The sequence below is a fragment of the Amblyraja radiata genome, chromosome 4, assembly GCF_010909765.2.
Source record: "Amblyraja radiata isolate CabotCenter1 chromosome 4, sAmbRad1.1.pri, whole genome shotgun sequence".
In the NCBI taxonomy this organism is placed as follows: domain Eukaryota; kingdom Metazoa; phylum Chordata; class Chondrichthyes; order Rajiformes; family Rajidae; genus Amblyraja; species Amblyraja radiata.
Window position 1 is genome coordinate 105904573 of NC_045959.1, and position 144179 is coordinate 106048751.

The window sequence follows — 144179 nt, forward strand, 5'->3', positions numbered from 1 at the left end:
CTTCTTCCCCACAGCCATCAGACTATTAAACACAACTTCAAACAAACTCTGAACTATAACAGCCTATTGCACTTTATTGGTTCATTTATGTGTATATATATAGTCTATGGTATATAGACACATTGATTTGTTCTGTATTTATGCCTACAATATTATGTTGTGCTGCAGCAAGCAAGAATTTCATTGTCCTATCTGGGACACATGACAATAAACTCTCTTGACTTCACTCTTGACTTGACTTGGCTACTTTCCCAGACGGTGTGAAGTATAGATGGAATCAATGGTGGGAATTCTAGTCTGTGTGATGGACTGGGCTACATCAACTACTACCTACAATTTATTGTGGTTTTGCTCAACATAGCATGCAGATAGCTACCATCCATATACTTTGACAGCCTTCCTCACAGTCCACGACCTCGGCAATCATGCAAACTTCAGGACTGCTCTCTGGTTGCAGTATTCATTCAATGATTCATTCATTCGAAACTTACTAACCAACCTGCCTATATTTACGTCCAAGTCATTTTTATATATTGCAAACAACAGATATATATTGTAATTGATGGTTTATAACCAATCACGTGGAAACAAGGAACTGCAGATGTTGGTTTACAAAAAAGGACACAAAGTGCTGGAGTAACTCAACAGGTCAGGCAATATCTTTGGAGATGCTGCTTGTCCCACTGAGTTACTCCAGCACTTTGTGTCCTTTTCAATAAATAATCACGATCAGTCATGATCTTATTAATGAATGATGCAAGCTTGAGAGACCACGAGGCCCACCCTGGTTCCTGATTTGTATCTTTATACATATGTTCAGAATTGGCTTTGATTTGGAGTATGTACTGGCTCTGTTCTTCAATTAAGTTGAATTGGTATGGTTGCTGTTATGAGAACCTCTTGGTTGTTATGAGATTATCTTAACAGCTTAGTGGTCACACGTCATATAACTTTAAGTTTAAGATTCGGCAAAGTAACATTTTTAATAAATAATACCAGGCATAAAAACATAACTCTAATGAAGAAACATCGATTTAATTGACATAACTTTTAGCATGTGCCTTTCATTGAAGGTTAATTTGCCCGAGGGTTGATCAATAATTATTTTTCTGCTCAAGATGTGAAGTCAAAGTGGGAAAAGGGAAGAAAATTATGAAAAATCACATCAGGCACATCGTTTATGAGTCATTCATTACCATAGCAGTACTTCGTAAAGGAAATGATTAGGATAATATTTGGTTTCCTGTTGTACAGAAAGAAGAATCCTCTTAGCTAAAATAATGAGAAGTGGCAGCACAAATGTCAGACTCCAGATAGTCAGTGAAAATTAGATGATTAGGATACATCCTGTTTTTCCACCCTTCATCATCTAGTTAACCCCTTAAAATGAAGGAGGGGGATTTTTCTTTGAGTTGTCCTTTTTACTGTAGTTAAAGTTCCATTTTCCAACGCCTGGTTTTATTCCTCTGTACAAAATTGTTTCCTTGATCACTTTATTCTATTGGAAAAGATGGGAACAAAAAAAATCAAAATTCTTCTTTATCAAACATAATGAGTAACATTTCTCCAATATTAATACGTTATTTTACTTAAGTGCACAGGATTATCAGTGGCTTGGAAGTTAATAATTCTAAACTGGTGTTAATAAATCTTCAGCATGGTTCTTTACTTAAACTCAGGTTGTGGGCATCGCAGACAGGTCCGATTATTACTGCCATACCCAATTCCCCTTAAGAAGGCGGAATGGTGGTGCAGTGGTAGAGGTGCTGCCTTACACACCAAAGACCTGGGTTCGATCCTGACTACTGGAGCTGTCTGTTCGGAGATTGTACGTTCTCCCCCGTGACCTGCTTGGGTTTCCCCCGGGAGCTGCCGGTTCCTTTTTTCCACGAGGTAGTAGCTCTACTCAATAACCAAAAATCTGTTGCCTCCATTAGCTCTGGTATTTAAGTTAATGCACATGTTTAATCAATAATGTTTTATTATTAATGTTTAATGTTTTATGTAGCATTCCTACCATCACTGTATGTCAGTTGTCACTTGCGGGCGGAGCACCAAGGCAAATTCCTTGTATGTGAATACTGGCCAAATAACTTATTCGTTCATTCATTGATTCATTCTGTCCAAGTCAAGTCAAGTCCAGTTTATTTGTCACATACACATACGAGATGTGCAATGAATGAAAAGTGGCAATGCTCGCGTGACTTTGTGCAAAAGACAAACAAACAAACAACCAAACAAACTACAAACAGAATGGACAGAATCACATATTCTTTTTCATATTAAATATTGTGGGCGGAAGGAAAAAGGGAAAAAAACAGCAATTAAAAAAAAAAGCAGTAGGGTGGTACAGTATGGTTAGTCCCTGTGAGATAGGAAGTTTACAGTCCGAATGGCCTCTGGGAAGAAACTCCTTCTCAACCTTCTCCGGTCTCACCAGCAGGCAACGGAGGCGTTTGCCTGACCGTAGCAGCTGGAACAGACCGTTGCAGTGGTGGAAGGGGTCTCCCATGATTTTATTGGCTCTGGAGTTGCACCTTCTGATTTATAGTTCCTGCAGGGGAAGCGAGTGAAGTTCCCATAGTGCGTTCGGGCCGAACGCACTACTCTCTTCAGAGCCTTCTTGTCATGGGCAGAGCAATTCCCCAAACCAGATTGTAATATTTCCGGACAAGATGCTTTCCACAGGCCGCTGAATAGAAGCACTGGAGGATTCTCGGAGACACTCTGAATTTCCTCAATTGCCTGAGGTGGTAAAGGCGCTGTCTTGCCTTACTCACGAGTGCTGCGGCGTGTGATGTCCATGTCATATCCTCAGAGATGTGGAGTCCCAGGTATTTAAAGCAGCTGACCCTATCCACAGTATCCCCATTTATCCTCAATGGTGTGTACGTCCTCAGATGAGGTGCCCTCCTAAAGTCCACGATCTGCTCCTTCGTTTTTTTGATGATCAAGAGGAGGCTGTTATCCTGACACCAGAGTGCCAGATCAGCCACCTCCTCCTTCTCTTTGTTCTTGGTTCTTGGTTTCTTGGTCCTCCAAAATATTCCAAATGGAATTTAAACTGGAGGTGGTGGAGGGAGGATCTAAGCCAGAAAGGGTTATTGGGAAGAGCTACTTTAAATTTAGTTGCATCTGGTTGGGTAACTATAGTAGGGTGGAGATTATTCCATGCTTTAATTGTGCGGGGGAAGAACGAATTGCTGTACACATCTGTCTTTGTAGTTGGGATCACAAATTGGATCGAATGCCCTCGTCTGCTCCTAATTGGTTTGGGTTTGGTGTAGGTCTTGTAATCTATGTCGAGCTGACCATTTAACATTTTGTAAAAACTAGTCAAACGGTGAGCTTCACGTCTGTCTTGGAGAGGGTTCCACCCCAGAGAATTCAGAAGTTTGGTGACACTCGCTTCTCTCTCATAGGTGTTAGTAACAAATCGAGCTGCCTGTCTTTGGACACGTTTGATGGAAGATTTGTGTATGGGTCCCATGCTGCAACTGCGTAGTTCAAATGAGGTCTAACGAGTGTGAAGTATAGCTTCTCCTTGACAGAAGTTGAACAATGATGAAAGTTGTGCCTCAGAAAGTTTAGGACACCTGTTGCTTTCACCGTTACATGATGAGTCTGACCATTCCAACGCAGATCATTCTGCAATTTGATGCCAAGATACTTGGTTTGTTTGGATTCTTCAAGGGTGGCACCAAGTATATTGTAAGATGTTTCGCCTGGTTCCTCTTTCTGGTTTCACATTTGGAACGGTTTGAACTGCATGCCCCATTGCTGTGACCATTCAACCATTGTATCGAGATCCTTTTGGAGAGCATCTTCATCATCAGCTGACTTAATTGGACGGTACAAGCAAACAATCATCAGCGAATAGTCTGGTCGTACTTGCGACTTTTTCATCATCGTTGTCTGAGATCAGGCCCACCACCACAGTGTCATCAGCAAACTTGATTATTGAGTTGGAGCTGAACCTAGCCACACAGTCATGTGTGTACAGGGAGTACAGTAGGGGGCTGAGGACGCAACCCTGGGGCAATCCTGTACTCAGGGTGAGGGACTTCGATGTATTCCCTCCCATCTTGACTACCTGGGGCCTGGCGGTGAGAAAGTCCAGGGCCCAGGCACACAGGGGGGTGTTGAGTCCTAATTCCAGTAGCTTCTGGTGGGGACTGTTGAAGGCTGAACTGAAGTCTATGAACAGCATCCTCACGTAGCCCCCTCTTCTGGCTGTCAAGATGAGAGAGAGCGGTGTGCAAAACCTGGGAGACCGCATCGTCCGTGGATCTGTTCGGACGGTATGCAAATTGTAACGGGTCCATGTTGCGAGGGAGGAAGGCGCAGATGTGTTTCTTCACCAGCCTCTCAAAGCATTTCATGACTACCGAGATGAGGGCCACCGGATGGTGGCTCCAAAGATGTCTAGATTTGTTGGTTAATTGGCTTGGTCAAAGCCAATGGGGTGATTCCTGGTGGGCACGGACTTGGTGGGCCGAAGGGCCTGTTCCCGCACTGCATCTCCAAAGTCTAAAGTCTAAAGTTCTGGTTACGAATGGAACCCTGCCTTAACCCAGGAATGACCTATATATTTCTGGTCCTCAGCTTCACAATGTTAAATTAGTTAAGGAAGTACTGCAGATTGGGCAATTGCAAATTATTAGTTTGTTTATATAATACCCCTTTTTCCCCATAAGAGAACAGAAAACAGTACAAACAATATAACCTATGATATCTCAGAGAGAATCTATATCAATAACAACCGTTTGATATTAGGTCAGGTTCATTTAGTGAAGCTTAGCACAAAATTTACCAGATGGGATCATCAAATGAGCTTTCATTTATTATTTAGAAGCAGACCAGAATAATACACTTACATTTTAGCCCATTTGACATCAATTAATTTAATAGAGAACTTGATCTCAACACAGTGGCGAATTTGAACTTTCAATCTTAATTTTTCTCTTCAAAAGAAATTAATATCCATTAAATTAAAAAACCCTAAAATCAATACCACAAGACTGCTCATCCTCAAATGAAATAATTTTCCAGACTTCACACATTGCTCGTCATTTTATCACTTGGATAGAAGATGTGAATTGAATCTTACTCCACAGATCATTGAGGGGTGGTACAGTGCTGTAATGGTAGAGTTGCTGCATTACAGAGCCGGAGACCCGGGTTTGATCCTGATTATGGGTGCTGTCTGTACGGAGTTTGTACGTTCTCGCTCTGATGGCATCGGTTTTCTCTAGGTGTTCCGGTTTCATCCCACACTCCGAAGACGTATGGGTTTGTAGGTTAATCCACCTTGGTAAGTTGTGAAATTCGCCCTAGTGTGTAGGATAATGTTGGGGTACGGGGTGATCGCTGGTCGGCGTGGACTAGGTGGGCCGGAAGGCCTGTCTCCGGGTTGTATCTTCAAAGGTTTGTTTAGTTTAGAGATACAGTGCGGAAACAGGCCTTTCGGCCCACCGAGTCCACACCGACCGGCTGTCACCCCATACCCCAACATTATCCTACACACACTAGGGACTGTTTCACAATCTTTACCAAGCCAAATAACCTACAAACCTCTACATCTTTGGAGTGTTGGAGGACTGTCATATGCTGAGAGAATGGAGCAGCTGGGCTTGTACACTCTGGAGTTTATAAGGATGAGAGGGTATCTCATTGAAACATATAAGATTGTTCAGGGTTTGGACACGCAAGAGGCAGGAAACTATAGACAATAGACAATAGGTGCAGGAGTAGGCCATTTGGCCCTTCGAGCAAGCACCGCCATTCAATGTGATCATGGCTGATCATCCCCAATCAGTACCCCATTCCTGCCTTCTTCCCATATCCCCTGATTCCGCTATTTTTAAGAGCCCTATCTAGCTCTCTCTTGAAAGCATCCAGAGAAGCTGCCTCCACCGTCCTCTGAGGCAGATAATTCCACAGACTCACCACTCTCTGTGAGAAAAAGTGTTTCCTTGTCTCCGTTCTAAATGGCTTACTCCTTATTCTTAAACTGTGGCCCCTGGTTCTGTACTCCCCCAACATCGGGACCATGTTTCCTGCCTCTAACGTGTCCAAGCCCTTAACAATCTTATATGTTTCAATGAGATCCCCTCTCATGCTTCTAAACTCCCTGTGTACAAGCCCAGCTGCTCCATTCTCTCAGCATATGACAGTCCCGCCATCCCGGGAATTATCCTTGTAAACCTATGCTGCACTCCCTCAATAGCAAGAATGTTCTTCCTCAAATTTGGGGACCAAAACTGCACACAATACTCCAGGTGTGGTCTCACTTGGGCTCTGTACAACTGCAGAAGGACCTCTTTGCTCCTATATTCGATTCCTCTTGTTATAAAGGCCAACAAGCCATTCGCTTTCTTCACTGCCTGCTGTACCTGCATGCTTACTTGCATGGACTGATGCACAAGGACCCCCAGATCCCGTTGTACTTCCCCTTTTCCCAACTTGACGCCATATAGATAGTAATCTGCCTTCCTGTTTTTGCTACCAAAGTGGATAACCTCACATTTATCCGCATTAAACTTAATCTGCCATGCATCTACCCACTCCCCCAAACTGTCCATGTCACCCTGCATTCTCATAGCATCCTCCTCACAGTTCACACTGCCACCCAGCTTTGTGTAATCTGCAAATTTGCTAATGTTACTTTGAATCCCTACATCCAAATCATTGATGTATATTGTAAATAGCTGCAGTCCCAGCCCCGAGCCTTGAAGTACCCCACTCGTCACTGCCTGCCATTCTGAAAGTAATCCCTACTCTTTGTATCCTGTTTGCCAACCACTTCTCTATCCATGTCAGCACTCTACCCCCAATACCGTGTGCCCTAATTTTGCCCACTAATCTCCTATGTGGGACCTTATCAAATGCTTTCTGAAAGTCCAGGTACACTACATCCACTGGCTCTCCCTTGTCCATTTTCCTAGTTACATCTTCTAAAAATTCCAGAAGATTAGTCAAGCATGATTTCCCCTTCGTAAATCCATGCTGACTCGGACCGATCCTGTTACTGCTATCCAAATGTGCAGCTATCTCATCTTTTATAATTGACTCCAGCATCTTCCCCACCACTGATGTCAGGCTAACTGGTCTATAATTCCCCGTTTTCTCTCTCCCGCCTTTCTTAAAAAGTGGATTAACATTAGCTACCCTCCAATCCACAGGAACTGATCCTGAGTCCATAGAACATTGGAAAATTATCACCAATGCATCCACGATTTCTAGAGCCACTTCCTTAAGTACCCTGGGATGCAGACCATCAGGCCCTGGGGATTTATCAGCCTTCAGTCCCATCAGTCTATCCAACACCATTTCCTGCCTAATGTGGATTTCCTTAAGTTCCTCTGTCACCCCAGATCCTCTGGCCACTACTATATCAGGAAGATTGTTTGTGTCCTCCTTAGTGAAGACAGATCCAAAGTACCTGTTCAATTCATCTGCCATTTCCTTGTTCCCCATAATAAATTCACCTTTTTCGGTCTTCAAGGGTCCAACTTTGGTCTAAACTAATTTTTTCCTTTTCACATACCTAAAGAAGCTTTAACTATCCTCCTTTATATTCTTGGCTAGCTTACCTTTGTACCTCATCTTTTCTCCCCGTATTGTCTTTTTGGTTATCTTCTGTTGTTCTTTAAACATAACCCAATCCTCTTGCTTCCCGCTCATCTTTGTTACGTTGTACTTCTTCGCTTTAATTTTTATACATGTTCCCGATGTTGGGGGAGTCCAGAACCAGGGGCCACAGTTTAAGAATAAGGAGTAAGCCATTTAGAACGGAGACGAGGAAACACTTTTTCTCACAGAGAGTCTGTGGAATTCTCTGCCGCAGAGGGCGGTGGAGGCAGGTTCTCTGGATGCTTTCAAGAGAGAGCTAGATGGGGCTCTTAAAAATAGCGGAGTCAGGGGATATGGGGAGAAGACAGGAACGGGGTACTGATTGGGGATGATCAGCCATGATCATATTGAATGGCGGTGCTGGCTCGAAGGGCCGAATTGTCTATTGTCTATTGAAACTGGAGATCCCGGGCAAAACCCACGCAGGTTATGGGGAGAACGTACAAACTCCATACAAACAACACCCGTAGTCAGGATCGAACCCGGTCTCTAGCGCTGTAAGGCAGCACCTCTTCCGCTGTGCCTCCAAAAGTCTAAAGTAAATCTGATCATATATGAAAGACGGAGACTTAAATGCTGTGTAATGAATGAATTAATTAATACGTTTATTGGCCAAGTATTCACATACAAGGAATTTGCCTTGGTGCTCCGCCTGCAAGTGACAATATGACATACAGTGACAGTTAAGAATGATACATAAAACATTAAACATTAATAATAAAACATTATTGATTAAACATTAAAGAGGTGTTGTCTTTCAGATGTCATGTTAAACCAAGCCCACACATTCTCTTTCTGGTGAACGCACATATAGAAGGTCCCATGGCACGTTTTCAAAGAAGAACAAGGGAGTTTTTCCCAGTTTCCTGCCCAGCACTTATCACACAAGAATATTGCCATTGTTTCATTGCTGCCAGTGGTACCCTGTTATTTGTTAACTGGCTGCTGCACACAATATTTATTAAGGGGCTGTTCCACTTGGGCGACCTAATTGGCGAGTTTAGAAGAGTTTGAAAAAATGACATGTTGAAGACCTCCTTCGATTCTGCAGAAGACCTCCTTCGACCTCCTTCAATTATGTTGAAGACCAGCTATGACTAACTTTGGACACTGAACAGTGGAGAGTGAAGACGACCTCCTTCGATCTCCTTCGACCTCCCTTCGGCCTCCTTCGACTTTGTTGAAGACTAGCTTCCACTAGCTATGACTAACTTCGGGAAAATTGGACACCGAATAGTGGAGTGAAGACGACCTCCTTCGATCTCCTTCAACCTCCCTTCGACTATGATGAAGACTATCTACGACTACCTTCGACTACCCTCGATTACCTACGACTAACATTCGACCTACTACAACTAAACCTATGAGTAAAAAAAGTATCGATTTTTTCCATGGCGACCTTTTTTTACTCGTGGGCATATTTTAACATATTGAAAAAACCGCCGCTGAGGCCTTGAGTACGCAGAGACCACTCTTGAGCGTGAAGGAGAGTTACGAAGACCTCCTATGACCTCGTGTCGACCATGCTGCGATTATGAGTTGAGGGCAAACTCGCCAGAACTCGCGGATTAGGTCGCCCAAGTGGGACAGGCCCTTTAGACTTCTCAAATACTTCATTAGCGCTTAGTTTCTGAACTGCTTTGGAACAACCCCGATCAGGTGAGTAAGGATAGAAATGCAATTCCTTCCTTCACTGCATTCAAATGTAGACTCAAAGATCTGGTTCATGGAACAGCATTTTAAATTTAGCTCATTATTCACGAGCAATTATTTATGATTTGACAATTGAAATAGTTTATTTCATTAACTAAAGATACCTCAACACACCCATTCCTAACCAATTGTATATCAAGGTAACCTTTCATGTTCAAAAGTTATAGGAGCAGAATTAGACCATTCGGCCCATCAAGTCAACTCCCCCATTCAATCATGGCTGACCTATCTTTCCCTCTCAACCCCATTCTCCTGCATTCTCCCCATACCAATACTAAGGAAGAATCTATCAATCTCCACCTTAAAAATATCCATTGACACGGCCTCCACAGCCATCTGTGTCAGAGCATATGTTCTTATGGTGACTGAAATTCCTGGGTCAGAGAATTCCTGTGGGAAATATCTCTGTCTGAGCTGTTTAGATGTAATGCCAAGCCTCTGTTCGGTTTAAGCTACACCACAAATACAGAGGTCCAGATGCAATAGAGTTGCAATTGTAATCGAAAGCTGTCAGTTCATGGCTTTCCGAAAATGCCTAACAGAATGGATGAGAATTAGTCACTGGAAAGGTAACTTTTCAATGAATCATGTCAAAAGACCTACTTGAAGCAGAAATTGTAGTTATAATTAAAGCCCACCAATGGGTCACGTATCTTCCCACCTTATAATAGCACAGAAGGCAGCCATGCAATCCACTGAGTCCATGCTGGCTTGATGGAGCAGTTACATCAGTCCCATTTCCCTCTCTTTACTTCTTTGAACCCCAGCAATTTATGGTCCCTCAAACAACCCCATCATCCTTCCCTTTCATTTTTTTTATCATCTACCTACAGTTAGGGGTAACGCAAGATAGATAATAGATAATTAACTTATACGTCTTTTAGAATGAAGGAAGAAATTGGAACACCTCGAGAAAATCTATGCGGTTATGGACAGAACCATGGGTCCTGAAGCATTTGACCACAGAGCAAGTATTTCCAAGATTTTTACTTCTTCAGCAGGCTTTTACTATCAAATTTAGTTTAGTTGAGTTTACTTTATTGTACCGAGGTATAGTGAAAAGCTTTTATTGCGTGCTATCCAGTCGGCAGAAAGACAATAGATGATTACAATTGAGCCATCCACCGTGTGCAAATCCACGACAAAGGGAATAACGTGAATAACGTTTAGTGCAAGATAAAGTCCTGTAAAGTCCGATCAAAGTCCGAGTGTCTCCAAGGAAGTAGCTAGTAGCTCAGGACTGCTCTCTGGTTGTTGGTAGGATGGTTCAGTTGGCTGATTGAGCCTTTATGAGCCAACCTCTAAGGAGAAGTGAACATAAACCACTCTGTTATGAAACTATTAACATATATTATGAGTAGTTGTGTCATTTTGTGGGAGTCAGCCAGTGGATCTCATCATTTATTTTGTGATCGATTCTTAATGGTAAGCTGCTTTCTGGCAGGCAAAGATGCCATCGTGTAAATATAAACTGTGCGTCCTATTCCTAGCATGTTTGGCATCACTATCCAATATCTAACCCAGGATGAGTTTACTCCAAATCAAAAGTTGGCCATATCCTTTTGGATGTATAAATATGCCAAGGGCAAATGATTTAAATAAAAATAATCTTATCATCACCTGGGACTACAAACATCAAGGTCATTGAAACAAAAAGAACTGCCGATGCTGGAAGTATGAAATAGACAGCCCTTAATAGGTTTAATAGCTTTAATAGGTCTGTTTCTGGAACATACACTATACCAGGAAAGCGAGATTAATACTACCTGGAATGAATTCTGCAAAGCAAAGTCCCATTTGAATTTCATTTTACGCAATACAACCCCTCTCATTAACATTTAAAACCGTTAACATTATAAATTGTAAAAAATAACTGTTTCAGGACTGGACGAGGGCTGGTCAAGATTATAAATAATGATCTCCTTTTCTTTCTAATTTTCTTTTCTTTTCTCTATTTTCTCTCTCAACTTTCTTCATTTACTCGTTTTCTTTTTTCACACACTATATATTTCACATCTTTCTATCCTTTACTATCTAACTTCTTTTTCTTATTCTAATCTTTTTTCAATGTAACAAAAAAAAAAAGAAGTTGTACATAAAATGTATTATGAAAATATATATTAGGCACTTTGGTGCCATATGACTGTACTTACTTCTAATAAAATAAAATATTTTTAAAAAAAAACATTATAAATTGCGGGGATATGTGGAGAAGGCAGGAACGGGGTACTGATTGGGGATGATCAGCCATGATCACATTGAATGGCGGTGCTGGTTCGAAGGGCCAAATGGCCTACTCCTGCACCCATTGTCTGTAAATCTTTAACAATTGACCTGTGCTCATCTCATTTGTGATCCCAAAATCTCCAATCATATCAGTTTGGAGTTCTCTCTTCTCAGAGGTCACAAGCATGCATCATTGTGAAAACCATTTCTCTGATTTTGTTTAGTTTGATGAGGAGTTAGGGAAGCAGATTTGAATTAGTTGGGGCACCCAATTCTCGTTGCATAGGTTTACAATGCAGAAAAAGGTTTTGGTGGGCTAATTGAAAGAACAGACAATTATTAAAAGTTGTTTGCCCCAAAACATGCTCAGTAATCAGTTTGAAGAAGGGTTCCAACCTGAAACACCATCTGTTAATTTCCTTCAACAGATGCTGCCTGACCCATTGAGTTCCACCAGCAGGGTCTCGACCCGAAACATCACCCATTCCATCTCGCTAGAGATGCTACCTGACCCGCTGAGTTACTCCAGCATTTTGTGTTCTATCTTTGGTGTAAACTAGCATCTGCTGTTCTTTCCTACACATACGAGTTCCACCAGCAGTTTGTTTTTTTTGCTCAAATAAACAACATATGCAGTCTCTTAAAATTCCCATGCTCTGTAATTTCTGACTTTGAAATACCATACAAGAGGATACCTATTAATCCCTCATGCCAGCCTCCCTACAGTAGTGGAGTACCATGCAATTTTTTTTAAAAGCATGATTGTACATACATTTGCAGAGCACTGCATTACAAAGAGAAGACATAAAACAAAAGGTAGACAAAAATGCTGCAGAAACTCAGCGGGAGAGGCAGTTCGGTGGGGGCGCTGAAAGCTGTCAGCCCTGTCAGCAGCGTGTTAGTCTTTTCAACTTTTTTTGTTTTTTTAGTATGTTTTAATGTATGTTTTTAATGTTTCTTTGTGTGTCTTGTGTGGGGGGTGGTGTGGGGGGGGTGAGGGGGAAACCGTTTTGGTCGCCTCCTCCACGGAGAGACGACTTTTTCCAGGTCGCCTCCCCATTGGCCTAACATTGAGGATTGGGCGCCCTTTCCCGGAGACGCGCCCGGGGCTTTTGCGGCTGGCGCAGCGCGGACTCTCGGCGTGGAGCGTGCGAGCCCTCGCTGGTGCTCGCCGGAGGGGAGCGCTCCGTTTCGCTGGCCCGTGGCAGCCTGAAGCCACGGTCTGCAGAGCTCCAGCTGGCGCTGCGTTCGCAGCCCGGGATCCCTCGTTAGGGACCTGGGACAAGAAGAAGCCACCACTGCCGGCCCGTGGCCTACTTCTACCGCGGGCCCGGCGTGGATTTACCATCACCCCTGGAGGGGAGCTCCGACCGCCGGCCCTGCGGTCTGCGGTGCTTCTGGCTGCGGCGCGGCGGGGACTTTAAATCTTCGAACCTGCGGCCTACACCAACCTAAAGCCGCAGTCTCCGGGTGGGGAAGGGCCGACTCTGGACTTACCTGGACTTTTACACGCCCGCAACGTCCAGATGTGGAGGAGGACTGGCCAACTTTTGTGCCTTCCACCACAGTGATGAATGCTGTGGTGGATGTTTGTGTTACATTTTTTTAGTGTTTTGGGTGTTCTTTATCATTGTACCGCTGCTGGCAAATTCATTTCACTTGCACTTTATGTGCAATGTGTCGAATAAAACCGTATTGTATTGTATCTATGGAGCGAAGGAATAGGTGACGTTTCGGGTCGATTTTTCCAGCATCTGCAGTTCTTTCTTAAACATATATAAACAAAATCTCCTTTTGCAAACAACATAGAATCCTCTCACAGCTATGTTCCATATTAATCCGAAGAGGAGCCCACTATCGCACTATTAAAAGAAGAGTTATGTTAGGTCCAGTATGCATTTCTGCAACAGATGGGAACTGTATCTCACATCCTGGAGATGCAGCCTCATTAACCAAAGAAGATTTAGGCTAAATCTTACAAGCCAAGCTTAATTAGATCGGACAAAAAAATCAATGACGAGTTAGCCCATCCAAAGGATAGCATTTATGACTTTGTTATTTAAGTTAATGACCTAAAAATCTGAATTACATTTTAAGATTGAATGTCCTTATCTTCATGCACAATTACCGAATCTGTATCCTGGCTTATTAGAGACCATTTCATTGATCTGACCGTGTAAATTATACCTTTATATATGTTACACTATTTATTATACTATTTTTCAAATGTATTTAACATTATTTCTGACAAAAAGAGCAGGATATTGATAGGGAGAAATACCCAGTACCTTAAGAGAGAAGCCATTTTTTATATATAAGAAGGAACTGCAGATGCTGGTTTACACCGAAGATTGACACGAAATGCTGGAGTCACTCAACATTCTATGTCTATCTAAGCCATTTTCTATATCAGCTAGCTTTTGCCCTAAATCAATCAGCAATGTTGTCAGGTCGAGACAGCTAAATGTGGATCTATGTACAGGTTATGTTTAGCAATGGCATGAGAGAGAGAGAGAGAGCAAAGAAGTTGAAGGTCAAAGCAAGAATCAGAGGTAGGACAACTTCTGGAATGTGAGTGAGGTGAAAGGAAGGAAAGAAGACTATGCGGACAAACAGTAGTGCAGAACTGACACCAGTGTCCATCTTTATTTTATACAATAGTCATATTTTTTGGCGGAAGAGAGTGAGATCTGATAACTATGTAGTCCAACAGGAGTTTGAAATGGATATCCAAAACAACGGCATGGAAGGTATACATAAAGTTTTGCTCCTGGAGCTCAGGAACTGAAGGCCAAGACCATACTAAATGGAAAAATCAAACAGGGAGACCATATGTTTTACTGATGACAAGAATAATTAGGGTAGCATGAGAAACTGATTTGGCAATGTCAATATTGAAAAAAAAATTGAATAAGCTACAGATGCTGAAGGTCTGGAATAAATACAAAAAAATATTGGAAATGGAAGGCAACATCTGTGGAAAGAGAAAAAAGAGTTGACATTTCGTGTCAAAAGCCCTTCGTCAGCACAGAGAAAGAGAGAATGCAAGTTAATTTTAAGATGCAGCCAGGCAGAGGGAGCGATGGATAAAACAAATGGAATCTTTCTGATGGTGATATCAGGGTTGTCACTGGTTACGTGGCAACCCTGATGATAAACTATTGATGAAGTAACCTGGTTAAGGAATTGTCAAGGATAGCTAAAAAGCAGATATCTACAAAGAAATATAAGAGCTAAGAAAAGCAGGGAATATTAAGCAGACCAGGCCATAATAATAGAGAGAAACTGTGCCAATGTTAGTTTAGTTTAGTTTATTGTCACGTGTACCGAGATACAGTGTAAAGCTTTTGGTTGCGTGGTAACCAGTCAGTGGAAAGACTATACATGATTACAATTGAGCTGTCTATAATGTCCAGATACATGATAAAGGGAATAATGTTTAGTGCAAGATAAAGTCCAGTAAAGTCCTATTAAAGACAGTCGTGGATCTTCAATGAGGTAGATAGTAGCTATGATAGATGACCCATTGATCAACTGATACAAATATCGAGAGTAAGTTAGATTTCCCTCCTGGGATAAATAAAGTTCTATCGTATCGTATCGTATGGAGATGTTGCACTCAGTAAGGCAGGCTGCAATATTCCAGGAAAGAAATTGGTCTCAAGCTCATATTGGCCATCAAGTAATGGAGGACACAAGCATGTAGGTCAGAATGGGGATGGGAGGTAGAATTAAAGTGGCATTTAACTGCAACCTTGAGAGATTTCAACATTTTCTACTTTTATTTCAGTTCTAAAAAAGTTGGGTTAGCCCCAATGTTTTCATGATATCATTTAGGCCAGGGATCGGCAACCTTGTTCTGCATAGGGGTCAGGACGCATGTCTGTGAACGGATGGCGGGCCACAACTATCACGTGTACACATTGATCCCGCCCCCATCCCGCCCCGGATGGCAGGCATCAAATCACGTGTTCACAGAAGGTAGACAAAAATGTAGAGAAACTCAGCAGGTGACGCAGCCTCATGCAACCCTTGCATGCGTCACCTGCTGAGTTTCTCCAGCATTTTTGCCTACCTTTGATTTTTCCAGCATCTGCTGTTCTTTCGTAAATGTGTTCACAGGTGCTGGCGGCTTTGCACTGGATGTGGTACAGCCAGAGCTCAGCCGCTGCTCAGGGTGCTGCTGCTCGGGGCGCCCAGCCACTACTCGGGGCGCCCGGTCACTGCTCGGGACGCTGCTACGTGGGGTGCCTGGTCGCTGCTCGGGGTGCTCGGCCGCTGCTCGGGGCGATGTTGCGCGGAGCGCCCGGCCGCTGCTCGGGGCGCTTGGCAGGCCGGATGATTACGGGGGAAAAAATGTGCCTGCGGGCCAGATGATTGCGGGTTGCGGGCCGCATTCGGCCCTGGGGCCGTAGGGTGCCGATCACTGATTTAGGCCTTTGCTAAAACCAAATTTAAATAGCGTAGGCTGGATCCAGATACAATTTATTTTCTAGAGTTCTAATTCCCTCCTAAAAATTTGAAGCTCTTAAAACTAGTCTGGAATAATTTCCTCCATTTTCTTCAAAACTCCATTTTCTGTTTTACAAGAATTTTAAATCTGATTGCATTTTACTTGATGAATGGCACGCCCTTATCTAGAATCCTGGCATTAATGTTAGTTGAAGGAATTCTTCAGTCATAAAATTCTGAGAAAACATCTGTTAACCACACTACCATTTGCAGAATAAAAAATGAAATGCCCTGATCTCAATCCAGTTCAATAAAAGCATCTGTAATTAATGCATTTACCTTAAAGCGTTTCCATTGTTTCTCCTTTTCCAGCGAAATATATCTGTTATTGACTTCTTCCTGCAATTTAAAAAAATATCTAAATAAAACAAATGTCTTTTTAGGTTTTAGACATTAGACTTGGGACCACTGAGTCTGCGCCGACCACTGAGCACTATCCTGCACACTAGGGACAATTAACAATTGACAATTCTCATTAACCTATAATTCCGCATGTCTTTGGAACGTGGAAGGAAACCAGAGTAACCAGAGGGGGCCCAGGCGGTCACACGGAGAACATGCATACTCCACACAGACAGCACACGTAGTCAGAATCAAACCCAGGTCTCTAGCTCTGTGAGGCAGCAACTCTACTGCTGCGCCACTAAGCTGCCCTGTAAACATATAATTCAAAATTTGCAAACATCGTTTATTTCTTATTTTTGATTGTGAAATGTTAACAATAGCTTGTCCCGATTTTAACAATCAATTAAGTATTGAGCAGATGGCAGCCAGATTCCATACTGCTAGGGTACAATGGTAGCCAGAGAAAATTCTGCAGAAAGAGAAACAGAGTTAACATTGCAAGTCAGCAACCCTTCCCAATTTGGCAGAAACCAAATAAACTCACTCCTGAACCGAAAGGTGGAAGGACAATATTCTGTGACCAGTGGAGTTCCGCAGAGATATAGTATGTGCTGAGACCTCTGCTGTTTGTGATATCTATCTATTATTATATAAAACTCTCGCCCCATCCGTCCGACATCCGTCCGGCTGCCTTTCTGCCTTTCGATTCGTTCCCGCCGTGCGATGTCACAATGCCCGATGCTCGCAGACGTCCAATCGCGATGCCCGAGGCTCGCAGACGTCCAATCGGAATGGATCCATTTACATGTACGGCTTCCGACCGCATTTCTTCCATTGATTCCCTGCAACTCCGAAACCGGACGCAGAATCGCCGACGTCTTTTCCATTTCGGTAGAGATTTCACTTTTCTTTCTAAGTATCCGCACCTCATTACATTTCGTCGTGTTAAAGTACACGTTTTTAATCAAATCCTTTCCCCCCCCCCCCCCAATATTTCAAAAATAAACTGGCTTCTCACCCATAGAATCAGCAACAGCACCAGCCCCTGCTGAACGTTCCATCGTGTGATGTCACAATGCCTGATGTTCACATATGTCCAATCAGAATGGATCCATTTACATATGCCTTTACAGGAGCCCCAGCCAATGGTGAACGTTCCATCGTGTGATGTCACAATGCCCAATGCTCAAAGACATCGTTGCCATAGAGAGGGATTACAGAGAAGGTTCAACAGACTGATTCCTGGAATGTCAGCATTTTCATATGAAGAAAAACTGGATAGACTCGCCTTGTACACGCTAGATTTTATAATATTGAGGGGGTATCTTATAGAAACGTATAAAATTCTTAAGGGGTTGGACAGGCTAGATGCAGAAAGATTGTTCCGGATGTTGGGGAAGACCAGAACAAGGGGTCAAAGTTTAAGGATAAAGGGTAAAGCAGAATCGCCGACATCTTTTCCATTTCGGTAGAGATTTCACTTTTCTTTCAAAATATCTGCTCCTCATTACATTTCGTCGTGTTTAAGTGCACGTTTTTAATCAAATCCTTCTCTCCCCCCCGCCCCAATATTTCAAAAATAAACTGGCTTCTCACCCATAGAAACATCACCAGCCCCAGCCCCTGGTGAACGTTCCATCGTGTGATGTCACAATGCCCAATGTTCAAATACATTGTTGCCATAGAGGGAGTACAGAGAAGGTTCACCAGACTGATTCCTGGGATGTCAGGACTTTCATATGACGAAAGACTGGATAGACTCGGCTTGTACATGCTAGAATTTAGAAGATTGAGGGGGTATCTTATAGAAACGTACAAAATTCTTAAGGGGTTGGACAGGCTAGATGCAGGAAGATTGTTCCAGATGTTGGGGAAGTCCAGAACAAGGGGTCACAGTTTAAGGATAAGGGGTAAATCTTTTAGGACCGAGATGAGAAAAACATTTTTCACACAGAGAGTGGTGAATCTCTGGAATTCACTGGCACAGAAGGTAGTTGAGGCCAGTTCATTGGCTGTATTTAAGAGGGAGTTAGATGTGGCCCTTGTGCCTAAAGGGATCAGGGGGTATGGAGAGAAGGCAGGTACAGGATACTGAGTTGGATGATCAGCCACGATCATATTGAATGGTGGTGCAGGCTCGAAGGGCCGAATGGCCTACTCCTGCACTTAATTTCAATGGTTCTATGTTTCCCTCTCCTCACCCCTCTCCCCCACCCCCCTTCCCTCTCTACCACCACCCCCTTACCCCTACCCCTCTGTCCCTCTTTCACCACTCCCCCTACCCCTCCCTCACCACTCTTCCACTTCTATCCCCTTACCCGACGCCTCTCCCTCCCCCACCCCTCTCTCTTCCGCTCCCTTCCCCTCTCTCCCCCACCCCTTCCCCTCTGTCCCTCTTCCACCACTCCCCCGTCCCTCTTCTACCACTCCCGCTACCCCTCTACCCCTCCCTCCCTCCCCACTCAACCACTTCTCTCCCACTCTCTCCTCCCCCTCTCCTCACCCCTCTTCCATCCCTCTCTCCCCCACCCCCCTTCCCTCTCTCCCCCCACCCCCTTCCCCCTATCCCTCTGTCCCTCTTCCATCACTCCCGCTACCCCTCTCCTCCTCCCACCCCACTCTTCCACTTCTCTCCCCCTTCCCCTCCACTCTCCCTCCCAACTCTTTCCCCTCTCCCCCCACCCCTCTCCCCATCCCTCCTCCCCTCCCTCCCCATCCCCCCTCCCCCACATCTCTCGCCCCATCTCACACCCCCTACCCCGCTCTCCTTTCCCTCGAAGTTAGACATAAAAAAACCTGGATAAACTCAGCGGGTGCGGCAGCATCTATGGAGCGAAACCCGGAAGAAGGGGTTTCGGCCAAAAACGTTGCCCTTTTCCTTCGGTCCATAGATGCTGCTGCACCCGCTGAGTTTATCCAGCATTTTTGTTGTTGTACCAGCCTCTCTCTCTCTGCCCTTCTCTCTTCTCTCGACTCATGCACGCCCGCTCCAACCCCTCCACTCCGCCCCTCCCCTTCACCTCTCTCCCCCATCCTCTCCTCCCCCCCCTCCCCCCCCCCCTCTCCACCCTCCTCCCCCCCTTCCTCACACAATATTTTTTGTGGGGGCGGGTCCACAGTGTGTGTGACTGTTTGTGGAGGCAGCCACACGCTCTCCATTCAAGAAGACGCTCATCTGTTTATGGAGGAGCGTGCTTAGTATGTGACCAAAGATCTTATAGCGGAGCTCTCCGCAACAAGATCTTTGTGTGTGACGACACACGCTCCCCCCCTTTGGTGCAGGAGGCGCGCGCAGCATCTGAACGCTCAGCGATTATTTGAATTGTTCACTAACCGTCATTCTAACTTTGCTTGTGAAGAGAAAAGTCCTGAATTGCATTTGTCTGATGCAGGAAGATTGTTCCTGATGTTGGGGAAGTCCAGGACAAGCGGGTCACAGTTTAAGTATAAAGGGGAAATCCTTTAGTACTGAGATGAGGAAATCATTTTTCACACATATAGTGGTGAGTCTCTGGAACTCTCTGCCGCAGAAGGTAGTTGAGGCCAGTTCATTTTTTATATTTAAGAGGGAGTTAGATGTGGCCCTTGAGACTAAAGGGATCAGGGGGTATGGAGAGAAGGCAGGTATAGGATACTGAGTTGAATGATCAGCCATGATCATATTGAATGGTGGTGCAGGCTCGAAGGGCCGAATGGCCTACTCCTGCACTTGATTTCTATGCTTCTATGTTTCCATCTCATCACCCCTCTCCCTCTCCCACCCATCCCTCTCTCCCCCACCCCACTTCCCTCTCTACCACCACCCCCTTCCCCCTACCCCTCTGTCCCTCTTTCACCACTCCCCCTACCCCTCCGTCCCCACTCATCCACTTCTATCCCCTTACCCCACGCCTCTCCCACCCCCACCCCTCTCTCTTCTGCTCCCTTCCCCTCTCTCCCCACCCCTTCCCCTACCCCTCTGTCCCTCTTCCACCACACCCCCGTCTCTCTTCCACCACTCCCGCCACCCCGCTACCCCTCCCTCCCTCCCCACTCTACCACTTCTCTCCCCCTTCTCTCCTCCCCCTCTCCCTCTCCTCACCCCTCTCTCCCCTCTCTCCCCCACCCCCCTTCCCTCTCTACCCCACCCCCTTCCCTCTCCCCCCCACCCCCTTCCCCCTATCCCTCTGTCCCTCTTCCATCACTCCCCCTACCCCTCTCCTCCTCCCTCCCCACTCTTCCACTTCTCTCCCCCTTCCCCTCCACTCTCCCTCCCCACTCTTTCTCCTCTCTCCCCCTCCCTCCCTCCTCCCCTACCTCCCCATCCTCCCCCTCCCCCACATCTCTCTCCCCATCCCCCTCTCTCACCCCCTACCCCGCTCTCCTTTCCCTCCCAAATCTGTCCCGTTTCCTCCACCTCCTCTCCCCTCCCACCCCTCTTCACATCCCCCCACCCCCCCCCTGTGTGTTTGGGGGGTGGTTAATGTGAGTTTGATGCCGCAGCCCCCCCTCCCCCCCCCCCGCAAAACGCCGTTGGGGAAACAGACCCAACGGGTCTGCACTTGGTCTAGTATTACTTAAAAGTCTAATCTTGACCACTTCCTGTTGTTTTGTATATTGATTTTAGAAAAAAACGCTGCCACTTACGACTGGGATTTTAGGCCATCTTACTCAGAGTCCCTCTCCGCTGCGCAGGACAAGAGGATTTTTCCCATCGATGAAAATTAAAGAGTTATTAGTGTTTAAAAAATGTTGAGATTCTCTCTCCTTAAGGCCACGCCCCTTCCTGAGGGACTATAAAACCCGGAAGTGATGAGTGCCTCAGTCAGTCTCTGCAAGTTGGGGGGAGCGAGAGGGTTATGTCTCTCTGTCTGAGCTGTGATTAACACTGAACACATGTCTACTAAACTGTGAGTGTGGTTTTACTGACCTTGAGTGCCCTTAATGTGGTTTGAAAATAAAAATGTTGTTAGTTTGAAAAAGCACAGCAAATGGTTGGTGGTGGTTGGTTTGAAATAAAGCCCAGCAAATGGTTGGTGATGGTTGGTTTGCAATAAAACCCAGCAAATGATTGGTGGTGGTTGGTTTGAAATGGCAAATGATTAAAAGTCTAAACATGGCGACTTCCTTTTTGCACTGTATATTGATTTTGGATAAAACGTTACCACTTACGGCTGTGATTTTTGGTCATCTTACTCAGTCCCCCTCTGCTCATCAGCTGCAAAGGATTCTTCCCATCAATGAAAAATAAGTGTTATTAGTGTTTAAATAATGTTGAGAATCTCTCTCCTGTCAATCACATCACGAAGGTCACGCCCAGTGGGAGGGGGGAGGGATTATAAAATCTGGAAGTGTGGGTGTGGCTCAGTCTCTGCAAGATGGGGGAGGGAGAGGCCACGACTCTGTCTGAGCTGTGAATGTACTGAACACACTGAATGTCTACTGAACTGTGAGTGTGGTGTTCATGTGGTGTTTTGTGTGGTTTTATGGTGGTTTTATGGTGATTTTGCCCTGCTTGAAATGGTATGAAACTGCATTTGAATGTGGTGGCCTTTAACCCTGCATGAAATGGTATGAAACTGCATTTGAATTTGGTGGCCTTGCACCCTGCATGAAATGGTATGAAACTGCATTTGAATTTGGTGGCCTTGCACCCTGCTTGAAATGGTATGAAACTTCACTTGAGTTTGGTGGCCTTGCACCCTGCTTGAAGTGGCATGAAACTGCACTTGAATTTGTTGGTCTTGCACTCTGCTTGAAGTGGTAGTAAACTGCACTTGAGTTTGGTGGCCCCGCACCCTGCTTGAAGTGATATGAAACTGCACTTAAATTCGGTGGCCTTGCGCCTTGCTTGAAGTGGTCTGAAACTGCACGAATTCGGTGGCCTTGCACCCTGCTTGAAGTGGTAGGAAACGGCAGTTTAATTTGGTGGCCTTGCACCCTGCTTGAAGTGGTAAGAAACTGCACTTGAATTTGGTGGCCTTGCACCCTGCTTGAAATGGTAGGAAACTGCATTTGAATTTGGTGGCCTTGCACCCTGCTTGAAATGGAATTTCAAGGAATAGCCATGAGTCAACTGCCAGCCCACCAGCCGTGAGTAAGTTGCCCGCACATCAGGCTTCAGTGACTGAGCTGCAAACCCACAAATCCATTTGGCCCACAATGTCCATACTAGCCCTCTGGAAACCAGTCCCTTCAGCCCACAACACCCATACTAGCACTCCAGAAAGCGCCGCCCCTCCTACTGGCCACCAATATTGGAATTGGTAGAGAGGTGGAATATTGCGTTGGGGGACCAGCCCTCTCGTGTGAACATGGGACCCAACGGGTCCTACTTAGTCTAGTATATATATATATATATAAATGACCATTATATGAAACTAAACAGATTGGTCAATAAGTTTGCCACCAGGATTGTAGGAGTCACAGACTGCGAGGAAGACTGTTAATATATACAGCGAGAAATAGATCTGCAACAGCAATGTGCAAGTGTGATATGTTACATTTTGGGAAATCAAATGTATGGGGAAAATATATAATTAATGGCATGACTCTTAACCGCATTGATGTACAGAGGGATCTTGGGGTCCAAGTCCATAAACCGTTGAAAGTGGCAACACAAGTGCATAGAGTAGTAAAGAAGGCATATAGTATGTTTGTTTTTATAGGTTTAGGCATTGTCAGCTTTATAAGACTTTGGTTTGGTTGCATTTGGAGTATTACATGCAGTTATGCCACTCCAATACAGGAAGGATATTGAGGCTTTGGGAATGGTGCAAAGGATGTTTACCATAATGCTGCCTGGATTAGAGGGTTTTAGCTACTGGGACAGGTTGGACAGATTTGGATTGTTTTCTCTGGAACGACAGAGGTTGCAGGGAGACCTGACAGAATTATGTCATAGTATGAGAGGCATGGGTAGGATAGACTCAGTACCCTTTTCCAAGGATGGAAAATCAAATATTAGGGGGGGCAAACTTTAAGGTAAGAGAGGCAAAGTTTAAAGGAAATGAGCGGGGCAAGTTTTTTTTTTTACACAGGAAGTGGCGAGTTCCTGGAACTCGCTGCCATGGGTGGTGGTTGAGGCAGATACAATAGTGGCACTTAAGAGACTTTTGGATAGGCACATAAATATAGAAACATAGGAAATAGGTGCAGGTTGTGGCCATTCGGCCATTCAATATGATCATGGCTGATCGTCCAGAATCAGTACCCCGTTCCTGCTTTCTCCCCAAATCACTTGATTCTATTAGCCATAAGAGCTATATTCAACTCTCTCTTGAAAACATCCAGTGAATTGGCCTCCACTGCCTTCTGTGGCAGAGAATTCCACAGATTCACAACTCCCTGGGTGAAAAGGTTTTTTTCTCATCTCAGTCCTAAATGGCTTACCCCTTATTCTTAAACTGTGACCCCTGGTTCTGGACTCCCTCAACATCGGGAACATTTTTCCTGCATCTAGCCTGTGCAATCCCTTAAGAATTTTATATGTTTCTATAAGATACCCTCTCATCCTTCTAAATTCCAGTGAATACAAGCCCAGTCGACCCATTCTTTCACCATATGTCTGTCCCGCAATCCCGGGAATTAACCTGGTAAACCTATGCTGCACTCCCTCAACAGGAAGAATGTCCTTCATCCAACTAGACCAAAACTGCACATAATACTCCAGGTGCGGTCTCACCAGGGCCCTACACAACTGTAGTAGAACCTCCTTGCTCCTATACTCAAATCCTCTCGCTATGTAGGCCAACATGCCATTTGTTTTCTTCACAGCCTGCATGCTTACTTTCAGTGACTGATGTACAAGGACACCCAGGTCTCGTTGCACTGCCCCTTTTCCTAATCTGACACCATTCTGATAATAATCTGTTTTTTGTTCTTGCCACCAAAGTGGATAACCTCACATTGATCCACATTATACTGCATCTGCCATGCATCTGCCCACTGACCCAACCTATCCAAGTCACCCTGCAGCCTCATAGCATCCTCCTCGTAAGCACTTCAAAATTCCAGAAGATTAGTCAAGCATGATTTCCCCTTCATAAATCCATGCTGACTTTGACCGATCCTGTCACTGCCTTTACAAATGTGCTGCTATTACATCTTTAATAATCGACTCAAGCATCTTCCCCACTACCAAAGGTAGACAAAAATGCTGGAGAAACTCAGTGGGTGAGGCAGTATCTATGGTGCGAAGGAATAGGTGACCTTTCGGGTCGAGACCCTTCTTCAGACTACTTCTTCCCCACCACCGATGTCCGGCTAACTGGTCTATAATTCCGTTATCTCTCTCCCTCCTTTCTTAAAAAGTGGGGTTGCATTAGCTAACCTCCAGTCCCCAGGAACTGATCCAGAGTCTATAGAACATTGGAAAATGATCACCAATGCATCCACGATTTCAAGGGCCACCTTCTTGAGTACTCTGGGCTGCAGACCATCAGGCCCTGGGGATTTATCAGCCTTCAGTCCCAACAGTTTACCTAACACCATTTCCCGACTAATGGGAATTTCCTTCAGTTCCTCCCTCATACAAGATTCACGGTCCCCTAGTATTTCTGGGAGATTGGTTGTGTCTTCCTTAGTGAAGACAGAACCAATGTGGTCTGCCATTTCCTTGTTTCCCATTATAAATTCACCTGTAAATTTATGACTGTAATGAGCCTGTCCCATGCAGTCGCCACATGGTCGCCACATGTTCGCGGGTGGTTGCCGGGTAGTCGCCTTCATGGTCGTGAGGAGTTCCCACATTCTGGGAACTAGTCGCGGCCTCATTATGGTCGCCGAGAATTTTTCAACATATTGAAAAATTAGTGGCGACTAGAATGAAGCCGCCATGGAGAGTAGCGAGAATTCTCGAGCCGTAGGTGGGTCGCCAGGAGGTCAAAGGTTCTCTTAGGTTCTCGTAGGTTGTAGCCGGTGCTGACCAGTGAACATCATTGGCTCATTGGGGGAAAAAAACAGTAAGCAGTACTTTTCAGAACCGCGGATAACCGATTAAATGTCCGCCGAGCTTCACAGCTGTGAATCTCTGGCTTATTAAAAGTTGTCTGGCTTCTTAAAAGTTGTCTCCACTCCTTCTCCACTCCTTCTCCCTCCTTCTCCCCCCCTCCCCACCCCCCTCTTTTAAAGGACTTACCGTATACTGTGCTAGCCGTCTTAAATACAGGACCAACCTTCCTGTTCATCGTGGTGTGTGTCTGTATCACCTTGGCTTTGCACCGTGTGAATTTCAGACAGCGCTCTCCCCGCTTGCCCTGGCCCCCGGCTTTGCGATGTGTTTGTGTGGGTGTTCCACTCTAACAGTCGCCGTACCAGTTGACGGTTTTTCAGGCGACTGCCAGCAACTTGACAGTCACCGGCAGTCCGCTGAAAAATCACCTAAGTGGGACAGGCCGATTGGGCACCTACATTTGTTTTCGCTAATCTTTTCCTCTTCACATATATTAATAAGCTTTTACAGTCAGTTTTTATAATCCTCGCAAGCTTTCTTTCATGCTCTATTTTCCCCTTCTTACTTAACTCCTTTGTCCTTCTTTGAATTCTAAATTTTTCCCAGTCCTCCGGTTTGCAGCTTTCCCTGGCCAATTTATACACCTCTTCTTTGGATTTAACACAATCCCTAATTTCCCTCGTTAACCATGGTTGAGCCGCCTTCCCTGTTTTATTTGTACGCCAGACAGGGATGAACAATTGTTGTAATTCATCCATGCGATCTTTAAATCTTTGCCATGGCATATCCACCGTCAACCCTTTAAGTATCATTTGCCAGTCAATCCAAGCCAATTCCCCTCAAACACCATCAAACCATGCTGACAATAGGGAGATATGGATTATATGCAAGCAGATGAAAAGTGGGCTTGGCATTATGTGCAGCACAGACATGATAGGCCGAAGAGCCTGTTCTTGTGCTGTACCGTTCTATGCCCCATGTTCTATGAAAACAAAATGAATAGTTCAAATACTAACTATATCACCAATGATCAGATGCACTATCTAATTCCATCAATGAAAATTACCAGCTCCTGCAGCAAGGCTTGCATATTTCAACTTGAAATACCTTCCTATCCTAAATATTTACAATTCATTCTAATGCCCCATAACTTTATGCCCAGGCAATTTTATTTATCAACATCAATAGACAATAGACAATAGGTGCAGGAGTAGGCCATTTGGCCCTTCGAGCCAGCACCGCCATTCAATGTGATCATGGCTGATCATCCCCAATCAGTACCCAGTTCCTGCCTTCTCCCCATCTCCCCTGACTCCGCTATTTTTAAGAGTCCTATCTAGCTCTCTCTTGAAAGCATCCAGAGAACCTGCCTCCACTGCCCTCTGAGGCAGAGAATTCCACAGACTCACCACTCTCTGTGAGAAAAAGAGTTTCTTCGTCTCCGTTCTAAATGGCTTACTCCTTATTCTCAAACTGTGGTCCCTGGTTCTGGACTCCCCCAACATCGGGAACATGTTTCCTGCCTCTAGCATGTCCAAACCCTTAACAATCTTATATGTTTCAATGAGATACCCTCTCATCCTTCCAAACTCCAGAGTGTACAAGCCCAGCTGCTCCATTCTCTCAGCATATGACTGTCCCGCCATCCTGGGAATTAACCTTGTAAACCTACGCTGCACTCCCTCAGTAGCAAGAATGTCCTATCCTCAAATTAGGGGACCAATCAGACCCCACCCTGGCACCAATCTCCCAAGGAAGCAGTGGACGATGCTGAATAGATTCAGGACTGGACATGGCCCCTGCTTGGCCAGCCTTCACAAATGGGGCAGCAGTCCAATCCCATGGTGTGCTTGTGGAGAGCAGCAAACAATGCAACACATCATTGAAGCATGCCCTCAACAAAGACTCAAAGGAGGACTTGTCACCCTTCATACAGCAGATCAAGAGGCAACTGCTTGGCTAAAGGACTTTGCATTCGCTAAATAGAGGGGACCAAAACTACACACAATACTCCAGTTGTGTCTCACTAGGGCCCTGTACAACTGCAGGACCTCTTTGCTCCTATATTCATTGGTTACGTTTTCTGCCTCCCTAGTTTAGGAAGGGAAAAAATAGCTGCTTGTAATTTTATACTGTCACTGAAGAATTGCCAAGATATGCATATGGATTCAAAAGATTTCTCAAGATTGCAGCACAGTGCCACATTGGGTAGATCTGCTGCCTCACAGAGTTCAATCCTGACCTCGGGTGATGTCTGTGTGGAGTTTGCAAATTCACCCTGTGACCGTGTGGGTTTATCCGGGTGCTTTGGTTTCCTCCCACATCCCAATGTTTGTGGGAGTTTGTAGGTTAATTGGGCTCTAACAATTCCCCACAGTGTGTAGGGCGTGGATGCGAAAATGGGATAACATAGAACTCGTGTGAACAGGTCGACACAAAATGCTGGAATAACTCAGCAGGACAGGCAGCAACTCTGGAGAGAAGGAATGGGTGCCTTTTCGGGTCGAGACCCTTCTTCAGACTGACCAGCATCTGCAGTTCTTTCCGACACATAGTGTGAACAGGTATTCAATAGTCAGCATGGACCTGGTGGGTGGGAGAGCCTGTTTCCATACTAGAATCTCTAAACTAAAAAATCTATAAAATCCATAAACTAAAAACTAAAAAATACTAGAATGTCTAAACTCAAAAACTAAACAGAGGGATAGTAAACATGCAAAAATGATTTTTAATTTTTGAGAGGAGCCATCATTATTAAAAAATACTTTGCAATTTTGTTAAATAAAGTTATCGTAATTTATTTTGGTGAAATTGTCCTGGGCCTCCCCCACTGTCAGAGTGAGGTCCAGCACAAATTAGAGGAACAAACCCTCATTTTCGCTTGGGCAGCTTACATCGCAGTGGTACGAATATTGACCTGTAACTTCAAGTAACCCTTACTTTCCCTCTCTCTCTATCCCTCCCCATCCTAGCTCTCCGACCAGTCTAAATGGCCTCCTGATTAAATTTTATCTCTATATGCTTCGTTGTCACCTTCCCCAATGATCTATTCTATGTTTTCCTTGAGCTTTGATGTCTCATTTTCACACTTTCCCTTTCTTTATCTATGTCTCCCTCTCCCCTGACTCCCAGTCTGAAGAAGGGTCTCGACCAGAAACGTCACCCAATCCTTCTATCCAGAGATGCTGCCTGTCCCACTGAGTTACATTTTGTGTCTATCTAGCATTTTATTTTAGCTTTATATTTTCATTAGATTTTAAAATACCTTTTGTATCTCTCTTTTATTGAGTGGAAATAATATTGTCAAATTCAAATATAATTTGCAGGCCAGCTCTTAGACAATTCCACCAAGGTTTATATTCACCAATGAAATGTAATAAGGCCTTATAATGTATAACAACTATTTGTTAAAAATGAATGCACTGCTTCAATCACCTGAGTAAGGTTGACCAAGATTGGTTCTGATGTTTGTTGAAGAAGCATTCGATATACTTCTTCAAGTCCTGTGAAAAAAATATATAGAATTATACAGCCATAGAGCAATCTAACACGGAAACGGGCCCTTTGGTCCAACTCGTCAATGCCAGCCAAGTTGCCTAACCAAGCTAGTCCCACTTGCCTGTGCCTGGGCTTAATTCTATCCAAACATTTCCTATCCATGTAGCTGCCCAAGTGTCTATTAAAAGTCAAAACTATACCACTCCCTCCTTGTACACACCACCCTCTATAGGAACATGTCTGTTAATTATTTTCCCATTCACTTTAATCCTATACCTTCTATTTTAAATTACCTAACCCTGGCAAAAGGTCCGTGGCCAGTCACCTAATCTATGCCACTCATAATTGTATATACCTCCATATGGTCACCCATCCAATGCTCCAGGAAAAAATGTCCCTTGCGCAGGGCCATACGGTGGCACTGCAGTAGAGTTGCTGCTTTACAGCGCTTGCAGCACCGGAGACCCGGGTTCGATCCTGGCTACGGGTACTGTCTGTACGGAGTTTGTACGTTCTTCCCTTGATCTGCGTGGGTTTTCTCCGAGAGCTTTGATTTCCTCCCACACTCCAAAGACGTACAGGTATGTAGGTAAATTGGTTTGGTAAATGTAAAAAATTGTCCCTAGTGTGCGTAGGATAGTGTTAATATGCGGGAATTGCTGGTCAGGACGGACTTGGTGGGTCAAAGGGCCTCTTTCCGCGCTATATCTCTAAACTAAACTAAAATCTATCCTCTCCTTAAAACGCATATCCTCACAAAACGTTCTTGTATCCTTCCCAGTTTAATGACATCCCTCCTTTAGCAGGGAAGCCAGAACTGTACACACAGTACTCCAAATGTGGCTTTAGCAATGTCTTGGTCAGCTGTAAAAAAATCTTTCTTCAGGTAAGAAATTAGAAATTATCCACAATATTTCCAGTGCATTCTCGCCAAACCAATACATCGAGACATTCAGTAAATTAAAATAATTAGTTATTTATCATTACCTAATATATCACGTTTAGAAATAACTCCAAGTTCAACTTCTGTTGCTGTGATAAGCGTGCAGGTGAATGGTTTTCTAAGAAGAATGCTGATCTCTCCGAAGGATTGATTACCACTGAGTTTTCCCATAATAATATGCTTCACTTCACTTTGCTAGGGAAAAAAGTGATGCGCAAGTCAGCTTAAGTAAAAGGCACAAAACATATGACATGCCTGGCTCAAAATTAGTGGATAAAACAGGTGTAAAATAAAGTACAAGCCACACACAGATATAATATACAGCACTGTCCGTGCAGAGTATGCAGAAGCAAGCCTCTATCAGTCCTGTACTAGAAATGAATGTATAATGGAGGTCAGGATAAATCACACATCTCGTTTCACAACCGGGCTCAACTTCCTTTGGATTGGATGTACTCCTTTCAATTCACTGAGGACAGCACAGTGGCACAGCTAGTAGAGCTGCTCTGTGTGGAGTTTGCACGTCCTCTCTGTGACTGTGTGGGTTTTCTCTGGGTGCACCGGTTTCCTCCAACACTCCAAAGATATGCGGGTTGGTAGGCTAATTGGCCTCTGTTAAATTTCCCCTGGTGCGTCGGGAGTGGATGAGAAAGTGGGATAACCTAGAACTAGTGTGATCGGGTGATCGAAAGTCAGACTTTGTGGGTCGAAATCCAGGCCCAGTATGTACAGGTACAAAATAATGCCCCAGTCTTACACTATCTTAGTAGGGGTATGTCAGTCAGGCCCATGTAATCTTGGTGCAGAATATCAGGCAGTACTAATTTTGGCCCTATTTTTCAATGTTAACTTTTATGAGGTTGGAAAAACTACTACTATTGACTTTTTAATTGGGCTGCTACAAAGTGGAGCAAACAAAACAATTATTCTCGTGTGTTATGTGTTGTAGAGTATGATAAACTCATCCTCCAGCCTAAGTGAGCTAACCAGATTACAGTCTTTCTATTTGCTCCAATCCCTTTTTCAGAATTGTCCTGTTCAATATTTCTATCCTAATATTGAGACATTAATTTAGATTTTCCATCGATAAAATTGCAGCTGGCTTCAGGTTATCAGAAAATGACGAGGATTATATCAGATAGATAGCGAAAGCTCTTGAAGAAAGCCAGAGAGGTAAACAGTGTATAATATGGAATAAGGTAATGGTTGTCAACTGCAGAAGAAAAGTTATGACAGCAGTCAGTACACACACACACAAACCTTTCAGGAAAATTAGTCTAAAATCTCAGGTGTGAAACCTAAGTTGAAATGGATTATTCACCTTCCTAGGCTATCGGTGACTAATCATAAAAAATATGTGAAATCAATCTGGAAGGTTGGCTGGGAATCTTTTTAACTATACAGGGATGTTACTAACTGGAAGCATTAACTCTGTTCTCTGATCACAGATGCGCTGAGAATATAAGCAGAACATAAGCAGATATATCATAAGATCATAAGTGATAGGAGTAGAATCAGGCCATTCGGCCTATCGTCTACTCCGCCATTCAATCATGGCTGATCTATCTCTCTCTCCTACCCCATTCTCCTGCCTTCTTCCCGTGATCTCTGACACCCTTCCTAATCAATAATCTATCTCTGCCTTAAATATGTCTACTGACTTTGCCTCCTGTCATCTGTGGCAAAGAATTCCATAGATTCACCACATTCTGACTAAAGAAATTGATAGAAACAAAGAAACATAGAAAATAGGCACAGGAGGAGGCCATTCGGCCCTTCGAGCCAGCACCGCCATTCATTGTGATCATGGCTGATCGTCCCTTATCAATAACCCGTGCCTCCTCATCTCCTCCCTAAGATATATGTAGGTTACATGAGTGGGCAAAGGTCAGGTCAATTTAGAAATGATAAATGATAAATGTTGTAAAATGAGAAATTGCCCAATTTAATAGGGAAAAAAAGTATAATATGCAAATAATGAGAGATTGCACAGCTCTGAGATGTGGAAGGATCTGGTATTCTCATGCATGATTCACAAAGGGCTGTGACGCAGTTACAGCAAGTAATTAGGAGAACTACAGAAAATTATTGATTATTATGAGAGAAATTGAACATGAAAATTAGGAGCCAATGCTTGAGACATTATATTGAGTTCTTTGAAAAGAACTATTTGGGGAAGGATGCAAGCATTCAATAAGTGAGTGTGGTGCGAAGAAAGATTGGACAGACTAGGCTTGCAACCGTTGGAATTTAGAAGAGTGAGAGGGGACGATAGAAATTTACAAACATTTGAGGGATTTTGACAGAGTAAAATGGGAGGATGTTTCTGCTTATAGAAGAATCTAGATCTAGGAATCACTGTCGAAAAATAAGGCGTGTCAGTTAAGCAGAGATGAGGCAAAGATTTCTCTCGCTGAGGGTTAGCGGAATTCCCTTCCTCTAATGGGTGTGGAGATTGAATACCTGAATATTTTTTAAGAGAGTTAGATCGATGCTTAGTAGATGAGGAGGTGGAAGGTTATCTTAGGTCAATGGGAATGCACATTTGAGGTTACAATCAGATCATACATGAACTCATCAAATGGTCAATGTATTGCGTAATCGACTGTTGTTTGTAATCCACCCAAATCTTCTTAAAATTTGAAGCTACTCTAAGTTAAGGATTTGTAAATGTGTAATTTCAATGCATGCACTATAACATTTTGGGAAGTTACAAGTTGAAGATCTACAATTTACAGTTTACACTTACAGTTTAATTTATTGTCATGTGTACCGGAGGTACAGTGATCTATCATCATTTCGCTTGAACCTGAAAAGACAAGACCACGAGACTTCGGGGAAGTACATACCTGTGGTCTAGTATGTGTTGGAAGGAACTGCATATGCTGGTTTGCACTGAAGATAGACACAAAAAGCTGGAGTAACTCAGCGGCTCACACAGCATCTCTGGAGTGAAGGAATAGGTGACGTGTCGGGTCGACACCCTTCTTCAGACTGAGATGAGTTATTCCAGCTCTTTGTGTCTATCTTGTGGTCCAGTACATCGGATACATCTGAACAGATGTGCTGGCATGACTGATTTCTACTAGATTCAGATATAATGTTAAATTAAAAAATATGAAACTAGGTAAGCCTCCGGGCTCCTGGAAAGTATCAGCAGAACATCTAATAGTTGTTGGAGATGCCGTGATTGATTTTTTTATACCATATTTTTGCCTGAGCTTGGGAATTTAAAGTTAAATTCCTAAGTACTGTATCATTATGGGATACATTTATGAAGGTGTAGGAGGAAATAAAGCAGTATTGAACAGTGTAATAGCCTTTAAGACATCAGCCTGCTTGCTATCGCAGGAAATGGGTTTGCTCTCTTGGTTATGTAACAGCTTGTGACTTTACTTCAGAAATCAAAAGCAAAGAAACTTAATTCCTTCAAATTAAGAGCTGAGCTGACACTATCAGCTTGCATTTTAATTACCATAACTTTTGTTTTCATTCCACTTGTTCATTTATATTCTGCTGTATCTGGTATATGTTGTTAAAATACTAGGATTTGCATGCTTTTGATTATACTCGATCCCTTTGATATCTGGAAATTGTAAATTAAATAATAATAGATCTTTTTTTTTCTTTTTTTTTTTACATTTTATTTATGGGCGCCTTTCAAGAGTCTCAAGGACACCTTACAAAATTTAGCAAATAGAGTAAAAACATGTAAGCGGAATGAAATAAATAGTAAAGACATCACCAGTGCACAAATTAAAGACAGAATTCAATCCAAAGACAAAAACCAAAAACACAATATGAAGAGAGAGCAGCGGCAGCTAAAGCGCGCCAGCGTACACTGTCCCTTCCGGCAGTGTAGTCACAAATTGATTGATTGCAAATACAACAATCAAGTATGTCCTTTACATAGAGTGACCAACAATAATAAAATCAGCTGTAGTTAATATAATTATACTCTACATAACACAAAGTACAATTGAAATAAAAAGTCTTACCACTTGTCCTAGTGGAAGTTTCTCCAGGCCTTCTATGTCTTTGAAAATGTAGCATTGGCCAGACTTTATGAATCCTACAATTGAACTGATTTCACCTTCCTTTACTAGAACTAAAAGTAAAAAATAATAGATAAATACGAGGCAGTCGAGGAGCATTAAAGGCCGCAGGCAAGATTATTTTTAAAATATAGCAGAAATACAGTGCCCTCCGTAATGTTTGGGACAAAGACCCATCATTTATTTATTTGCCTCTGTACCCCACAATTTGAGATTTGTAATATTTGTAATATTTGTAAAATCACATGTGGTTAAAGTACACATCGTCAGATTTTATTAATGGGTATCTTTATACATGTTGGTTTCACCAAGTAGAAATTACAGCTGTGTTTATACATAGTCCCCCCCCCATTTCAGGGCACCGTAATGTTTGGGGCACATGGCGTCACAGGTATTTGTAATTGTTCAGGTGTGTTTAAATGCTTAATGCAGGTATAAGAGAGCTCTCAGCACCTAGTCTTTCCTCTAGTCTTTCCATCACCATTGCAAACTTTTATTGCTGTTTATCAACACAAGGACCAAAGTTGTGCCAATGAAAGTCAAAGAAGCCATTATGAGACTGAGAAACAAGAATAAAACTATTAGACACACCAGCAAAACTTAGGCTTACCAAAATCAACTGTTCGGAACATCATTAAGAAGAAAGAGAGTACAGGTGAGCTTACTAATTGCAAAGGGACTAGTAGGCCAAGGAAGACCTCCACAGCTGATGACAGAAGAATTCTCTATAATAAAGAAAAATCCCCAAACACCTGTCCGACAGATCAGAAACACTCTTCAGGAGTGGATTTGTCAATGACCACTGTTCGCAGAAGACTTCATGTACAGAAATGCAGAGGGCACACTGCAAGATGCAACACACTGGTTTGCCGCATAAATAGGATGGCCAAGTTACAGTTTGCCAAGATGTACTTACAAGAGCAACCACAGTTCTGGAAAAAGGTCTTGTGGACAGATGAGATGAAGATTAACTTATATCAGAGTGATGGCAAGAGCAAAGTATGGAGAAGAGAAGGAACTGCCCAAGATCCAAAGCATGCCACCTCATCTGTGAAACACAGTGGTGGAGGCATTATGGCCTGGGCATGTATGGCTGCTGAAGATACTGGCTCACTTATCTTCATTGATGATATAACTACTGATGGTAGTATTATTTTATATGCTGTAGAGAAAACGGAAGGGGACTAACCCCCAAAACAAGCATAAGCTAAAGATGGCTGCAATAAGAGAGTTTGGTATTCCGACTGATTCGGACTGCGCATGCCTAGGTCAGAGGTCACTATGCATAACACATATGCGCTGGCTGTGGGCCTGGGGCCACTGGTGTCCCGTCGTTCAGGGGCTGTCGGTTGGCCCGGCGGGACAGGCGTAGTTGACCTGGGGTTGGTGCTTTTTCTCCGCACTGGCTGTGGCCTGGGGCCACTGGTGTCGTCGGTCACAGCCAGCGCGGAGAAGAAGCGGGAACCCCAGCTCAACTGTCGCCGGGCCAACCAACAGGCCCGGACCGACGACAACAGGCCCCAGGCCCACAGCCAGCGCAGAGAAGAAGCGCCAACTCCAGCCCAATCCCGCTACCCGACAGGCAGGGGACCGCCAGCCAACCCCCCCGGGCGCCGGCGAAAACCGAGCACCAGCCGTACACACAAAGCGCTACAGCAACTCAGTGTCCTCCCCGCGTCGGCTGCAAGCCCGGCCCGACACCTCCGGCCACCCTCAGACAGGGACGGGGTCGTCCCAGCAACAACTCAACAGACCCGGACCCAACCCCGAACACGGACGAGCACGATCTCGCTCACTCATCAAAGCATAGAGCAATAAAAACAACAAAATATTCTTAGTTTTGAATAAAGGAACAATAAATACAACTATTTCATAGTTTGAAAGCAGTATTTTCTTACTTAGAATAATCCAAGCTGGAAAAAATGGAAGAAATGAAGGTCCACTGCTTCACTGCTTTCCAGGTCTGTTTATGCAGTGGCCTTTGACATCGGCATGCGCAGTCAAAATACCAAACTCGCTTATACAGGCCTGGCAGAGCATCACCAGAGAAGACACCCAGCAACTAGTAATGTCCATGAATCGCAGTCTTCAAGCAGTTATTGCATGCAAAGGATATGCAACAAAATACTAAACATGACTACTTTCATTTACATGACATTGCTGTGTCTCAAACATTATGGTGCCCTGAAATGTGGGGACTATGGATAAACACTGCTGTAATTTCTACATGGTGAAAACAAAATGTATAAAAATTGCCTTTATTAAAATCTGAGAATGTGCTCTTTAACTAACTACATGTGATTTTTTTTCTATTGCAAATCTCAAATTCTGGAGTACAGAGGCAAATAAATAAATGATGGGTCTTTGTCCCAAACATTATGGAGGGCCTGTACAATGCAAAATCGTCAATGCAGAAAATATTGGAGATAGTCTATTGATTGGGTAGCATCTGGACAAAAAAGTCAACAGCATGTCAGATCAAAGATCTCTCAACATGGCCTGACTTACCGATTCATGAGTTTTGATACAAAGTCACAGATTTCAAACGTTCATTCTTTCTTTCTCAACAAATGCTGATGATTTGCGGTATTTGCTGTTGAATTTTCTTTAAAATAATCGATTAGCATTTGGCAAAATTAAATAACTGAATATCATAGCACATAAAAATATTGATATTCCAGCTGAATAAAAAAAATAATTGACTTGATGTTTAAGAAGGAACTGCAGATGCTGGAAAATTGAAGGTAGACAAAAATGCTGGAGAAACTCAGCGGGTGAGGCAGCATCTATGGAGCAAAGGAAATAGGCAAACCCTTCGGGTTTCGACCCAAAACTTTGCCTATTTCCTTCGCTCCATAGATGCTGCCTCACCTGCTGAGTTGCTCCAGCATTTTTGTCTACCATTGACTTGACGTTTATTACTTTCCACATGCAAAGTATTTGTCTTTTTTAATCAAACACAACATTGTTCGTTGTATATAATTTCAACGTTTCTATCTGGAGAGTTTCTATTATTCTATTAAGCTCTTCGAACTTTCTTACACAATTGGTCCCTGCTTCATCGGAGCTGAAGCAAGGAGACCACTCTCTTATGCAATTTATGGAATTACATTTAGGCTTATTTATTCAGGGATCTGTAATAGAACACTGAGCCATTTAAACAACCTATTGGAGATGTTGACCAACAACTTTCACACAGTACTTTGCAGTTTAGTTTTATTGTCACGTGTACCGAGATACAGTGAAAAGTTTTTTTTATTTGCATGCTATCCAGTCAGGGGAAAGACTATCAATCTTTACAATCAAGCCGTCCACAGTGTACAGATACAGGATAAAGAGAATTACGTTTAGTGCAAGACAAAGTCCAGTAAAGTCCGATTGAAGATAATCCTAAAATCTCCAATGAGGTACGTGGTAGGTCAGGTGATAGGATGGTCCAGTTGATCCTATCACCAACTCTCCAGTTGGTGATAGGATGGTCCAGTTGCCTGATAACAGCTGGGAGGAAACTGGTCCTGAATCTGGAGGTATGCATTTTTACACTTCTGTGCCTCTTGCTTGATGGGAGAGGGGAGACGAGGGTGTGTCCGCGGAGAGACTCGTTCTTGATTATGCAGGTCCATTTATCAATCTCATTGTATTCAATGTGTATATAATTAATGAACATTCTAAGTAGCACAATTATAGGGTTTTGCCTAGCTGTTAACATCTGCTTTTTTGTGCACAGGCTCAACCAATTTGACTTTTTAGGCTACTGAACCTTTCAAAAAAATTGGTGTATCTAAAGTCCATTTTCAGAGTTCTGTGTATTGTGCAGCCAACCTAACAACACAACGACTGCTTACAATACCATGTAATGATATCTGGAATTGAAATTGATTTGTGCACCTCATGGCCTGGTCTATCTAAGTGGAAAGCTGAAAATAACGTTAATATAGCGGTTCAGTCAAGCAACTCCGATAAAAGCACTGCTACAAATGTCACGTCTACTGCCCACTGGCAATCTTTCACTTCCGCTCTCACGACCACCACTTTAATTAGTAAATTAAAGTTGTTTAAAATTTAAGAGATGAATATAGTAGCTGTGATGTGAGCAGTATCAGTGGCCTCAATGATTTGTGTTCCCAACGGGAATCACTAAAATGTTTACTCACATTATTGGGCCTGTCCCACTTAGACGACTTTTTAGGCGACTGCAGGAGACTATGCAGTCACCACATGGTCGCCACATGTTCGCGGGTGGTTGACGGGTAGTTGCCTTCATGGGCGTGAGGCGTTCCCGCATTCTGGGAACTAGTCGCGGCCTCATTATGGTCGCCACGAATTTTTCAACATGTTGAAAAATTAGCGGCAACCAGAATGAAGCCGCCATGGAGAGTAGCGAGAATTCTCGTGCCGTAGGTGCAGTGGTAGTAGGTTGCCAGGAGATCGAAGGTTGTCGTAGGTTCTCGTAGGTTATAGCCGGTGCTGACTGGTGAATATCATTGGCTCATTGGGGGGAAAAAAACTAAGCAATAGTTTTCAGAACCAAGGATAACCGACCGTTAATGTTAATGCCCGCCGAGCTTCACAGCCGTGTATCTCTGGCTTCTTAAAAGTTGTCCCCACTCCTTCTCCCCCCCCCCCCCTTTTAAAGGACTTACGTGACACTTCCCCAACACTGTGCTTTCACCATCTTAATTACAGCGCCAACCTTCCTGTTCATCGTGGTGTGTGTCTGTATCACCTTGGCTTTGCACCGTGTGAAGTTCACTCAGACAGCGCTTCCCCCGCTTGCCCTGTCCCCTGCCTGCATAACGGGTTGGTGAAGGAAGCAATGTGTGTGTGTGTGTGTGTGTGTGTGTGTGTGTGTGTGTGTGTGTGTGTGTGTGTGTGTGTGTGTGTGTGTGTGTGTGTGTGTGTGTGTGTGTGTGTGTGTGTGTGTGTGTGTGTGTGTGTGTGTGTGTGTGTGTGTGTGTGTGTGTGTGTGTGTGTGTGTGTGTGTGTGTGTGTGTGTGTGTGTGTGTGTGTGTGTGTGTGTGTGTGTGTGTGTGTGTGTGTGTGTGTGTGTGTGTGTGTGTGTGTGTGTGTGTGTGTGTTCACTCTGACAGTCGCCGTTCCAGTCGCCGGTTTTTCAGGCGACTGCCGGCGACTTGAGGGTTAGGGTTAGGGTTAGGGTTAGGGTTATGCCTGAAAAATCGCCTAAGTGGGGCAGGCCCATTAGTCTCTTTATTAAAGGGGCAATCTTAGGCCAGAATCAGAATTAAATCTGAATGCTAGCCCCAATGATCTGAGTGCAGTAGAATTTTATGCACTAATTTTAAACTTCAACTCAAAAATTAAGTATTTAAACAGCAGAGAATTTTAGGCCCAGATAGACAGGATGAGAGTGAAAAAGCAAGAAAATAAACTGATTTATATCTTGTCGGTCATTTTTATCCATTAACTTTCCCACCGCAATACATAATCCTCCAGAGCCAGCTGAACAAATTGATAGAAACATCGAAAAACAGTTGCAGGTGTAGGCCATTTGGCATTTCGAGCCAGCACCGCCATTCAATATGATCATGGCTGATCATCTCAAATCGATACCCTGTTATTGCTTTTTCCACAAATCCCTTGATTCCTTTAGCCCTAAGAGCTAAAATCCTTGTCCTTGTCCTTGTGCATTGCCATTTTGGTGTGGTCTAGTTTAGTTTAGAGATACAGCGTAGAAACAGGCCCTTCGGCCCAACGAGTCCATGCCGACCAGCAACGTGTACTTGTTCTACCCAACACACTAGGGACAATTTACAAAGTCAATTAACCTACAAACCAGCACATCTTTGGAATCACAAATTACACTGAAAGGGGGAGATATTAAAGAGAATCTGAGGAACAAACCTTTACACAAATTGGGTGCTAATTATCTGACATGAGCTGCCAGATGTATGGTAGAGGTAAACACGATTACAATGTTTACAGGTAGTTGGATAGCAAAGGTGTATTACCTTGTTTGGAATTACAAGTTCATCAGGAAGGCTGGCTCCATCCTGGGGGCAGAGATGGATTCATGGGAGGTGGTCTTGGAGGGGAGGATGCTCCTCAAACTGCAGAGCATCTTGGGCAATACAACTCACCCACTCCATCACACACTGGTCAACCTGAGGAGTACCTTCAGCAACAGACTGGTTCCACCAAGATGCAGTACAGAACACCACAGGAGATCCTTCTTCCCCGTGGCTATCAAACTGTACAACTCCTCCCGCTTCTGTCATGGGGGAGACTGATTCCCCTTTCCCCCTCCCCAATCTTTGCACATCCCCAATCCTTTTCACTCGTCACTTTAATTTCCTGTTTAAAGGATTTTGTGTTTTATGACTGTTGGCAGATCAATTTCCCTCCTGGGATGAATAAAGTTCTATCGTATTGTATCATATCGTATACAGATACATGCCTAATAGTGGGAAAATGGATTAACATAGGTTGGCATCAAAGTCAGAATGGAAAAGTTGAGTCAGGAGAGCCTGCTTCGGTGCTGTTAATTTTCATGCGCCTATGATTCATTTGAATACTTCATAGCACTTGTTTCAAGTAAATCTATTGAACACGGTGCACTTAGATAAAGATACCAACCATAATCTTTTGGATATTTCTTCCAGTTGATTAGCTGAACCAGTTTACTGAGAGACAGTTTTGGCCAATGCTGATAACTTCGACAGGCTTGGATTACCTTTTCTTTCATTGCAAAATTACGCACTATTATTTCCTTCAATACAAAAAAGAGAAATTTGTGTTTTATTAGCTTGCTTATTCAGATTGTTAATTTTAAAGAGAAGAAATAAATAATAGTCCAACAAATGACAGCAAAGTGAAACGCTCACCTCTCTTACATTTTCAAATTGTCCAGTAGAAATTTTGACAAGTTGACAATTAGACTCTGTAAGTACTGATAGAACCTTGTGACCGGCGTTATCCGACATGGGTAGCAAAGAACCAAAACTGTCTCCAAAGGCCAACTGGAAACACAAATAAGAATGACCTTCTGAAAAGTATTAATTCAAACTTGAATGGAAGCACTTTGTCTTCACTATATCACTTGAATAATCATCAGTTTATAAGAAATGGGTGAAGTTCCGGGTCGAGACTCTTCTTCAGACTGAGAGTCAGGGGGAGAGGGAGACACCGAGATAAGGAAGGGTAAAGTGTGAAAACGAAACATCAAAAGAGTTGTAGATCAGGGAAAATGTAGAATATCTCATTGTTAGCCAGGGGAAGGAGACAACAAAGCAAACAGATAAAATGTAATTGGCGGCAGTCAGACTGGTCAGAGAACTTAGAAGGGGAGGGATGGAGAGAAGAGGGTAAGCAAGGGTTACTTAAAGTTAGAGATGTCAATATTCATACCGCTGATGTATATATATGATATCCTTATATAGTTATATTAAAAACATGAAGGGCATAGATAAGGTGAAGGGTCAGTCTTTTTTCCAGGATTGGGGTATCTTAAATTAGAGAACATATATTTAAGGTGAGGGGGCAAAGATTTAAAAGGGACCTGAGGGGCAACTTCTTCACATAGAGAGTGCTGGGTATACAGAATGCAATGTCAGAGGAAGATTTTGAGGTGGGGACAATTACAACTTTTAAAAGACATTTAGACAGGTACATAGATTGGTAAGGTTTTTAGGGATGTACTGTAGATTGGTTACTTCACACTAACCAATTGTAGTGTTTATTAGTAGAAGCTCACCTTACCATGCGGTTTATATTATTAGAATTCAATTCATACTGTTAGTCGAATAGCTGCTACGCGTGCCTTAACAATATTCTGAAGTGTACTGTGAGTAATCTTTAATAACTACTAGACTAAGTGGGACCCGTTGGGTCCCAGCATCACACAGGAGGGCTGGTCATCCAACGCAATATTCCACCTCTCCACCAATTCTAATATTGGGATTTTCGCCATGTCACCAGCAGCCCTGAATTTCCACAGTCCATCGGACTCACAGAACGGGCTGTTCAGGGAGCCAAACAATTAATGGAGCGTTCACATCTTGCTGGGTCCGACGTTTACCTGGACCTGCTCAACTTAAGGAACATCGCCTGCGACCCAATACTGAGGTCTACGGCTCAACGCCTGATGTCGAGTCAAACCCGTGTTGCCCTGCCCGTGCCCCAGCAGTTGTTCCAGCCACAGGTCCATTCACCTCCCGTTGTCCAGAAACAACTCCAACTGAAATGCGATGCACAGAAACGATCTTCCAACAAGTCCAGCAAACCATTTAAACCTCTCTCCAGTGGGGAAGTTGTTTGTCTTCAGACCGACAAGGGCCGTGGCCATTTGGGTCACATTCACAGCCCTGCCAAAGAACAGCGCTCTTACCTGGTAAGCGCGGACGGAGGCCTTTACTGACGCAACCGTCAACATCTCCTTCCTGTGAAGGAACCACGTCCTGCGGCTCCGTATCCAGAGGTCACAAATTTGATGTACCCTCCCACTGCTGGGCCGACTGCTCCCTCGCGCCCAGTCACTGCGGAGCAACCGCTAACCGTGCCACCTGCGGCTTCTCCACAGCATTCGGCACCCCGCTCGCCCGCTTCACCCGCTTCGCCCCCTCCACTATACAGATCTCCAGCACCATCCACGGTTACTTCCCCGGTGAAAGGAGGAGACGCAGATTTATACCGCACGCGCGCCAGACAGGTCCATAGTCCTCCTCTTAGATATGGATATTTTGTGTAACCATCCATATGTCCCGGTATGCATTATTAGTGCTTTGGGTACCGTATTATTTAGTCATCATGTATTAATGTGTTTCTGCTTATTGGCTCGCATTTAGTTGTGTTTTATTTCATTTCTACAAGGAAAGATGTAGATTGCTTACTTCACGCTAACCAATTATAGTGTTTACTAGACTAAGTGGGACCCGTTGGGTCCCAGCATCACACAGGAGGGCTGGTCATCCAACGCAATATTCCAGCTCTCCACCAATTCTAATATTGGTGGCCAGTTGGGGGGGGGGGGCTTTCTGGAGCGCTAGTATGGGTGTTGTGGGCTTACTCAGTCCCCCGTCCGCTGAGCAGGTGCAGAGAATTCTTCCCATCAATGAAAAATAAACGTGTTATTAGTTTTTTAAAAAATGTTAAGAATCTCTCTCCTGTCAATCACTCCATTAAAGCCACACCTTTTCCGGTGTGGGGGGGGGAGGGGTTATAAAACCTGGAAATGTGGGTGTGGCTCAGTCTCTGCAAGATGGAGGAGGGAGAGGTCACGACTCGCTGTCTTTAGTGGCTTTAGTACTTCAAATGGTATGAAACTGCACTTGAATTTGGTGGCCTTGCACCCTGCTAGAAGTGGTAAGAAACTGCACTTGAATTTGGTGGCCTTTTACCCTGCTTGAAATAGAATTTCAAGGATTAGCCGTGAGTCAACTACCAGCCCACCAGCCGTGAGTGAGTGAGTTGCCAGCACAACAGGCTTGATTGACTGAGACGCCAGCCGAAGAATCCATTTGGCGCACAATTTGCATACTAGCCCTCTGGAAACCAGTCCCTTCAGCCCACAACACCCATACTAGCGCTCCAGAAACCCCCCCCAACTGGCCACCAATATTAGAATTGGTGGAGAGGTGGAATATTGCGTTGGATGACCAGCCCTCCTGTGTGATGCTGGGACCTAACGGGTCCCACTTAGTCTAGTTTTACATATAATGTAGGCTAAATGGAGATAAATGGTTGTAGCTTTTGTAGACAACTTGGGTGGTGCGGATAAGTTGGGCCAAATGTCCTGCTTCTGTGCTATATAACTCTATGAATCTAGAGTCATAGAGCGATACATTGTGGAAACAGGCCCTTTGGCCCAACTAGCCCACATCAGCCAACATGTCCCAGCTACACTAGTCCCACCTTCTAGCGTTTTGGTCCATATCCCTCCAAACTTGTCCTATTCATGTACCTGTCTAACCATTTCTTAAATGTTGGGATAGTCCCAGCCTCAACTACTTCCTCTGGCAGCTTGTTCCATACACCCACCACCCTTTGTGTGAAAAAGTTACCCCTCCGGTTCCTTTCAATTTTTTCCCCCTTCAACTTAAACCTATGTCCTCTGGTCCTCAATTCACCTTCTCTGAGCAAGAGACTCTATGACAGCTACAGCCAAATGTTGATTAGTAGTATAACAAGATGCTTGGGTCACATGTTGACCTGGTTGAAAAACATACATGAAATATCAATGAGAATGTGTGAATCCTGGTTTTAGTTCGAAATGTCCTTGCGGAATACCTGAAACCCACCCTTTGTAGCAATGTTACAAAATTTTGAGATTTTAAAAATCAAGTCTGTAATTTATCCCATCAGATAATGCATAAACATAAGTTTAATTTGACACCTAATTCACTTTCATATCTCAAGTATTTAAAAAGTTATGGCCATTTTCATACTGGGAAATGAGCATCTTGTTCCCTATTGATTTTCTATGGACATAACAAAAAAGCTGTGATCGTGAACAGTCAAAAGCCCATAACTTTCTTAAAAATTAAGAGAACTGAATGAAATTTTCAGTTATCATAGATTGAAGCATTCTGAAACAAATATAAAATAATCTTACTTGGATGACCTGAAATTAAAGCATATAATTAGTTAGTTACCTAATTGTAGCTAATTTCAGACTTCAATTACTAGATCTAAACATCTATCCATTTCTTAATAAATGATTAACATTTTTAAATAGCCTAAATGTCCAAATAATATTCACAAATAATTCACAATAAAACATGATTTTAAAATCTCATTTACATTCATTTATAGGCCAAATGGAAGGAATTTAGTGTTTAATTGCTGTAAATAAATGCCCATTTAAATCAGCTTTCCAGTGGGTCCCTGTGGAACGCGCTGGTTTAGAACGTTCACATTGCGGTAGATTTGTGCCCCAAATGCCCAGAAAAAATACTGCGGGATATAATGGGCCCAAAATGAGCTACTCGCAATATTAAACTTTGTATAAAGGGATCTTTAGAAGCCCTTTTTAATGTAAAAATATACAGCCTACCTTCTGTGGTTTGCTTTATGAGACCCTGCGGTTGCTGGCGGTCGCGGGTTTAGAGATTGATTTTTAAACTACTATAACTATTATTCAAGGCCTTTAAACCTAATAATAGCTTTTGCGACGGGGTCTTTCAGCGATTTTTCGTTAATAATTAACTAGGCTGAACATTTTCGATTGGAACAGCTTAGAGAAAATCGCGTTTTAAACCCGCCCCCTCTAAACGGCGCCAAAATCGCGCACACCCGCAACGGCAGATTTTCACCGACGCTTCAGGTAGGCTTTGCAACATACCTACCCTTTGCAACATGATAGTTGTAGCCAGTCCAAGTTCAACACATGTAGATGTAACTATCAAGCAGATTATTATATTCACAGTCTCAGGTTCAATTCCAATACAAGCAGAACCAAAAAATGGGAGTTGATGTAGATGTTCTGACTTCTGTAGGCTCAGACTTGCTGCCAACAATAGTTCCATTAATATTCTGGATACAAATGTTCAAAATTGCTTTAAAAGACTAATTACAATTAAAGCAATCAGTCCTCCAACAGATTATTAAGATTTCTGAAACATTGTTATCAAGAACAAATTGGCTGTCCTTTTTCAGAATAACAACATTCATGATCTCAGCACAACCAAACCAATGCCTTAGAGTATTCTCAGCCAGCTAACTCAAACTGCCAGGTGGAGCTATTAAATGCAAGCCAATTTGGCCTACGCTCAAAGTCATTTCTCAGGGCCTCAGCAGCCTTTTCCAATTAAATAAAACAACACATTGGTGCAGAAATTAGTTCTGCTTCTTTATAGCCCCAGCAACCCAGGTTTGGCCCATGGTGTGGAGTTACACTTGGCCTTGAGACTGTTCATAAGTTCATACGTTCTAAGAGCCATTCGCCCCATCACGTCTACTCCACCATTTAATAATGGCTGATCTATCTGTCCCTCTCAACCCCATTCTGCCTTCTCCCCATAACCTTACTAATCTAGAATCTGTCAATCTCCAATTTAAAAATATCCATTGGCTTGGCCTCCACAGCCATCTGGGGCAATGAAATCCACAAATTCGCCATCCTCTAACTAACAAAATTCCTCCTCATACTCTTTCTAAAGGTACATCCTTTTATTCTGAGGCTGTGTGGCCTCTGGTCCTGGACTCTCCCACGAGTGGAAACATCCTCTCTACATTTATTCTATCCAGGCCTGCGTGGTTTCCTCCAACACCCCAAGGGCATACTGGTAGGATTAAATTTGCCCAACTTGTTACACAAACAAATCAAAATCATAATCATACTTTATTAGCCAAGTATGTTTTGTCTCATATATCTTCCCATTTCTTTCCGTAAACATCACATCACTTTGGAAGTTTCTCCATTTTCAATAATTCCAGAAGCTTTTAGCTATGTCCGCTCATAGATGTGAACAGCCACATTTTCAATGCGAAACCTCGTTATATGTGCAACTGGTATTTCTTTCTATGATGCTTCGGCATAATAATTCTAATATTTCATTTTCTCAAAATGCAATTTCACTTCATAAAATAGCTGCTGGTTTGACGTTGAGGTTCTGCTGGTAGTTAAATCCTAACTTGATGCAAACTACACCCACCATTTGGCTGCAGTCGTAGTTTTGTATCACTAATTGCAGTAATGCAGACCTCATGCTGTCTGTGAAATTGATTGATCTTTGTTCTAAGGATCCCTTTAACTGATTGCCAAGCCATTCAAAGACATGCTGGCATGGTGGCTCAGTGGTAGAGTTGCTGCCTTACAGCGCCAGAGAACCGGGTTTGATCGTGACGGGTGCTATCTGTATGGAGTTTGTACGTTCTCCCTGTGGGTTTTCTCCGGGTGCACCTCCCACACTCCAGAAGTACAGGTTTGTAGGTTAATTGGCTTGGTATGGTTATAAATTGTCCCTAGTGTGTGTAGGTTACCGTTAGTGTGCGGGGATCGCTGGTCAGCGCAGACTCGGTGGGCGCTGAAGGGCTGTTTCTGCACTGTATCTCTAAACTAAACTAAACTGAACACAGGGTGATTACCTTGTCCGTGTAGATTTGCTGGTGACGCATGTGCCACTGTGAGCATGTTATTATTTTCTTCTAATGCATATATCAAGAGGCTCCTAAAGAATAAATGAGCACATCATAATATCGTGTTTCTATGCAGGCTTTATGAATGACGTATCTGAAGGTGTACAGTAGTGATGTTTATAACAATTGCATTTTGCTGTATGTACCTTGACACTTATGATGCCAGAGAACTATTTTTCTCATATATTCCCAGCCCGTCATGCCTGGGAAAATGCAGAGTTCTTTCCATTCAGATAACTTTTTCATCACCAACTAGGATCCTTTGATTTGCAAATTTTAACATCATTGAAGATACATGTTTAATGCTGCATTTGTGGCACATCTGCCTTAAATCACTTACAGCTGTAATTAATTCAATTACAGGAGCCTTTAGTATCCCTAATTTTGGCAGATTCAGAAAATTAGGAATGGGATGCTTATTGTAGCATTTGTATTAAATACTCTTCAGTCACGCAATTTAATTATTGTATTAGCAACATGTTTGGGAATTCAGATAGGAAGCAATTTAGGATATTGTATTTTATTTTCTTGACTATAGTTTTGAGATTTAGTAGAAGCCAATTTAGCTTCATTATGTGTACAAAAGAACTGCAGATGCTGATTTAAATCGAAACTAGACACAAAATGCTGGAGTAACTCAGCAGGACAGGCAGTATCTCTGGAGAAGGAATGGGTGACGTTTCGGGTCAAGACCCTTCTTCAGACTGATGACAGAGGAGTGGGCGGGACAGCGATGGAATGTAGTCAGTGACAGTAAGACTGGTGGGAGAACTGGGAAGGGGGAGGGGATGGAGAGAAAAGGAAAGCAAGGGCTATTTGAAGTTAGAGAAGTCAATGATCATACCGCTGGGGTGTAAGCTACCCAAACGAAATATGAGGTGTTGTTCCTCCAATTTGTGCTGTTCCTCACCCTGACAATGGAGGAGGCCCATGACAAAAAGGTCAGATTGGGAATGGGAGGGGGAGTTAAAGTGCTGAGCATTCGGGAGATCAGATAGATTAAGGCGGACTAAGCGGAGGTGTTCAGCGAAACTATCGCCAAGCCTGCGCTTAGTCTCACCGATGTACAGACGTTGACACCTGGTACAGTAGATGAGGTTGGAGGAGGTGCAAGTGAACCTCTGCCTCACCTGAAAAGACTGTCAGGGTCCTTGGATGGAGTCGAGTGGGGAGGTAAAGGGACAGGTGTTGCATCTCCTCGCTTACACCCCAGTAACTTTGCAACAATGAATGAGGAAGGTGTGACGGCAATAACGTTGCCATGTTTGACAGGGATCTTTTGAGAATGGTTCTATTGTAGATCTATTGGTTAACTAGCCTAAGTGGGACCCGTTAGGTCCCATGTTCACATGGAAGCCTGGTCCCCCAACGTAATATTCCACCTCTCCACCAATTCCAATATTGGTGGCCAGTGGGGTTGGGGTGGGGGGGGGGGGGGGGCTTTCTGGAGGTCTAGTATGGGTGTTGTGGGCCGAAGGGACTGGCTTCCAGAGGGCTAGTATGGACATTGTGGGCCAAATTGATACCTGGGCTGGCAGCTCAGTCACTCAGGCCTGGTGGGCTGGCATCTCAGTCACTCAGGCCTGGTGGGCTGGCAGCTCAGTCACTCAGGCCTGGTGGGCTGGCAGCTCAGTCACTCAGGCCTGGTGGGCTGGCAGCTCAAAAACTGACAGAAATTCTGCCCAAAAGAGGTGAGATACTCTGTGAGAGAGAACGGGGAGAGGGTGGGGAATCAATTTTAAACATTTCATCTTTTTCTGCAGATCACAGCAATGAAGGAGGAAAGTCTATTCTGGCCTGGATCTCACAGGGAGACAATGAAGGGAGGAAGAAAAATGCTGGGGTAAGATTTAATACTTGCTGGAAGGTGGAATACTTACTGATGGGACGAAGGGACTCCTCCTGTGCTAGTACAGGCCTGATGGGCCGAAGGGACTCTTTTAAAAACAATCTGAGTAAAATCTCAGTGAAAGACACTTTTCCTGGCCTGGCACAGGCCTTTTGTGCCAAAATGCTCCTCTTGGGTTAATACAGGCATTTTGAGCAAAAGGGACTGGTTTCTCGGCTAATAGGGGCCTTGTGGGCCAAAATTAGTGGATACAGTCAGGCCAAACAACTCATTTCATTTCATTTCCAAGCATAGGGCAGGCCAAACAGCTCATTGCATTTTCATTTCATTCCCATTTTTTTATTTTTTTTTATTTTATTTTTATTAGAAGTACAATAAGTTACAGTAATACACACCACATATATCTTATTACATTTGTTGTACCCCTTCATTTTTTGGGCTTTAAGAAAGATAGAAATAAAAGTAAGGAAAGTGAGAAAGAGTCGTGATAGTGCAGGAAAGTGTTGGGAAAAGAAAGCCCATTAGAAAGAGAGTAAGAGAAGAAAGTTAAGAAATAGACCCTAGAAAAGAAAGAAAGAAAGAAAGAGAAACAATCGCTCTATTGTAAAAAACTCCGCAAAAAGGGATATACCAACCATATTTTTCATCCCCGTTCCCAGATCCTGACACCATTTATTTTTTAAATTACTGTTGCACCTTATCTTGGTTCTTGGTTCTTGGGTCCTCCAAAATATTCCAACTGGAATTTAAACTGAAGGTGGTGAAGGGAGGGATTAAGCCAAAAAGGGTATAAAGGACACACACTATAGAATTTGACATAAAACATCCCCACACAGCAGAATCAAAGTTTCCCACTGTGTGGGAAGACACCAAAGTCAGTCTCTTCCTCCACTATTCCTCGTGGTCAGGGCCTCCCCAAGCCCTCCGCAGTTGCAGCTACGGGCGGCCCGATGTCCAGGACCGCTCGCCGGGGTGATACAAGTCCGACGTCGGGGCTGCGGGACGTCCTCAGCGGCGTGGACACCAGAGTCGGCCCCCTCCTACCGGAATCGGCGGCTTCCAAAGTCCGCAGGCCGTGCCGGGTGGAGACCCGCTGCTGTAGACCCTCTGCAAGGCGCCCCAGGACTCCACGATGTTGTTCAGCGCCGCCCGCGTTGGAAGCTCTCCGCACCAGGGCTCCACGATGTTGGAGCAGCGGCCCAATGCTCCGGAGCTCCAAACGGCGACCCAGGTAGACACCGCCCGCTCCGCGGTGACTCCAGCGCTGCGCCACCGTTGTAGCAGCCCTGGTCCGGTTCCCGGTCCCCAGCAGGAAAGGCGGCTCCGATCCAGCTGGTAGGCCGCGAGGTGGGGGGCGAGGACGCGACTCGGAGAAATAGTCGCGTCCCTGCCAGGAAGAGACTGGGAAACGGTTTCCCCCTTACCCTGCCCCCCCTCCCCCACATAGAAAAGTTAAAGTTTCCCCCAACACAAAACTTTAGACTAACTAAAAATTTTAAAAAGATTGAAATAACAGACAGGCTGTAGGTAGAGGCTGCTGCAGTGTATTCTGAGAAAGATCCAAAGTCCTCAATTAGATATAGTATGTTTGGTATACTAATTTTGGGTTTTGTGATGTACAGTAGTACATCGTCTGCATATAAAGATATTATGTTATTTGAATATTTTGTATTATAACTATAAATATCCGGGTGTGTTCTGATTCTTTCAGCTAAAGGTTCAATTACCAGAGCAAATAACAGCGGTGATAATGAACGTCCTTGTCTATTGCCCCTTGATAATTGGAATTTCGTAGATAGTATATTATTAGTTAATATTCTAGCCGTAGGTTTGTTATATAATAATTTTATCCATGCGATGAAGTTCTCTCCCATTTGAAATGTTTGCAATACTTTATTCATATAATCCCATACTACTTGATCAAATGCTTTTTCTGCGTCCAATGAAATGATTGATAACTCTTGTTCTTGAGGTTTGTGTGAATGCATTATGTTAAGCAGACGTCTCTGATTATTAAATGAGTGTCTCTTGGGTATGAATCCCATTTGATCCGCGTTTATTAATTTACTAACATATTTACTTAGTCTTCTAGCTAGTGTTTTCGCTAATATTTTTTGATCCGTCTTTAACAATGCAATAGCTCTGTATGAACCTGGTTCTTCTATGTCTTTATCTTTTTTAAGTATTAATGTAATCGTTGATTCTGCTAGTGTTTCAGGTAGGATTTGTTCTTTAAAAGCATATGTATACATTTTCTGTAAACGTGATGTAACTATGTCGTAAAAACTTTTATAAAATTCATTACTGAATCCATCTGGTCCTGGTGTTTTTCCATTCTTTAATGTACTTATTGTGTCTTCTATTTCCTTAGATGTAATTTGTGCTCCCAGTTCCTCTTGTTCCATCAATTCTCGTTTTGGAATTTCCATTTCCATTGCAGTTTCAAGCACAGGGCAGGCCAAGCCAAACAGCACATTGCATTTTCATTTCATTTCCATTGCCCTTGCAGTTTCAAGCACAGGGCAGGCCGAACAGATCCTTGCATTTCCATTTCACTTCCATTGCCATTGCAGTTTCAAGCACAGGGCAGGCCGAACAGCTCATGCATTTTCATTTCATTTCCATTGCCATTGCAGTTTCAAGCACAGGGCAGGCCGAACAGCTCATTGCATTTTCATTTCACTTCCATTGCCATTGCAGTTCCAAGCACAGGGTAGGCCAAAGAGCTCATTGCTTTTCATTTCACTTCCATTGCCACTGCAGTTTCAAGCATAGGGCAGGCCGAACAGCTCATTGCATTTTCATTTCACTTCCATTGCCATTGCAGTATCAAGCACAGGGCAAGCCGAACAGCTCATTATATTTTCATTTCACTTCCATTGCCATTGCAGTTTCATGCACAGGGCAGGCCGAACAGCTCATTGCATTTTCATTTCACTTCCATTGCCATTGCAGTTCCAAGCACAGGGCAGGCCGAACAGCTCATTGCGTTTTCATTTCACTTCCATTGCCATTGCAGTTTCAATCAGAGGGCAGACCAAACAGCTCATTGCATTTTCATTTTATTTCCATTGCCATTGAAGTTTCAAGCACAGGGCAGGCCAAACAGCTCATTGGATTTTCATTTCATTTCCATTACCATTGCAGTTTCAAGCACAGGGCAGGCCAAACAACTCATTTCATTTTCATTTCATTTCCATTGCCATTGCAGTTTCAAGCACAGGGCAGGCCAAACATTGCATTTTATAGAACTGCCCCCCTCCCCCCGCCCCCCGGAAGGGGCGTTACCTTCATCATGGTGATGGACAGGCGAGAGGATCTCATGGTTTTTTTAAACACTCATAACTTTTTTTCCTTTTCATCCTGCTCAGGAGGAGGACTGTGAGTAAGATGGCCAAAAATCATAGCGATATATTGTAGCGTTTTTTTCTAAAATTAATATACAGCACAGACAAGAAGTGGTCAAGATGACACTTTTAATTATATAGATGTAAAATTTTCCAAAGGATAATCAAACCAATGCCAGAGCAATCAAAACTAACATCTTTTCCCAAGCCAAAATCACCAGTCTTCTGACCATAGATACAGCAATATTGGGTAGAATACGCCAGGCTATGCTAGTCCTATTTGCCTGCGTGTGGCCCATATCACTCTAAAGTTTTCATAACCATGTACCTATCCACAAGTCTTTTAAATGGGTTTAAAGTACCTGCTTCAACTACCTCCTCTGGCAGCTCATCCTATATATCCACCACCCTCTGAATGAAAAAGTTGCCCCTCAAGGTCCTATCTTTCTTCTCTCATCCTAAACCTATGTCCTCTGCTATTTGATTCCCCTACTCCATGCATTCACCTTATCAATTCTCCCCACTTCCTTCTGCATTGTAAATTTTAGTTTAGTTTAGTTTTAGTTCATAGTTACCTCATAGAGATACCGAGTGGAAACAGGCTATTCGGGCCACCGATTTCGCATTGACCAGCAATCACCTGTACACTAGTTCTATTCTGCACACTAAGAACAATTTACAGAAGCAAATTAACCTACAAAACCTGCACATCTTTGTGGGAGGAAACCAGAGCACCTGGCAAAAACCCATGCGGTCACAAGCGAACATACAAATGCGGTACAGACACCACCCACTCTTGGTTAGGATCGAACCCAGGTCCCTACCCCTGCACCACTGTACCACGTGCCCGCCCTAGTTTTCTTTAATTAGATATAGTGTGGAGCTTTGAATTCCCCCCAAAAATGCTTATTTGGGTCAAAATGGGCATTGCAAGAATAGTGATGTCACTGGGACAAGGTTAAGCCTCCTAAAGCGGATTGCAAACTATAAGTGTGCAAACTAATAATGTCATGATTGGCAATATTTTACCTAGAAATTAATGCTTACATGACCTACGTGGCAGTGAAAAATCAGCAGTACATGATCTAATTTCTCAACTATAATATCTCATTTTTCCCCAGGGTAGTATATTGCATTCTTGAGCATTTAACAGATGTTGCTTGCTCTGAATTTGGGGTCAAATTATGCAGCTTCTGGCCATTGGTTCCTTTTGGAACAGGTGTTCAGCGACTCAAACTGAAATAAGTTGGAGACTTATGCAAATATGTAATGAATCCAAAATTAACTACAGATTTGGGAGTTGAATCTGTCAGCCTGTTCCACTGCTCAATCGCCCCATGGAGTCTAGTAGCAGAGCCAATCCTGTAAGATTGCGAGGAATTGCCAACTGGATCCTATGTTAAGACCTGGCATTGCACTTGAAACTCCATTAACTTAATGCCGATTGTATGCCTTTAAATCAGGCTTAGAAGAAACCATGATTCTAATTTAGTATTTTTAATTACCTTGTAATGTTTCGTGTGCTTTTATCATCTAAATTTAATTTTCATGGTATTTATTTTTATGGTTCCTTTTATGACGCCTCCCGGCAGACAGCGGTGGCAGACACCTCCCGGCATGCCGTGGAGAAGCCGACGCTGGAGTCTCGCGGATCGGAGCCCGCATCTGGGGCTTGGGTCAGGGCCACGGAGGCGTACGGAGAGGACCCGATGGTGATAGTGGAGAGTTCGGTGCGGCGGTCGATGAGGGCGCCGACTGACAGACGGGGATGGACCACGTGGGTGTTCATTGAAGGTTCCGCTGGGGGAAGGAACAATGGAGGACCCGGCATGGGGGGCTGCTATGAGGGAGGGGGAAGAACAATGGAGGACCCAGTGTGGGGGGACCATCGAGAGGGAGGGGGAGGGAGGAGAACAAAGGGGGACCTGTAACTATGTAAGCGCCCTTTATGTGGCAACTATTTGCATAACTTGGGTATGCAAGCAAAGAATTTCACTGTGACTTGTCACATGTGACAATAAAGTATTCATTCATTCATTCATTCATTCATTCATTCATTCATTCATTCATTCATATTAATTACTACTTCAGTTTGAATAGTTTTTCAATGCCTCCGAAAGATATCTCACCATGTTAGAATGTTGTAAATGGTGTTCAACTGGAATCCTAGCTTTACCCTTTTGGCATGGGCTGTCAGGGTACCACAGTAGTCAGACACAAGGACTGCAGATGCTGGAATTTTGCGTAGAAGACAGTGCCGGAGTAACTCAGCGGGTCAGGTAGAAACTCTGGAGGATATGGAGAGGCAGCTGAAGAAGGGTCCCAACCCGAAACGTCACCTATCCATGACCTCCAGAGATACTGCCTATTCTGCTGTTGTTACTCAGATGTATTCAAGAGAGCGTTAGATATAGATCATAGGGCTAAAAGAATCAAGGGATATGGCGAGAAAGCAGGAACGAGGTACTGATTTTGGTTGATCAGCCATGATCATATTGAATGGTGATGCTGGCTCGAAGGGAAGAATGGCCTACTCCTGCACCTATTTTCTAAGTTTCTTTGTTTCCATCACTTTTGTGTTCTACTGCAATAGGCACCATGGTACTTGGCCCCAATGGCATACTGATCACATTGCTTGACATGTGCAGAAGGTTAGGTTTAGGTTCATTATTGTCATGTGCACCAAGATACAGTGAAAAACCTTTGTGTGCTATTCAATCAAATCTGATAATATTGTACATGAATACAATCAAGCCAAATACATGTACAACAGGTGGAGCAGAGAGTACAAATCCAGAGTGTAGAATATAGATTCTAGATAGTAGTATAATAGAATAATAGTTCCAGTGAAAAAGATCAATGTCTGCATTCCCAAGGTACACAAAATGTAGGAGTAACTCAGGAGAAGGAACTCAAGAGTAGGAATGTCGTCTATTCCTTCTCTCCATAGATGCTGCCTCACCCGCTGAGTTTCTCCAGCATTTTTGTCTACCTTTGATTTTTCCAGCATCTGCAGTTCTTTCTTAAACACAATGTCTGCAATAGGGTAGGTTGCAAAATCGGGACTGTATCCCAGCTTAAAAAAGGACTCTTCAGAAGTCTGATAGCTGAGGGGAGGAAGGTGCTCCAGAATCTGGTGGTATGTGCTTTCAAGTATTTGTAACCTCCCCCCCTCCTCGCCCTCCCCCTCCTTCTCTCCTCCCCCCCCCCCCCTCCCTCCCTCCCCCCCCCCCCTCCCTCCCTCCCCCCCCCCTTTCTCTCTCCCCCCTTCTCTCCCTCCCCCCCCTCACACACACATACACACACACACACACCTACACCTACACCGGAAATGCCTTTGCCTAGCACTGTGTGCAAACAACAGAGACAAAGTGTTGGGGGTAGCCATCTACTGCTTCAGTAAGGGATTGGCCGCAAAGCCCCTCGGAGACAGCGTCTGATTGGCCGCCAAGTGACCAGAGCATTATGTGATTGGACTCAATGCCCTTGGAGACAGCGGCTGGTCGGACGGGAATTTTATGGGAAGCTGATCGGTGATTGGACGCAACCCCCTTAGAGACAGCAGTTGATTGGCCGTTTTTCCCCCTCATTTCAAAATCGTACTGTTCCGATTTTTTACACTTTTTTTTTTTTTTTTTTTTTTAATATATTTTTTTATTAAAGGTAATCAATTACAATGCTTCAAACAACTTTATATCAAATTAATTCAATTTGCATTAAGTAAAACACTAGTAATACTTATCTACTATTTTTTTTAGAAATAATGATAGAGAAAGAATAGAACAGTTATAAATCATTAAGAGAGTGATTAAATAATAATTTGATTATATATAAGAAAGAAAAGAGAAACGAAAAAAAATAAATAAATAAAAAAATAAAAAAATTGAGAAACCACAATATGTATTATTAATAACACTACTACAAGTGATAGTATCAATAAAGACATATATGTTAATTCCAATATAAAAATGAATTATTCTCACCAAATCCCGCAGAGTTTTTTTACACTTTTTTAACTTAAAAATCAGAACAAATACGATAAAATCAAACTAGTTGGCAGGTATGAGATAGGTGACGTTTCGGGTCGGAACACTTTTTCAGACCGAAGAAGTGTCTCGACCCGCAGAGTTACTCCTACATTTTGTGTCTGTCATTGGTATAAACCGGCATCTGCAGTTCCTTTTTATTACATGATCCTTATAGGTATATTCAACTTTTATTCTGTGGCAACATCAAATAAGTTCTCCAAATTCAGGCAGATTTGAGCAAGATGAGCCTCAGCACCTCTGCCAGTAAGGAAATGGTGTGGAGTCTGTCTGGAGTTCAGCATACACTGGGAAATGTTCTTCAGTATCTCCTCTCCGAATACAATTCCTTAGCAGAATGGAACCCACGCTGGCAAACTGCTCACTTTTCCTGAAACTAGACAGTGTACTGACTTTTTGTTAAAAAAATCCGTGAACCCCTTTTCAATATAATGTGAGCTAGCTGGCACGAAGTGAACACAGACCCCAGCCTTCAGTAATTCAACACACATGCAGTGAATTAAATTTTATAAACAGCTGCAGAATCGACAAAACCCATAAAACAAATCAAGCTTTTCTTTGCATTCAATTTTCTTGTGTCTTCGACAAAATGTATAATGTCTTGCATTGTTGGATTTTAGTTGGATAAAGTATATAGAGCAATGGAGTCATACAGCATGGGAACAGGCCCATCGGTCCAACTTACCCACACCAACCAACATGTCCCGTCTACACTAGTCCCATCTGCCTGCATTTGGCTCATATCCCTCCAAACATGTCCTATCCATGTACCTGTCAAATTGTTTCTTAAACGTTGGGATCGTCCCTGCCTCAACTACCTCCTCTGGCAGCTTGTTCCATACACCCACCGTATTTTGTGTGAAAAAGTTACCCCTCAGATTCCTGTTACATTTTCCCCCCTTCACCTTAAACCTATGTCTTCTGTTTCTCAAAATCTATATTACTAAAAGTCTGATCTTGACCACTTCCTGTTGTTCTGTATATTGCTTTTAGAAAAAACGCTGCCACTTACGGCTGTGATTTTTGGCCATCTTACTCAGAGTCCCCCTCCGTTGTGCAGGACAAGATGATTTTTCCCATCGATTAAAAATAAAAGAGTTATTACTGTTTTAAAAATGTAGAGATTCTCTCTCCTGAAGGCCACGCCCCTTCTGGAGGGACTATAAAACCCGGAAGTGTCGAGTGCCTCGGTCAGTCTCTGCAAGATGGGCGAGCGAGAGGGTCACGTCTCTCAGTCTGAGCTGTGAATAACACTGAACACATGTCTACTAAACTGTGAGTGTGGTTTTACTGTCCTCGAGTGCCCTTAATGTGGTTTGAAAATGAAAATGTGGTTGGTTTGAAATAAAGCACAGAAAATGGTTGGTGGTGGTTAGTTTGAAATAAAGCACAGCAAATGGTTGGTGGTGGTTGGTTTGAAATAAAGCACAGCAAATGTCTGGTGGTGGTCAGTTTGAAATAAAGCACAGCAAATGGTTGGTGGTGGTCGGTTTGAAATAAAGCACAGCAAATGGTTGGTTTGAAATAAAGCACAGCAAATGATTAAATGTCTAAACTTGACAACTTGGTGGCCTTGCATCCTGCATGAAATTGTATGAAACTGCATTTGAATTTGGTGGCATTGCACCCTGCTTGAAATGGTATGAAACTGCACTTGAATTTGGTTGACTTGCACCCTGCTTGAAATGGCATGAAACTGCACTTGAATTTGGTGGCCTTGCACCCTGTTTGGTGGCATGAAACTGCACTTGAATTTGGTGGCCTTGCACCCTGCTTGAAATGGTAGGAAATAGCATTTGAATTTGGTGGCCTTGCACTCTGCTTGAAATGGAATTTCAAGGAATAGCCATGAGCCAACTGCCAGCCCACCAGCTGTGAGTGAGCTGCCAGCACATCAGGCTGGAGTGACTGAGCTGCCACCCCAAGAATCTATTTGGCCCACAATGTCCATACTAGCCCTCTGGAAACCAGTCCCTTCAGCCCACAACACCCATAATAGCGCTCCAGAAAGCCCCCCCCCCTCCCCCCACTGGCCTCCAATATTGGAGGTGGAATATTGCGTTGGGGGACCAGCCCTCCCGTGTGAACATGGGTCCCAACGGGTCCCACTTAGTCTAATACAATATAGATTTTTCTTACCAAACTCAGTGTTGGATCGAGCCAAGGAGGGGGATGGACAGGCCTCAATGGTTCATCAAGCAACAAATATGGCTTAGCACATCCTCTTAGGATGAAATAGAATGACTGGTATCCAAAAACTGTAAAAAAAATAGAAGTGATTTTGTTTTAAAAGAAAACTATAATTTTTCTAAACTTGACCAGATGAATTGGCAGAGAAAAGTGAGAAAGAACCCAAATATCTCAAATATAACTATGGCAAGAGTCTAACAGAATTAACTAGGAAATATTCCCTGATGAAAAATTGTACAAAATCTTCAGAGCTCAAAATCCTGGCTTTGAACCGCATCCCTACTGGGCACTGAGATGTTATGCTTCTTTTCACTTATCTAATAAAATCCCAGAAGATTCCCATGCTAGTACCAAGAAAACTCACAAAAAAATGGCCGCTCTTATAACTGTTGTTGATTGGAATATGCAAAGTTCCAACCACAAATTCTTATTCGTCACTGCACCTCAGGCAACTAATAAAGCCTACGGTTACACTTATGCTCATTGCATTCGAGAGGTCCTGGGGAAGTTCAAGGGTTTCTCTCCTTATTTTGTTATGTTTAGAGAAACAGCATGGAAACAGACCCTTCAGCCCACTGAGCCATGTCAACAATCAATAACCCCTTCATACTTTCATCCACTCCCTACATAGTAGGAGCAATTTGAGAGGCCAATTAATATCCAAACTCGCGCATCTTGGGATGTGGGTGAAACAGGTGCACCCTGAGGAAACCCACACGGTCACAGGGGTAATGTGCAAACTCCACACAGACAGCACATGAGGTCAGGATCAAACCCAGGTCTCTGGCTATGTGAGGCAGCAGTTCTAACAGCAGCCCCATTGTGTCGCCTACTTTGTAAAATGATTGCTTATACGCTTATGTTATTCGCTTGGAATCTGCCACATTGTTGAAACACTAATGATAAATTGGTGAATATTTTTGGAAGAAGGTTTCACTGTACTTTAAACACCAAATCAAATAATACAATCACCAATTCACACAACAGGCTGGTCAAAATAGTATAGTAATCAGTTGTGATGTAGTTTAGCACAACTTAATAGCACACAGAGCATCCATAACTGGAGGAACAGCTTTGAAATGTGTGATAAATGTATAATTCTCACAAATTATTTACTTTGATAAGAGTGAAGCTCGATATAAATGGAGCAAATTTAGAACTCAGAACAGCATGCAGGATCAATGTATCTGTAAATTGGGATGAATGTACGGCATGTTATCTTCTGATTTGAACAAAATGAGCACCAGCAACTAATGGGTTTGCTGGTCAGATACTAGCACCAAACATACTTCAGGTGATAGATTAAAGGTGGGGCCTTTAGTTGATGAATTACTGGGCACAAGTGCAGAAATGCAGGTGTTTGCAATGCTGTTAGTGCTGGCCCGCAATGACAAGGAAATAATCAACACAAGCAATTACTTAAAGTTTCAAACATATGGGAGAAAAATCTGTCCAATTCTATAGTGCATGCTACTTCTGCCACGGAAGACTATATTGCAGATGTTCCTGGCTGCCAAAGGCAGAGGGTCATATATCATGAAATGTCAAGTGTACTGGGCAGCAAAGCTGTGTGCAACGGCTCTGTCTACAATAAGGTCCTGTTCCAATTTATGTCAAAGATTCAAGCAGATGAATGAGGCTGTGTAGACACAAAATGTTGGAGTAGCTCAGCAGGTCAGGCAGCATCTCTGGAGAAAAGGAAATGGTGACATTTCGGGTTGAGACCCTTCTTCAGACAGTGATAAGCTCCAACACCACGTCAATGTCTACTTTGAAGGAGTACAATAAGGTAATTTGGTCATAAGGTCATAAGGAATAGGAGTATAATTAGGCCATTCAGCCCATCAAGTCTAAACTGCCATTCAATCATGGCTGTCTAATTCTCCCTCCTAACCCCATTCTCCTGCCTTCTCCCCATAACCTCTAACACCTGTGCTAATCAAGAATCTATCTATCTCTGCCTTTAAAATATCCACTGACGGCCTCCACAGCGATCTGTGGCAAAGAATTCCACAGATTCACCACCCTCTGACTAAAGAAATTTCACCACCCTCTGACTAAAATCTCTTTCCTGAAGTATCGTAGCGTTTGGATGGCTGACATGTGAGGATACTTTCAGCAGATTCTTCAGTGAAATTATAGTATCTTCTATTTTTAAAAAAAAGGGAAAATAATCAATTGCTATATTTATGCATAAGGTTACTGACATTGAATTTGCTCACTTATCCCTGTTTTGTTATTCATGTTGTATTATCTGGTGGCCAATGGCATTAGTTCGTATTGGTGGAAATGTGTCAGCCTCGATAACAATCAGCACGGGAGCACCTCAAGGCTGCGTGCTCAGCCCCCTGCTGTACTCACTACAATACAATACAATAAAATACAATACAATTCAATTTATTGTCATTTGGACCCCTTGAGGTCCAAACGAAATGTCGTTTCTGCAGCCATACATTACAAACAAATAGACCCAAGACACAACATAGTTTACATAAACATCCATCACATTGCTGTGATGGAAGGCCAAAAAAACTTATCTCTCCAATGCACTCTCCCCCCCGATGTCAGAGTCAAAAGTCAAAGCCCCCGGCGGGCGATGGCGATTGTCCCGCGGCCATTAAAGCCACGCCGGGTGATGCAAGGTCGCGCACCGGGTTCTTGGTGTTAGAGCCCCCGGCGTGCGCTCGCAGAGTCCCGCAGCCATTCCAAGCCGCGCGGGGCGGTGATGTAGGCCCCGCTCCAGGAGCTCTTCAACCCCGCAACTCGAGCGGGAGAAGTCGCCGTTGCGGGAGCCCTGAAAAGCGGTCTCCCTCCCGCGGGCTCCCGGTGCCGCCGTCCGCCAGACCCGCAGTTGCAGCCTCCGAATATCCGGGGGTCGGGCCGCAGCAGCGTCCACCACCGCTCCACCCGCTCTGGACTCGGCCAGCTCCGCGACGGTGAGGTGAGTAGTCGGCACTGGAGCCCCCGGTCTTCCTGTTGGAGGCCGCTCCTCGTTGCAGCCCCAACGACAACGGAGACCCGACAAAGAAAAGGTCGGGTCTCCCGTGCAGGGAGAGATTTAAAAGTTACCCCCTCCCCCCCACACCACCCCCACCCCCCCCCACACACATACCCCAACAAAAAATAACAAAAACTACATAAAAACATAGACATAAAATAATAAAAACGCAGACGGACTGCAGAGGCCGCTGCTGACGAGTGTCGCGCCGCCCACCGAACACACACTCTATACTCATGACTGCGTAGCCGGTCACAGTGCGAACTCCATCATCAAGTTCGCTGACGACACCACTGTTGTGGGACGTATCACTGATGGGGATGAGTCAGAGTATAGAAGAGATCGAGCAACTGTCCATATGGTGCCAGCACAATAATCTGGCCCTCAACACCAGCAAAACCAAGGAACTGATTGTGGACTTTGGAAGGAGTAGGATGGGGACCCACAGTCCCGTTTATATCAACGGGTCGATGGTTGAAAGGGTCAAGAGCTTCAAATTCCTGGGCGTGCACATCTCTGAAGATCTTTCCTGGTCCGAGAACACTAACGCAATTATCAAGAAAGCACATCAGCGCCTCTACTTCCTGAGAAGATTACAGAGAGTCGGTTTGTCAAGGAGGACTCTCTCTAACTTCTACAGGTGCACAGTAGAGAGCATGCTGACCGGTTGCATCGTGGCTTGGTTTGGCAACATGAGCGCCCTAGAGAGGAAAAGACTACCAAAAGTAGTAAACAGTCCATCATTGGCTCTGACCTTCCTTCCATCGAGGGGATTTATCGCAGTCGCTGCCTCAAAAAGGCTGACAGTATCATCAAAGACCCACACCATCCTGGCCACACACTCATCTCCCTGCTACCTTCAGGTAGAAGGTACAGGAGCCTGAAGACTGCAACGACCAGGTTCAGGAATAGCTACTTCCCCACAGCCATCAGGCTATTAAACCTGGCTTGGACAAAACTCTGATCATTAATAACCCATTTTCTGTTATTTGCACTTTATCAGTTTATTTATTCATGTGTGTGTATATATATATAATGGTATTTGGACACACTGATCTATTTTGTAGTAAATGCCTATTATGTTCTGTGTGCTGAAGCAAAGCAAGAATTTCATTGTCCTATCAGGGACACATGACAATAAACTCACTTGAACTTGAACTTGAACTAGTCATAAAAACAGTAGGTGACAGAAATCTTGAATTATTTAAACCACTTACATTTATACTTACTTCAATATAAAGAACAAAATCTCAACAGATAAAAACGGTCAATACAAAAATAATATATCTTATCAAAATACAAGCAGTGTACAAAAGCAATACCTATGCAACTTTTCTCCCATGATTCCATGATTATCTTTGCACTGAGGTCTTTCAGCTCTTCGTCTGCAAACCGTTTATTGATTGCTGGAAGTAGCCTCAGTATTTTATATGTAATCAGACGCTCTGCGCGCGTTCTGTAATAAGGACTAAAAAAATTGAAAAGCATTTGAGAAGAAAGTAATCTGACGTCTGACATTCCAAATCAATAGCATTCTTGCTTTATCTCCTTTGTTTATTTTCATAGATTACTACGAGAATCTTAACATGCATTTGTACTCCTGTCACACGCATGGCTAAACACATTTTCTTCTATCAATTGTACAAATATCTCTAATAAATTGCAATGAATATAGGATCAGACTGCTTTTGTTTCCTTGAACAGTTCTTCAGATTTCAATAATAAGCACATGTATTATGGTAAATTTAAAGGCTAAATTTAGAGGATAACCCTGCAAAGAAAATGTTGGAATCACAATTTGCTAAAGTAAACAATGCACCAAATTCATCCAATGTGCCACTTACAATGTTTTCAGCATTGAGTTGACTCTTAGCACATCTGTAGAGTCATAGTCATAGTCGTACTGCACAGATATAGGCCCTTCAGCCCAACTTGTCTATGCCAACCAAGATGCGTCATCTACACTAGCTCCACCTGCCCACGTGGGATCAATTTTATGATTGTCACTGATTTGGAAGGGGCAATACTGGAACTGCAGCAAGTTTGGAAGTCTCGTTAGGACCTTCGTAGATGTTGCACCACATGGAACAGACAGGACTCCAAATATTTCAGAAGCTTTGGTGAAAGACACAAAGAGGAGGGGTGTCCTATATCCAGAGGGGTATAGACATTATCCATATCTGAGGAAGGATGTGCTGGAGTTGGAGAGGGTCCAGAGGAGGTTTACGAGAATGATCCCAGGAATGATTGGGTTAACGTATGATGAGCATTTGACAGCATTCAGCCTGTACTCGCTGGAGTTTAGAAGGATGAGGCGGGACCTCATTGAAACTTACCGAATAGTGAAAGGCTTGGATAGAGTGAATGTGGAGAGGATGTTTCCACTAGTGGGAGAGTCTATGACCAGAGGCATGGCTGCAGAATAAAAGGACGTACCTTTAGAAAGGAGATGGGGAGGAATTTCATTAGTCAGAGGGTGGTGAATCTGTGGAATTCATTACACAGACGGCTGTGAAGGCCAAATCAATGGATATTTTCAAGGACAAAATTGATTAATAAGGGTCATGGGCAGAAGGCAGGAGAATGGGGTTGAGAGGGAGCGATAAATCAGCCATGACTGAATGGAGTAAACTTGATGAACTGAAAGGCCTAATTCTGCTCTGAGAACTTATGAACATCCAGAGGTTCAGCAGCATCTCAGGTGTCCAAGAAACCATTTTACGAATAGCACTGCTCAACCCAGTAAGGTGTCCTACAGGTTGCATGCCCTTTCAGACAATGTTTAGAGGGATATGAGCCAAATGTAGCCAGGTGGGACAAGTATATATTGGCATCTTGGTCGGCCTGGGCAAGTTGAGCCGAGGGGCCTGTTTCCATGACTCTATGACTCTATCATTGCCACTCTACCAAAATGTCATGCTGAAACCCAGTTATCGTACCATCTCACACCACTGTCATTTATTTTGGTAAAGTCATGTCTGAATTAGATTCCGCTGGACACAAAGCTATTCAAGTTAATCTAGAGAGGCTGCCTGCAGAGTCCTCCACAAAAAGTTAGCAATTTTGTAAAAGCCATATTGCAGCCACAAATGGAGTATTGTTGAATTACCATTTGGCATTTGTAATGGCTTGATGTATAAATCTGATTTTCTGGCATTGTCATCTAGTGGATGTTTTAACAATCACCAAAGGAGGAATGGTATGATGAATGAGGAATTGAGGATACATTTACCAGTGGTGTAGTATATATGTTTGGCAATGGAGTTGCTCAACACCTCTGTGATAGAAAGGAAGGACACTTATATCACAAAAGAGTCAGTCATGGACTGATCAGTCAGGAAATGGCTCCCTTTCTTTTCCTTCTGCTGGACAAATGCATCCTTTATATCCAAGAGCAAGGTTTGGGCAATTATGAGTGCAGGTTTCTGTGGTATACAACATCACAAATTCTGAGATATGCTCAGCTGGGTACTGTAGGGCTGCTCACTATGTCTTAGCTAAATTATAACTTTTAAGAGTCTGACAACATCCTCACTTGCTGCTCCCCCTGTGATTCCTCCTGCTCTCCAATTCTACTACCACGTTTTAACCCAAACTAGCTACCACAGCCACGTGTGCTTTCTCGGCGCTTGCCTGCGCCTCCATAACTCCGGCATTCTCTCTCTCTCTATCCCTCCCCCACAGAAGTCGCACCAGCTTATGGTTTTCACCCAACAAACAGCTAACAATGGCCTGTTTCCTTTACCATCGTTACTTATTTGCATATCTTTTATTCATTGTTCTTTATCTCTCTGCAACATAGTCTATATCTCTCGTTTCCCTTTTCCCAGACTAGTCTGAAGAAGGGTCTCGACCCGAATCATCACCCATTCCTTCTCTCCAGAGATGCTGCCTGGCCCGAGTTACTCCAGATTTTTGTGTCTATCTTAGGCATGCCAATGTTCTTTCCTGCCAGATTGCTGACGGCAGCATGGATATTTGTTACAGACATTACCCATGCGAGTGTGGGTTATATGCAGCAAAGTCAAGAGGCGAATGGCTAGCAGGTAGCTTCATCATCCAAGAGCAAGCATTTCATTTATCATGTTGTTTCCAATGCAGATGACATGCCAGAATGCCGCTGATTGAAGGGATGAAGGATATCCAGCACTGACTTACATGATGCGGAATTGTTTCCAGTTGAGATACAGTTTTGAGTTTTCATCTAAATGCTTCAAATGGCACAAAAGTGTAAACATTATAAAATGTGGTACTCTGGTGCATGGGGAAGTACACAATTCCCACAAATACAATATTAGCTCCATCTGTTGTTTTCTAACATGGGGGAAGGAAATTAATTTAGTTTGTTTTGACCAGCATCTGTTCCGCCCCCTATAAATAATCTGTCAAACTATGATATTTAGAGATGCAGCACGAACCATCGATCACCTGTTCATGCTAGTTCTAGTTTTGATCCCACTTTTGTCATCTACTCCCTACACACTATGGGCAATTTACAGAGGCCAATTAAGCCTATAAACCCACGCATTTTGGGGATATGGGAGGAAACTGGAGCATCTAGAAGAAACACATAGAGTCACAGAGAGAATGTGCACACAGAGACCACCCGAAGTCAGGATCGACCCCGGGTCTCTGGTGCTATGAGGTAGCGGTTCCACCACCTGTGCCACTGTGCTGCAGTTTATTGTACTTACCCCCAGCTCCAGCTAGCAACCAGCCTAATGCGAAATCCTAGGTATACAAAATTGCTGGGGAAACTCAGCGGGTGCAGCAGCATCTATGGAGCGAAGGAAATAGGCGACGTTTCGGGCCGAAACCCATCCTGATGGCCAGCTTGGCCTTGCCAGCCACTGCCAAAACAAACCTCACTCTGTTCCATGTTTGGAATTGTGGATGGACCATGTGGCATATCTCAGTAAAGAGACCCTTAAATCCTCGCGGAATTCAGCAAGTCTGATGCCGATGTATGTTAAAAACACTTATGTTTACGTTTATAATTGTCACATGTACAGAGAAAAGATCTGTTTTGCATTCTATTCAATCGGATAAAATTATGCATAAATCAAGCTAAATTCAAGTACAAAAGGCAGAGCAAAGGCAAAGATACAGAGTGCAGAATATAGTGCTCACCATTATAGCACACCAGTTCCAGAGATGGTCTAATGTCTTCAATGAGGTAGAGGGGAATCGGATATAGATTTTGTCACTGGAAGAGACTTATGGAAGGTTCATTCAGAAGCCTGATTAAGTAAGTTTATTGGCCAAGTATTCACATACAAGGAATTTGCCTTGGTGCTCCGCCCACAAGAACAACATGACATACAGTTACGAATGACTCAGAAAACACTAAACATTAATAATAATAAAACATTAATTATAAAACACCATTGATCAAGCATGTGAACCAACAAAATACCAGATCAAAGGGAGGCTACAGATTTTTGGCTCTTGAGTAGAGCAACTACTCGTGGATAAAAACTGTTTTTATGTCTGGCTGTGGCAGCTTTGACAGTCCGGTGTCGCCTTCCAGAGGGAAGTGATTCAAAGAGTTTGTGGCCAGGGTGAGAGGGGTCAGAGATGATCTTGCCAGCTCGCTTCCTGGCCCTTGCAGTGTACAGTTCATCAATGGAAGGAAGGTTTCAGCCAATAACCTTCTCTGCTGATCAGACGATTCGCTGCATTCTCCAGGTGTCGTGCTTGTTGGCTGAGCCAAACCAGACCATGATGGAGAAGGTGAGAACAGACTCTACGATGGCCGTGTAGAATTGGACCATCATTGCCTGTGGCAGATTGTGCTTCCTCAGCTGCCTTTTCGATAGGGGAAGAAGCCATTCCCGAGTTAGTGGTGCACGTTTTCAAGCTTTTGTATCTTCTACACGACAGGAACTCGGAAAAGGAGGAATGTCCAGGGTGGGAAAAGTCTTTGATTATGTTGGCTGCTTTCCAAGGCAGTGTGACGTATTAGTGGAATCAACCATGGTGAGTCTGATCTGTGTAATGAACTGGGCTACATTCACAACTCTCTGCAATTTCTTCCAGTCTTGGGCAGAGCTGTTCCCAAACCAGGCTATGATGCAATCTGACAGTCTGCTTTCTGTGGTGCATCTGTAGAAGTTTGTAAGTGCCATTGGAGACATGCCGAATTTCCTCAGTCTCCTCAGGAAGTAGAGGTGTTGATGTGCCTCCTTGGCTGTCGTTTCAGTGGTTGGTCCACGGCAGATCATTGATAATGTTAATGCCAAGGAACTTGAAGCACTCAACCATTTCCATTTCAGCACTATTGATGATGATTGGGGCGTATACGTATTTCATCATGCTTCCTGATGTCGATAACTAGCACCTTCGTCTTGCTGACATTAAAGGAGAGATTGGTGTTCTGAAACCATGTTACTTAGCTCTCTATCTTCTTCCTGTATTCCAGTTTTGAAATTGTTCAAGATCCAGCCCACCCCAGTGGTGTCATCTGTAAACTCGTATATGGAGTTAGGGCCGAATCTGGCTGTACAGTATGGGAGTATAAAAGGGGACTGAAAGTGCATGCTTGCGGGGCACCAGTGATGAGAATTGTCATGGCGGAGGTGTTATCATCTATCCTCACTGATTGTAGTCTGTGGGTTTGAGACTCGAGGGGGTGGTGACTCCCAGGACCATGAGTTTCGAGGTGAGCTTGACCAGGGTTATGGCGTTGAAGTCAGAGTTATAGTTGATCAATAGAAATCTAACGTAGGTGGCCTAGTTGCTATTATTAAATATGTCCATTCCAAATTAAGCATGTACAAGAATAACACATCCTGTATTACAGATACATATAGAAAATTTCACCATTGCTCCATGTTTCAAAGGTTGTTAAAGTGGATCATTTTCCTTGGTTGCCTTGATTTATTTCTTTAGGAAAGTTGTTTGTGCTTCTTGGATAGACACTGCATAAGTCCCTCCATTATTCATCCACATGGAGATTGTCCAATGCACTCTTTGTGATAGTCACTACATACATAGAGATTAATTTTTCCAAGACTAACATTAACAGTTAAAATGCACCTATCCTATGTGAACCCATGGCTTTCTCCGTTAAGCCTAATAGCAATGAACCACTGCACTGCAATTATTGCTGGCATGAGTGCTTTCTTATAGCCTGCTCTTTCTCACTATTTTCTCAGTGCAGTTTTATTGTATTTGTAATTTGTTCTGTATTTAGAATTATATTGTAAGCAATAAACTGGATAAACACCTCTCTGCCTTTGAGGTGTAGTTCTTGACAGAGGCAGCAGAAGAGATCATACAGAACAATCTCTCACAACCAATGCTCTCGTCTAGTAGGAACCTATTTTTTATGTCTCCAGACTCCAGATCAGTACCAAACAATGAGAACAATTATCTTCAATCTTAATTCTCAAGCCAGCGATGTAGTTGCAAGCTGAACAAACTTACACCTAGACGTTTTCTCTGCACCCTGAGTGATAGCTTTAGAAGTTTAATGGTTGGCACGGTTTGTAGTTGGCAGCATTTATTCACATAGCCTAGTTTTCTAATCATTTTTCACATTACATGTCTCTGGGTTTCTACAGTGCCATCCTCATGGAATTTGCCCCATATACCCAACATCTAATCTAAAACACCGGGATGCTCCTGTAAATCATTTTGTTTGTTTTTATAAATTGGAACTTTTCAGTCTATAAATCATGACTGAAGTGAGCCTTCTGCTAAGCTCCCTTGGTTGCCTTCCACAAGTCTGCCATGATGTGAAAAAGTCAAAGAGTTATCAATTGTCTGTGTAACAATATGTATAACAGGCCAATAAAAAAGCCACACTGGGATCTTTCAGTGCAGTTCTATGCTGGAACCTTTGCAAATAAAAGAGGATCAAAAACACATTCTCTAGGGAGAAGTGAGTTTAGGTTTGTGTTTAGGTTTATTATTGCCACATATACTGAGATACAGTGAAAAGTTTTATTTTGCATGCTATCCTATCAGATAATATTCCATACAAATACAATCATGTCAAGCTCAAGTACATCGGTAGAGCAAAAGGGTAGATGTAGATACAGAGTACAGAATATAGTTCTCGGCATTGTAGAGCAACAGTTCCAGAGACAAAGTCCAGTGTCCGCAATGGGGGAAGCTGAATCGGACAGTACCCTAGGTTATGGAAGGACTGTTCAAAAGCCTGATAACAGAGGGGAAGGAGCATTTTCTGAGTCTGGTGGTGTGCGCTTTCGAGCTTCAGTACCTTTTACCCGACAATCACAGGGAGAAGAAAGAACGACCAGGATTGTTCCAAATCTTTGATTACGATGGCTACTTTTCCATGGCAGCATAATGTGTACTAATCGTCTTTCCATTTGTTCTAACACATTTGTGAACGCTGAATCATAGACAAGTTCCTGTCTTGTGCTCTCAATTTGCCATTTGTTAAGGTCTCTTTCAATGAATCTCCATTAATTTGGACAGAGAAGTCTTTGCATTCAATTGGTCTGTAACTGTTGTGAATTTTCCAGGAATTGGACATATTAATGCTGTAAGCTGTGAATTGTACAGAAACAAGCTAAGAGTGCAAATGCCATTCTTATTTCCTTACTAGAGGAACTCAGCATCTTGTTCGTGCTTAGTAAAATGTACTTATCTTTATGGCTGTACCTCCTCCTCTCAAATATCCATGTTAGCATGACCGATTATAGTTTAATCACAAATAAAGACAGAAAATGCCAGAAACACTCAGCAGATCAGGCATCTCAAGTAAAAAAGTTAATATTTCAATTAAAAAACATTTCATAGTACAGAGAACATTTAAAACTAAATTAATGATACAGAGAGCGAAGTTTTCTTGAAAAATTAAAATAAAGCAAAATATTGCACATGTTGATGATAGATGAAGATAAAACAAAAACCTGGAAAAACGTAAACTCTGAGAATGCTGCCTGACCAGCTGTGTATTTCCAGAATTCCTGATTTATTTTAAATTCAGCTTTTGAAACACCCTTGCTTTAAATGTCATAACCCTTCCCATTGTGACTGACTTTACCCAATATCTGCTACAATCTTCCGATGGCTTATTGCATTTCAAAGTTCTGTACACCTGCAAAGTTTGAAATTATGGCCTAACTTATTTCAAAAGGAACCTTTTCCCTAATACTGAACATATTCACGTGCTTCTCTCTAGTTTGAAAAGTAACCATTCAATTGTCCTCCATGCTTTCTATTCCCATTATGTTTGTTAAAAAATACTATAGCTGCTAATCTAATCCCAGAGTTTTATCATACATGTGCTGAGAGTTTATTAGCCACCCCTTTTATCAAAAACCCTTTAAAATACATATCATATAATAGTTCATTCTTGTCAACCATTTCAATACCAAAAAATTATTTCAAGTTAGACAAGATTATACCTGTAATAGGTCTTTGCAAACATTCATTTATTACCCTGTAAATTTCCAAGAGGCAATTAATTTTGCTATGTGTTATTATTGCCTCTTAACATTTGCTTGTGTCCAATCAAGTAATTGCCATCATAGTTTCAACAGTAAGTCAGAATGCATACATACATCCCTGCTCCAGTGGCAAAAATACAGTGTTAGTTTTATTGTGAGCTGTCTTATTCTGCAGACAATGAGGATGGCAAGGTCACCCACGAAATGTCAAATGAATCCTGGTCATTAAAATGTCATGCTTCACACTGTAGAAGCCATGGAATACTGCATGCATGTCTCGCATCAAGAGCTAAATAGGAAATGATTATAGATCAGTAATCAGTTCCAGATTTTATACTTTGATTCTAATAATATGCATCGCATCTAGTACTATGCATAACATGCATAGTATCCAGATGGGTTTAGTGTAGATGGGGCAAGTTAGTGGGCCGAAGAGCCTGTTTCCATGCTGTACGACTCCACTTCATTATCAACAACATTTGTGTTCGCATAATGGACAGAATCTAGGTATGTTGCAAAGCGTACCTGAAGCGTCGTTGAAGATCTGCCGCTGAGGTTGTGCGCGATTTTGGCGCCGTTTAGAGGGGGCGGGTTTAAAACGCGATTTTCTCTAAGCTGTTCCAATCGAAAATGTTCAGCCTAGTTAATTATTAACGAAAAATCGCTGATAGACCCCGTCGCAAAAGCTATTATTAGGTTTAAAGGCCTTGAATAATAGTTATAGTAGTTTAAAAATCAATCTTTAAACCCGCGACCGTCAGCAACCCCAGGGTCTCATAAAGAAAATAGCAGAAGTTAGGTTGTATATTTTTACATTCAAAAGGGCTTCTAAAGATCCTTTTATACAAAATTTAATATTGCGAGTAGCTCAATTTGGGCCCATTATATCGCGCAGTATTTTTCTCGGCATTTGGGGCACAAATCTACCGCAATGTGAACGTTCTAAACCAGCGCGTTCCACAGGGACCCACTGGAAAGCTGATTTAAATGGGCATTTATTTACAGCAATTGAACACTGAATTCCTTCCATTTGGCCTATAAATTAATGTAAATGAGATTTAAAAATCATGTTTTATTGTGAATTATTTGTGAATATTATTTGGACATTTAGGCTATTTAAAAATGTTAATCATTTATTAAGAAATGGATAGATGTTTAGATCTAGTAATTGAAGTCTGAAATTAGCTACAATTAGGTAACTAACTAATTATATGCTTTAATTTCAGGTCATCCAAGTAAGATTATTTTATATTTGTTTCTGAATGCTTCAATCTATGATAACTGAAAATTTCATTCAGTTCTCTTAATTTTTAAGAAAGTTATGGGCTTTTGACTGTTCACGATCACAGCTTTTTTGTTATGTCCATAGAAAATCAATAGGGAACAAGATGCTCATTTCCGAGTATGAAAATGGCCATAACTTTTTAAATACTTGAGATATGAAAGTGAATTAGATGTCAAATTAAACTTATTTTTATGCTTTATCTGACGGGATAAATTACAGACTTGATTTTTAAAATCTCAAAATTTTGTAACATTGCTACAGAATCCTCAGTGGGCCCTCCATCCTGTTCATTGGATTTTTCCCACAAAATTCCATCATCAGAAGTTTACATGTACATCATCAACAGTTACATTTTTTCATCAGTCTACACCAAGTTCAAACTCAGATTGCAGCTTTGAAAAACAATATAGAAATCTACAATAGTAACAGTCCTCTCATGTAATTTAAAAGTAGTACTGCCTATGGTTGTGTTTGAAATTCTGAGGTTTTGATGCTGGCATCCATGCTGCTTTTCATTTAGGATATTCCTGCTTTTCTTCCCTGATAAGCATGTTCCTATTCATGAATTTGAAAGTATATGTTCTGAATAATTGGTTAGTTTCAAGGTTTACACAGAAGTGATCACTTTTAAATCTAGCACCGATCAGCAAATGTGTAATCTTTGACAAGACTTAACATGATAACATATATGGAACTCACAGGGTTATTAGGTTCTCCACAAAATAAATGGCAATTTTTCTTGAGAATGAATAACACAAGATTCTAACATGGAAATGTACTGATGATCAGAGCTGAATTTTATAGAAGAACCTGAGCATGGCCTAGTAATTTTTAGTAAAGCAAAATAGACTATAGTTAGAGGTTGGGCAGACGAAGACTTTATTCTTTAGGAGTACAGGAAACTGAGGGGCAAACGGTTTCACAATCTTATGGAACTGTATACGATCACGAGAATAGATGGGGTGAATGCGCAGTCTTTTACCAAGGGTAGGGCAATCAAAAACCAAAGTTCATGGGTTTAAGGCGAGAGGGGCAATGTTTAATAGGAACCCGAGAGGCAAACTGTTTCACTTGGCATGTGGTGCTTATAAGGAATGAGCTGCCATAGGAGGAAGTTGAAGGTAGACAAAAGTGCTGGAGAAACTCAGCGGGTGAGGCAGCATCTATGGAGCGAAGGAAAAAGGCAACGTTTTGGGCCGAAACTCTTCTTCAGACTGATGTTGGGTGGGGGGGGAGAAAGGAGAAAGGAACACAAGGAGCCAGGGGGCTGAGGGAGAGCTGAGAAGGGGAAGTTGAGGCAGGTACAATAACAGCATCTAAAAAACACATTGTCAAGTCAAACTGTAATGAAAGGTATTACTTGCCTCCAAGTTAAAGGGGGAGGAGTATTATGTATGTAATATAATTGGTGTTACCGGCCTCCAAGTTAAAGGGGGAGGAGTGTTAGGTGTGGGATAATTAGGATAAGTAATTGGTGTCTTGTGATGTCTGGGGCAAGTACGCAGGAGCAAAAAGGACAAGGTGGCGTCCTGCAGTAAAGAAGCTTGTATGATTCCTCCCGTGTCCGAGCCTTTGTTCAAGACTGTTCAAAGCATCCGAATACAATTGGCGACGAGGATAAAAGAACGAAGATAAGAACAAGGCCAGCAAGAAGAATCGAAAACAAAAGTTAAAAATAGAAGTAGTATTTGGAAACAAGTGGAACAGCACCAAGCCAAATGGTTTTAAATTGGCACCAAAAAGAAAAGACCCGGAAGTGGCGGCGCTGGGAACGGCTGCGGCTCGCCTGCAGTCCGTTTGTCTTTAATTTTTTGTGTTGTTTTTTTTCGTTTTGTGTAGTTACGTTTTTGGTTTTTAAGCTGTGTTTATGTGGGGGGGGGGGTTGAAACGGGGCTTGCTGTCTCTCCCTTCGGGGGAATACGACTTTTTGTCGTATCCACCTTCTCTGCCTCCGTCTGCGCTGTGGCCTAATGGCGGAGCTGGCGACCTCGAGGCTCCGGAGGCAGAGCCTGTCAGGACTCGCCCTGGGCTCGCTCCCGTGAGGGCAGCCTGACGAGGGGCTGAGACTCTCTCGTGAGGGGATGTGACGCTCCCGTCGGAGCAGCCCAGCCCGAGGGTGGAACGGCACTCCCGTCGGAGTGGCCCAGCTCAAGGGAGGAACGGCGCTCCCGTCGGAGTGGCCCAGCTCAAGGGAGGAACGGCACTCCCGTCGGAGTGGCCCAGCCCGAGGGTGGAACGGCACTCCCGTCGGAGTGGCCCAGCTCAAGGGAGGAACGGCACTCCCGTCGGAGTGGCCCAGCCCGAGGGTGGAACGGCACTCCCGTCGGAGTGGCCCAGCTCAAGGGAGGAACGGCACTCCCGTCGGAGTGGCCCAGCCCGAGGGAGGAACGGCACTCACGTGAGGGCGATCCGGCTCGGGGCCGGAACGGTGCTCCGGTGGCTGGGACGGCGTTCTGGCGGCGGTGACCTGAGTCCTGGGTTCAGCCGCGGGCCGGCGGCTGCGTCCGCTGGACTGGAGGGCGGCAGCTTCGACCACCCCGGGCCGCGGTGTTTGAACCGGCCCGTTTGCGGGGTTCGGTGAGCCGCGGGACTGTTTGTGCCATCGCCCAGTGGGGAATCGCCTCAGCGCAGAGGGAGAAGAGGAGGGAAGAGACAGTAACCCTAAGATTTTTGCCTCCACCACAGTGAGGAGGTGCTTGGAGGATACACTGTGGTGGATGTTAATTTGTGTTTATTGTTTAGTTGTTTTTTATTGTATGATTGTATGTATATAAGTTGGGATGTAATGTTAAAATTGTACAAGGCATTGGTGAGGCCAATTCTGGAGTATGGGGTAAATTGGATTAGTAAGTATGCAGATGATACTAAGATAGGTGGGGTTGTGGATAATGAAGTAGATTTTCAAAGTCTACAGAGAGATTTATGCCAGTTGGAAGAGTGGACTGAAAGATGGCAGATGGAGTTTAATGCTGATAAGTGTGAGGTGCTACATCTTGGCAGGACAAATCAAAATAGGACGTACATGGTAAATGGTAGGGAATTGAAGAATGCAGGTGAACAGAGGGATCTGGGAATAACTGTGCACAGTTCCCTGAAAGTGGAATCTCATGTAGATAGGGTGGTAAAGAAAGCTTTTGGTGTGCTGGCCTTTATAAATCAGAGCATTGAGTATAGAAGTTGGGATGTAATGTTAAAATTGTACAAGGCATTGGTGAGGCCAATTCTGGAGTATGGGGTACAATTTTGGTCGCCTAATTATAGGAAGGATGTCAACAAAATAGAGCGAGTACAGAGGAGATTTTCTAGAATGTTGCCTGGGTTTCAGCAACTAAGTTACAGAGAAAGGTTGAACAAGTTAGGGCTTTGGAGCGCAGAAGGTTAAGGGGGGACTTGATAGAGGTCTTTAAATGATGAGAGGGATAGACAGAGTTGACGTGGATAAGCTTTTCCCACTGAGAGTAGGGAAGCTTCAAACAAGGGGACATGACTTGAGAATTAAGGGACAGAAGTTTAGGGGTAACATGAGGGGGAACTTCTTTACTCAGAGAGTGGTGGCTGTGTGGAATGAGCTTCCAATGAAGGTGGTGGAGGCAGGTTCGTTTTTATCATTTAAAAATAAATTGGATAGTTATATGGACGGGAAAGGAATGGAGGGTTATGGTCTGAGCGCAGGTATATGGGACTAGGGGAGAATACGTGTTCGGCACGGACTAGAAGGGTCGAGATGGCCTGTTTCCATGCTGTAATTGTTATATGGTTATGGTTATATGTATGACTGCAGGCACGAAATTTCGTTCAGACCGTAAGGTCTGAATGACAATAAAGGTATTCAATTCAAAAAAAAAAAAAAGTAGGAACGGGAAGCAATAGCTCAGGGAAGAGCTAGGAAAACAAGCAGGGGCAGTAAGGGTCACCAAGCACGGTGTCAGCTTACCTGGAATGTATCCAGGGCTGTGCAGCCCACAGCCAAGCCCAAGCAGCAGCCACAGACGTCGGGTGGGGGCCTAGTACCGTGAAGGCCACGGACAGGTCCAGAAAAGCCACCGACAAGAGGCTGAGTCTTCAGCCCAACTGGGAACAGTCAACCCGGTGGGGGGAGAAAGCAGAGAAAGCCCGGTCGGGAGCAGAGTCAGCCCGACCGTGAACAGAGAAGCGGAGATAAGCCGAGTTCCGCCCGGGGCTTTAAAAAAGGGCACACAGCACCGGAAGCGAGGAAAAAGACGGAAGTTGACTTGCGGCTAAAAACTTGAACCGTATAATCTAAGAGACTGCCCTAAAAACTGCCGCGATCGCCAGCGAAGGCATGCAGGACTGATTATCTACAGCACCCGATTGGCAGCCAGTTTTTCACCTGCTAAAAGACTAAACTGTTAAATACCTTAAGACCTACAACATCCAAATGCCTTCAAAGTAATGGCTGAAGCAATAAATCAAGTGAAACTGTCAATTAATTGCTGAATCTGCCAAAATAAAAGGAGAAAAGAAAATGGAAAAGAAGTGGTTTGGTCATTGAGTGAAATCCAGTTCATCATTTCGGGGTGGATGAATCAGATCCCTTTCAAGCGGGGAATCTGCACAAAAACATTAGAGGACTTGACACACATGGAGAGGTATCTGGAGAGGGATATGAGCCAAACATGGGCAAATGGGACTACCGTAGATGGGGTATCTTGGTTGGCATGGATGAGTTAACTGAAGGGCCTGTTTCCATGCTGGATAACTCTAAAAACTGTAGCATTTATTATGACAATTCCCAAAACTGACTTCAACGTCAGGATCTCACGTGTTTCCAAGAGTACAGAAGTTGCTCATTGCAATTCATTGCAAGGCAGTCAAACCTTCTGCAGTATTGGTATATAATTGTCACGTATACCTAAAATAATAAAAAAACTTTGTGTGTGATCAGTTAAATGTCTTAAATCAAGCCATACGTAAATATACCAGGTGGGGCAAAGAGGAAAATAACTAGATTGCAGAATGTGGTGTGACAGCTGCTGAGAAAGTGCAGGTAAAAAAAAGCAAGGTCTGCAGCAAGGTAGGTTTGGAGATCGGGACTACACCCTTGGGTTAAGAGAGATCTGTCCACAGTATGATAACAGCGGGTAAAGCTGAACTCACCGAGACGGTAGTATAAACTTCAGCTAAATGTCCCTAACACCTACATTACAAACTTGCCCGTGAATTTGAGGTTTCAGATTGAAGGCTCATGTTCCAGAAGGCAAAAGATGGAAAGGGATGACGGAGGAAACTCGGGTAATAGTCAGATAATATGAAAGGACCTTCAGGCAGGCTTTTATAATTTCAAATTATTTTTTAATTGTTTTAAGAATTTCCAAAGTGTTTGAGCTTTTACAGTCAGTGACCAGCACTATTGGCTTGCGGAATCCACTTGCAGATGTACGGTACTCTGTTTTTTTTTTAAATGGTTTACTCTAGTTTATTATAGTTAGGCAGCCTTTTATGACAAAATGAGATAGCACAGATAAATTAACTGATGCTCCAAGATGGTTACAACAGTGTTATTTATGAAACCAATTACACTGAGAGAATCTAAGGAGCTTCTCTGTCAGAATGTATGTCACCTTGCAAACGGTTGTGAACGGTATTAAATATAACTTGTCGTATTCCAGCATCTCATTAGCACTCTCAATCATGGTAAAATATATAACAATGTAATTTGTTTACTGAAGATGCTGCATAGATAATATCAGAGATTAACTCCATAATTAAAGCTGCCATCTTGACAACTTTAATAAATCATCGTACGTTATATAGAACCAATAGGGGGGAGCTGTATTTGGCTTGTATATGTGGTATGGAAACAAGTGCATATACTCTGAGAAAGAGTAATATCTATCACAATCCAGCAAAGACTCCCACCAAAGATAGACACAAAAAGCTGGAGTAACTCCGCAGGACAGGCAGCATCTCTGGAGAGAAGGAATGGGTGACGTTGAATGAAAGATATGCAAAAAGTAATGATGATCAAGGAAACAGGCCAGCTTCTCGTTTTCACCCAACAAACAGCTAACAATGGCCTGTTTCCTTTATCAACGCTACTTTTTTACATATCTTTCATTCATTGTTCTTTATCCCTCTACATCATCGTCTATATCTCTCGTTTCCCTTATCCATAACTAGTCGGAAGAAGGGTCTCGTCCCGAAACGTCGCCCATTCCTTCTCTCCAAAGATGCTGCCTGTCCCGCTGAGATACTCCAGCATTTTGCGTCTTTCTTCGGTTTAAACTAGCATCTGCAGTTCCTTCCTGCACAAAGACTCCCACCATCTGTGCCATGATTGCCTCTCACTACCACCTTCTGGAGGAGGTCCAGAAGACATGTCCAATACAACCAGGTTCTAGATCAATTACTTTCCTAAAAAACATCAGATTCTTGAACCAATCTGCTCAATCCTAATATTATCTCAGCAACACACTACATACTTTTTCTTGCATTACCATGGACTTATTTTCCTTACTCTCTTGTTTTTGCAGTCCTTTTCTTTTCAATATCTAGTACTTTTCACCATCTTGTATGAATTTTGTATAATTTACGTATAATTAGTTTTTCTGTGATGTCTATGCACATGTGATGCTGCTAATCTTCATTGTATCGGTACCTCACCACCCTTGTGCATATGACAATAAATTTGATTTGACTTAACAACACTAAGATGCAAACTTGGTTGCTTCATTGAGGCACATTTGGCAGCATAAAAAGAAACTGCTTGCTGTAAACATAAGATTATTGTCAGAAGCAGATGAGCAACAACAACATCATTTAAGGTGACTGGATTTTCCCTTAGGGCTTTCACTTTCCTGAAATACAACAATACCACCTTAATAAAATACCCAGTTAAGAATGAGGCAAGTTAAAGATGCACTTCATAGGAATTGACATTAGATTCCCCACACTTTAGAGCGGCACAGTGGCACAACGGTAGAGTTGGTGCTTTGCAATGCCAGAGACCCAGGTTCGATCTTGAGTGTGGGTGCTGCATGCACAAAGTTTGCACGTTCTCCCTGTGACCGTGTGGGTTTTCTCCGGGTGCTCTGGTTTTCTCCCACATCACAAAGACGCGCAGGTTTGTAGGTTAATTGGCTTAGGTTAACGTGCAGGTTTGTAAGTTAATAGGTTTCTGTAAATTGTCCCTAGAGTGCAGTATAGAACTAGTGTATGGGGGTGATTGCTGGTTGGCATGGACTCAACGGGCCGAAGGGCCTGCTTCCATCTCTACACTAAACTAAACTTGATGAATCCTCACATCTCTCGGATTGTCAGTAACTTCCCAGCACATTTTTCAGCAGAGTTCTTTTTACAATATAGGGTTTAAGGAACGTTTAAGTCTTTCAAACAAACCAGCAGGATGGAGGCCTACCAGAATGTTTTTTGGCAGCACATCACACCTACAACAGAAGGTGAAATGGAGAAGGCCTGTGGAAAAATAATGCTATTTAGAAAAAGGGTAGAGTACCACAGTGGTTTTGCCATTGAACTAATAACAGTGGACTGGATTAATGATCCCAGAATAGAACTTAAATCCCATCAAAACAAATTGGAAATTAAAATTCTACAAATCAATTAAATAAACCTGTCGCAAACAGCTCATCTCATAATGACAATGAAGCTATCAAACTAAAATAAGAGAATAACAATATGTAAGTAAAATAGGGCAGCAGTGTTTAAATCCATGGCCCAAATCTGCTTTCTTTATTCAAACAAATGGGTATTATTTTTTTAAAAATGAATTGCAGGTGTAAAATTAAGATGTAAGGTATGACATGGCTATAGTAGGTTAAGGACTGGGTATTTCATGTACTTTCTCAGGACTGCAGAAAAGATTGACAAGATATTAGAGAGAAGTAGTCTTCATGATTAAAGATGAAATTGCTTCAATGTTGAAACAGGATTTAACAAGATGTAAGCGGGGAATGGAGTTCATATTTAGATTTTATGGGGAAAATTAATGTAGAAAGGAAAACATTCAAAAGATTAGTGGGAGTTATATTGGTCCCTTGTTGAGACATGTCAAAATGGATAGACACCGACATTAGACAATTGTGCAGTTAAAACACTGCGCTTTTGAAGAGGAATGTTAAATTTCATATTGAATGTGATAAAACAAATTAGATCATATCAGAAAGGTAGGATTGTTTGGGGTAATTTGGAATTATCTATATTACTAAAAGTCTGTTCTTGACCGGTTTTGGCCATCTGTGCTGCGATTTCCGAGAGAACGCCGCCATCTACGGCCGTCATTTTTGGCCACCTCGCTCAGAGCCCCCCTCCGCCACATGTGTGCTGAGGATATTTCCCATCGATGAAATATGACAGGGATATTAATGCTTTTACAAAATTCCCCATTCTTTCTGCTGCCCCTGCTGGAGGGAGGGGGAGGGACTATAAAACCAGGAAGTGGTGTGCCTCAATCAGTCTCTGCAAGTGGTGTGCCTCAATCAGTCTCTGCAAGTGGTGTGCCTCAATCAGAGCTCTGAATGACACTGAACAAATGTCTCCACAGCTGTGAGTACCCATAAAGTGGTTTGAAAATGAATATATGGTTAGTTGGAAGTAAAAAAGCACTGCCTGCAAATGGTTGTTTGGGTTGAAGTAAAAAGGCACTCTCTCTCTCTCTCTCTCTCTCCCCCTCTCCCCCCACCTCTCTCTCCCTATCCCTCTCTCTTTCTCTCTCTCCCTTTCTCTCTCACTCCCCCCTCTCTCTCCCCCCCCCCCACCCCTCCTCCCCCCCTCCTCTCCCCCTCTCCTCTCCCCCCTCTCCTCTCCCCTCTCTCCTCCCCCCCTCTCCCCTCCCTCTCCTCTCCCCCCCTCTCCTCTCCCCCCCTCTCCTCTCCCCTCCCCCTCTCCTCTCCTCTCCCCCTCTCCTCTCCCCCCCTCTCCTGCCCCCCCTCTCCTCTCCCCCCTCTCATCTCCCCTCCTCTCCTCTCCCTCCTCTCCTCTCCCTCCTCTCCTCTCCCCCCTCTCCTCTACCCCCCTCTCCTCTCCGGCCCCTCCCCTCTCCCGCCCCTCTCCTCCGCTCCTCTCCTCTCCCCCTCTCCTTCCCCCTCTCTCTCTCTCCCCTCTTTTTATCCTCCTCCTCCCCTCCATCCCCTCCCTCCCTCCCTCCCTCCCTCCCTCCCTCCTCCCTCCCTCCCTCCCTCCCTCCCTCCCCTAAACCCCCTCCACACCCCCTACCCTCTTCCCTCCACCCTCCCTCCCCCTGCTCCCCACCACTCCCTCCTCTCAGCACGCCCTCTCTCTCCCCTTCACTCTCACCCTCTCTCTCTCCTCCCCCACCTTTCCCCCCTCACCCACCCTCCCTCCTCTTCTCCTCCTCCCCACCCCCTATCCCTCTTGCCCCTCACTCTGTGTGTCTCTCTCTCCCTGTCTCTGCCCCTTCTCTCTCTGCCCTCACTCTCTACCCCCACCCCCCCCTCTTCCCCTCTCTCTAGATGTGACTGCAAGTTGGGGGCTATGCGTCAGTAGATAGGGTGGTTATGGGGTAAAAGGAGCAAATTAATAATATTAATATAATATCAAGGGGGGTAATTAGCGTGAGTGCGGGGGGGATAGTTAGTGTGTGTGACGCTGCATGCCGCCTCCCCCCCACAACCGCACGTTGGGGGAACAGACCCAACGGGTCTAGTTTTTCATATATTCCAAAACTCAACACGAGGAAGCCCAGCTTAAATGTAATATTAGATTTAACTAGCAGTCATGTACAAACATTCAATTAATAGCAATCATATATATAGAGTTCAATAGGGTATTTAAAATGGAGAAATACAAAACAGTTATGATTGTGTAACAAACTACATTGGTATGTGCAAACTGCAGATCAGTGCATTAGGCTTTTAAAAAGTGTACATAAAACAGAACATGACCACATAGAACAGAACAGAAGTCACAGGAGACCCCCCCCCCCAATCTTGTGCATCCCCAATCCTTGGCTTTCCACTCGTCACTTTAACATGTATCTTGTTGTGTTTTACGACAGTTGGCAGACCAATTTCCCTCCTGGGATAAATAAAGTTCTATCGTATAAGTACAGTCCCATCAGCCCACGATACCCACACTGACCATGATGCCGATTGAAACTGTACATCTGCTGCACATGATTAATACCCCTCCATTCCATGCCTGTTCATGTGTCTGGTTAAATGCCTCTTAAATGTTGCTACTATATCTGCTTCTACTGCTTCCCCTAACAGCTTGCTCAAGACACTTACCACTGTATAAAACATTAGTCTTGTAAGTCTCCTTTAAACTGCTTTTCTCACCTTAAACTTATGCTGTCTAGTACTTGACATTTGCACTTTGAGAGAAAAAAAATCCTGACTGTCTAACCCATTTATGCCTCTCAAAATTTTCTATCCGGCCATCCCTCAGCCCACAATGCTCCTGAGAAAACAATCCAAGTTTACTTTTGGGTATAGCTTTTTTTTTTTTTTCCTTTTTATTTTATTAGAAGTAAGTACAGTCATATGGCACCAAAGTGCCTAATATATATTTTCATAATACATTTTATGTACAACTTCTTTTTTTTTTGTTACATTGAAAAAAGATTAGAATAAGAAAAAGAAGTTAGATAGTAAAGGATAGAAAGATGTGAAATATATAGTGTGTGAAGAAAGAAAACGAGTAAATGAAGAAAGTTGAGAGAGAAAATAGAGAAAATAAAATAAAAGAAAAAAGAAAGGGAGATCATTATTTATAATCTTGACCAACCCTCGTCCAGTCCTGAAACAGTTCTTTTACAATTGTGTTGCACCATATGATTCCAAAAAAACGACGAATGGAGACCAACTCGTTATGAATTGGTCTGATCTATCCATTAGGAGGAATCGCATTTCCTCAAGATGAGCTGTGTCCAACATACTTGCAATCCACATTTTAAGCGTTGGTATTGATGTACCCTTCCAAAATTTAAGTATTAATTTTTTTGCTATTATTAAACCATAGTTAAGGAATAGATTTTGAGATGTGTTCAATTTATTCCCATCTTCCATTACGCCAAATATAATCATTTCAGTATTAGGTTCCATTCTTGTCTTGAATAATTTTGTAAATATTTCAAAAATATCATTCCAAAATCTATAAAGTTTTATGCAGGAAACTAAGGAGTGTGTTATAGTTGCCTTTTGGGCTAGACATTTATCACAAGTGGCGGATATATTTGGATAAAATTTGTTCAATCTTGTTTTTGAATAATATAATCTATGTACAATTTTAAATTGAATTAGATTATGTCTTACATTAATTGAACATTTGTGAATATATATCAAGTATTTTTCCCATTTAACCTTCGTAATTTTTATCATTAGTTCCCGTTCCCACTGTTCTCTAAGTACCTCTGTCGATGGTAGGTCTATATTTAGAATACTATTATATAAATATGATATTAATTTTTGTGAGTCAGCTTCAATATTCATTGCTTCTTCCAATGTCAGAAGTTACTTTTTGATATCCTTGTATATATTTTTTCATGAAATCGCAAATCTGAAGATATTTAAAATATTGGTTGTTTTTCAATTTAAATTGTAATTGTAATTGTTGGAATGATAGTAGGTTTCCCATTTCGTACATATCCCCGATCCTTCTAATTCCGAGACTTTCCCATTGGTTATATGTCTTATCAATAAGAGAGGGTTTAAATAAAGGGTTATTCGCTATTGGCATTAACAGTGATGGATTTCTTAATTTTAAAGATAATTTTATTTGTTTCCAAATTCTTATTGTACCATATATAATTGGGTTCTTCATATATATTGTGTTATTCAGTTTTTTTGGGGAGAAGAGGATCGTTCCTATATTACAAGGATGGCAATCCTCCTCCATTTTTATCCATTCTGTCTGTTGGGTAGAACTATCCAACCAATAAATCATGTTCTTAATATGCACTGCCCAGTAATAATACATAAAATTCGGAAGTGAAAGTCCCCCAACCTCTTTTGGTTTACATAAGTGTTTTTTTGTGATTCTATGTGATCTATAATCCCAAATATAATTAGTAATATTATAGTCTAATTTTAAAAATATATATTTTGGTATATATACCGGTATAGACTGAAATAGGTATAGTAATTGTGGTAGGAAGATCATTTTTATTGCATTTATTCTACCTAATAATGATAAGGGAAGTGTTTTCCAAAATTTAATCAGCGTATTAAGTTTATTTAATAAAGGTATGAAATTAGCGTTGAATAATGCTTTATATTTTATAGTAATCTGAATACCCAAATATTTAAATTTTTCTGTTGCGATTTTAAAGGGGAACTTCAATAAGTGTGTAGGTTCTTGAGGTTTTAATGTCATGATTTCACTTTTATTCCAGTTTATTCTATATCCAGAAAAAGACCCAAATTCCTCTATTAAGTTTAATAAATTTGGTATGCTCGTTTGTGACTTTGTAATATATAAAAGTATATCGTCTGCATATAATGAGATTTTATTCTTGGAGTCCATGGTATTATAGCCCTGAATATTCGGATGAATTCTTATACTTTCAGCCAGGGGTTCTATCATAAGGGCAAATAGCAGGGGTGATAGTGCACATCCCTGCCTATTACCCCTTGATAGTTGAAATTTTTGAGATAACATGTTATTAGTTAAAATTCTTGCCATCGGTTTATCATATAATAATTTTACCCATGTTATAAAATTCTCTCCCATATTAAATTTTTGTAGTACTTTATATAAGTATTGCCACTCTACCTGATCAAATGCTCTCTGCATCCAAAGAAATAATTGATATATCTTCTTCCTCTACTTTATGCGAGTACATTATATTAAACAGGCGTCTCAGATTATTAAATGAGTATCTTTTGGGTATAAACCCCGTTTGATCAGGGTTTATCAATTTACTAATATATTTGCTTAATCTTCTTGCTAAAATCTTTGCTAAAATTTTCTGATCTGTATTTAAAAGTGATATAGCTCTGTACGAGCCCGGATCTTCTAAATCTTTATCTTTTTTTGGAATAAGCGTAATAGTTGATTCTGTTAGTGTTTCAGGTAGTTTGTTTTCTTTAAAAGCATGGGAGTATAAATTAAATAAATAAGGGGTCGTTATCTCATGACATTTTTTTATAAAATTCATTATTAAAACCATCTGGTCCCGGTGTCTTACCATTTTTCAGCGATTTTATTGTTTCACCTATTTCTTTGATTGTAATTTGAGCTCCTAGTTCCTCTTGTTCCAAAAGGTCCAGTATTGGAAGATTACAGTTATCTAGAAAAAAAATTATTTTACTATCTTCTATTTTAATTTTAGATGTATATAAGTTTTGGTAAAATTGGGCAAATCTATTATTAATATCTTTAGGTAGTATTAGTAATTCACCTTTCTCTGATTTAATTTTGGTTATAGTATTTTCCTTTTCTTGTTTTTTCAATTGGCGAGCTAAAAGCTTATGTGGTTTGTCACCAAACTCAAAATGTTCCTGTTTTGTAATTTGGAATAGTCTTATTACTCTTGCCGATAAAATTTGATTAAGTTTAAATTTCAGTAATATTATCTTATTGTGTTTATCTGTCGTGGAATCTTTGGCATTATCCACCTCTAACTGTCTGATTTCTTGTTCTAACAACAATAGTTCTGTCTTATTCTTTTTATTTTGAAAACTTTGATATGAAATTATAATTCCTTTCATAAATGCCTTAAAAGTTTCCCATAATAAAGAAGGCAAAGTACCTGGTATATCATTTGTATCGAAAAAAAGTGTCATTTGTTGTTTTAAATATTGATAGCCTTGCACGTCATTTAAAATATGTGTATTAAAACTCCAAAAAACATTTTTACCCGGCATTCCCTCAAATTTTACTGAAAATGTCAACGGAGAGTGATCTGAGATACTACTAATGTGGTATGTTGGGTTGTTTGTATATGGCATTAATTTCATATCCACTAAAAAATAATCAATTCTTGAATAAGTTTTATGTACCGAAGAGTAAAACGAGTATTCCCTTCCAACTGGATTAGCAGATCTCCATACATCTATTATATTAGTATTTTTTATATATGTATTTAGAAGTTCGCTAGTCTTAGATTTTAAATTACTCTTCTTTTGTTTTGCTGATTTATCTAGATATGAATCTAAAACACAGTTAAAGTCCCCCCCTATTATCACATTTTGGTAATTAAACTCCGATATTATGTCAATAATTTTATCAAAAAATTGGGGGTTATCAAAATTCGGAGCGTAAATATTTATCATAGTTAGTGGGGTTGCATAAATTTCACCCGAAACTATAATATACCTTCCCTCTTTATCTGATATAGTATTCTTTAATTTAAAAGGAATACCTTTTCTAATAAGAATAGCTGTACCCCTAGATTTAGAAGTAAATGAGGAGTAGTATGTTTGGCCTATCCAATTCGCCTTTAATCTCATTTGTGTTTGTTGTTTCATGTGTGTCTCCTGTAAAAACATTATGTCGCTTTTCAACGATTTTAGTTGGGCAAAGATTTTAGCCCTCTTACTTTTGGGTATAGCTAATAATATAATAAAGGCTTCATCTCTGTGGATGAAGAATTAAGTCTGAAGAAGTGTCCCAATCCAAAATGTCACCTATCTACATTCACCAGAGGTGCTGCCTGGCCCTCTGAGTTACTCCAGCTCGTTGTGCCTTTTTTTGTAAACCCGCTTCGGCAGTTCCTTGTTTCTACATCCTTGCGAATCTCTTTTGCACCCTCTTCAAAGCCACAACATCCTTCCAGTTAAGTGGCGACTGCACACAATATTCCAAAGGTGGCCTAACCAACATGTTATGTACTTCCCAACTATTACACTCAATGTCCTGACCAATGAAGGCAAGTATGCTTTTATAACCACTGTATCTACTTGTGTTGCCACCTTAAGAGATTATGAACTTGAAACGCAAGTTCCCTCTGTATATCTGTGCTCCGAAGGGTATTGCACTTTACATTTCCTCTTACATATGACGTCTCAAAATAACGCTTGTTCATATTAACTCTACCTACCAATCCTTTCCAATGGTTATTTCCAACTGGTCAAAATCCCACTGTATCCTTTGACAAACTTCTTCACTATCTACAACTGCAAATTTTTGAGTCGTCTGCTAACTTACTAATCAGCCAATTGTTTAGCCAAATCATTATGTTACCATGGGAAAAGAGCTTAACATATTAATCATGAACACCTAAAGGTCTACATAAAACTAAAAGGGTAAAAAAAAACCATAAAAATGCAAATGAAAAACTGATCTTAATGATATAGAGAACAGCAAGAGGTGTGAAATAGCCAACTGCCAACATGGAACATGATGAGAAATTTCAAGGAAAACAAGTCAACAATAGTTTTTTAATATTGAATTAGTATAACAGGGAACATTGTGGGTCCCTTGAAAATTATTAAAATAAAAAATTAGTGGCATAGTAAATAATGTTTTTCAAGAGCAGCTATGTACATTGTTCTAAAACACAAAATTATCTATCTATATAGTAAAACTCAGTGTGTGTGTGTGTGTGTGTGTGTGTGTGTGTGTGTGTGTGTGTGTGTGTGTGTGTGTGTGTGTGTGTGTGTGTGTGTGTGTGTGTGTGTGTGTGTGTGTGTGTGTGTGTGTGTGTGTGTGTTTGTGGGTGTGTCAGATGGCCTTTGATTCCTTGGTCCGCCAAAACCACACCGAAAAACTCTGAGATTTTTTCCATTTCGCTAGCGATTTCACTTTTACATTCACTCATCCACTCCTCAAAACATTTGGACATCTTTATGTACACGTTTTTTAATAAAATCCTCCACCCCCACCCCCACACTCACTCATTTTAAAATCTAAATCGAGCTGCTGACGTCACAATCCCACATGCCGACCAATCTGCCTCCAGTATGCCTCCAAGTACCCTCGCGCCACGGCTCCCGCTGCTGGACTCCAGCGCGCTCACCTGCCCAAAGATACTAGATGATACTATAATCTTTGTGCCTGCTCGCCCCCCCGCCCCCCCCCCATGTCTGCAGAAGCCCGCCTGCCGCGGCCTTGCTCGGGGTCCACGCCCGTCCACATCCTCGCTCGGGTCCGGCGCCTGGTGGGGAGGCTGCTGCCGCAGGCCAAGCCCGGCTCGACGCCCGTCCGCCCAAAGATTATAGAGGAGCGGCGCCCGCCCGCCGCCTCGCTCGGGGTTCCCAGGTCGATCCCCGCCCATGGCCTCCCTCGAGTCCATGTCCGCCGCCCAGCGCCTGGTGGGGAGGCTGCTGCCTGGGCTGGAGCAGAGCCTGGGCTGGAGCAGAGCCTGGAGCTGGAGTGAGGGCCAAACCCGGGGTTTGGGATGGGTCCGTGACCGGGGCCAAAAAGAAGCCGCCCCACGCCCGCCGACAGTCTCTCTGTCTCTGCCCTCTCTGTCTCACCCTCTCTCTGTCTCTCTCTCTCTGCCCCTCTCTCTGCCCCTCTCTCTGCACCCCCCCCCCCCCCCAGAAAACAGACCTTCATGGGCAGGTCAAGACCTCTGCACTTACTACAACTGGGAATTGGAAATGGTGCCAAACCGGTGATTGTAGGGTCTCCAAATGATGCCTCTGTCTCTGTCTCTCCCCTCTCTCACTGCCCTCTCTCTCCATCGGCCAGCCCTCTGCTGCATTTGATCGTTCGCTCCGCTCGCACCAGCATGGTCGCACACTCAATAAACGCCGCAAAACGGAAACCCCAGCTCCAAAAGGCAGGAAGCTCCCCTGCCTCTGTGCCTCTCTCTGTGTGCCTCCGTGTCCCCACGCCCGCCCGCCCGCTCCAACCCGCCCCGTTGTTCAAATTGCGCAGAAATAACCAAAGATCCCATAGCGGCTAAGCGGCTATAGGATCTTTGGAAAGAACGAGCGTTAACAGCCGCCGCTCGAACACAGCTGCAAACTGAACCCCTTTGATAAAATCTTACGAGCAGGCAAACGAGCTTTGAAATAAACCTTGTGACCCTCTCTCTCTATCCCCCTCTCTGTCTCTCTCCCTCCCCCCTCCTCTCTCTCTCCCTCCCCCTCCTCTCCCTCTCCCTCCCCCCTCCTCTCTCTCTCTTCCTCCCCCTCTCTCTCTCTGTCCGTCCTCCTGCTCTCTCTCCCCCCTCTCTCGCCTCCTCTCTCTCTCTCCCTCCCTCCCCCCGCTCTCTCTCTCTCTTTCTCTCCCTCCCCCCTCTCTCCCTCCCCCCTCTCTCTCCCCCCCCCCCGTTCTCTCCCGCTCTCTCTCTCTCCCCCCTCCCTCTCCCCTACCCCCCCTGCCCTCCCATAAACCCCTTCCCCCCCCACCTCTCCCCCTCCCTTCCCCCCCACCTCTCCCCCTCCCTTCTCACCCCATGACCCCCCTTCCCTTCCCCCCCTCTCAGCCCCCCTCTCTCTCTCCTCCCCTCTCTCGCCTCCCATCTCTCAACTGCCTGTCAGCCCGCAGGCGCATTGAGGGCGTACGCAGCGTCTCGACGTCATACGCAGCGTCTTGACGGCGTATGCCTAGCGCGTGGCGTTGCGCGATGACGTCAGGCCCCCCCCCCTTGCAACCGTGCGTTGCGGGAACAGACCCAACGGGTCTGCACTTGGTCTAGTAAATATATAAAGTTTAAATATATAAAGTAAGTAAATATACCACAAATAACACTTTGGTGCTTAGAAATATATATGTGCACGTCTCCAATTAAATTATACTGGGTTTCTAACAGAGTCTTTATTATCTGCAACATAAAATATATATTTTTCATTTCCTTTTCTCTCTACACCTTAAATACATACTTTTCTCGATCTATTTCATAAATTCATTTTCAAGTTATATACCACAAGTCGTGATGACAAGGTGAATCTATTCAATTTTTTGAAAAATATTCAGAAGGCACTGGAATCCCAATGGTTTCGCATTTGCCAGTTCTGTGAAAGTGGTATAATGGTATTACAGACTTAAAGCTGTTAAATCGTAATGCCTCTGCACTCATCCCACGGCACTCATATTTCAACATTGACTGATCAATACAAATCTACTTAAGTTTTGACAGGCTGGGGACTGCAACCTTCTGTTTAAAATGATCCTCAAATGCAGGATTGAGATGTCACCTTTTTTGTGCCCTAGAGTCAAGAGTGTTTTATTGTCTTATGTCTCACAACCAGAACACTTAAATTCTTATTTGCATCAGCACAACAGTACTCATTGAGAGCAACAAAAAGTTCAATATACAATACAAATTAAAAAATAGTGCAAAAACAAAAAGCCCCAAGTCCCCAGTGCAATCATGGAAGTTCATAACTCAGGGTTTAGTTGCAGTCCGCAGTGTTCAATAGCCTCATAGTTGTTGAGAAGAAGCTGGTTTCAGGCTTTAATGCCTTTTCCAGGTGGCAGGAGTGAAGTGAGAATGTGGCCAGGGCGGTGTGGATCTTTGATGATGCTGGCTGCACTTGAGGCAGCGCCTCCTGGAGATCCTTTTGAAGGTGGGGAGGTCAGTACCCCTGATGGACTGGGCAATGTTCACCATATTTTTTTAATAATCCCCATCATCCTTAATTTCTGGGTTCTTTTGTTTCTTGCACAAAACTTCATAAATTTTGGTGTGATATATTCACTAGTCTATTTAAGATAAAAATGGAACCTAATACTGAAATGATTATATTCGGAGTAATAATAGACGGGAACAAATTAAATATACCCCAAAATTCATTTTTTAATTATGGTTTACTAACAGCAAAAAAAATTATACTTAAATTTTGGAAAAATGCTACTATACCAACATTTAAAATGTAGACCAGTAATATGTTGGACCCAGCCCACCTGGAAGAAATGAGACTCCTCCTAATAGACAAACAAGACCAATTCTTAACGAGTTGGTCTCCATTTATTGATTTTTTGGATTCATGTGGTGCAACAGTATCGTAAAAATTAAAAGTTTCAGGTATGGGTGAAAGATGATCAATAATATAAAAAAGCATCTCCTTGTGGCGAGTGGATAATCTCCCTCCTGCTTCACTTCCCTACTTATTTCCATTCTTTACTATCTCTTTCTTTCTTATCTCTCTCTTTTAAAAAAAGGGTTGTACAAAGAATGTATTATGTTAACATAATTTTGGGAACCTGTAAAAAAGGTACCACTGTATTGTACTTCTAATAAATAAAAAATAAAAATAAAATTTAAAAAATCCTTAATTTCTGGATGTTTGAGTTGCTGAAACAGGCCGTAATGTACCCAATCAATATGCTCTCTACCGTACATCTGTAGAAGTTCAAGAGAGGATTTGTCGACTAGCCGAATCTCCTCAATCGTCCAGATCTTCAGAGATATGCACGCCCAGAAACTTGAAGTTACTTTAGGGATACAGTGCAGAACCAGGTCCTTCGGTCCATCGAGTCATCAGCAAGCAGTGATCACTCCATACACTAGAACTATCTTACACACTAAGAACTTACAATTTTTACCAAAGCTAATTAACCTCCAAACCTGTACATCTTTGGAGGTGACCGGGGTACCCGGAGAAAACCCATGCACTTACAGGGAGAATGTACAAACTACTTTGCTCCATAGATGCTGCCTCACCTGCTGAGTTTCTCCAGCATTTTTGTCAAACTCCACACAGACATCACCTGTAGTCAGGATTGAACCCGGGTCTCTGGCGCTGTAAGGCAGCAACTCTGGGGAAGTCAAGGACCAATTGCTAATGAATGTGTTACCCAGTTCACAGAGCTTGGTAACACGTTTAGAGGGGATGATGGTGTTGAATGTCAAGCTGTAGTCTATGAACAACAGCCTGACGTATGCTCCTTGCTCACATGATTAAGCACAAATAATAAACACAAGAAAGAATTTTAATTTTTGTTAATATTGTAAAATTGGTGGTTCTGTTACAGAACTTCCCTGATTTCCATCGGATTTGGTGAGCATATGGTTAATAGCTGAGAGATAACAGCCAGCATGATTTTAGTTAGTAGACATGATTTAGCTAGCAAGCAGAACATTTCCTGGAAGCACAAGATGGACCACACACAGAAAGCTTTTAATATATTACTTGCCAACGCTCCAGCAGTAATGGCATTTACTAATTAAACAATGAAATCTAAAGAACATCAACACTTCCTCCTGGAATCCTTGCCAAGTGGTAGTTTCACAAGGCTCCTGATGTCTGAAGGAAATAGTAGAAAAAACATACGATTTTGTGGGATTCAATGACTTTTGATCATCATTTGGAATTATATTAACACGTACCGCGATCTTGGACCACGACAAATGTCTTAAATTCCTGAAGCACCAGGAAGTGGCTACAGAGTTCAGGAACACAGAACAGTTGAGGCTTGAGAGTAGAAAGGTTACAAGAGGTTGTGTGAGAGACAGCGGTGCCGGCAATCAACATGCAGCCCTTCTCTACGCTTGCCTTGGCACGTTGTGACATAGCATATTGTGGGACAACACAGGAAATGAGTTATGAATAACAAACTAAAGTCTGCACCTGTGCTATATAAATATTTGCAGATTTGATTTGCATGAGAGCACATGGTAATCGAGAAGGCAAAGCCATTTCAAAGATATGCATGGTTCTTGTGTACCTCTAACCAACTCCAATTGCTTAAACACGAGCCACAGCAGAAGGAGTAATTTCTGGAGTCCTATTGCCAACTGAAATTAGCCAATGCTGACTGAAGTCATGCCACAACTAAAAGAAGGCTTCTGAAAAGTACAAAAGATTACAGGAAACTTGATGAAAACTCAAAGCAAGCATGGCACGCATGGAAACCACTTCTCAGTTGCTGCCCTCAAAATTCTTGCAGAAGAGTCGTAGAGTCACAAAGTCATAGAGCGTGGAAACAAGCCCATCGGCCCAACTTGCCCACACCGACCAACATGTCCCATCTACATTAGCCCCACCTGCCTGCGTTTGTCCCATATCCCTCTAAATCTATCTTATCCATGTACCTGTCTAAATCTTTCTTAAACATAGTGATAGTTCCTGCTTCAACTACCTCCTCCGGTAGCTCCTTCCATATACCCAGCACCATTTGGGTAAAAAAGAGGCAGGACAAGCTTCATACTGTGTGCTTTTCAAGACAATCACATTTCTACTTCCAAAATAAGACGTCTTCTCATCCCTTCGGATGATCCAGCATGTCCTGGGATTTCAGCTCCCCAACCCTGCCCTTTTTTACCATCCACAAATAAGATGCCTTTATCCACTGTTTGACAATTCTTACGATTACCACGTCTTCAAGTCTTTATTTTGTCAACAAGGCAAGGCAACTTTATTTATATAGCACATTTCATACACGAGGCAGACTCAAAGTGCTTCACATAAAAACATGTCATACAATAAAATGAAATAATAAAATGAAATAAAATAGAAGAATTAAAAGAAAAAAAAAGAAAATTAAAAATGCATTATAAAAAGTGCAAAAGTTAAAACTGCAATGTAGTTAAGATTTAGCTGAAAGCTAAAGTAAACATAAAAGTTTTCAGTCTTTTTTAAAAGTGGTCAAAGTTGAGGCAAGTCTTAAATCTTCAGGAAGTTTATTCCAGCTATTTGTTGCAACTCAAAGAAACAAGAATTTCCATAAACAAGCAACAAATATTTCAATTTGTCTTTAATGTCCGATTCTGGATTTTCTTGGGAGCTTCAACAATTATTTTCAGGAAATTGTTTTATTCTATCGTCAAGGGCAAGAGTTTCAGTGATTTGCATACATTATACATGATCAGTTGGTGCTTATGTTTAGAATGAAAGAGCATACAACCCAATTTAAATTATTTTATTTGTTCCAATTTGTAATCAAGTAATCATGCAATGTTGTGATTTATTGATGCTCATAACACTTCAAAATACTTCTTAAACACAGGTTATAAATCTTCATTTGAGGTAACATAAGTGACAAAAATGTACGTTATGAAAATCCAATTAATTACAACCAATGATCCATTCGGTTGCTTGAGTACTGCTATCAGAAAACACAGATCTAGCAATTGTATATGCTTCCTCTAATACGGAAACAACCAACAGGCTTCTTCCGTTGTTGTTTCAGCGTTTACTGTGTCCATCCTTCAGCCATTGAAATGTTGTTCGAGCACATAGAAATAGGTCACTGACACAAGTCAAACTTCTAGAGGAAATACCTGTTCAGGTTATCTTGAGGAATTACAAATTAGCACATAAACATTGCACCAGCCAGTACAAAAGAGCGACATGGCAAATAAAGTTACTGCTAATCGACTAGCTAACCAATAGTCCAACAATCACTTACTCCTCACGCTGATGTCGTAGGACCGACCTGTCACAGAAACTAGTTTGTCTTTAGATAGAACTAGACTAAATGGGACCAGTTGGGTCACATGTTCACACAGGAGGGCTGGTCCCCCGACGCAATATTCCACCTCTATCAACCAATTCCAATATTGGTGGCCAGTGGGGGGGTTTTCTGGAGCACTGGTATGGGTTCTTGGGGTGGCAGCTCAGTCCCCCAAGCCTGATGTGCTGGCAGCTCACTCACGGCTGGCAGTTGACTCATGGCTATTCCTTGAAATTCCATTTCAAAGCAGGGTGCAAGGCCACCAAATTCAAATCCATTTGCCTACCATTTCAAGCAGGGTGCAAGGCCACCAAATTCAAGTGCAGTTTCTTACCACTTCGAGCAGGGTGCAAAGCCACCAAATTCAAGTGCAGTTTCCTACCAATTCATGCAGGGTGCAACGCCACCACATTCAAATGCAGTTTCATACCATTTCATGCAGGGTGCAAGGCCACCACATTCAAATGCAGTTTCACACCATTTCAAGCAGGGTGAAACCACCATAAAACCACACAAAACACCAAACTCACAGTTCAGTAGACATTCAGTGTGTTCAGTTGATTCACAGCTCAGAGTCGTGACCTCTCCTTCCCCCATCATGCAGAGACTGAGCCACACCCACACTACCGGGTATTATAACCCCTCCCTCTCATGGCCTTCATGGCGTGATTGACAGGAGAGAGATTCTCAACATTTTTAAAACACCAATAACACTTTTATTTTTAATTGATGGGAAGAATCCACTGCACCTGCTGAGCGGAGGGGAACTGAGTAAGATGGCCAAAAATCACAGCCGTAAGTGGTAGCGTTTTATCTAAAATCAATATACAGTGCAAACAGGAAGTTACCCAAAGCACCCAAACCACCATTTGCAGTAGTGCCTTTTAACTACAAGCCAAAGCACCCAAACCACCGTTTGCAGTAGTGTCTTTTAACTTCAAGCCAAAGCACCCAAACCACCATTTGCAGTAGTGCCTTTTAACTTCAAGCCAAAGCACCCAAACTACCATTTGCAGAAAGTAGTGCCTTTTAACTTCAAGCCAAAGCACCCAAACCACCATTTGCAGTAGTGCCTTTTAACTTGAACCCAAAGCACCCAAACCACCATTTGCAGTGCATTTTTACTTCAAACCAACCATATTTTCATTTTCAAACCACATTAAAGGTACTCACAGTTGAGTAGACATGTGTTCATTGTTGCTCAGAGAGACGTGACCCTCTGGCTTCCTCCATCTTGCAGAGACTGAGTGAGTTGCACCACTTCCGGGTTTTATATTCCCTCCCGCAGGGGCAGCAGAGAATGGCAATTTAAAAAAAAACATTAATATCTCTCTGATTTTTCATCGATGGGAAAAGTCCTCCGGTCCAGGAAGGCGGAGGGGGGCTCTGAGCGAGGTTGCCAAAAATGACGGCCATCGGTGGCGGCGTTCTCTCGGAAGCAAGCCAAAAGCGGTCAAGATCAGACTTTTAGTAATATACTAGACTAAGTGGGACCCGTTGGGTCCCATGTTCACATGGGAGGGCTGGTCCCCCGACGCAATATTCCACCTCTCCACCAATTCCAATATTGGTGGCCAGTGGGAGGGGCTTTCTGGAGTGCTGGTATGGGGTCTTGGGGTGGCAGCTCAGTCCCTCAAGCCTGATCTGCTGGCAGCTCACTCACGGCTGGTGGGCTGGCAGTTGACTCATGACTATTCCTTGAAATTCGATTTCAAGCAGGGTGCAAGTCCACCAAATTCAAATCCATGTTCCTGCCATTTCAAGCAGGGTTCAACACCACCAAATTCAAGTGCAGTTTCTTACCACTATGAGCAGGGTGCAAGGCCACCGAATTCAAGTGCAGTTTCCAACCACTTCAAGCAGGGTGCAAGGCCACCAAATTCAAGTGCAGCTTCATACCATTTAATGCAGGGTGAAACCACCATAAAACCACACAAAACACCAAACTCACAGTTCAGTAGACATTCAGTGTGTTCAGTTGATTCACAGCTCAGAGTCATAACCTCTCCCTCCCCCATCATGCAGACACTGAGCCACACCCACACTTCCGGGTTTTATAACCCCTCCCCCTCCCACCGGAAAAGGTGTAGCTTTCAGGGCGTGATTGACAGGAGAGAGATTCTCAACATTTTTTAAACACTAACAACACTTATTTTTCATTGATGGGAAGAATTCTCTGCACCTGCTCAGCGGAGGGGGGACTGAGTAAGATGGCCAAAAATCACAGCCGTAAGTGTAGTGTTTTATCTAAAATCAATATACAGTGCAAACAGGAAGTAAGTGCATTTGCAGTAGTGCCTTTTAACTTCAAGCCAAAGCACCCAAGTCACCATTTGCAGTAAGTAGTGCATTTTGAACTTTAAACCAAAGCACCCAAGCCACCATTTGCAGTAAGTACTGCCTTTCAACTTCAAGCCAAAGCTCCCAAGCCACCATTTGCAGTAAGTAGTGCCTTTCAACTTCATAGAAACATAGAAAATAGGTGCAGGAGTAGGCCATTCGGCCCTTCGAGCCTGCACCGCCATTCAATATGATCATGGCTGATCATCCAACTCAGTATCCTGTACCTACCTTCTCTCCATACCCCCTGATCCCTTTAGCCACAAGGGCCACATCTAACTCCCTCTTAAATACAGCCAATGAACTGGCCTCAACTACCTTCTGCGGCAGAGAATTCCAGAGATTCACCACTCTCTGTGTGAAAAAAGTTTTCCTCATCTCGATCCTAAAAAAATTCCCCCTTATCCTTAAACTGTGACCCATGCCACCATTTGCAGTAAGTAGTGCCTTTCAACTTCAAGCCAAAGCATCCAAACAACCATTTGCAGGCAGTGCCTTTTTACTTCAAACAAACCATATTTTCATTTTCAAACCACATTAAGGGTACTCACAGTTGGTTAGACATTTGTTCAGTGTTATTCAGAGCTCAGAGAGACGTGACCCTTGGCTTCATCTATATTGCAGATAGTGAGTGAGGCACACCACTTCCTGGTTTTATAGTCCCTCCCCCTCCCTCCAGCAGGGGCAGCAGAGAGAATGGTGATTTTTTTTTAAACATTAATATCTCTCTGATTTGTCATCGATCGGAAAAATCCTCCGCACCCGTAAGGCAGAGGGGGGCTCTGGGCGAGGTGGCCAAAAATGACGGCCGTAGGTGGCGGCGTTCTCTCGGAAATCACAGCACAGTAGGCCAAAAGCGGTCAAGATCAGAGATTTAGTAATATAGATAGATAGATAAGATGTCACATGGATCCATGATGCAAAATTTAACGGATTCAAGTAGAGTGTGAAAAAGCTTACAAGATTTTATTTGGTCTACTTGAACAGTTAAATAACACTGAAATGAAAGGCAGAAGCCCACACTTGCATGCCAGCTGGAAGAGAGCATATTGGACCCAGCGTAGTACATGAAAATTAAAGTAAAGCACTTGAAGTAAAACTTAATGTGCGCATCTATGTTTCTGATCATCTATGTTTCTGTGGCATTACGCGCAAATAAAATTGGGGAAGAATAGCTTCTGTAATGATTGCAAGGGTGCAATGTGATTTTATTTCTGAATTTGACTTTATTGCATTCAATTTTAAAAATAATATTTGCAGGACCAAACCACACAAAGCTCAAAATAGAGAGGTCATAATAATAACTTCTTAATTTAGTTCAGTTTAGTTTAGAAATACAGCACGGAAACAGGCCCTTTGGCCCACCAGGTTCGTGCCGACCAGCGATCACCTTGTACACTAATGCCCCAGTCCCACTTAGGAAATCTGAACGGAAACCTCTGGAGACTTTGCGCCCCACCCAAAGTTTCCGTGCGGTTCCCGGAGGTTGCAGGTGGTGGCCGGAGGTTGCAGGTACTGGAAGCAGGTAGGGAGACTGCCAAAAACCTCCGGGAACCACACGGAAACCTTGGGTGGGGCGCAAAGTCTCCAGAGGTTTCCGTTCAGGTTTCCTAAGTGGGACAGGGGCATAACACTATCCTGCACACACTAGCGACAATTTACAATTTTACCAAAGCCAATTAAGAAACAAACCTGTATGTCTTTGGAGAGTGGGGACAACTGGAGCACCCGGAGAAAATCCACGCGGTCACAGGGAGTAGGTACAAACTCCGTACAGACAGCACCCGTAGTCAGGATCAAACCTGGGTCTCTGGGGCTGTGAGGCAGCAACACTACCACTGCGCCACAGTGCTGCCTGACAGTCAGTCCAAGATCATACTACTTATTTCAAATTAGTGCCAGCAAGTAGCTAGCAACATTCAACTGAAACACAATTTCATAGCTTTGGGACTCCAGAAATATGGAGATGAGCATAGCAATAATAGCTGTTGGAAATACTCATCAAGTGGAGAGAAACTAAACATTTCAGGTCAATTACTTTGTATCAGAGCACAGTAGCTAGTCTTTGCCTAATTCACTACTGGATTGGATATTCACCTACTCTTCCCTCAACCTATCTTTCTAGTTGGCTCAGTTAGCCCCTGTCCCACTTAGGAGACCTAAACAGCAACCTCTGGTGACCTTCTTACTGTTTTCTCATAGAATCATACAGCTTGGAACAGGCTCTTCATCCCAACTTGCCCAGGCCAACCAACATGCCCCATCTATACTAGTCCCACCTGCCTGCTTTTGGCCCATATCCCTCTAAACCTACCCTATCTAAATGTTTCTTCAACATTGTTACGGTACCTGCCTCAACGACCTCCTCCAGCAGCGTGTTCCATACACCCACCATCCTTTGAGTAAATAAGTTACCTCTCAGGTTTCCATTAAATCTTAACCCCTCACCGTAAACCTATGTCCTCTGGTCCTCGATTCCCCTGCTCTGGGCAAGAGACTGCATTTACCCGATCTATTCCTCTCACGACTTTGTACACCTCCGTAAGGTCAGCCCTCATCCTCCTGCCCTCCAATTAATTAATGTAGTCTACACCTATGGTATGCAAATAGTCACCACATACGGGCGCTGACAAAGTTACAAAGTATTCATAGTAGCTGCACCAGGTCTCCCTTTGTTCTCCCCCTCCCCCAAGGAATAAAGCCCCAGCCTGCTCAATCTCTGCCAATAGCTTAGTCCCTCGAGTCCTGGCAATATCCTGGTAAATCTTCTCTGAACTGTTTCAAGCTTGTCAGTAACTGTTTCTTTTTATTGATTTAAAGGGGGTGCTGTACTTGCACCAGGTCTGAAGTACCACAATGAAGTCTGCAATGTCTGTCTGGGTGGCAACCAGAATTCCATGGGAATAGTGCAGGTGGCTGGAGACCACAATTTAATCACAGCGAAAAGCTGAAATTCAGTCTGCACACTGGCCAAGTTTCCACTTGGTTAAATACATAAAAACATTAAATTAAGTGCGTAAAAAGTTTCCAGCATACTTTGAAATTCTGCGTTAAACAAAGGAAATGCCAGTTAAATGGAGTGGAAATCCTGATTGTGTAAGCAGAAGATCTGAATTATTACATAGACATTAAAAAATCATTAACACCACAAACCTTATCCATACATTTTAGATTCTTGGACAGTTTAGATTCTAATAAACCCAGCAGGAACTAATAAACCCAGCAGGAACACTGATGGACCACTTCTATCGGGCATGCAAGGACTTTGGGCTAACCATCTTGGGGTAGGATACAGAGGCATCACCTGTCATCACCATCGACGACTACGAACTTGATACCGTCCATCAGTTTACGTACCTCGGCTCGACAATCATCGACAATCTCTCCTTGGACACAGAGATTGATAAGAGGATCGGGAAAACAGCTACAACTCTTGCTCACCTCACAACTCGAGTGCGGACCAACCCAAAGCTGACAGTGAAGACAAAGATAGAAGTCTACAATGCCTGTGTCAACAGCACGCTGCTGTACGGCAGTGAGACATGGACTACATAGGCCAGGCAGGAGAGAAGACTCACCACCTTCCACCTGAGAAGCATCCGCCGTATCCTGGGCATATCCTAGCAAGACAGAGTGTCCAACGCCGAGATCCTGTCTCGTGCTGGCCTTCCCAGTATGTGCACTCTACTCAGGCAGCGCAGTCTGCGGTGGCTGGGCCATGTCCACCGCATGGAGGATGGCTGTATTCCAAAAGACATCCTCTAAGGAGAGCTGACATCTGGGAGGTGAACCATCGGCCGCCCCCAGCTACGTTAAAAGGATGTCTGCAAGAGAGATGTGAAGGCGCTTGACATCGATGTGTGGAGAGGTAACCAACATTTTGAACACGTTCGACATCGATGTGTGGAGATGAACCAACATCTCAAAACGGGGGAGGAGAAACGGTTGAACGCAGGGGCAGACAAGCGGGCGCGCAGAAAGGAGCGCAGCAACTTCAGCCACTTCATTGGTTTCTTGTTGCAACTTCAGCAACAAGAGACCAATTGGTCTCTTCAGCCACAAGCGACGCTGCTCTAGCCGAGTTTTGGAGCAAGCAGCCAACAACTAGGATGCATCACCCATGGTCAGTCACGACCGAGTGGGATCCTGCGAACCTCAGTGCATTCTCCTGCATTCAGTTTGATTTTTTTTTGTGCAATTGTATAAAGCTGAATTTTCTTCCATTTTTGTTCAGCTTCAAATATGTAATTTCCTTTCTTGTCTCGTCTCGTCATGAATGATTCATAGTCCGGATATTCAGATCAATAATCAACATTCTATGTTCTGCTCCTGCACATCTCAACTTCTTTTCCCCCCTCCCACCATCCCCATCAGTCATAAAACTGAACTAGAAACGGCAACCGTCTTCAAGGGTCCTAATCAGCCGGACTGCCGCCAATCAGTAATCCAAGGACACTCAAAACCCAAGCACTGTCTGGTGCGCTGGCAGTGAAGCCCTCCCATTAACAAAAAGACCAGATGATTCCAATCTCCAGGCAGAACACAAAGCAAGGAATGGGCTTTACCAAAGTGCACGTATTTGGAAGTAAGTAGTTTGCTAATTGGCAAATCCTTCAATTTTTCAACTGGGCAGTGGGTTAGCTGTTTGAACAATCTACCCAAAACACAAAATAGGATGGAAATGGGCCTGTCCCACTTACACGACTTTTTAGACGACTATGGGAGACTACGAGGTCGCCACATGGTCATCACCTCTTCGCCGGAGGTTGCTGGTGTATCGCCTGCATGGTGGTGAGTAGTTCCCGCATTCTCGTAACTAGTCGCGGCTTCATTCTGGTCACCGCTCATTTTCAAACATGTGAAAAATTAGCGGCGACCAGAATTTTGACGCCATGGAGAGTAGCGAGAATCCTCGTGACGTAGGTGCAGTGGTAGTGGGTTGCCAGAAGGTCGTAGGTTGTCATAGGCTGTCATAAGTTGTCGCCGGTGCTGACCGGTAAATTTCAGTGGATCATTGGGAGAAAAAAACATAAACAGTAGTTTTCAGAACCAAGGATAACCGACCGGTAAAGTTAATGTCCGCCGAGCTTCACAGTCACGTATCTCTGACTTCTTAAAAGTTGTCTCCACTCCTTCTCCTCACCCCGTCTCCCCTTCTCCCCCCCTCTTTTAAAGGACTTACGTGTACACTGTGCTTTCACCGTCTTAATTACAGTGCCAACCTTTCTGTTCATCGTGGTGTGTGTCTGTATCACATTGACTTTGCACCGTGTGAATTTCACTAAGACAGCGCTCCCCCCGCTTGCCCTGTATAACTGGCTGGTGAAGGAAGCGATGTGTGTGTATGTGTTCCACTCTGACAGTCGTCGTTCCGGTCGCCGGTTTTTCAGCGACTTGCTATGACTTGACAGTCGCCTGAAAAATCGCTTAAGTGGGACAGGCCCATTAGCCTCCTTTCTTGAGTCATGTCTGCACCAAAACTAACTCTTTAGAACTTCAGCTGTGATCGACATTTTTCTTGTTTCTGTTTTGTTATCTTTAATATTTTCTGCATAATAGCAGTGACTATAAAGACAACAAAATTGGTTAAGTGTAAAGCTTTGGGACAACCCAAAGAGGTGAGGTCAGATTTACATGCAATTTATCTTTTTTGTGTTTCACAGTAATCATACATGATTAATGAACAGAACCAAAATAGCCTTCATTAGCTTGGCATCAGATTTGTTTCTTTACTCGTTGAAGACCGCAACACCATTGACCTTTCAACTTTGTGTTTTGATTCCCATCATACTTGCTCGTAAATCAAAGCTAAAGTACCAGCTCCTGAGCAAAAATGTATATCTTATTAATCCATCACCAAACGATTCATTTTTCCTTCAGCAAAAATCTAACTATTCAATTTACGAGGATGTTGCCATGACTGGAGGGCCTGAGCTACACAGAGAGGTTGGGCAGACTAGGATTTTAATTGGAGTGCTAGAGGCTGAGGGTTGATCTTATAGAGGTGTACGAGATCATGAGGGGATAGATAGGGTGAATGCACAATCTTTTACCCAAACCAGGGGAATTAAGTTGAATTGAATCCTTTATTTACCAGAGAGTACCAGAGAGATGGGCTAGCTTGAATGGGGCATCTTAGTTGGCATGGACAAGTTGCGCCAAAAGGCGCATTTCTGTGCTGTATGACTATTACTTTTTTTTAAATGGCGTGCTGATTGCCAATGTACTTCTTTCTAGATTGCCAACTAGGTGGGAGCAAAGAATCATGGTTCTTGTGAACACACAGCTAAGCAGACTCAAAGGAGGTCAGTAATTGAAGAGGAAATCACTTTGGATAATACCCAGTGCTCTTGGCTGGCCAACAGGTAAAATAAATGTGTAGGAACGATACAATGGGAACTGCAGATGCTGGTTTACATCGAAGATAGACACAAGATGCTGGAGTAACTCAGCGGGACAGGCAGCATAGCTGGAGAGAAGGAAAGGTTGACGTTTCAGGCCGAGACCCTTCTTCAGACTGAGAGGCAAGGGAGAGGGAGACTAGAGATATGGAAGGGTAAGGAGTGAAAACGACAGATCAAAGCAGACAACCAGTGCAGAATTGAAGTAGTGGTATTATGTCAAAGGTACTGTACTTCAGATGTGACATTAAATCAAGGCCTAGATTTTTTTTCTCTTAGGTGGGCATAAATGTTTCCGATCAACTATTTTGAAGTGCAGGGAATTCAGCTCCACTTTCTTTGCCAATATTTAACCCCCACCCCAAATGTGCCCTGACTCACAAAAAAAAGATTACCTTGAACAATCTCTTAAAATGTATTTGCCACAAAGCCTCAGCTCCAATCTCACCTATCCCCATGTTCCTAGCATTTCATCATAGTGTGTGGTCTTTTTAGGCCGAGCGGAGGGGAGACTGATGCAAGAACAACGTCATATGGAAATGCTAAAATAAAATTGTCAGCCTTGCCGCTGAATCATTCAGTATTCAAAATACAATGAATTTCTGACATTCAGAAACACACACCTAGAAAGTGTTAAAAGTTAAAAACACTTAAATAAAATCAAAACATTTAAAGCTAAAAAATACTAACCGCAATCTCTACCAGCAAAACTGTTGTAGAAGAACTTTGCCAAAAATGCGGTTTTCGTATTCTATGACCCCAACTTTCCTTCAGATGTTGTGACCCCGCCGGGTGATGGTAAGTAAGTCAGTCCCGCGGCTGAATCCGAGCTCCGCGAACGGGCGGTTCAAACTCCACGGCCCGGGGCGGTCGAAGCTGCCGAAGCTGCCGCCCTCCAGTCCAGCGGACAAAGCTGTTGTTGCGGGAGCCCCGGAAAAACAGGTCACCAACCTGTGACCTGCGAGCTCCCGATGCTATCGTCCACTGGACCCGCGTCCGAACCTCCGAATTCGGGTAGCCGCCGCCGGAACACCGCCACAGCCCCGAAGTCGAGTCGCCGCCGCCGGAACGTCGCCACAGCCCCGAAGTCGGGCCAGAAAATTAGTCAAGCATGATTCCCCTTCTAAATCCATGCTGACTAGGACTGATCCTGTTACTGCCATCCAAATGTGCTGCTATTTCATCTTTTATCCAGCATCTTCCCCACCACCGGTCAGGCTATTCAAGGCTTTTAAGGAGGACTAGACTAAGTGGGACTCGTCGGTCCCCCAACACAATATTCCATCTCTCCACCAATTCCATTATTGGTGGCCAGTGGGGGGGGGGGGGGGGGGGCTTTCTGGAGCGCTAGTATGGGTGTTATGGGCCGAAGGGACTGGTTTCCCGAGGGCTAGTATGGAAATTGCGAGCCAAATAGAATCATGGGCTGGCAGCTCAGTCACTCAGGCCTGGTGGGCTGGCAGCTAAGTCACTCAGGCCTGGTGGGCTGGCAGCTCAGTCAATCAGGCCTGGTGGGCTGGCAGCTCAGTCACTCAGGCCTGGTGGGCTGGCAGCTCAGTCACTCAGGCCTGGTGGGCTGGCAGCTCAGAAACTGCCAGAAATTCTGCCCAAAACGGGTGAGAGACTCTGTGAGAGAGAAGAGGGAGAGGGTGGAGAATCAATTTTGGACATTTTTCGTCTTTTTCTGCAGATCACAGCAATGGAGGAAAGTCTATCCTGGCCTGGATTTCACAGGGAGCCAATGAAGGGAGGGAGAAAAATACTGGTGTGAGGTTTAATACTTGCAGGGGGAATACTTACTGATGGGCTGAAGGGACTCATCCTAGGCTAGTACAGGCCTGATGGGCCTAAGGGGCTCTTTAAAAAAAATCTGATTGAAATCTCAGTGAAAGGCACTTTTTATGGACTTTTCCTGGCCTGGAACCAAAATGCCAAAATGTTTTTACTGGGCTAATATGGGCATTTTGGGCAAAAGGGACTGGTTTCTCAGCTTAGGGGCCTTGTGGGCCAAAATTAGTGGTTTCAGGCAGGCCAAACAACTCATTTCATTTCATTTCCATTTTAATTTCAAGCACAGGGCAGGCCGAACAGCTCACTGCATTTTCATTTCATTTCGATTGCAGTTTCAAGCACAGGGCAGGCCAAACAGCTCATTGCATTTTCATTTCACTTCCATTGCCATTGCCGTTTCAAGCACAGGGCAGGCCGAACAGCTCACTGCATTTTCATTTCACTTCCATTGCCATTGCAGTTTCAAGCACAGGGAAGGCCAAGCCAAACAGCTCATTGCATTTTCATTTCATTTCCATTGCCATTGCAGTTTCAAGCACAGGGCAGGCCAAGCCAAACAGCTCATTGCATTTTCATTTCATTTCCATTGTCATTGCAGTTTCAAGCACAGGGCGGGCCAAACAACTCATTTCATTTTCATTACGGGCTAACAAATCATTTATTGCAAGTACTTTGCAGACTCACAGTTCAGTTGATTCACAGCTTAGAATGAGAGTCGTGGTCTCTCCCTCGCGATCTTGCAGAGTGACCGATTCATGTCCAGGCATCCGCGGTTTTATGGTCCTGTCCCCCCCCCCCCCCCCCCCCCCCGGAAGGGGCGTTAACTTCATCGCGGTAATTGACAGGCGAGAGGATCTCAAGGTTTTATTTTTTATTTTTATAAACACTCATAACTTTTTTATTTTTAATCGATGGGAAAATTCCTCGGGGCCTGCTCAGCGGAGGACGACTGTGGAAGATGGCCAAAAATCATAGCGATATATGGTAGCGTTTTTTCTAAATATATAGCGCAGACAGGAATTTGTCAAGATGAGACTTTTAATTATATAGATGATCCCACTCTGAATACAATCAAACAAATGCTAGACAATTGTGGCAGAGACTATCAGGCCCATTGTGGGCCATCAGGGATGATCTCTAGCAATGACATATTTAGTCCCCAAGAAAAATAAAGTGACCCTTCTCAATGACTACCAACATTTCTATCAGTTCAACAGTTCTAACATCAACCAAAATGAAGTCCTTCGCAAAAATGACACTGACCCACATCTGCACCAGTCTTCCAGACAATCTAGACCCAGTTTAATTTGCATACAGAAAATATAGGTTTACGGAGGACGTTATTTTTCTTGCACTACATTCAGCTCTGGAACACCTCGACCAGACGAACGCCTAGGTCAAGATGCAATTCATAGACTATAGCTCAGCCTTTAACACAATAATAATTAATAAGCTCATTCTTAAACTTCAAGATTGTTCTTGGGGTTTCTATCTGCAACTGGCTTCTCGACTTCCTGATCAGCAGATGTCAGTCATAAAGTTTCCTCCACCCTGAACCTCATGGTTGTCTACTCAGTCCTCTGTTCTACTCCCTGTATACCCAAAACTGTATTGATCAAGTACAAAACCAACTCGACCCTTAAGTTCGGCAATCAACCCCACCACCTCTCTCAACTTATTGTCAAACTGAGGGAACTGGGTATCTGCTCGTCCTTATGTAATTGGATCCTCAACTTGCCTGGTCTATCACAGGTATCGACCTCCACACCAGTCTTTGCATGTTTTACATGGTCATAACAACAATTTAATTTATCTGCCTTTAATTACTGGTTACCTTAAAATCAGAACTGTTAATCTACTTGTTTTCAAAATAATGATACTTACTGTTTACTAAGTATTCCACTTAAGGTTTTAACATCTTCTTTGAGATGACGAGGTACATCATCCATGTACCGTTTCTCCAGATGACTCTCAACATCTTTATCTGATCCCTTTTTCTTTGGCCTCTTGATCAATACACTGTTTAAAGCAAAAACATACATTTATAGACAATAGACAATAGGTGCAGGAGTAGGCCATTCAAGCCAGCACCGCCATTCATTGTGATCATGGCTGATCATCCACAATCAGTACCCCGTTCCTGCCTTCTCCCCCTATCCCTTGACACCGCTATCTTTAAGAGCTCTATCTAACTCTCTCCTGAAAGCATCCATAGAATTGGCCTCCACTGCTTTCTGAGGCAGAGAATTCCACAGATTCACAACTCTCTGGGTGAAAAAGTTTTTCCTCATCTCGTTCTAAATGGTCTACCCCTTATTGTTAAACTGTGGCCCCGGGTTCTGGACTCCCCCAACATAGGGGACATATTTCCTGCCTCTAGCATGTCCAATCCCTTAATAATCTTATACGTTTCAATAAGATCCCTTCTCAACCTTCTAAATTCCAGCGTATACAAGCCCAACCGCTCCATTCTATCAACATATGACAGTCCCGCCATCCCGGGAATTACCAGTGAACCTACGCTGCACTCCCTCAATAGCAAGAATGTCTTTCCTCAAATTTGGAGACCACAATTGCACACAATACTCCTGGTGTGGTCTCACTGGGGCCCTGTACAACTGCAGAAGGACCTGCTCATACACTCAACTCCTCTTGTTATGAAGGTCAACGGCATTAGCTTTTTTTTTAATGCCTGCTGTACCTGCATGCTTACTTTCAGTGAGTGATGAACAAGGAGCCACAGATCTCTATGTACTTCCCCTTTTCCCAACCTGACACAATTCAGACAATAATCTACCTTCCTGTTTTTGCCACCAAAGTGGATAACCTCACATTTATCCACATTAAACTGCATCTACCATGCATCTGCCTGCCCTCTTACCCAACCTGTCCAAGTCACCCTGCATCCTCATAGCATCCTCCTCACAGTTCACACTGTTACCCAGCTTTGTGTCATCTGCAAATTTACTAATGTTACTTTGAGTCCCTTCATCTAAATCATTGAAGTATATTGTAAATGGCTGCGGTCCCAGCACCGAGCCTTGTGGTATCCCATTAGTCACTGCCTACCATTCTGAAAAGGACCCGTTAATCCCTACTCTGTTTCCAGTCTGCCAACCAATTTCCTAGCAATGTCAGTACCCTACCCCCAATACCATGTGCCCTATTTTTTTCCCCACTAATCTCCTATGTGGGACTTTATCAAATGCTTTCTGAAAGTTAAGGTACACTACATCCATTGGCTCTCCCTTGTCCATTTTACTTGTTGCATCCTCAAAAAATTCCAGAAGATTAGTCGAGCATGATTTCTCCTTCGTAAATCCATGCTGATTCGGACAGATCCTGTTACTGCTATCCAAATGTGCCACTATTTCATCTTTTATAATTGCCTCCAGCATCTTCCCGACCACCGATGTCAGGCTAACTGGTCTATAATTCACTGTTTTCTCTCTCCCGCCTTTCTTAAAAAGTGGGATAACATTAGCTATCCTCCAATCTGCAGAAACGGATCCTGAATAAAGAGAACATTGGAAAATGATCACCAATGCGTCCACGATTTCTAGAGCCACTTCCTTAAGTACCCTGGGGATTTAGCCTTCAGTCCCATCAGTCTACCCAACACCATTTCCTGCCTAATGTGAATTTCCTTCAGTTCCTCCATCACCCTAGATCAGGGGTCGGCAACCTACGGCCCCCGGGTCAAATGCGGCCCGTAAACAGAAATCATCCGGCCCGCAGTCGGATTTTTCCCCCCATAATCATCTGGCCTGCCGAGCGCCCTGAGCAGCGGCCAGGCTCCCCGAGCAGCGGCCAAGCTCTGGCTGTACCGCATCATGCGCAAAGCCGCCAGTACTGCCGCGCAACTTCTGTAAACATGTTTAAGAAAGAACTGCAGGCGCTGGCAAAAATGCTGGAGAAACTCAGAGGGAGAAACATGCAAGGATTGCATGAGGCTGCCTCACCCGCAAAGTTTCTCCAACATTTTTGTCTACCATCTGTGAACACGTGATTTGATGCCTGCCATCCGGGTCGGGATGCGGGCGGGATCCATGTGTGCGCGTAATAGATGTGGCCTGCCATCCGCTCACAGACATGTGTCCCAGCCCCTATGCAGAACAAGTTTGCCAACCACTGACCTAGATTCTCTAGCCACTAGTACATCAGGGATACTGTTTGTGTCTTTCTTAGCGAAGACGGATCCAAAGCACTTGTTCAACTCGTTTGCCGTTTCCTTGTTCCCCATAATAAATTCACCTGTTTCAGTCTTCAAGGGTCCAACTTTGGTCTTAACTATTTTTTTCCTCTTCACATACCTAAAGAAGTTTTTACCATCCCCCTTTATATCCTTGGCTAGCTTACCTTCGTACCTCATCTTTTCTCCCCATATTGCCTTTTTATTTATCTTTTGCTGCTCTTTAAAAGTCTCCCAATGCTCTGGCTTCCCGCTCATCTTTGCTATATTAAAGGGAATATGAAGGGGAAATCCTGCTTGACTAATCTTCAGAAATTTTTTGAGGATGTGACAAGTAAAATGGATGAAGGAGAGCCAGTGGATGGAGTGGATCTGACTTTCAGAAAGCCTTTGATAAGGTCCCACACAGGAGATTAGTGGGCAAAATTTGAGCACATGGTATTGGGGCAAGGTATTGACATGGATAGAGAATTGATTGGCAGACGGGAAACAAAGAGTAGGAACAAACGGGTCGCTGTCAGAATGGCAGGCAGTGGTGAGTGGAGTGCCGCAAGGCTCGGTGCTGGGTCCGGAACTATTCACAATATATATTAATGATTTAGATGATGGGATTAAAAGTAAAACTAGCAAATTTGCAGATGACACAAAGCTGGCTGGCAGTGTGAACTGCAAAGAGGATGCTAGGAGGTTGCAGGGTGACTTGGACAGGTTGAGTGAGTGGGCAGATGCATGGCAGATGCAGTATAATGTAAATAAATGTGAGGTTATCCACTTTGGCAGCAAGAACAAGGAGGCAGATTATTATCTCAATGGTGTCAGATTAGGAAAAAGGGAAGTGCACAAGACCTGGGTGTCCTTGTACACCAGTCATTGAATGTAAACATGCAAGCAGTAAAGAATGGCCTTCATAACGAGAGGATTTGAGTATAGGAGTAAAGAGGTCCTTCGGCAGTTGTACAGGGTAAGATCACATCTGGAGTATTGTGTGCAGTTTTGATCTGCTAATTTGAGGACGGGATGGCGGTACTGTCATATGAGGAAAGATTGGGCTTGTAATCAATGGAATTTAGAAGGATGAGAGGGTATCTTATAGAAACATATACAATTATAAAAGGACTGGACAAGCTAAATGCAGGAAAAAAATTCCCAATGTTTGGGGGGTCCAGAACCAGTCTAAGAATAAAGGGGAGGCCATTTAAAACTGAGATGAGAAAAAAAATGTCACCCAGAGAGTTGTGAATTTGTGGAATTCTTTGCCACAGAAGGCAGTGGAGGCCAATTCACTTTGATGCATTTAAAAGAGAGTTAAATAGAACTCTAGGGGCTAGCAGAATCAAGGGATATTGGGAAAAGGCAGGCACGGGTGGATGATCAGCCATGATCACATGAATGGCGGTGCTGCCTCGAAGGGCCAAATGGCCTCATTCTGCACCTATTTTCTATGTTTCTAACAGTGACTATAATTAAAGCACAGGAAGTGCAAATCATCAAATTTACTACCCAGAAATACAAGTGTTGAAAATGTGACACAGAACCAGATACCAATAGAGAAAACACAAATTAGAATCATAGAGCCATGCAGCACAGAAACAGGCCCTTTGACCCAACTTGCCCATTCCGACCGCAATGCCCCATCTACCCAAGTTCCACCTGTCTGCATTTGGCCCATATCTCTCTAAACCTTTCCCATCCATTTAACTGTCCAAATGTCTTGCAATGTTATTATAGCCCTTGCCTCCATAACCTCCTCTGGCAGCTAGTTCCATATAGCAAACACCCTTTCTGTCAAAAAGTTGTCCCTCAGGTTCCAGTTACATCTTTCCCCTCTCACCTTTAAACCCATTTCCTCTGGTTCTTGATTCTCCAACTCTGGTTAAAAGACACTGTGCATTTACCCTATCTACTCCCCTCATGATTTTATACACCTCAGATCACCCCTCAGCCGACTGCCCTCCAAGTCAAGTCAAGTCAAGTTTATTTGTCACATACACATACGAGATGTGCAGTGAACTGAAAGTGGCAATGCTCGCGGACTTTTGTGCAAAAAGACAAACAACCAAACAACCAAACAAACTATAATCATAACACACACATATTCTTTTACATAATAAATAATGGAAGGAAAAACGTTCAGTAGAGTTAGTCCCTGGTGAGATAGGCGTTTACAGTCCGAATGGCCTCTGGGAAGAAACTCCTTCTCAACCTCTCCGTTCTCACCGCATGGCAACGGAGGCGTTTGCCTGACCGTAGCAGTTGGAACAGTTCGTTGCAGGGGTGGAAGGGGTCTCTCATGATATTGTTGGCTCTGGAGTTGCACCTCCTGAGGTGTAGTCCTAGCCCGTCCAACCTCTCCCTATAGCTCAGGCCTTCAAGTTTTGGCAACATCCACGTAAATCTTCCCTGCATTCTTTCCAGTTTAACGACATCCTTCCCATAGCAAGGTGACCACAACTGAACACAATACTCCAAATGCAGTCTCACCAACATCTTGTACAACTGTAACACAACATCCCAATGTCTATACTCAATACCCCGACTGATGAAGGCCTATGTACCGAAAGCCTTCTTGACCACCCCATCAACCTTGCACCTTAAATAGAATACTTCAACAATTTGCAAGCCCTCAATCTTTTTTGTCTCACACCTTGTCTTTTCATCTCTGGTCTTTGTCCAACTATCTGCCTATCAAAACACCCCATACCTGTATCAACCTATTACCTGCCAGGCTTTGTCCTGTCCCAGCTTTCTCCTCCCTCACTATCAGTCAGAAGAAGGTTCCCAACCCAAAACATCACCTTACTATGTTCTCCAGACATGCTGCCTGAGTCACTGAATTACTCCAGCACGTTGTGATTTTTGTATACATCAGCAACTGCAACTCCTCGTTACTACAACCATATATGGACAGTACCTTGAAATCACAAAAAAGTGCTGCAAAGCAGTGAGATGGACTGTTAAACTATGAGAAAATCTCAAGGGTGGCAAGTTGCTATAAAAATAACAATTTGAGAGTAAAGCCTTAAAAGGGAGTCACACACTGTGATGATCTCATCACTTGTGCAAACTGAGACCCAAAAATCATTTCTTATGAAAGACCAGAGTACATAGAAATATCTCAGTCAAATTTGTAAAGCACATTTATTCGAATAATATTTTTAGCTTTCTTCATACTGCAAGTAACCTTTGTATTTGTATCACCTTACTTGTGCATGACAAAAACCTAGGCAATTAACAAAATGATAAATCTGTAGTTGTTATACAATAGACAATAGGCAATAGTTGCAGGAGTAGGCCATTTGGTCCTTCGAGCGAGCACCGCCATTCAATGTGATCATGGCTGATCATCCCCAATCAGTACCCCGTTCCTGCCTTTTCTAAATATCCCCCGACTGCGCTATCTTTAAGGGCCCTATCCAGCTCTCTCTTGAAAGCATCCAGAGAACCTGCCTCCACCGCCCTCTCAGGCAGAGAATTCCACAGACTCACAACTCTCTGTGAGAAAAAGTGTTTCCTCGTCTCCGTTCTAAATGGCTTACCCCTTATTCTTAAACTGTGGCCCCTGGTTCTGGACTCCCCCAACATCGGGAACATGTTTCCTGCCTCTAGCGTGTCCAAACCCTTAACCCTTAGCAACCCTTATGTTTCAATAAGATGCCCTCTCATCCTTCTAAACTCCAGAGTGTACAAGCCCAGCTGCTCCATTCTCTCAGCATGTGACAGTCCCGCCATGCCGGGAATTAACCTTGTAAACCTACGCTGCACTCCCTCAATAGCAAGAATGTCCTTCTTCAAATTAGGGGACCAAAACTGCACACATTACTCCAGGTCTGGTCTCATTAGGGCTCCGTACAACTGCAGAAGGACCTCTTTGCTCCTATACTCGACTCCGCTTGTTATAAAGGCCAACATGCCATTCGCTTTCTTCACTGCCTGCTGTACCTGCATGCTTACTTTCATAGACTGATGAACAAGGACCCCCAGATCCTGCTGTACTTCCCGTTTTCCCAACTTGACGCCATTTAGATAGTAATCTGCCTTCCTGTATTTGCTACCAAAGTGGATAACCTCACATTTCTCCACATTAAATGTCATCTGCCATGCATCTGCCCACTCCCCCAACCTGTCCAAGTCACCCTACATTCTCATAGATTCTTCCTCACAGTTCACACTGCCACCCAGCTCTGTGTCATCTGCAAATTTGCTAATGTTACTTTGAATCCCTTCATCCAAATCATTGATGAATATTGTCAATAGCTGCGATCCCAGCACCGAGCCTTGCGGTACCCCACTAGTCACTGCCTGCCATTCTGAAAGGGACCCGTTAATCCCCACTTTCTGTTTCCTGTCTACCAACCAATTTTCTATCCATGTCAGCACTCCACCCCCAATACCATGTGCCCTAATTTTGCCCACTAATCTCCTATGTGGGACTTTATCAAATGCTTTCTGAAAGTCCAGGTACACTACATCCACTGGCTCTCCCTTGTCCATTTTCCTAGTTACATCTTCAAAAAATTCCAGAAGATTAGTCAAGCATGATTTCCCCTTTGTAAATCCACACTGATTCGGATCGATCCTGTTACTGCTATCCAAATGTGCGGCTATCTCATCTTCTATAATTGACTCCAGCATCTTCCCCACAACCGATGTCAGGCTAACTGGTCTATAATTCCCTGTTTTCTCTCTCCCGCCTTTCTTAAAAAGTGGGATAATATTAGCTACCCTCCAATCCACAGGCACATAGAAACATAGAAACATAGAAATTAGGTGCAGGAGTAGGCCATTCGGCCCTTCGAGCCTGCACCGCCATTCAATATGATCATGGCTGATCATCCAACTCAGTATCCCGTACCTGCCTTCTCTCCATACCCTCTGATCCCCTTAGCCACAAGGGCCACATCTAACTCCCTCTTAAATATAGCCAATGAACTGGCCTCGACTACCCTCTGTGGCAGGGAGTTCCAGAGATTCACCACTCTCTGTGTGAAAAAAGTTCTTCTCATCTCGGTTTTAAAGGATTTCCCCCTTATCCTTAAGCTGTGACCCCTTGTCCTGGACTTCCCCAACATCGGGAGCAATCTTCCTGCATCTAGCCTGTCCAACCCCTTAAGAATTTTGTAAGTTTCTATAAGATCCCCTCTCAATCTGATCCTGATCCTGATTCTATAGAACATTGGAAAATTATCATCAATGCATCCACGATTTCTAGAGCCACATCCTTAAGTACCCTGGGATGCAGACCATCAGGCCCTGGGGATTTATCAGCCTTCAGTCCCATCAGTCTACCCAACACCATTTCCTGCCTAACGTGGATTTCCTTCAGTTCCTCCATCACCCCAGATCCTCTGGCCACTACATCAGGAAGATTGTTTGTGTCCTCCTTTGTGAAGACAGATCCAAAGTACCTGTTCAACTCATCTGCCATTTCCTTGTTCCCCATAATAAATTCACCTTTTTCGGTCTTCAATATTCTTGAGCCTGAAAATTACTTTTGACAACATTCATAAGACACACTACAAATATCCGACATTATTGAGTCATATTTGATACACTTCGCTCATAAGTGAAATTGCAAATGCAAATTGTGCCTTGAGCTATTTTTGCATTTTAGCAGTCCTAATCCATTGGAGAAATAAACCAGGAGGCTCCAAGCAATATTCGGGGTTTGGAAGAAACTGCAGCTCCTCCCTTTTTGAAATGATAAAATTGCCTTCCTGGATGACTGCAAAACCCATTTAAATTTCTCACCTTGCAAACACAGGGATCTTGGGTAACACAGGTTTTGGTTGAATGAATATTTTTCGATATTGTTGTAGGAATTCGCAGTGAGCGTCTGGTGTACTTTGTGGATTATCTCTAAAAAGTCAATAAAACACGGTTATTTGAAGCTTTCGTTAACTCTATCTGAAATAAATCAAACAAGCCTTCCATTTTTCAAATCAGTAGACAAATACATAATCCAGATAAAGTTCCAGTAAGGAAATTAAAGGAAGGCATGCAGAAACTATCATGCAGTGAAACACAACATATTGACAATTAGTATCAATTCAATTTAAATATATATATAATGATCTTTGAATTTGTATTAGACTCAAGCAATGCACTGTTGTGAATAAATTGCGAGAGAGTTTGTGGCAGGGAACAAAGAAAATTAGTTTAATTATCTCAGTATTTAGTTGAACTTTCTTGATGTGCAGGTGTCAGAGGTTATGGGGAACAGGCAGAAGAATCGGGTTACGAGGGAGAGATAGATCGGCCATGATTGAATGGCGGAGTAGACGATGGGCCGAATGGCCTAATTCTACTCCTATTCCTTATGACCACATGAACATGATAATTAGGATGAGATTTACTTGCATCTATTTTACATGATATCATGTAACATGAAATTTTAATAGATTGAAATAAGTTGTCCTAAAAAGCAGCCATGCTTCAGGCTTAACACCCTTTAGTGAGATGACGGGGTGTGGTTACCTGAAATTGTTAAAAGTCAATGTTCATACCCACAACTCCTCTGAGCCACCCAAGTTCCCCTCTCCCCACCAGATTCCACCTGACAGTCACCCATGAAGAGCTCTCATCCCCTTATCTACTGGTATCCTCTGCCCACCATCCCTCCCTTATCTGGATCCACTTATTACCTTCGTTGTCAGATTCTAGCATCAGCAGTCTCTCGCAAATCCACTATCTCCTACCAGCTTCTGCTCTACCTTCACCCTGCCCTCGCCTGGCTCCATATGCTTCTGCCTTTTTAATCTGTCAATATCTGTAGCTACCTGCAGCTGTTTCCTAAATCCACCCCTTTCTCCTTGTACTTTGCACAATGGATATTGACTTAATGGTGCCTCTTTAAAACAATGGATTCATACAAGTTATCAAACGCAATTTAACACAAAATCACACAAGAAAATATTATAACAGCTGGTGCAACACTTGGACAGAGTGAGGTTTTTAAAGAGAGTTAGAAAACAAGTGCAGCTGACTTACAATATCTCTTGATGGCAGACAAACTAATATGAGCTTTGCACAAATGCCAAGAAATAGAGGGTTTATACATTCCCATTGAGATTTTTAAACAGTTCACAAAATATAATCAATTCAATTCTACTATGTTGAATGGTACCTGCTCTGTAGACCACTGATGTTGCATAATTTCTGCACATTCTCATAGTCAATTCCTAAAAAATAGTTTGTTCCTGGAAGAAACAGAGCAGTTTTTAGTTTGAAATCATCCATATTTATGGCCATGGTAAGCTTTGTATCCTTACAATGAAAGTCCTACTTTTGTACAATTTTTCTAAATATATTTCAAGCAGAGCTGCAGAAGCAATGAGATCATTTTCATGAGAGTCGCTGAAGCTATATTTTTAGCTCCATCAAATCTTCTGGGAGTTAATAATGTAGCACATATAATTTTGAACTCAGAAAATAGCAATGGTTTAAGGCCTATGATCCCAACACTGTGTGTGCTGTAGAATTTACAAACAGCCATCCCACCATCAAAACTGATAACTACAAGCAGTGACAATTTAACTTTGCAGAAATTAAGGAACTTGATAATTCAGTTTGAAGAAAGGTCCCAAAACATCACCTAATCTTTTTCTACAGAGATGTTGCCTAATCCGCAGAGTTACTCCAGCACTTTGTGTATTTTTTGTAAACCTGCATCTGCAGTTCTTTGTTTCTATTTCTTGATCATTCGCATAATGTTTGAAGCCAGGCTAGCATTCCCCCGTAGAAACTTTATTTTCTATCAATTTAAAGAGGAAATAATACAAACTTAATCAGCAAAGTTAGCCAGGTCAACATTCAGAATCATTCCAACAACGTTTAGACTTTCCTTTTGGCTTGATGGTCGAATGAGCATGACATGTATGACTCCTGGAAAATATTTCACAAATTCACATATTTTTAAAATATGTTCACTTGTTTGATGCGAGTGACCGAAAGTGATCTGACTTTTGCAATATCTCACAAGCAGGCCATTCTGAACATCATTCCACGCTGATCTGTGGGCTGTCAGAATTGATGCCCTACCTTTTTAACCTCTGCTCCTCCTCCCTCTGTCATTGCCACCTCCCTCGATCACTGCCCTCCCTCCTTCCACCACTGCTCCTCTCTTGACCCTTGCCCCAGTTCCTCCCTCAATCTTTACTGCTGCCCGCTCTCTCCACCACTGCTTCTCTCGACTGCTGAAACTCTCCACACAGCCATCCGTCTCTTAACCACCCTGTCCCTTCTCCCGCCATCTCTGCTCCTTCCCCCACCACGCTCCCCACTGTGGACCCCTCTTCACCACTGACCGTCTTCCCACTGCTTCCTCTCCCCCATTGCTGTCCCCTCTCTCCACCCTTTTCCCCTCAGCTGACCACCCCTGCTCCTCGTCCCCACCCCTGCCTTCTCTCCCCCACCCCTGCCTTCTCTCCCCCACCCCTGCTTTCTCTCCCCCACCCCTGCCTTCTCTCCCCAACCCCTGCCCCCTCCCCAGACCTGCCCTTCTGTTGACAACCTCTGCCCTCTTCCCCACCTCCTCTCCCTCACATCTGCCCCTCTCCCTCACACCTGCCCCTTCTGTTAACAGCCCTGTCCCCTTCGCCCCCACACCTGCCCCCTCTCCCCCACACCTGCCACCTTCGCCCCCACACCTGCCCCCTCCCCAATACCTGCCCCCTCTTCCATCACCTCTGCTCACACCTGCCCCTTCTCCCTCACACCTGCCCCCTCTCCCTCACCTCTGCTCACACCTGCCCCTTCGCCCCCACACCTGCCCCCTCTCCCTCACACCTGCCCCCTCTCCCCAACACCTGCCCCCTCTCCCCCACACCTGCCCCCTCTTCCATCACCTCTGCTCACACCTGCCCCTTCTCCCACACACCTGCCCTTCTGCCGCCAACCCCTGGACTCTCTCCCCCACCATTGCCCCCTCTGTTGACACTAAAGATGATAGAGCGGACTTGTATTGACACAACCTCTGCCCCCGTCTCCCCCAATGCTGACCCCCGCTGTCCCTTTCCCCGCCCACACCTGCCTCCTCGGGGGGGTAGAATTGGAGCAAGGAGCTTCTGGCGGGCTGGCTGTCACTGTCACCGGCACAACTACCCCTCGACCCTCCCTAGCCGCAGGGACATGTCCCCTGGGCCTGCCCTTACCGGCGGTCGGCGCCGAGCGGATCCTGCAGACGGCCGCGGGCACCAGGGCCGCCATTTCCCTCCGCCGCCCGTCTCCATGGCAACGGGGCCGGGGCTGAGCAACGAGGGCCAGGCCCGGGCGGGACTCACCGACAACAGACACAACATGTTGCAATGAACTCAGCGGGTCAGGCAGCATCTCTGGAGAACACGGATAGGTGACGTTCCGGGTCGAGACCCTTCCACGGTGAGTGGGCGAAGGAGATGACTTTCTGCCTCAATTGTCACCTCCTCTGGAAATGCTTGGGTTCGTTCATCTTCTTGCGAATGGCGTGCACACAGCCTAAAGTTGTAGGGCAACTTGTTCAATTTGATATTTTGTTTGTGCACGTCGGGTTGATTGCATGAGTCGAAACAGGGTCGACCACGTGAAGGTTGCAATCTCCCACCCTAATGCTTGGGTGAACCAATTTAATGTCAATAATAGGCGCAAAATGCTGGAGAAATTCAGCGGGACAGGCAGCATTTCTGGAGAGAATGAATGGGTGACTTTCCGTGTCTGAAGAAGGGTCCTTCTCACCAGAGATTCTGCCTCTCCCGCTGAGATACTCCAGCATATTGTGTTCATCTTCGATGTAAACCAACACCAGCAGTTGATTCCTACACTAATGTTAAAGAGGGAACTCAACTGCAGATGCTGGAAAATCGAAGGTAGACAAAAATGCTGGAGAAGGGTCTCGACCCGAAAAGTTGCCTATTTTCTTCGCTCCATAGATGCCGCCTCACCCCTGAGTTTCTCCAGCATTTTTGTCAACCTAACTCTTGCTATCCCCCTCTAGTTCTCCTACTAGGTTCATTGTCATCCTGCTTTGATCTGTCGTTTTCACACCAATATCTCTCGATTCCCTCTCCCCTGACTGTCTAAAGAAGGGTATTGACCTGAAACGTCACCTACTCATTTTCTCCACAGTGGCTGACTGACCTGCTACTTGAACATTTGGTGCCTATCTAGTCTTTAATAGTGTCGGAAAGAGTTTTTAGTGCACCAAAGAGTTTTTAATTGCTGTTTCTACGAACAACAGGATAATGAAACGCTTACTTGCAACAATATAACAGGCCTGTTAAGACAATACACGTAGATAATGTAGATGTATGTATACACGCAGAGTTTAAGAAACATTTAGACGTACATGGATAAGGCAGGTTTAGAGAGATATGGGCCAAACGCAGGCAGGTGGGACCAGTGTAGATGGGACATGTTGGTCGGCGTGGGCAAGTTGGGCCGAAGGGCCTGTTTCCATGCTGTTTAACTTTATGACTATAAACAAAAAAAAACAATAAATTGCTAACCGTAGCACCATAAGTCTTAGAACAATCAAATATAGTCCATATAAGATACAAGGAACTGTACATGCCTATTTACAAAAATAGTTAAGGTATTTTAGACGTGGTCCTTAGTCCTTCACTAAGTCTTTATTAAGACACTACATCCACACGTCCCAGCACTGACCACAACTGGTCTACACACGTACTGGAACCAAGAGGGGGAGGGTGCATGCAGATACTACAGTTATACTAACTAAGGTGGGAGTGTCAAATGGTAATGAGGTAGCTACATATTTGGTTGCATGCATAACCACCTACATCCTTTCCCGTAGAATAAACAGCAGCAGGGTAATTATACAAGCCTGCAACATAGTAACAGTATCAATTAATCAAACAGCACAATATTAAGCAAAGTCGCCATACCGATCAGGGGGCCGGACAACTCTACCTGAGCGGGTCCGTACAGCACCCTCACCCTCACTCCCCTCCCCCAAAGAGAAAGGCAGAGGCGGAGAACAACGTGGGGACTGCGGATCAGACAGAAAAACAGGAGACTGGCCAGAAACCGGTGGACTGCTAGATGGCGACTGCCGAGGCGGATAAGAAGAAGATGAAGAAGAAGAAGAAGAAGAAGTATCAGTAGGCGAAAGACGTGGAGGAGACGTGCCAGCCGGGGAGGCGAAACTCGGAGGCACCGTTAGAGGCACGGTAGGGGCACGAACAACAACAGGACTAGGCGGCACAATCCGAGGAGGAGAGTTGAGCCACGGAGAGGGAGGCTCCGGGAATGGAAGCGGAGGCGCAGGCTCCCGGACAGCTAACAGATGTTGGCGACTGCGACGGAACACAGTGCCCTCGTAGTCTACTAAATAGGAATGGGGTGAGTCCGCCACTCCTACTACAGTGGCAAGCTTGGAAAACCCGGTAGGTGACTGCAAACGGACAACCTGACCCGTCGTGAGGGGGGGTAGGGGCGGCAAGACTTGTCGTGGGACCGGCGCTGGATTTCGTGGCATTGAGAAATACGGCGGTGGACCGCATCAGGGTGGCGTACCACCGGTACAAGCGACTGCTGAGCGATCGGCATTGGCGGCCGGAGGACACGGGACATGAGCCGCTGAGCAGGTGAACCCAAAACACCGTCTCTAGACACGTTTCGCAGATTTAACAGTCCCTGATAAAAATCGCAGTTTGACTAGCGAGACTGCTCCAGCAACATCTTCGTGCTGCGCACAGCACGTTCAGCCAGTCCGTTACTCTGAGGGAATTCAGGGTTGCTAGTAAAGTGAGTAAAGTTCCATTTCGTAGCGAAGGCAGCAAATTCGGCGCTAGTAAATTGACGGCCGTTGTCAGTCTGGAGCTTGACCAGGGAACCAAAGACAGCAAAATGACGTCGCAGCTTGCCGATGACCATCTCCGATGTGATGGTGGGAAGAAGGTCCACTTCAAACCAGGATGAATACGAGTCCACCAACACCAGGTAGTGCTTCCCACGCCACTCAAAAATATCTGCAGCCAGTGAAGACCAGGGCATGTCGGAGGCCGGCTGCTGCAACAGGGGCTGCCGCTGCTGGTGAGGGGCCATGGAGTTGCACTCGGAGCACGCCGCCACTCGAGCCTTGATATACTTGGCCATGGCAGGCCAATAGTACTGCCTTTGAGCATGAGCAACGGTAGCGTCAGCGCCCGGATGCCCCAAATGAGCAGCATAGTAAGCATCATAGAGTGAGGCAGGGATCACCACCTTGTGACCTTTCACGACGATACCCTCCCGAACCACAAGCTCATCCCGAACCAGGAAGAAGGGGCGCACGCCAGCAGGCAGAGAGGCAGGCAGCAGACAGCTGTTGCAAGTCAGGGTCGGCAGCAGTGTGCTCGAGCAGGCACCGCAGCTGCTTTGAAGGAACAAAATTCACATTCACAACGTGCAGGTCCTCCTGCTCGTATGGATGCTGGGCACAGGAGGACCGAGGTGCCCTCGACAGAGCATCGGCAACATGCATCTCGTTACCACTCCTATACACAATGTTGAAATGGAACCGCTGTAGCTGTAGCATCATCCGCTGCAGACGGGCCGGGGCAGCATGAATAGGTTTGTTCAATATCGTAACCAGCGGCTGGTGGTCTGTTTCCACCGTGAACCGAACCCCAAAGAGAAAGTCCCGGAACATAGAGCACGCAAACACCACAGCAAGGAGCTCCTTCTCAAAGGTACACAAAATTGCTGGGGAAACTCAGCGGGTGCAGCAGCATCTATGGAGCGAAGGAAATAGGCGACGTTTCGGGCCGAAACCCTTCTTCAGACTCTCCTTCTCAATTTGGGCATACCTTTGCTCAGTGTCCGTCATGGTACGAGAGGCAAACGAGACAGGCTGCAGAGAATCTCCATCACATAGTTGCATGCAGGCTGCACCGAGACCAAAACGAGAGGCATCGCAGGTCACCACAATTGGTAGTGCTGACCAGCATTTTTTTCAAAGTGTCAAACGACTGTTGGTGCTGCGGACTCCACGACCAGGCAACATCCTTCTTTGTCAGGAGGCGCAGCGGCGCACTGAGCTCACTTAGACGCGGAACAAATTTACCCAGATAATTTACCATACCGAGAAACTGCTGCAGGCCAGCGACATCAACAGGTGCAGGGAACTCGGAGATGGCAGCAGTTTTTGTTGGGTCAGGCTTCAGGCCACGAGAGGTAAAGATGTGGCCGACATACGACACTTCAGACAACCGGAACCTACACTTGGACGGGTTCAGCTTGAGGTTTATCTGGCGAGCCCGGTCGAGGACCCGTCGGAGATTTTGGTCGTGTTCCGTGACATCCCGACCATACACGAGGATATCATCGACAATGATGGAACATGGCAGCCCGGCAAACAATTGCTCCATGGAGCGCTGGGAGACTTCGCTCGCCGAGCTTATCCCAAAAGGCATTCTTAAAAACTTGTACCTCCCAAATGGCGTTGCAAAAGCTGTCAAGTCAGTTGACTCCCTGTGCAGTGGAACCTGCCAAAAGGAACTCCTAGCATCGAGAACTGAGAATACGGTGGCTTGACCAACCTGGGCCGCAACATCCTCAACAGTCCGCATAGGGTAGTGGGGCCGCTTAATGGCAGTGTTCAAGTCCTTCGGGTTGATGCAGACCCGTATTTCATTCTTCCCTTTTTTTATAGTGGCAACCATCGTAGACACCCAGCTAGTGGGCTTACTGATTGCTTCTAGCACCCCCAAGTTTACCATTCTGTCCAGCATCGCTTTAACTTTGTCTTTCATCACGAAAGAGACCCTATGAGGCGGACGGCACACAGGAGTTATGGAGGAATCAGTAGTAATTTTATTTACAAGCGGCAGCTTACCGAGCTGATCATTGAAGAGGTCAGGGTATTCAGAGACAGGGTCCAGCACCACCCTCACCTCATGGACTGTGCTGTCGAAAGCAACCAGACCCAGATCCTGGCATGCTTGATTGCTCAGCAGAGGCACACAATCACAATCCAACACAAAAAAAGACAGGTCACGAGATGTCTTCTGTAGCTTGCAGTGGAAAGTTACCCTCCCCACAGGTGTCAGCTCCTCCCCTCCGTACGCTCGGAGCACAGAGCGGTCTGCAGTCAAACTTTCATTAGACCTTATCTGGTGGAAGAGTGATGTTGATATTACGCCGACCTTGGCACCTGTGTCCAATTTCGCAGAGAAGGTCTTGTCATTAACAGTAACAAGCACCGATGGGTCGGGGAGTCGAGTCTGGTTGTGCAGCAGAGCGTAAACACTGGCATCCCCCATAGAGATGCTGGAGTCTGACTCGGGGGCTGACTCCTCAATGTACTGAGAATCAAGGACACTTTCAATCCTCTGAAGTTTGTTTAACACCTGGCGAGGAGGCTGAGCGACGTTCCCATGGGAACGACAGACCGCCGCAAAGTGGTTCTGTTTTCTGCAATAGTTGCAGGCTTTTCCATAAGCAGGGCACAGAGACTGTGGCAAATGTCCATACCCACAATTGGGACACTTCCTGGCACTCTGAGGGCGAGGGGCAGGAGCTGGGCGAGGCTGTGGTTTAAAACTGTTCGGTGGCCGCCGCGGCACAGACAGAGCAGCCACGCTAACGGCACGGTTCCCAGATCCTCTCTCCCCACGAAACGGAGTAACAACCTCAGCAATGGGACAAGCATGCACAGCTTCGTTCAACGTGAGGTCAGACCTCCGTAATAAATCAGCACGCAACTTCTGGTCTAACGTGCCAGTAACTAACATGTCCCGCGTGAGCTGGTCACACAACTCACCAAAACGACAGCGCTGAGCTAGATAGCGGAGGTCGGCAATGAAACATTCCACAGGTTCCTCAGGCTGTTGCTTGCGAGAAAAAAACCGAGCCCGCTCCAAAATGCGGTTCGAGGGAAGGTCACAAATTTCAGTAAACTTCCTCAACAGACACGCCGGGTCGTCAGGAGACTCGGCTGGCTCAGCAATCTCGTCATCTTCGCCCAGGACCGCTGGACTGTACACAAACGACTTAGCCCGCCTCATGTCATCAGGCCCAGCAAGGTTCAATAGCAGCGATGCTTTGACAGCAGCAGGGTCATTACGGTGTGCAATATTCACATAATGGGTGTAGTCCATGACGAACGTGTCCCATCGCTCCGCGATGTCGGCGTCAAAGACTAACGGGGAAGGCTTGCGACAAGACGAAGCCATCACTACACACACACTCAAAAAGCAAAATAAAACCCGATATACGAGAGGCGCAGATTAAACGCTTCTGACACCATGTAAAGGTGTTTAGACGTGGTCCTTAGTCCTTCACTAAGTCTTTATTAAGACACTACATCCACACGTCCCAGCACTGACCACAACTGGTCTACACACGTACTGGAACCAAGAGGGGGAGGGTGCATGCAGATACTACAGTTATACTACCTAAGGTGGGAGTGTCAAATGGTAATGAGGTAGCTACATATTTGGTTGCATGCATAACCACCTACAGTTCAGGTTAGAGTTAGTGGTCAGTAATAGTCATAACAGCATCCCAAGAAATATTATGCATGTCGGTCTGACAGACGTGCAAGAAACCAAACAATTTTCCGAACATTAGTACAGATGAAATTCAGCCCCTAATAACTTGTCCAATGAAAGGAGAGTTCACTTTGTATGCTAAGCTGTCTATGAGCAGTGAAGATGCCATTGCATCTCATTGTTCACCAAGGGAGAGAACTGTTCCATTCTATAAAGTTGTCAAATGAACATCTAGAGAAACATAGAAACATAGAAAGTAGGTGCGAGAGTAGACCACCAGGTCCGTCGAGCCCGCACCGCCATTCGCTCATGGCTGAACACTAAACAGACACACTTACCCACAAACAGTAGACACAAGACACAGAACACAAGACACTACCCTCCCCTTTATACCGCTATCACCCCTCTCCACCCCAAGAACCTCGTGATCTCCTGGGGGAGGCAAAAAACCGGATAAAAACCCAGGTCCAATTCGGGAAAAAAATCCGGGAAATTCCTCTCCGACCCCAATCCAGGCGATCGACACTTGTCCAGGAGATCACTCAGGTCTTACTATACTAACCATACCTAGGTCCATATCCCTGCCCTCTCCCCGTAGCCCCTTATCCCCTTGGCAGCTAAAAAACCATCTATTTTAGTCTTAAATATATTTAAAGTTTCTGCTTCCACTGCTCCCTGGGGCAGTGAATTCCATAAATTAACCACCCTCTGGGTGAAGAAGTTCTTCCTCATCTCAGTTTTAAAAGAGCCCCCCCTTATTCTGCAACTATGTCCCCTAGTTCTAGTTTCCCCGATCCCCGAATAGTAATAATTATTTAGGCAACAGCTGCTGTACTCTGTGCAGTTCTGATCACCATACTGTAGGAAGGACTTGAATGCATTGGAGAGGGTGTAGAGGTGATTTAAAGGACAAAGGACATTTATTGTCACATATACCGGTGAAGTGAAATTTGAGTTGCCATGCAGCACACAAATAAGATAAACACAACACTATAGAATCTAACATAAACCATAAAACATCCCCCACAGCGGAATCAACATTTCCCACTGTGAGGGAAGGCAATAAAAGTTCAGACCACTCCTCTATGTTCACCCATGGTCGGGGCCTATTTGAGGCCTCCGCAGTCGCCGCTACAGACAGCCCAAATGTTTCAGGCCCTCTCGCTGGATGATGGTACTCCGTCGTCGAAAGAACACTCTCAGAGACTTGGAGTTCTGAAACGGCCACTTCCTATCGGAGACCGCGGCTCCCGAAGTCCACAGGCCGAGCTAGGCGAAGCTCCAACACTGGCAACCTCGGTGAAAGACCCCAGGCCTCCGCGAAGTTAAAGTCAGCGCCGCCCCCGGCTGGAGGCTCCACAGACCGCAGCTCCACGGTGTCAAAGTCTGCAGTCCCAGCACTCGGGAGCTTCCAACACGGCGACCCTAGTAAGGCATCGGCCGCTCCGCGATGGTACCTCAGTGCTGCACCTACGCTGAAGCTGAAACTCTGGCCGGTCTCCGGCAGGAAAGGCCGCGCCAATCCAGATGGTAGGCCGCAAGGAGGGGACGAAGATGCGGCTCGGAGGAAAGCCGCATCCTCGACCCAGGTAGTGGCTGAAAACCAGTCCCCCCCACATAAAACGACTAAAAGACCTCCGCAACAAAACTTTTTGACGGACTAAAAATTTTAAAAAGGGTGAAAGTACGAACAGCTGCAGGCGAGGCTGCCACACTCGATGGCGCCACCACTCGGGAATACAGGGAATTTGATGGATCAATGGGTCAGTTGGGTTTGTTTTGCTTAGAGCAGAGAAGGAAACATATATGGAAGCAAACTCCGAGGAATGGCAATCACATGCGACAAGTGATAAAGAATTAAATAAATTAATTAAATAAAATTAAAGGAAAAAATGGGAAAGTACAAATAAACTTGATTGGAAGATAATTTCAGCAAATTGGATGCAATGATGAAGATATGGAATAGGCAAATTTCATCCAGGGCCAGGTGTAACATAGAATTTTAATCTAATGAGATACCCCAGTTGTTGGTTTGAATTAATTATTTTACAAATCTTATACATTTTTTTTAATGTCTAATTTTTTTAATGAAAAATAATTGAGACATTAAGGATTGCATTTAAAAATGAAAAGGAGGTTGAGATTTGATATTCTATAAGATATATAATATGCAACTAATTATTGCCTGACAGTGGCTGTGATTCTGACTATAATTGCTTATATTTTTGGATATTTGTGACTCACTGACTGAGATTTGTTTCTTCTCTCTGTACGCATCTTTGGTTCTGTATCTAGTACATGGCATGAAACATAGCTTCACACATTTTGTAATCTCTAGATGTGACTTTTCCAGCTCTCTCCTGTCAATATTCATTTATTGCTCTCTCCATAACTTCATCCAAAACTCTGCCGTCCTTGTTCTAACACACTTCATCTCATTACTCTTTCGCTCCCATGCTCGTGAATCTACTTGGGAACCCAGTTAGCCAGCCTCTTGATTTTAAGTCTTTCATATTTGTTAGCAAATCTCTGTCAACTCCTCGTTCACTATAGCACTTCTCTAATTTTAATTTCCGAATCATCCGTGAATTTAAGCTCTTCAGTATGAGTGGCTGTGCCTTCAGCTGCCTTGGTTTATTGTACAAACATGCAACTGCATGATGCTGGATTACAAAAGAAAAAGAAACAAAGCGCTGGAGTAATTCAGATGGTCAGGCAGAATCCCTGGAGAACATGGATAGGTAAAGTTTCAGATTGGGACCCTTCTTCAAACTATTTTTATTCTTCCTTTAATTGCTTCTCAATACTCTCTTTTTTGACCTTTTACTGTAGTTTAAACTTTGGCTCAACATCTCCTTTGTGCCTAAGCACATATATTATTTATTGATATGCTAATATAAACTGCTAGGAGATATTTTACTCCATTAAGCCTGCCAGATAAATGCAACTTAGTATGTGGTTGTAGTATTAATAAAACATTTTTGCACTTCATTTTGATTTGCATCGATCATTTTACTTTGTTTTTGCACTATTTGTGTCCTCAGAAAACTGTTACTATGATGATTATCTTGCTTCTCCTGCTATACCCTTACTTAAAATGATGTTCCATTTTTCCATTGCAATGTTCTCAGAAATAACATTTTGTTATGCAAAATATAATGCACTATTATTTTCACAATTGAAATGCCTGACTTTTCATGTCTTCGCCTCTCCTTCAGAATAAAATTCGCTATCATTCAGAAGACAATCTTATAACAGGCCAAATTTAATTTCAGTATACTCAGGTTCCATAACTTACACCGTTTGAAACGGTGGCTTTGGTTTAATTTGAAAATTCAAGTGGCATAAAATGTTTTTTCTTCAACCTAGAAAACCAGTAGAAGAATTTCCATTTTACCTTCCTTTAAGCACTTATCCTTGTCCATTGGCATACATAAATTGACACCCTACACCAGTACATCAGCGAGATTTGGAGGGTTTTTAATTATTCTGTGCTTTGTAATATCAGTGGTCATTTAAAAGGAAAACAAATCAGATATTATTCACATTTAGTTAGGATACTAATTAACCATGACCTATTTGAATGCATTGGCTCATCAATTTACTCCCTCAGTTCCTTAGACAAAAATAACTCTGAAATATCTAACAGTGCCTGGAAGTGTATTTCACTCTTCAATGCGTCAATGTATATTGTGTTTACAGGCCTGTTATGCTTCTGCCAGTAAGAATTTCATTGTTCCATTTTTGATTGAAAAATACAGCATGGAAATGGACCCTTCATCCCTCCAAGTTCACGCCAACCATCGATCACACTGGTCCTACGTAATCCCACTCTTGCATCCCCCACACACTAGCGGCAGTTTTACAGGGGCCAATTAACCTACAACCCTGCACATCTTTGCGACATGGGAGGAAACCGGATCACCCGGACGAATCCTACATGGTCATAGGGCGAACGTGCAAACTCCATACAGACAGCACCCGAGGAACTTTCCACCTTTTCTGGAACTGCTCATAAATGCATTTTTTAAATTCTCTCCTTGACTATAATTCAGACTGAAACCTAAGTTTTAGTTTTGAAGGGATATTGTATTCTCGGACAATTTGTACCTCACAAGCACTAATCAAAGGAAATGGGAAATGAATCAAAGCTCTGGAGCAGTAAAGCTTCTTTTTAATCCCAATTTCCATCTCCCCACCCAGTTACCATCAGTACATTCATTCCAAGTGATTCCCTCTTCTCCCCTCTCCCATCGGGCAAAAGATTCAAAACCTTGAAAGCACATACCACCAGATTCAAGATCAGCGTCTTCCCTGTTACTGAACGTTCCTCCCATAAGCTAAGGGGGTAATACCAATCATCCCTCCTATCTCATTGTGGATCTTGCACTTTTACTCTGCAACTGTAATGCTTTAATAGCTTTAATGTTCTATACAGACACCTGCTGTTTATGATTATTCATTTATTGATTTTTTTGTTTATTATATATTTGCTTATTCTTATAGTCATACATCGTGGAAACGTGCCCTTCGGCCCAACTTGCCCACACTGATCAAAATGTCCCAACTACACTAGTCCCACCTGCCTGTACTTGGCCCATTTTCCTCTAAACCTGCCCTACCCATGTATCTGTCTAAATGTTTTTTAAACGTTGCGATATGTATCTATGTGATACATGTATTCATGTTTTTTTGAATAATGTAATTCTCTACATACAGGTGCACAACCTTTTATCCGAAGATCCAAATAACGAAAACCTCCGAATAGCGGCCATTTTTTCGGTCCTTGAAGAAAGGTCCTTGAAAACGTTCACCGAGGGCGGCCCGCAGAGGTGACAGCGGAACCTCCGGTCGGTCCTCGAAGAAAGGGGAACTAAATCCCCATCCATAAAAGAGAAGGTGAGGGTATATTGCGCAGGAGGGTTAATAATTGACAATATGCTGCTGCCTGCCCGCTGAGTTAAAAAGTTCCCACGGTAGACTCACGATACACAGTGTTTCGTGAGTCTTGCGTGGGAACTTTTTAACTCAGCGGGCAGGCAGCAGCAGATTGTCGCTCGCTTCAGTTTCACCCCACCTACACCCCTCTGCTTCCCGGCCATGTGTGTGACCCCTTCCCTCCCCTCTGCACCGGCGCGGGGGCTTTGCACTGTCTTCAAGTCGGCGATTGTGCAGCAGGACCGTGCCAGTCACCGGAGACGTCAGGACCAACGGGACACCGACCCCCAGGCCCACTGCAAGCACGGAGATCCCAGAGACCCACAGCCAGCAGCAGCCCAGTCCCGTTCCAACTCCAGAGGAAAACTGCAAACTGGCCGGAGACGTCAGGACCACCAGAAGCCGTTCCCCGAGCTGCGCCCCCTCATCGGGACACCGACCCCCAGGCCCACTGCAAGCACAGAGATCCCAGAGACCCACAGCCAGCAGCAGCCCAGCCCAGCCCCGCTCCAACTACAGAGGAACCTGGGTTGCGGATGACGGGGCGCAGCTCGGGGCGTCGTAGGGGCCCATCGGGGAGCGGGTTCCTGTTGGTCTTGACGTCTCCGGCCACCTGCCATCCTCCGGGAACTGTACCGCCCTTGCAGGAGAGTGGGGTTGTTTGCAGTTGCAGAGGGAGGGGGCAAGGGCGGTACAGTTCCCAGTCTCAGCTCCAGCCCAGGGGGGTGGCCGGAGACGTCAGGACCAACGGGACACCGACCCCCAGGCCCACTGCAAGCACGGAGATCCCAGAGACCCACAGCCAGCAGCAACTCCAGCCCCGCTCCAACTCCAGAGGAACACGTTGGGGCAGAAGCTGATGGTGTGCAAGGTACGTCTTGTTCTTGGGGTGGCGGATGAGGGGGCGCAGCTCGGGCTGTGGGCAAACTGCCACTTGTCGCCGTAGCGGCCCATCGGGGAGCGGATTCCTCTGGAGGGGGAGGGGGAGGGGGGTATTGTGCTGTTTGATCGCCCCCTGCTATCCCAGGGACAGGGAGACACAGCGGCTTTTTAGACTGGTGGGCAATCACTTCCAAAGTTCTGCCCACACAGTCAGTACACCTCTCCTACACTGCATTTCATACAAACATTTATTCTGCAAGCAAAAACTACATTGAAGACTCAAACTCGCGACCGAGTTTACTGCCGCGATCAAGGCGCAAACTCGCGACCTTGCGGATATGAGCCGAGCACTCTACCACTGAGCCAACCATTAAATCTACGCTAAAAAAATTCCATTCCGAAGACCGACAAATTCTGAATTACGAAAAGTGTCTGGTCCCAAGGCTTTCGGATAAAAGGTTGTGCACCTGTACTACCAAAATTTAATTTACGCACATTTACATCAAATGGGCACAAATGGAGATTAAACCCAGCAAATCCTGCAGTATTTCCATCGTCAAAGGCCGGCTCACTGACGAAAGGTTCCGCATCAATAACGAGACAATACCAACTGTCCTGGAGAAGCGTGTCAAAAGCCTTGGGCGATGGTACACCGCATATCTCAAGGATGTAGAGCAGGTGGAACAACTCAGGCAGGATACAATCAGTGACCTCAAGCAAATCAACAACTGCTCTCCCAGGGAAGCTGAAGCTTCGGTGCCTTCAATTCGGTCTACTGCCCCGACTCATGTGGCCAATTACCATCTATGAGGTCACTTTATCCCATGTCAAGCAGCTGGAGAGACTGGCGAACTTACAAGTGAGGAAGTGGCTTGGACTACCGAGATGCCTCAGCAGCATAGGGCTCTATGGGAATGGAGCCCTCTCACTGCCAGTCTGAAGCCTGGTGGAGGAGTACAAATGTGCCAAAGTGAGGCTGGACATGACACTAACAGAATCCCAGGACCCAATAATAAGAGGTGCCGCTCCAACCCTAGCAACAGGGAAGAAATGGACTCCAGCAGCAGTGGTACTGGACGCAAAATCCGCCCTCCAACACCGGGACATAGTGGGCCATGTCCAACAAGGCCGAGGGGGCTTTGGCCTGGGAGCAATGAAACCTACCTGGCAAAAGGCTACTCCAGCTGAACGTTGGCACCTGGTGGTGGAGGAGGTGCGGCACCAGGAAGAAGCAGCCAGGTGTGCCAAAGCCATATCCCAAGCCAAACAAGACCGCTGGATGACGTGGGATGGCGTTGAGAGGAAGAAGATCACATGGAGAGAGCTGTGGACCATGGAGTCAAATAAGTTGAGCTTCATTATCAGAGCCACATATGACGTCCTTCCCTCTCCCACAAACCTAAATCTTTGGCTGCGAGAGGATCCAGCCTGCCCCCCTGTGTGCAGTTCCAGCAAACCTCAAGCACATCCTGGTCGGCTGTAAGACCAGCCTAACACAAGGCAGATACACCTGGCGACACAACCAGGTGCTGATGTGTTTGGCAGCTGAACTCGAGTGCAAAAGAGTTACCACCAACGCAATGCCTATCAATGCCCAGATAACATTCCCGCAAATACCATCCTTCATCCGGGAAGGAGAGATACGGAGGACTAACCCCTCGCCTCGCAACTCATGCCCACTGAACGCAGCCTGGGACTGGGAAATGCGTGTTGACCTAGGCCAGAGACTTTCGTTCCCAGTTGAAATCGCAGTTACCAACCTGCGACCAGACCTCGTTCTCTGGTCCAACTCCTGTCGGCGTGTTTTCATAATTGAGCTGACGGTCCCATGGGAGGAGGCTGTGGACGAGACTTATGAAAGGAAAAAGCTTTGATATTCAAACCTTGTAGCAGAGGCAGAGGAGAGAGGTTGGAGGGTAAGGGTGTGTCCAGTGGAGGTGGGGTGCAGGGTGTTTATAGCCAGTTCCACCGCAAGGCTCCTGAGGGAAGTAGGAGTCAGAGGGCAGGCACAAAGGAGGGCAATAAAAGAACTTGCCAATGCCGCCGAACGGAGCAGTCACTGGCTTTGGATGAACAGGAAAGATGCTGTCTGGGCTGCCACGTGACCATCTAGAGGCTATCAATAAGACACACCCAGGTCTGATCAACCTGTGGTGGGCCTGCCTCGACTGAGGGTGTCTTGTGATATAAGGCCGAAACACCCAGTGACGTTGAGGTACACAACTGAAGATGTGTCTGATTGTTAGCAAATTCACCTAGTGGTCATACCCAAGAATGTCAATTGTAGTGAAATCTTAGGGATTGTAACACCCAGTCCTACTAATCAATTTGGAATAACGTGCACAAATTTATGACTAGTACCATACGGCAGCGTAGTCGCATGCGGCGCTTGGCATATGTTTGATTTATATCTTTAAAATGCGAGGAGCACGAATTCTGCATGCTGGAATTTTACCCTTTGCTCCATCTATTGTACTCGTTCGTGTATGGCTTGATGGCTTGATTGCGGTCATGAATTGCAGTGCAATCCGACTGGATAGCATGCAAACAAAGTTTTTCACCATAACTCAATACAGATGACAATAATAATAATAAACCAAGTCAAACATCCTCTTTCTCAGAACTTGCCCTTACGCAGATATAAGAGTACATTGGGTATTTATGTCCCTTGACAATGGAACTTAACAACTTCCCTTTGTGCAGCAAATAATGCTGCTATTCTCCTTCATTAATTGATCTTACAATTAAAGTCAAGTACAAATTCCTAGCTATTTTCCAGCAGTGGATTGTTACTAAAAAAATGTGATTAACGTCGAATTAAACGTACGGTTGATTGGGACATAAAATGCAAATGTTAATGCTAAGAATAGAAATAATTCTTTCACATAAAATGATTGCACAGATAATCCTCTTAGATTCAATTGGATGTTGATTTCCTTTTATGAAGTTTGTTATTGTGCAGCAAGAGTCACAGGTGAAAAGCAATTTACTGAATCAATGTAAAAACTGGTCTACATATTGAGTAATCAAATATTTATCAATTGTTACCATTTACAAAGGAGGTCTCCATCTGCCTTAAAATGAAATCCATAATTCCGGTGCCCAAGAAGGCCGAGGTGACTTGCCTCAAGGACTACTGATTGTTGGACTCACGTCCTTGGTGATTAAGTGCCCTGACTTCGCTACTACTATATGGACAGGAACTTGAGAACCATTGCCTCCAGATTCAAGAACAGCTTCTTCTCATCAACCAGCAGGCTGTTGAAGCACCATGCACAACCCTAACCACAACACCCAACTACTATAGACTTTGCATTATATACTTTGGCTTGCACTCCCCAGCCAGTATAACTGAATTGAGTGCATATTTATTTGTTTAAAGATACAGTTTAGAAATACAGCATGGTAAAGGCCCTTCCACCCATCGAGTCCATGCCGACCATTGATCACTGCTCTACTGGTTCTATGTTAACCCACTTTCGCATCCTACAGACTAGTGATAATCTACAGAAGCCAATTGACCTACAAACCTTTACGTCTTTGGGCGACTACAGGTGACTAGGCTGTCCCCACATGATCGCAGGGTGACGCCTGTATGGTTGAGAGTAGTCACCCAAAGAGTCGCCGCTGGATTTTCAACATGATGAAAATTTTCGGCGACCTGCTACGACTACGACGGATGCCGGCAGTCGCAGAAAAAAAGTGGGACAAGCCCTTTACAGACATCAGCCAAACCTTAAGCTTACCAAAATCAACTGTTTGGAACATCATTAAGAAGAAAGAGACCACTGGTGAGCTTACTAATCGCAAAGGGCCTGGCAGGCCAAGTAAGACCTCCACAGCTGATGTCAAAAAGAATTCTCTCTATAAGAAAGAAAAATCCCCAAACACCTGTCCCCCAGATCAGAAACACTCTTCAGGAGTCAGGTGTGGAACTGTCAATGACCATTGTCCGCAGAAGACTTCATGAACAGAAATACAGAGGCTACACTGCAAGATGTAAACCACTGGTTAGCCACAAAAATAGGATGGCCAGGTTACAGTTTGCCAAGAAGTACATAAAAGAGCAACCACAGTTCTGGAAAGGGGCCTTGTGGACAGATGAGACGAAGATTAACTTATATCAATGACGGCAAGAGCAAAATATGGAGGAGCGAAGGAACAGCCCAAGATCCAAAGCATATCACCTCAGCTGTGAAACACGGTGGTGGGGGTGTTATGGCCTGGGCATGTATGGCTGCTGGAGGTACTGACTCTCTTATCTTCATTGATGATACAACTGCTGATGGTAGTAGCATAATGAATTCTGAAGTGTATAGACACATCCTATCTTGCTCAAGTTCAAACAAATGCCTCAAAACTCATTGGCCGGCGGTACATACTACAGCAAGACAATGATCCCAAACATACTGTTAAAGTAACAAAGGAGTTTTTCAAAGCTAAAAAAATGGTCAATTCTTGAGTGGCCTAGTCAATCACCCGATCTGAACCCAATTGAGCATGCCTTGTATATGCTGCAGGGAAAACTGAAGGGGACTAGCCCTCGAAACAAGCATTAGCTAAAGATCGCTGCAATAACAGGCCTTGCAGAGCATAACGAGAGAAGACACCCAGCAACTGGTGATGTCCATGAATTGCAGACTTCACGCAATCATATGCAGCAAAATACTAAACATGACTACTTTCATTGACATGACATTGCTGTGTCCCAAACACTATAGTGCCCTGAAATGGGGGGACTATGTATAAACACTGCTGTAATTTCTACATGGTGAAACCAAAATGTATAAAAATGTCCTTTATTAAAATCTGATGATGTACACTTTAACCACATGTGATTTTTTTCTATTGCAAATCTCAAATAGTGGAGTACAGAGGCAAATAAATAAATGATGGGTCTTTGTCCCAAACATTATGGAGGGCTCTGTATAAACCTCATAGAGAGAGCAACAGTAGTCAGGATCGAACCTGAGTCTCTGGTGGTGTGAGGCAGCAGCTTTACCACTACTCCACTGTGCCGCCCCACTTATTGGCAGCCAAATTGTTACGTCGTTGTGTTTATTATAATTGTTTAATATTCTTGTAAAGATGCTGCAAATAAGAATTTCATTGTTCCAGTCCCAGTGCATTTGATAATTAAACATTCGTGACTCTTAATAAAAAGCTTTCTCTTTTTAAATATGGTTAACTCAATTTAAATGTCCTAATTGTTAGGAATTGTACAGACTTCGTTGATTTGCGTAGGTTTCAGTAATGCTGGATCTTGTGCTCATCATCACCAGAAGTAGCAGTAATTTTGTTAATTTATCATTATGTTAATTATACAGGCTCTTGGGCTCACCGAGTCCGCACCGACCAGCTATCCCCGCACATTAACACTATATTACACACACTAGGGACAATTTACATTTATATCAAACTAATTAACCTATAATCCTGTACGTCTTTGGAGTGTGGGAGGAAACTGAAGATCTCTGAGAAAATCCACGCAGGTCACAGGGAGAATGTACAAACTCTGTATAGACAGAATCGAACCTGGTTGTAAGCCAACCGTGCCGCCCTGAACCCTAATGTGAGAAATCTTTCTGTACGGTTCCTATTCTGCAGTAATTTCAAATAAACATCCATGAAGAACATAGAACATCTTCCAATATTGACGTAGAATAAATCGCTTTCTATTGAGAATAATTGTTGGTTCCTTTGGTGATATTTCATAGAAACAGGATATGCTTTTACAAATTAAAAAAAAATGCCATCATAGAAACGTGAACAAAAACACTCAGCTTTCCCGCTAAATTGTATTAAAAATGAATGTACATATTCATATGTCTACTTTCATATTTTTCCAGAGGACATAACAAAATGCTTTATGGTCAACAATGTACTATTGACAAATGTAATGGCCAATTGTAAAACACAAACATAATAAATTAACAGTTAATCCCTTTTATTTGATGTTGGTAGATTACAATTAACTCTGAGACTAGGATAGTCTCCATACTCTATTGCAAATACAGTTAAGAGATTTGTTTTACCTCCCTGGGCAGATAGAACATAAATTTAGGAATACTTGAACAGAAATATGTTCTGCAGCTCCTTGTTCCCGTTTCACCACTTAGCTAGATGACGGTTAATCTGTACCCCAATTTAAAACTTTACTTTCAATTTTAGAGATACTTAATGATCCCAGGCCTTTCGGCCCACTTCGTCCACGCCAACCAACAATCACCCCGCACGCTAGTTCTAACTTACGCTCTAGGGACAATTTACAACTTACAGAAACCAATTAACTTACAAATCTGCATATCTTTGAACTGTGGGAGGAAACCGGAGCACCCGGAGAAAATCCACAGTCATAGAGAAAATGTACAAACACCATATAGACAACACCCATTGTCAGGATCGAACCTGGGTCTATGGCGCTGTGAGGCAGCAACTCTACCACTATGCCACCCAATTTTCTCTACTTTTAAATTAAATTCTCTACTTTTGTTCCGCATTCTTCAAATTTCTTACTTAAGGTACATCTACCACACAAATCATAAACATTTTATTTTACTGATTATCCACTATTAATGGTTTAATTGAAACTTTTACCTGCTCATCAGCAATATCAATTGAAAACGTGCTTCCAAATTGCACTACTAACTCTCCCAGCTCTAAATTATGCCTATGCTCTGCAATTTTGGATTCTCCCATCACAAGGTTAATTCCCGGGATGGCGGGACTGTCATATGCTGAGAGAATGGAGTAGCTGGGCTTGTACACTCTGGAGTTTAGAAGGATGAGAAGGAATCTCATTGAAACATATAAGATTGTTACGGGTTTGGACACGCTAGAGGCAGGAAACATGTTCCCGATGTTGGGGGAGTCCAGAACCAGGGACCACAGTTTGAGAATAAGGAGTAAGCCATTTAGAACGGAGACGAAGAAACTCTTTTTCTCACAGAGAGTGGTGAGTCTGTGGAATTCTCTGCCTCAGAGGGCGGAGGAGGCAGGTTCTCTGAATGCTTTCAAGAGAGAGCTAGATAGGGCTCTTAAAAATAGCGGAGTCAGGGGATATGGGGTGAAGGCAGGAACGGGGTACTGATTGGGGATGATCAGCCATGATCACATTGAATGGCGGTGCTGGCTCGAAGGGCTGAATGGCCTACTCCTGCACCTATTGTCTATTGTTGCATTAGAAAATGTTACGCCATGAATTTTTAAATAATTTTATTTCTTTATTGAATGCTTGCAAAGCAAAATTCTCACAATTTTAACCATTTAAATGGTGGTAAAATGGTCATCCAAAATTCAGTATTTTCTGTAATACCGGATTAAGTATTGCACAGATATTTCAGGCTCCTATCCTGGAGCAGAGCCAGAATTGGTGCCTGCATGCCAGAGATGTAGGAGACTACTATTGAAAAGGACAGTAACTCAATGGGTCAGACAGCATCTCTGGAGATCATTTGGTGACATTTCTAGTCAGGACTCTTCTTCTCACTGATTATGGAGGAGGTGGGACAAAAGCTAGGAGAAAAGTGGTGCAGGACAAAGCACGGCAGGTCATAGGTGGACACAGGAAAGGAGCTTTTATGATAGGCAGATGCCAGGACAAGAGATGAAAAACAAGGTGTAAGACAAAAGGATTGGAGTTGCGAATTGTGAAGCCATGCAAGGAATGTAGATAGAGGGGAAGGGGAGAAATAAGTGTGAATCCAGGTTGGTGTGGGTGTGAAAGGGGAGGGTGCAGGGGGTTGTTAGAGGTTACCTAAAACTGGAGAATTCATTGTTCATACTGTTGGGTTGTAAGCTACCCAAGTGGAATATGAAATGCTGTTCCTCTAGTTTGCATGTGGCTTCACTCTGGCTATGGAGGAGGTCCAGAAAAGTAAGGTCAGTATGGGAATGGGAAGGGGATTTATAATGATGAGCAACTGGAAGACTCAGTCGGCCTTGGCGGATGGAGCGTAAGTGTTCGGCGAAACAGTCACCGAGTCTACGCTTTGTCTCGTTGATGTGCAGGAAGCAGTGACGGAACTCGCTATCAAAATATGGAGGGGACGGGGGACAGAATATTCTGGCGGCCGCGCGCGCATGCACACACTCACACACACACGCAAGGTTTCGGGGGCTCAACCCAGCGCTATATACAGCTCAACTCTGCCAATCTCGCCGGGTTAACCTACAGCCTTGCCTGGACTGACGGGACACCAGTCCGGAGCCGTGGAGTTAGCGCTGCTTCTCCGCACTGGCTGTAAGCCTGGGCCATATTTCCCTTAAGTCCAGGCAGGGAGGGACAGGCAGAGTTGAGCTGGATTTAGCGCTGCTTCTCTGCGCTGGCTGTGGGCACCACACCCGTCTGATTCCCGACGTCTCTGGCCACCCCCGGGCGTGGGTGGGGTGGGGGGGGGCAGTTGGGTGGGGACAGGGATGATCCAGTGGAGGTTCGGCAGCGATTGCAGCGCTGGAGAGCCGGCCGGGATCGATCCTGGCTGCGGATGAGGCACAAATCTGTGTCCAGCAAAGATCCTATAGCTCCGATATAGAATCTTTGGTTTCCAGCAAAGATCTTTGGTGACCAGGGCTGGCGTTGTGACTCTATGAACTGGGCACGTCTCCCTCCTCCAATCACCGAGCTCTATCCTCAGTCCCACCCCCCTACTTCCGCCTCTGACCGACACCTCCCCCCTCCAATTATCGCGCTGAATCATCAAGTCCCGCCCCCAATGCCTGCTGACCGACGTCTCTCTCATCCAATCCGCGCCATCGATCAGCAGTCCCACCCCCAGTCTCGCGGAAAGCAGAGATTTCTCCGGGTTTTAAAATCCAGATTACAAAAAATTTGGGGGGGACGTCCCCCACCTCTCAAAACATGTGGGGGGGGGGGGGGGCGTGTCCCCTCTGGCCCACCCGGGTTTTCCACCTCTGGCAGGAAGCCACATCGGGAACATCAGATGCACGGGAACCTCGCCGACTTTGTTTCTACAATTTTACTAGAATTGAAACAAGGCTGATCATTTGTGTATTATTATTGCATTTTCTAGCTAAACGAATCATGGCTTAAGTTTTGAAACAGATGTTCTTTCACTCAATTGGAGCTAGATTTTGAATTGTAATTGGATTTCTTAAGGAACTTTATCATCTTCAAACTGAATTTATCACACCTCAGTAGATGCCAATGACCGTGATAATTTTTCATCGGAGTGCCACTATATTGCATGGCATCAAAAAACAACTGCATTCTTCAAATGTCTGTCCCACGAATAAAATCAAATGCTTAACGAACCATTGCTATTTGATGTCTCTTCATCTGGAAACTGAATGATACTGATTTTGTTTTAGTGGCTTACTGATCGCCTGCAAGTGAACACAAATAATACTGCTGCTGTCTTGGAATGATTGTTTCTCAAATACATTTGATTCTATTTCGCTCATCAAAGATAAGCTTCAACTATAAACCATCAATGATTGCATATATACATTTGCAAGGTTTGCAAGGTTGCAAACTGGGAGGCAATAATATAATATGAACCCAAGATGTCAATATGTGGTAATAGATGGATTTTACAGATAGCTGCACACTAATACATCTTTCAGCTTTAAATTGCTTGGAAGGCCCCATTTAATCAACAATAGTGTTAATGCTACAGAAATCCTTAAAAAAAAAATGTTTATCCAATTTTCTTTATTTTTACACATGATTTGGGGATGTATAGTGGCTCTTTAGTAGGCAGTAGCGGTGAGATACCTCCGTGAACTGCTGCAGGATTTTGGGACAGTTCTGTAAAGTGGAAACTGTCAGGATTTTATTCCAGTAGGAATGAAGATATAGTGTAATGTTTCCAAATTTGGATGGTGTATAATTCAGAGGGGACTTTGTAGACAGTCGTGTTGATAGTTTTTTGCTTATATTATTCAGTGGTACATAGATACATAGACAATAGGTGCTGGAGTAGGCCATTCGGCCCTTTGGGCCAGCACCGCCATTCAATGTGATCATGACTGATCATCCACAATCAGTACCCCATTCCTGCCTTCTCCCCATACCCCTTGATTCCGCTAGCTCTAAGAGCTCTATCGAACTCTTTTTTGAATTCATCCAGTGAATTGGCTTCCACTGCCTTCTGAGGCAGAGAATTTCACAAATTCCCAACTCTCTGTGTGAAAATGTTTTTCCTCATCTCAGTTCTAAATGGCCTACCCCTTATTCTTAAACTGTGGCCCCTGGTTCGGGACTCCCCCAACATCTGGAACAAGTTTCCTGCATCTAGCATGTCCAATCCTTAATAATTTTATATGTTTCTATAAGATCCCCTCTGATCCTTCTGAATTCCAGTGAATACAAGCCAGTCGCTCCATTCTTTCATCATACGATAGTCCACTTTCTCAGGAATTAACTTCGTGAACCTACGCTGCACTCCATCAATAGCAACAATGTCCTTCCTCAAATTTGGAGACCAAAACTGCACACAATACTCCAGGTGTGATCTCACCATGGCACTGTACAACTGCAGAAGGACCTCTTTGCTCCTATACTCAACTCCTCCCTTTATGAAGGCCAACATACCATTAGTTTTCTTCACTGAGTGCTGTACCTGTATGCTTCCTTTCAGTGACAGATGAACTAGGACACCCAGGTCTCGTTGTACTTCCCCTTTTCCTAACCCGACAGCATTCAGATGACTTGGAATGATTAAACTTGAACATTAACGCAAATCAAACGCTTTTCCACCTCAGACTGAGATGGAGTGGACTGGGACATTTTGTTTTATGGGAAAGATGTAGAAGAGAAATGGTGGACATTTAAAGGGGAAATTTTAAGAGTACAGAATCTTTATGTTCCTGTTCGGTTGAAAGGAAACAGTAAAAATTGGAAAGAGCCCTGGTTTTCAAGGGAAATTGGACATCTTGTTCGGAAAAAGAGGGAGATCTACAATAATTATAGTCAGCATGAAGTAAATGAGGTGCTTGAGGAGTATAAGGAATGTAAAAAGAATCTTAAGAAAGAAATTAGAAAAGCTAAAAGAAGATATGAGGTTGCTTTGGCAAGTAAGATGAAAGTAAATCCAAAGGGTTTCTACAGCTATATTAATAACAAAAGGATAACGAGGGATAAAATTGGTCCATTGGAGAAACAGAGTGGGCAGCTATCTGCAGAGCCAAAAGAGATGGGGGAGATATTGAACAATTTCTTTTCTTCGGTATTCACCAAGGAGAAGGATATTGAATTATGTGAGGTAAGGGAAACTAGTAGAGTAGTTATGGATACTATGAGTTTCAAAGTAAAAGAAGTACTGACACTTTTGAAAAATATAAAAGTGGATAAGTCTCCAGGTCCTGACAGGATATTCCCTAGGACATTGAGGGAAGTTAGTGTAGAAATAGCCGGGGCTATGACAGAAATATTTCAAATGTCATTAGAAACGGGAATAGTCCCCGAGGATTGGCGTACTGCGCATGTTGTTCCATTGTTTAAAAAGGGTTCTAAGAGTAAACCTAGCAATTATAGACCTGTTAGTTTGACTTCAGTGGTGGGCAAATTAATGGAAAAGATACTTAAAGATAATATATATAAGCATCTGGATAATCAGGGTCTGATTAGGAACAGTCAACATGGATTTGTGCCTGGAAGGTCATGTTTGACTAATCTTCTTGAATTTTTTGAAGAGGTTACTAGGGAAATTGACGAGGGTAAAGCAGTGGATGTTGTCTATATGGACTTTAGTAAGGCCTTTGACAAGGTTCCTCATGGAAGGTTGGTTAAGAAGGTTAAACTGTTGGGTATAAATGCAGGAATAGCAAGATGGATTCAGCAGTGGCTGAATGGGAGAAGCCAGAGGGTAATGGTGGATGGCTGTTTGTCGGGTTGGAGGCAGGTGACTAGTGGGGTGCCTCAGGGATCTGTGTTGGGTCCTTTGTTGTTTGTCATGTACATCAATGATCTGGATGAAGGGGTGGTAAATTTGATTAGTAAGTATGCAGATGATACCAAGATAGGGGGTGTTGTGGATAATGAAGAGGATTTCCATAGTCTACAGAGTGATTTAGGCCATTTGGAAAAATGGGCTGAAAGATGGCAGATGGAGTTTAATGCTGATAAATGTGAGGTGTTACACCTTGGCAGGACAAATCAAAATAGGACGTACATGATAAATGGTAGGGAATTGAAGAATACAGTTGAACAGAGGGATCTGGGAATAACCGTGCATAGTTCCTTGAAGGTGGAATCTCATATAGATAGGGTGGTAAAGAAAGCTTTTGGTATGCTAGCCTTTATAAATCACAGCATTGAGTATAGAAGCTGGGATGTAATGTTAAAATTGTACAAGGCATTGGTGAGACCAAATCTGGAGTATGGTGTACAATTTTGGTCGCCCAATTATAGGAAGGTTGTCAACAAAATAGAGAGAGTACAGAGGAGATTTACTAGAATGTTGCCTTGGTTTCAACAACTAAGTTACAGAGATAGGTTGAATAAGTTAGGTCTTTATTCTCTGGAGCGCAGAAGGTTAAGGGGGGACTTGATAGAGGTCTTTAAAATGATGAGAGGGATAGACAGAGTTGATGTGATCAAGCTTTTCCCTTTGAGAATAGGGAAGATTCAAACCAGAGGACATGACTTCAGAATTAAGGGACAGAAGTTTAGGGGTAACATGAGGGGGAACTTCTTTACTCAGAGAGTGGTAGCGGTGTGGAATGAGCTTCCAGTGGAAGTGGTGGCGGCAGGTTCGTTGGTATCATTTAAGAATAAATTGGATAGGCATATGGATGAGAAGGGAATGGAGGGTTATGGTATGAGTGCAGGCACGTGGGACTAAGGGGAAAAAAAAATTGTTCGGCGCGGACTTGTAGGGCCGAGATGGCCTGTTTCCGTGCTGTAATTGTTATATGGTTATATGGTTGTGATGACGGGCAAGAGGCAGCGGGGGAGCCGGTGCATCGGCCACGGGCAACCGGCTGGCGAAGATGGCGGGCATTGCTCCTGGTCTTGGCCGGTCTAGAGTAAAGCCTGAGATCTACAAGACTGTTGACGGTAAGGTTATTGTTGAGGATTTGCTACTTAACCTTCTTGCTGTAAAAATTAAGATATTAAGCCAGGATAAGATCGTCCTTTTGGCTACAAACACTTTTGATTCTCAGTGGATAGAGTCCTTGAAGAAAGTTCTGTTTGAACTCTGCCCCACTACACAGCGAAACGTTTCCCCATAAAGGGGCACCGAAAGACGTTAACAACATAAAGAGTTGCCTTAAAGTAATGAATGAGTGTTGGGAGAATACGCCCAGATTTGTGTCTCATTACTTGGATGAACTGCCGCCAGTGACATTTACTAACATGGATGTGTCAACCTACTTGGGAAAATGGAATTCCCTGCCGCAGAGGGCAGTGGAGGCCAAGTCACTGGATGGATTTAAGAGAGAGTTAGATAGAGCTCTAGGGGCTAGGGATATGGGGAGAAGGCAGGCACGGGTTATTGATAGGGGACGATCAGCCATGATCACAATGAATGGCGGTGCTGGCTCGAAGGACCGAATGGCCTCCTCCTGCACCTATTTTCTATGTTTCTAAAGGAGCAGCTGTACACAGAGGTCTGTTCTATAAAGCATATCATGCAGCTACAGGCTGACGTAAGCGAAGATTTTCGTGCCATCACAGTGGAAATTGATCGCCGAGTGGGTGCATTGGAGCGCACCTTGATCACTGCTCCAGTGTGTGCATTGGAGAGCACCACTGATCTGACTCGGGGCGGTGGTCCGGATGCGTCGGTGGCGATGGATGGAGCCATTGGCATGGCAGGCACAGCACTGGGAGCTGCATTGGCAGGAGCTTTTGGCTTGGTTGTCGGAGTAAGGGCTGTGGT

The 144179-nt window shown here is 43.9% G+C and overlaps 1 protein-coding gene across 3 annotated transcripts; it reads right to left on the reverse strand.

The window, feature by feature from the left end:
* Positions 1-1047: 1047 nt before the first annotated feature.
* On the reverse strand, positions 1048-118300 carry cnbd1 (cyclic nucleotide binding domain containing 1). 3 transcript variants are annotated; one of them, XM_033020173.1, is made up of 14 exons: positions 118195-118300; positions 116169-116241; positions 114794-114901; positions 111860-111862; positions 106738-106872; positions 62704-62849; positions 58333-58451; positions 40702-40836; positions 40454-40586; positions 33803-33912; positions 29849-29999; positions 28799-28866; positions 16366-16425; positions 1048-1498 (listed from the first exon to the last, which is right to left on the reverse strand). In XM_033020173.1, the coding sequence occupies exons 1-14, from the start codon at positions 118247-118249 to the stop codon at positions 1382-1384; spliced, it is 1413 nt and encodes a 470-aa protein (XP_032876064.1). In that variant the 5' UTR covers positions 118250-118300; the 3' UTR covers positions 1048-1381. The 3 variants fall into 3 exon arrangements, with proteins under 3 accessions (XP_032876064.1, XP_032876065.1, XP_032876066.1); XM_033020174.1 differs by lacking the exon at positions 111860-111862 and having other exon boundaries at positions 118195-118299; XM_033020175.1 differs by lacking the exons at positions 106738-106872; positions 111860-111862 and having other exon boundaries at positions 118195-118296.
* Between the last annotated feature and the right edge of the window lie 25879 nt (positions 118301-144179).

Bases quoted from the DNA above. Each gene is read 5' to 3' on its own strand.
- cnbd1 (XM_033020173.1), bottom strand. From the start codon at position 118,249: ATGGCGGCCCTGGTGCCCGCGGCCGTCTGCAGGATCCGCTCGGCGCCG. The intron at 62,850-106,737 runs GTAAGTATCATT...CAATTTTTTTAG, and splicing joins AGTGGAATACTTAGTAAACA to TCCTTATTACAGAACGCGCG. The intron at 28,867-29,848 runs GTAATGATAAAT...TTTTTTTCACAG, and splicing joins TTCTAAACGTGATATATTAG to GACTTGAAGAAGTATATCGA.